Source organism: Myotis myotis, unplaced genomic scaffold (genome assembly GCF_014108235.1).
Source record: "Myotis myotis isolate mMyoMyo1 unplaced genomic scaffold, mMyoMyo1.p scaffold_m19_p_3, whole genome shotgun sequence".
Taxonomy (NCBI): Eukaryota; Metazoa; Chordata; class Mammalia; order Chiroptera; family Vespertilionidae; genus Myotis; species Myotis myotis.
Genome location: NW_023416335.1, coordinates 144,968,518 through 145,090,413, shown reverse-complemented (window position 1 = coordinate 145,090,413; position 121,896 = coordinate 144,968,518). Strand labels below are relative to the sequence as shown.

The 121,896-nt window shown below is 38.7% G+C and overlaps 3 protein-coding genes across 10 annotated transcripts; 2 read left to right on the top strand and 1 right to left on the bottom strand.

Moving 5' to 3' along the window:
- Positions 1-2,486: 2,486 nt before the first annotated feature.
- ZFC3H1 (zinc finger C3H1-type containing) lies at positions 2,487-61,170 on the bottom strand. Of its 7 annotated transcripts, none has more exons than XM_036298643.1 (35): positions 60,538-61,170; positions 54,536-54,949; positions 47,712-47,776; positions 43,965-44,163; positions 43,497-43,726; positions 40,681-40,804; positions 38,831-38,928; positions 37,307-37,516; positions 36,949-37,113; positions 35,879-36,016; positions 33,962-34,083; positions 33,405-33,554; positions 31,527-31,701; positions 28,860-28,991; positions 27,965-28,504; positions 27,770-27,879; positions 24,506-24,637; positions 24,277-24,398; positions 23,237-23,338; positions 22,772-22,891; positions 21,852-22,035; positions 20,388-20,574; positions 18,113-18,301; positions 17,282-17,519; positions 14,602-14,707; positions 14,320-14,518; positions 13,691-13,785; positions 8,384-8,509; positions 8,011-8,115; positions 7,714-7,879; positions 6,471-6,571; positions 4,523-4,624; positions 3,872-3,911; positions 3,552-3,614; positions 2,487-3,422 (listed from the first exon to the last, which is right to left on the bottom strand). In XM_036298643.1, the coding sequence occupies exons 1-35, from the start codon at positions 61,136-61,138 to the stop codon at positions 3,285-3,287; spliced, it is 5,988 nt and encodes a 1,995-aa protein (XP_036154536.1). In that variant the 5' UTR covers positions 61,139-61,170; the 3' UTR covers positions 2,487-3,284. The 7 variants fall into 7 exon arrangements, with proteins under 7 accessions (XP_036154536.1, XP_036154538.1, XP_036154537.1 ...); XM_036298645.1 differs by having other exon boundaries at positions 8,384-8,494; XM_036298644.1 differs by having other exon boundaries at positions 43,503-43,726.
- Positions 61,171-61,461: 291 nt separating this feature from the next.
- On the top strand, positions 61,462-71,434 carry THAP2 (THAP domain containing 2). Its single transcript, XM_036298653.1, has 3 exons — positions 61,462-62,079; positions 69,508-69,703; positions 70,580-71,434. Exons 1-3 carry the CDS (start codon positions 62,009-62,011, stop codon positions 70,967-70,969), a joined length of 657 nt encoding a protein of 218 aa, XP_036154546.1. The 5' UTR covers positions 61,462-62,008; the 3' UTR covers positions 70,970-71,434.
- A 9,867-nt stretch (positions 71,435-81,301) lies between these two features.
- TMEM19 (transmembrane protein 19) lies at positions 81,302-97,282 on the top strand. 2 transcript variants are annotated; one of them, XM_036298652.1, is made up of 7 exons: positions 81,302-81,651; positions 81,957-81,995; positions 84,860-84,973; positions 91,890-92,027; positions 92,641-92,895; positions 94,206-94,415; positions 95,736-97,282. In XM_036298652.1, the coding sequence occupies exons 2-7, from the start codon at positions 81,974-81,976 to the stop codon at positions 95,897-95,899; spliced, it is 903 nt and encodes a 300-aa protein (XP_036154545.1). In that variant the 5' UTR covers positions 81,302-81,651; positions 81,957-81,973; the 3' UTR covers positions 95,900-97,282. The 2 variants fall into 2 exon arrangements, with proteins under 2 accessions (XP_036154545.1, XP_036154544.1); XM_036298651.1 differs by having other exon boundaries at positions 81,302-81,995.
- The last annotated feature ends 24,614 nt before the right edge of the window (positions 97,283-121,896 follow it).

The following is a 121,896-nucleotide window of genomic DNA, read 5'->3' as shown; positions in this document are numbered from 1 at the left end:
GATTGTCCACTGTGGGAACTCTGAAAATGTGTTGTGGAGTCCCTCTTATGAAAAGCCACTAAATAAAAAGTGGAGACAAGTCCTATAGTCATTTTACTATCTATGAAAGACAGATACAGCTTTCTATTCAGTACTTCAAAGATGTCAGGGAGAGAAAAAAATTAAAAACTTCACATAAATTGCAGATATCTCAATCAAGTACTATTCAAGAAGCACTGCATAGCTATTACTGAGGAAGCTGACATGAGTGATAGAAGATCGGAATAAGGGCAGGATAGGGCAGCATGTCCTTAGGTGGTCCTTCACTGACCCCCGAAATAGTAAACACACAATTGAAAAATAACTATAGGAAGTGAGGGGACTTGTAAATCATGAGGAATGAAAAAGAAACACTATCAAATGTTCCTTAAAAACCTGCCTTTTCTTAAATAGTTCTTGTTCCAGAATGCTCTACTATAATCACTGTTAATTTGTACTGAGGGTCATAATCCTCAAACCTGAAAGGTCACTAAAATTGTATTTCCCCATTCTTCCCCCACACTATTAGCACACAGACTAGAAAGCAGACTTAAGGAAATTATGACTTATCTGTGAACATGAGACAGCTTTAAGCAACAATATTGGCCCTGCTTTGTATTATAGCCACATGTTCCTACTTTTTCAACAACCTTGAAAAATAAATATTTGAACTACAATCTTCAATAAAGTCCCTCTACATTTGTTGTCAACCTTAATCACCTTTTGCTTGTCTGCTCAGTGCTTTTAGCTCTTAGATGTTGCACCTGGAGATTCCAGCCTGCTTTATGAGGTAGGTTTATATGCCCTTTAATTGAAAGCAAACCGCCTTAGATAATCCAGTGACAACAATGTTACAAGGTCCACTTTCCGTTAAAAAGCAAATAGAAATATTAGGCTGTTCTCTAAAATGAAGAAAAACACATGAAAATACACCACAATCTTCCTTTATCAGAGATAAACCCCACAGTCTAAAATGCCTCTTTTGTGCTTTTTCTCCCCCGTGGAGAGAATGGTGGAGTGCAAGGGACTGCAGTCCTCAATGACTAATCTTTTCTTACTATGACATTTCTCTAACCAAAAAAAGACTTTAGTCACATAGTATGTTAAACATTGTATTCATGCTACTACAATGACTGTACCAACTTTAGCCCCAAGTTTTATTTAATATTGTAGTTACTACTTGTTGAATATGGAAGAATGACAGAAATATAAGCCTCACTCCTAAGCAGTGTTTGCTACTTTTCTGTGTAGGTTAAAGTGAGTTTGTGAAATGACATAGAAAAGGTGACAGAAGAGGCATCTTTAAGGCAATGTAATTTCTGTAAGATAGCTTCATGATTTTAAATAGCAATATGACAAGTGATCAAAACTGAAACAATTGGTTAATATATGCTAGGGGCTTTGTCTGTATGATTATGTACAGCATGTGAACACCGCTGGAATTGTTACATTGCACAGCTTGTATGGCTGAATTAAGATTGAAAGTACCAATGAAAGTTATTGTTTTTAAAAAGGGCGAAAAGTTGCTGCCGATGGAATTGTTGAAGAAACAAATGGAGGTTTTAGAATATACAAAAAATCAAAACTTAGTACTATCTCCAAAAACTTGAGATTTCAGCCAATATCAAAACTGTTAGAATATGGGGGAAACAGACCGGAAATATTTTTCCAAGTACCTAACAATGGCTTTCAAATAATAAGAGTAGGAAAAGCACTCAAGGTTAAATAGTAAATGCATACAATGGAGAAATACCCCTTTGGGATTACCATCTTCCACCCAAATGTCTTTGGTTTTAGAGAAAAACAAATTAGCTTCTTTTTGGTTTAATAAGACACACTAGATAAATGGGTTTCATTCCTGACATAACCAAAAGCTCTTACTAGCTAAATATGCACTGTCTGGTAGTCGCAGAGAAGGGCCTCAAACATGGTTTTATTTTGACTGAGCATCATACAAATGTACAGATGTACAAATTTGCCTAGTATTTCCTGGAGCTGCTACTCTGCAATAGATTGCATTGTAGCCATAGGACCAGATTTGTTACAGTTGTGTGTGTGTCATTAGTAGCTTTTCTAACAGGGTGCAAAAAAAACCCAATATAGGCTAAAAACAAAACAAAAAGCAAGGTCTCTTTTATAATTTGGTCAAATTAATATTCAATATAAGACAGCATGTCACTAAGCAAATTATTCAAACTACAGTGGGGAGATATTTTCTAAACACTGTGGTCTTAAGAACAAGGAATTTAATGGTAGGGCAAACCTATCTGTTCACTGTCCTCAAAACAGAACAAGACCAGAAAAGAACAGATTTGGAAGTGACTTTATGGGGAAGCAGGTTCAAAATAAGAAAATACTGATAAAGTTATAGGATATAACTGCCTATCTCCTTCATCCCTTCCCACAAGGGTGTGAAAAGTGAATAAAGACAGCAACATTTTTTAAAAAGTTAACTTATATTAAAAATATTTTGTTTATAAACAATTTTAATACTACAACGTATTTCAATACAAAGCAGTTCAAAGATTAACTGTTCTTTAAACTGTTAAACTTTATTATAAATTAAAATTTCATTACAAAAAAATTGCACATAATATTTGACCACTCTTAGGTTCTGATGCACTGGTATTTGCAATCGTTTCTTTAATCTTCAAGTTAAACAGTCTCGGCAAGGAGTCCAGAACGTAGAAAGGGCAATAAACAACCCTGTTAGAGCATTCAAGTGCAACTAGCAGACTTGTGGCCATGGCAGTTACACTTTCCTTAAGATGGACTGCTTAAGTTTAAATCCTGAAATGAAGAATCTCAAAAGGTTTAAAGAGGAAGAACTAAAAGGGACTGCCTGCTTTTTACTGTAAACACAGCCCTGGAAATTAAATCCCAAACAAGAATCTCTCAGGCATCAGAGTGTCAAGTGAATCAGGACTAGCACAACATAAAAGGGGAAAGTAAAAAATAAAAACAAAAACAAAGCAAAATTAAAATATATGTCAGTCACTTTGAAGAACTATACTTACGTACATGATGTTATGAGAATCTGGCAGGGCCTAGAGGCAGACCAACACGAAGTTCATTTATCCAACCGAAGAGGGTCATGTTCATTGCTTCCGATTTTGAGGGCAGGATATTGTAGGGGACTTGATATGATCAGTAATGCTTGTCTGCATTACACAGACCTTAGCCAGGGATCAGCCTAATCTTGAAGGATCATTCAAATAATTTTGGCAATTATTATAAGGACTTAGAACTGACTGTGCACCCAGTGTTCAGTGATTCTTGCTTTCTGTTTTGTAACTGTTTAAATTTAAGAGCTCATTTAGGCTGACTCCAATCTCTTGGCACTTGGAAACTAGTTTTCTCAGGTTATCAGTTTTACCTCCTTCTGAAGCTTCAAACAAGAGTTGCTGTAAAAGACAGGGAAGCATAGAAGTAAGATTTAGCTAGATTCTGAGCATTACCACATCAATGGATATGGCACATGCAGAAAATTTATAGGAAAACTTCAAGGTGAAATAAAAGATAAAAAGCATTACATCTTTCCACAGTGATGCACAAAGAGGTAACTTCTGTAAGGCTCTCTGATATAAACGGTGGACCTATAAGATAGATATACACACAATTCCATCAGGAAACATGGTGAAAAACACCTTCATAATTCTATTTGAACTATACTTATTATTATTCATAATTACTATGAGTATTCAAGATAAAATTGTTACATTGGGTTTGGGAGTTTCCAAACATTTACATTTCTTGGAATGTTAACTTCTATGCCTTATTCCTTTTAAAAGTCAATAAAAGGGGCAGAATAGCTTAAAAAACATGACCCATCTGATAGTCAATTATGGCTTACCTCTCTTTGTCCCTTTAAAACAATTTCAGCAGCAATGGCTCTAAGAAAAAAAAAAGGAATATAGAAAAGGGAAAAGAAAAATTTATATATCTTTGAACAAAATGAGTTACTACCACTGGCAGAATACTGACTGTGGGAATCTGAGTACAAAACTTCCTGAAAGTAACAGGCTAAACTTCCAAGGAGGGTAACCTATAGTGAAAAGAAAAATTCAACAATTTTTATCAACTTTACAAGAATAAAGCAGACCAGTGTTTTGAACACAAATAACGTTCAAGAAAAATTCGTAATTACTAGTAAAAAAATACCTGGCACTATCATCTTTAAGTCAGGGAAATCCCTGAATTTCAAAAAGGATGGTCTTAAAATGTGTGTAATAGATTTATGTATTTGCTAACACTATTGTTATCTAAATGTTCTCTTTCAAAAAAAATTACAATTCTATCTATTTTGCGTTTAAAGCAATTGTTTATGAGCTTTATATGTTCAGTATAGAATCTCAGCAGTGTCAAAAACAAATGTAAGTTTAAAAATCTGTCCAGGAAAAAAAAAAATGAAAACAATAGATGTCATTTAAAATTTACCTGTCTGGAGCAAACTTTACAAATAAAAGCAATAGCTATAAAAACATATATATGATTGTTGCATTACATTTTCCAGGTGGCCAGGCATGTTGGGATATTATATGTAAACATCTTGGCTTGAAGTTTCAGAATCTGAACATTGCTTTCTTCCCATTCATGATGAAGTAGCCTGCAAAGTATATTCAGGAAAATGAACAAAGCATTGCAAGTGTAGGAAACCCCAAATGTGCTCTATGAACAGAATATTTGATGAGGTGCAATTTCTGGTCAGTTAAATTCCATCAAGGCTATTCAATAAGTATGTATAGAATGCCTCTTACAAAAATTACCCTGGGGCAGGAACATGCAAACTAGCAAGCGTTCCAGTCAAGACCTATGCCATCTTCAACAAACTAAAATAAGGCCCATGTAGTTTTATAGAATACTAAAGCATTCTCTCCAAATTGTAACTCCATGTGCCCCCTCCCCCAAATTTTCTAAAATAATGACTTGATACAACAATGTCCTGATATTTTTCTCTCTTTATTAAACAGAATATACTTAATTATGAGTGTTTCTTGAGCTAAAATGTAAGTATAGTGACTAATTACTAAGTTCTTTATTCTGAAAAAAAGACAAGGAAATTAAAAGCAACAAAACAAAGAAGTGGAGCATTACCAGGAAAACTAACAATTAAACTACCTATATTCCAAAATGCTATCCTAGCAGAAACTAGTCCAAAACAACCACATTTTCCTGTTTCACGAGTTTCACCAAAGACAATGTTGCATATCGTATACAAATTTCTGTAATTGGTTTCTGTAGATTAGCATGCTTTCTAATAATTTTTTTTAATGCTATGGCTATTTTTGTCACAGCCTTAGGCGTTTAAATGTGTTTCAATCTCTCTTTTTTACATTGATTTTTAGAGGGAGAGGAATCATGGTGTGAGAGTAAAACATGGGGCAGCTGCCTCCTGCACAGGGATAGATCAGCAACCTGGGCATGTGCCCTGGCCTGAAATCTAACCAGCAACCTTTTCGGTGCATGGGACAATGACCAATCACCTGAGCCACACCAGCCAGAGCTGTTTTTCAATCTCTTATACCCATTTTCCTATATACATGCTAAGAGGAATGTAAATACTTTGAAACACAAAGGAATATTTGATAAATATTTTAGGTACCTTATGATCCAGCCATCTGTTTCTAAAACAAACTTAGAAACAGAAGACACAACTGATGCAGTGAGAATGACTGCACAAGTAGAAGCCAGAGCATTAGTATGTAGGGTACCTTTTTGAATTAAAAAGTAAAATTCTTAAGTGTAAAAATGAGTTTTCTCTATCAGAGAAGAGAAACTACAAAGAAATGCTCAATTAGATCTCCTTCTAATTGAAGGTATGAAATCCCTGGATAAATGTTTCTCAAATGTGATTTGAGAGCTCAAGTTCAGGAATCTGAATTTGGTTCCTGGTGCATGCTAATATTTGAGATCAACTGACCTACCTGGAAATAAGTCATAGTAACCAAAATATATCAAGGGTGAGCAAAAGTATGTTTACATTTGTTCGTATGGAAAAAGACATGCAGATTATGGTTATAATACAAGAATAAATTCTGCGTTTCATGTACTCACAAGTGTAAACCTACTTTTGCCAACTCAGACATATAGTTGGCTACTATCTCTGTAACACCTTAAAAATCTCTTAATGTTCCTTTGCCATGTAAAACCACACTTAGTGCTTATAATACCTATGCTAAGAATACATGGTATGTACTTAGGAAACACAGATGAACTTTACTAAATTATACACCCCCTTGCCCTTGTAACCTGCACTGTTTCCTGAAGTAACCAGATATTTATACTGACTTTTACATGAGTAGCTATCTACTGCTTAACAACTCTAAAATTGAAGTCATATACATCAATGAAGAAGTAGTGGAAGAACAGATTGTTCTTATAAAGCTTAATAATAATTTTATATAAAAAGCCTATACTATTAGGCTGGGAACCAAAATAATTTTTTTTCCTACCTCAGTGCAAGCCCGGAATTAGTTGGCATAATTGTGCAAAACTGTTCCAAGGTTTTGGAATGCTGGGTCTTTGGAACACAGCTCAAATAAAAGTAAATAACCTGCAAAGGTTGAGGGGAAAGGAAAAATAAACACAACAAGATGTGAAATCCAATTACCTATTTGTTTTAATGAGAAAACCAAAATGGTCTTAAGACATGAATGTATAAATTATAATAATGTATGATGCTATGAGTTCCTACTATTAATTTTATTAGTGATTTTCAAAACATGAATTAGGAAATATGGTCTAGTGATGACAGCCATGGACTGAGAACACTGACAAGAAGCCAGGAGTCCAGGTTTTCATTCCTGAGTCTACCTTTACTTGCTGTATAGCTGGGCAAGTCATGGGGCTAATAATACCTGCCACATCTTGCTCATGGAATGCCCGTGTGTAAATGATTTAATGTCCATAAAGTGATTTGAGATCCTGGGATAAAGAATGGCATAGAAGTACAAAGCATAATAATCGGTTATCCCGGTTAGCAATACACCCTACCCCAAAAAAAGAAAACATGTATATGCATTGCACAGAATGAAAGGGGTCTCTGAAAATTTAAGAACAAAAAAACCTTTCATTGCTTTTAAGAAGATAGCTTTATAAATTTATCATTAGTCAAAATTCTACTCTTAAAATTCTAAACAGCATCTGATTTCAGCTTTTTTATGCTTTATGAACAACTCTATTTCCTTGACAAAATACTAACAAAAAGAACAGCTACACTATTAAGCCCATTTTTACTGTGAAGTTATAGAATTTTTCATACAGTAAAATTTTCAACTATTTGAGCAAAACATTACAAATATAATTACAATTACTTCTTTTGACCTTTCTTCTTTAATACATATTAAACCCTAACATCTCTTCAATTTTGCTTCAATGTTAAATTTTCTTAAATATACCATAATTGATATATGCATCTTAATCGAACCTTAAAGAGCTCTTTCTACGGTTGGAAGAGATAAATAGTAAACATGATCAAGAAGAACAGTATTATAGAATTATACACTTGAAACCTGTATATTATTAACCAATGTCACCCCCAAAATTTAATTTTTTTAAAAAGAGAAATGATAATAAATGCTAGAAAAGTGATCCTAGGAAAAGCACTCTTGATATAAAACAGGAGTTTTGCTGTCATTTTTTAAGGCCCATTCCTTATGTAAACATCTAAAAAAAAGAAAGTTTTTAAGTTCTTACCCTATTATGAAATTCATAGTTGGACCAGTAATCAGCACTGCTAAAAGGAATGGGATATCGGGCAGGGACTGTAACCAAACATCTATTCACTAAATCAGTAAACAATCTGAATTCTTGGATTTTGTTTCTGGATCCAGCAGCTCTATTATTGGCAAAGACAAGATAACTGCCAAAAGAAAAATATTATAATTTAGAATAATTAAACCAGTAATTCTCTCATGAAGAAAGCCAATCACCCTTTAACCACCATATCCCCTTATTCCATATACCATTCTTATTAAGAGGAACTAAACTTACTCCATCCAAATCTTCTGCACTATATCAGATCTCATGGCCACCCCTAATGCTGCCTCATATGCCTCCACTGTCTCTTTAATGCTTGATTGAAGAGGATGACAAAAGCTGTTTAAAAAAATGGAGAACACTGTATGTCTACAGCTCAATTCTATTAGGTAAAGGAATGACGAAGTATATTTTAAACATTACAAATATTACAATGGAATCCTTATTTTGGTCTTTCTTCTTTAATAATGTATAAATCATAGCATCCCTTCAATTTTGCTTCAATGAGTTTAATATCAGGTTGATTTTAACACAGTGTAATTCAGTAATAAATAACAAATGCAAGCCTAGTATGCAACATTTCTCTCCACAGCTGATAATGTCTCACCAGTAAATCAGCCACAAATAAGGAACTTGGTGGTTAAACATCTCATCATCAAAATTCCCTTTACATAAATGGGCTGGAATGTCACGTGGTCCTGGGATATTTAAGAGATACCTGGGGGGAAAAATACTGTTTGAAATTATGCCTATGCACACATAAACTACTTTAAAGACAAACAAACAAAAAGAACCCCTCAGTTTCAACTTAAATTTCCTTGAAATATTTTTATAAGGTAATGACTTTAATTTTTACATGCATACCACATTGCTTTAATCACATCTCTAGCATCATATAGTTATTTTATACCTGCATGAATAACTCATTCTTAAAATGATTTTATTATTCTATCCCCAAAGTTAAACTACAATAATCATCTAATTGAACCTAATTAAAACCAGAGTATAACAAATGAGACAACCATATATCTAAAGTTGTCCCACAAAATTCTGCTTTACTCTTTTTAAATTTTTATTTAGTGATTTGGAGAGAGAGACCAATTTGTTGTTCCACTTATTTATGCATTCATTGGTTGACTCTTGTATGCGCCCTAACAAGGGACTGAATCCACAAATCTTGGCAGCTGCCTCCTGCACACCCTCTACCAGGGATAGATCAGCAACCTGGGCATGAGCATCAGTTTGATGCTCTAACTAGGGTAATCTGTGCTTCCTTCCAAAAAAAGTTCTTTTTCATAAAAAAAAAGTTTTACAAGAAAACTTGTAAAAAAAAGAAGTTGTATAATCCTATACACCAAGTAAGTTGCAGGGCGCATACCTAAGGTTTCAGATTCCATCCCCGGTCAGGACGTTGCCGGGGCACATACGGGGAGGCAACTGATTGATGTTTCTCTCACATCCATATTTCTTTCTCTTTATTTCTCTCTCTCAAATCAATAAACATATCTTTGGATGAGGATTCAAAAAATGAAAACAATCTCTCCCATACAAATACACACATACTACTACAGATTTAATATTAGACATGATATCAAAGTGTATTCTATAACATATTGGCTCATAAGACACATGTCCAAAAGAAGTCTCTTGGTAAATACTGAAAACTATAGCCCCCTCCTGAAATGCCAACATACATAGTAAGATATTAAAGACTCTAAAACGTCAATTAGTAAAGGAATCTATTTGACTTTAATTCAAGTTTCTCCCCAATATATTTAAATTTGTGTGTTTAATATTTACCAACATCTTCAGGAATCATGTTTTTAAAGATAATACATTGACCTCAACAATAACACACTGGTATAACTGTTTACCTTGGATTTTAAAATTATTTCAAGGGGCTAAGTTTTAATGGATTAAAGAGGCTGTATGGAGGCTTTGTGGATAGGGACAGATGGTAGAAAGGGAAGAAATAGGACATCTAGAAGTTAGGTCATCACCCCAACTTGGCCGTAACTAGCTATATTACCATAGAGCAGTGGTTCTCAACCTTGGCTGCACATTAGAATCACCTGGGAATCTTTTAAAATCCTGATTTCTGGGCCTCATCCTCTGGAAATTCAGTTTCTTTGTTACTAATGTTGTGGCCCCACCCCATAACAAAGAAACAGAAGTTCTAGAGGATGAGGCCCAGAAATCAGGATTTTAAAAAGATTCCCCCCCCCCCCAAAAAAAAAGATTCCCAGGTGATTCTAATGTGCAGCCAAGGTTGAGAACCACTGCCACAGAGTTAATCACTTATCTTCTAAGGATATTAGTTTTCTCAACTGAAAACTGAGGTAAGACGTAGACATGAATTCAAATCTAATCTATGTAAAATTCTATTTCTAGATAAAGTGAATGAAATCTCCAGGTTAACTGTTATAGTTATCTACTAATCTTCAAATTGATTTGAAACATATGACAATTACCACATCTAGCTCTTTCTGCCTTTATACTAAACTAGGGGCCTGATGCATGAAGATTCATGCACTGGGGGTGGGTCCCTCAGCCCAATTTGCACCCTCTCCAATCTGGGAGCCCTCAGGGGAGCCCTCTCCAATCTGGGAGTTTCTGTCTTTGCAATCATATGAGCGAATTTTCTAAGACCCCAACTCAGTTTGGTTTGTTGCTCACAGAATAATAGAGGCATTTTTTTTCTTTGCTTCATTGGTGGAGATTTCCTGTAAGTTTTAAGATATCTTCCCTTTAATTTTTCCTAGACACTCTGATTTACTTATGTCTCTCACCTTTGCTTTCCCTCCATCCCCCACCGCAACAGTCACTTGCTCCAGGCTCACTTTGCTCTAGTGCAGTGGTTCTCAACCTGTGGGTCGCGACCCCTTTGGCGGTCAAACGACCCTTTCACAGGGGTCGCCTAAGACCATCCTGCATATCAGATATTTACATTACGATTCATAACAGTAGCAACATTACAGTTAAGAAGTAGCAATGAAAATAATTTTATGGTTGGGTCACAACATGAGGAACTGTATTTAAAGGGCCAGAAGGTTGAGGACCACTGCTCTAGTGTCTAGGACAGTGATGGCGAACCTTTTGAGCTTGGCGTGTCAGCATTTTGAAAAACCCTAATTTAACTCTAGTGCCGTGTCACATACAGAAATTTTTTGATATTTGCAACCATAGTAAAACAAAGATTTATATTTTTGGTATTTATTTTATATATTTAAATGCCATTTAACAAAGAAAAATCAACCAAAAAAATGAGTTCACGTGTCACCTCTGACACGCGTGTCATAGGTTCGCCATCACTGGTCTAGGAGATACATCTGCCACCAGAACTACAATTCCCAGCATTCCTGGTGCTCCCCGCGCTCTGGACTCCCGCTTCCGGTCCTGGGGCTGCCACCAGAACTACTATTCCCAGAATTCCTGGTGCTTCCCGAGCTCTTGGTTTTCCCTTCCTGCTCTTCTCTGTCCCACATCCTCCCACTCTGCCAAGTCCTCCAAGCCGCCAGCTCTCCCTCTCTGCTCTCTGTCCGGCGGCTTGGGGAGCCAAGTTCCCCAAGCCGCTCCACTCTCTGCTGGCTCTCCCGCTCTGCTCTCCGCCCAGCAGCTTGGGGGGCATGGCTCCCTCGGTTTCTGGGAGCGACCGAGGGAGCCACGTCCCCCCAAGCTGTGGGCTCTCCCGCTCTGCTCTCCACCTGGTGCCTGTGTATGCAAATTAACCCGCTATCTTTGGCAGGTTAATTTGCATACTCACTCCTGATTGGCTGGTGAGTGTAGCAGAGGGACAGTCAATTTACATGTTTCTCTTTTAGTATATAGTATGTTACATATAAAAGGAAATAAAGTCAAACTCTAAGTAAATATTAGAGTTCTAAGTTTTTTATTTTATAATTTCTACTCCTGAGATTTTTTTTACCTATTAACAGCACTGACTTCCATTAATAAACTTTGTCAATATATACATACATTTAAAAATTTATATCAATATCAGTAAATATGACAATACCCAAAACTATCTTACACTTACTGCCATTCTTCCTAATATTTGACTTAAAAAAGATTTCCAGCCCTAGCCAGTGTGTTCAGTGGATAGTGTCGGCCAGTGGACTGAAGGACCCCAGGTTCGATTCCAGTCAAGGGCACATACCCTGGTTGCAGGTTCAATCCCCAGCCCCATTTGGGGTGCATGTGGGAGGCAACCAATCAATCGGTGTGTCTCACATCAATGGTTCTCTCTCTCTCTCTGTTTCTCTCTCTCTTCCCCTCCTTCCCACTCTCTCTAAAAAAAAAAAAAAAAAATCAATGGGAAAAAATATCCTTGGGTGAGGATTAACAAACAAAAAAAGATTTCCCAAATTAACAGAAATGCACACTCTGTATAAATAAGGTTTTCAGATTTACCTAAAAAAACTCACCACCAGATATCTTTTTCTTGTAACTCTGGATGAATTATAAATTATGACTATTCCCACAAAAAAATTAATAAATATGACTTAGTAAAGAACCAGAAGATTGTTTAGAGGCAATGTATTTTCAAATGTTTTTTGACAGTGTTATTTATCCTGCTTCATTAGTTAACATCAAGATAATCTGAAGATCCTTGATTAGTTACTACAGCTAGAACTGGTAACATCTTTTAAGCTAAACCAATTATATCCATGCCCAATGGGAGACCAAAATCAGCAAGTGCGTAAAAAGTTTGGTTCAGCTTTGGATCTATCCTGTGCTGGAGTTTGAGATGTTTTAGCAATCTAATTTAAACAGGAAGAAAGTCATGGAATAGCTGAATAATATCTAAATTCCTTATAGAATAGTTTAATTCTCCTCTATTAATTTGCATTTTAATTATTCTCTTGTAATTTATTCTAAGCTATTAATTTAGATGTAACACAGCAGAAAGAATTTTAAAAGAGCACTGAAATCACTGTCAATAAACTGACTACCATAAGAGGACAGATGTAAAGACTCAAGTCTAGGAAAGAATAGTGGTTCAAAACTTCTTTGCCAAATCTCCAATAAAACTGCCATGCTCACAAAATATTCTACAGTGGACGCACCAGCGACTTAACAAAATGTGAGTTGTTTTTAAAAATGTTTTTATATAGCCTAGCCAGTGTGGCTCAGTGATTGAGCATCGACCTATGAACCAGGAGCTCATGGTTCAATTCTGTTGGGGCAGAGGTTTTGGGCTTGATCCACAGTGTGGGGCATGAAGGAGGCAGCCAATTGATGATTCTCTCTCATCTTTGATGTTTCTATCTCTCTCTCCCTCTCCAAAATCAATAAAAATAGTGTTCTGATCACTACAGAGAGGTGAGGATGAAGAAGGGAAGAGAACTTAAAAAAAAAAAAATTCTTCATGATCTGCTATGACCTTGTTGTTAGAAAAAGAAATCACAGTGAAACCAAAGCAGTAAATACAGAGCTCTACATAAGTTACTAAGAAAGTGATGGTTGAGAAAAGAATCCTAAAAAGCTTCTTACTCAACATTTCAGAAGCGAGAGTTCTCTTTAGAATAAAGAAGAAAAAACAATGGTATGAGGCAAATTATTTATATCTACTTTATTTAGATTACCAATAAATTAAACTCACTTTTTTAAAAATCACTTATTGTCTCAGGATAATTCACTGCTATGGTATTGTATGCTAAAATTAACAATAACAATAAATTAAAAGCAGAATGAGTTACCATGGTGTTAATATAAACCTTCATTAAGATTATAACACATTTTACAGCTTTCTGTTTCTATTAAATTCTATTGCCTTCCTAATGGTCTAAGAAAGTGTTCAAATATTTTTAAAAATTATTTTAAAATGTAGTCAATCCACACACACAAAAATCTGTAGTCTTCCCACTGAACTATACTCTCATTCCTCTGCAAATTAAGAGTTCTACAAACTTACCGAAACAGATCCAAGTTATTATACTTCTCAAACCCAGGTTTAAAGAAGGATGCAATAAATTTCCGCAAAAATGGAAGAAGATTATCCCCTCGATTCTATTTTTAAAAGAGGAAGGAGGAATACACATTAGACTTACAATGTTTAATTAAAATCTTTCAAGGGAGGAAAACCCCTAAAATTCACTATTTGAGTAGGTTTCTTGAGTAGGTGGGATAGAGATAATTTCTATATTCTGATTTCCAAATTAAATTAAACAGCTTGACACCCAATACACCACAGTCTCAAGTTGCAGCCACCAATTAACTATTAAGCTTCTAATATATGTTTGGCATCGTGCTAGGTAGGTAGTGGGGCTCCAAATCTGAGTAAGACATGGTCTTTACCCTCAAGGAGTTCTTAACATAGAATACAAAGCAGCTCTAAACAAAATTACAAAGCAATTTAATAAGCGTAATGGTAGAACTATGCACAGGGTATTTTACAGCAGAGAGAAAAGGAATATCTAAAATAATTTGCAAGGGGCAGAAGGACCAGTAAAAGCATACTGAAGAGGCTGATGACTGAAATAATTTAAGAAACTGAAACATAAACACATCACATTTAAACATTCTAAGTCATTTCATTTTTACCTGCATGATGAAGAATTTGCACGTATGATAAAAAACCTCTGCATTCTGAGGACTGTTTTCAAATGCAGTAAGCCACACTGCCCTGGCTTTGTCGTGCTGACTTGTTTGCAAATATAAAGCAACAAGGGCTTCCAACAACTGGCAGTTCATGGGACAAGATTCCAATAAACATTTACAAAGTTCTACTGCAGCTTCATACCTTAACAAGAAAAAAATATGTCTATACATATTTTAAAAATCAACTTTTAACACAAGATTAACTGCTTGCCAATTAAGTTTTACCTCTCTAGAAGCTGGTGCAGAGCAATCATGTTTGTGTAAAGTGGAACACAGACCTCTATTCTTTCCTCAACAGGAAGGCTCTCATCTGTGCAAGCTTTTACTGCATCTATCCAAAAATATCACAATAGCATGAATCAAACATAGAATTAATTATTCCACTGTTCTTTCAACTCTAAAAGACCAGTAGGAGAAGATGGTCTAGCCCTTTGCTTGACCATCATCTTATTCTGAACTTCTGGCATTTATCCGAAGGAGATATTTCAGATATTTCTAAACTCATAAAATTCAATCTCTTACCCTCACTTTCCTGGTAAAAACAAAACAACCCAATATGAGATCTTGCTTCTATTAATATTTTCATTTAAACAAAGGTCCCTTTCATTTTCCTAAATTCCTTAAAACTTACCTAAAAAAAAAAAATCAAATTACCTTTTCTTTTTTCTCTGACCCACTTCAAGAGACCTTGACTGCTGTCATACAGCCATTTAAGTGTCTCCCCCTAAACTAGATCTTTTCCTTACTCCTTCGAAATACACTTCCCCCTTGTAAAGAATACTTCACTTTAAAAAAAAAAAAAAAAAAAAGAATATTTTACTTGACCAGGCCACTTCTTAGAGAATAGTATCATGTTTTACTTTGTACAACTGTCACTATTTCCTCCTTGCCCAATGGTAGTATGACCCCCAGATCTGCAGAGTTTAAAAGTGAATGCCACTCTGAAACTATTCATTTAAAGTTCAGTTACAGGTTCATAACTAAACAAACCTGAAAGCCTATCTCTACATTCATTTTATTTGATTAGCATTTGATAATGTACTTCCTCTTCTTTTTCTTTTCTTTTCGCCTCTGCTTCTAAATGATTGTTTATAAGTTCTCTTGGTCTCATATACTCCCTTTTATCTCTAACTACTATAGTTTTAAATGTCTATGTCCTCAGAGGAAATATCTCATAGCTTCAACTACTAAATAATTTACTGAAAGAGTACATTAAAAACTGCAAAGCACTTTGTAATTTAGTGACCTCTACGTTAATTAACTTCCAAATCCATTTCTCTACCCATAATTGTCCACTTTAGGTCCACTTCCTTATCTTCCTATTTCCTTCTGCCAACAGGCATTTCCAATTGGATGACCAATTACCACTCACAAATACTATTCCTACTACCAAAATCAGTCTCCCCAATTTATCAGTTTTCTACTAATGCAGTTTCCTTTGCTGGTCTCAAGACCCTAAATTCATCTTTGACTATGTTGTCTCTCCTTCCCTGATATTTAATCTGTCCCCTGCATCTCTATATGCTAACTTCAAATATCTCTAATAAATACTCTCTCTCCCAGTTTACTTTTTTTGTGCCTCAGTTATGGGAATGAGTTTCTGGTTGGTTTTCCTACCTGTGGTATTCTCTTCAGCACATTTTTTTTTTTTCTTTCTTCAAGAACCTCTACTGTCATCAAGTCTAATACACTTATACATAGTTGAAAATTTGGTAGGTATCATTCCACTTATGAAAGTTAATTCCTACTATTCTTTAGCACAGAACTCTCACTTTAATAAGGACCCTTCCTTCTTCTAATCTCCCTTCAAATCCAATGTACCAATTCTTACCCACTTGTTGCTTTTTGTTTACTTAGCTCCCCTAACAGGAATGTCCTTTTTTCCCTTCCCTTCTTCCCTGGTTTATTCAATAAACATTTATACTTAGCACAAAGTCAAACATTTTAGGCACTTGGAAAATGTAGATGTAAGACAAGGATCCTATCTTTGAAGAGGCCCATTAAGTCACATCATAGTTGAGCTTCAGAATCCAGCTCTAAGTCCTAATTCTTCTATGAAGACTTCCTTGATCATGCCAACCTACAATAATGTCTTTCCTTTGGATTTATGGCTTATACCATATAATTGTATCAACCACAGATTCCAATCTCTTCTATAAGCAGAGATTTTAGACTATATACTAATTCACAGTTATCTGGCCTCATCTGTTAATAATTATGTCAAAATGTATAGATTTTATCTTCTGACTAGGTCCGTGGTCAGCAAACTGCGGCTCGTGAGCCACATGCAGCTCTTTGGCCCCTTGAGTGTGTCTCTTCCTAAGCCTTAGGAGTACCCTAATTAAGTTAATGACAATGTACTTACCTATATAGTTTGTTTAAAAAACTTGGCTCTCAAAAGAAATTTCAATCGTTGTACTGTTGATATTTGGCTCTGTTGACTAATGAGTTTGTCGACCATGGACTAGGTTACATATCTCTTAGTAGGAAGGAACAGGCTTTATACCTTATGTGTCCCACAGCAGATAAATTATTTAGTATATAGTAACAATCAAATTCATTGATCGATGGATCAAATATTAATTACTTAAAAAACAAGATACAATCTTTAACTTTCACCTTGATAAACTGCTTCTAAAAATCCAATCAACTCATTAAACCTATCAAATCTATTAATCTAGTTAATATCCTTTGCTATAATCAGAAAAACTAATTATGTAGTATTAATTATGTACAGTTCCTAGCCTTCATAGATGCCAATGCCAATCTCTTCTGATTCAATCCTTAATCTTGAACTATAGCATAGAACTACAATTTGCAATTTATAAATCTGCTTCACTTAATTATGAAGAACCATAAAAGGGTAAGTTGATATTTTAAATAATTTATAAACATTTATACTTACCTTCAAACACTGCTAACAACATATCAGGATTAGTCTTTACATCTTGAACTGTTTGCCAAGGCATTATAAATGGTTCTGTGTTAACAATTCTTGAAGGATTGGTATTAGATGGATCATAAAATTTTGAAGGGAGACTGTTGAATTCAATAAGATGTATGTAGGCCAGCCATGCCAAACATCGGTCACTTGTTTTAAGGTACTCAGATACTATTCCATCATTAACCGATTTCAATGCATTCTAGGTTAACGAAAAAATAAACTCAGGTTTTTTTTAAATAATGACTCCTATTCCTGAGATTCAAATGTAAAGCCAACAATGAATAAAACAGTTGTATTTCTTTGGAGTGGTTCTTAAATACCTACATTAAAACTTTTGAAAGCCACCAATTTGTTTTTAATCAAAAACTTTTTAGAAATATCAGTATCAAATTAACAAATTTTATTATGCAAAGGTTCATAACATACTTAATGAAAAAGATTAAATTTATCTGAACATTTTCAGTGTCTTGTTATTCAAAATCTAGTAAGATAAAGAGAAATTAGTAAAAACAAACAAAACTCTGCATCCATATAGCAGATTTTCACAATGAACTAATTTTTTTACCTTATTGTTTGAATACTGAAATTTATTCTGGTGGGTACTGGACATATATTAGTTTCCTTTAAGCCTCATAAACACTCTAAAGAAGGTATTATCCCCACTAAGTAAATGAGGAAACAATCATAAACTTACTCAACTTCACACAACTTACTAGTAAGTGGTAAAACAAGAATTCAAATCTAAAGCCAGTTCTCTACAAAGTATAATTAAATGCTACAACAACTATTTACCTGTAAAAGTGCAAGTGCACTTTGGGATCTTCCAGTAAATATGTGCAGCTGAACTCTAAACAAAAGAGCCTCTAAAAGCTGAAAGGACAGAATATCTGATGCTTCCCGTTTGGCTGCTCCCATCAGAAATTCCACCATTCTCTCACATACATAATCCTTTTCTTCAAAGGTGCTTTCTAGGTGCAGAAACTACCCAAAAAGATTTCATAAAATTAATCATGCTTCATAAGATAAGATGTAAAATGCATATTTTTCAAATCTCATTATGAAACTGTCTCATATTAAATCTTCAATTTCTACAAAAAGGAAAATTATAAATATACATAAACTCATCTTCTAGTACTATAACCTAGGTTTCTCCTTCTACCACAAGTTGGAAAGTAAAATCAGATGAACACTAGAATAATACTGATGTACTCTCAGAATTATCACTGAAAAAATTCCATCTTTCCTTTCCAATAGGTAAATGACAGCAAGACTATGATATATCTCCAAAAATTCACATTTATGATCACATACAATTGGCATTGCTTAGGTGTGTCTCTCTATAAAAATTCTAAAAATAGCATTCATATTAGAACTAGATGGCAAAATAATTAAAAAGACTTAATCAGCCTGGCCAGTGTGGCTCAGTAGTTGAGTGTCAACCTATGAAACAGAAGGTTCAATTCTTGGTCTGGACACATGCCTGGGCTGTGGGATGGATCCCCAGTAGAAGGCATGCAGAAGGCAGCCAATCAATGATTCTCTCTCATCAATGTTCTATCCCTCTTTCCCTCCCCCTTCCTCTCTCTGAAATCAACAAAAACATACTTTAAAAAAAAGGAAAAAGACTTAATCAAGAAATGAAAAGGCCCTTTAAAACCAAACAACTTTAAGGACAAATATTACATCCTAAAAATCTGGTGGTGATCAACAGCATTAATTTGGTACTACATGGCTCCAGGTCAAAAATCAAGCATATTTCACTGTTCACATCTATTCAGTACTTGTGTTAGGCTCGTTAGAGTGGCAAGTTAATTCATTAAGGGATACCATGTTATACAATTCTTATTTGTCCCGAATTTCAATTGGCAAGAAAATGATAGATCTGACAGTAATTGATTTATCAGAATGTGTATCTGAATCTAACAGCTCCTGAGTTTAGCTGGTAAGAGTTCAGATATTAATAAATATTTCTTTTACAGGTGGATTCATTAAAATTTTAAGTTTAAACCTGAGTAGGAAACAGACCATTCTCTCAGAAAATGAGGAAGACCTATTTTTCCACCAAATCTTTGTATGTTGGCCGGGTTCACTATTAGTATGAATTACAGATTAATATTTATTTTTATAAAAATGAGGACAGCCAGGCCAGAGTGGCTCAGTGGTTGAGCATCGAACTATGAACCAGAAAGTCACAGTTTGATTCTCGGTCAGGGCACATGTCCGGGCTCAATCCCCAGTGTGGGGCGTGCAGGAGGTAGCCAGTCAATGATTCTCTCTCATCATTGGTGTCTCTCTCTCTCTCTCTCTCTCTCTCTCTCTCTTTCTCTCTCTCTTTCTCACTCTCCCTTTCTCTGTAAAATCAATAAAAACATATTTTAAAAAATGACAGATAATATATTATTTTTTGGTATTCATGGAAATGTTTTACATGAATAAGAAATTCAAAAGAAATTTTTTTTCAGACGCTTTGCACAAAATTCACTTAACTTCGCACAAACTAAAACTGCTTAAGAGCCCTGGCAGAGTGACTAAGTTGGCTGGAGCACTGTCCGTACACCAAAAGGTTGCAGGTTTAATGCCCAGTCATCGCGCATACCTAGATTGCAGATTCAATCCCCTGGTCCGGGAGCATGTGGGAGGCAACCGATCAATGTTTCTGTCTCTGTCTCTCTCCCCTTCCATCACCTTCCTCTCTCTCTAAATATAAAAACATATCCTGGGGTAAGGATTAATATTAATATTTTTTTTAAAAAACTGCTTAAGAATAGGTAAGTATTAAAATGATTTAAAATGTTCATGTTTTTTCTATACCAACAAAGTTAGTTATACAACAACAAAAATCACCTCTTCACTAAGTATTTTCTTCTTGTTTAATCTAAATTAATCTAGACACAGAAGTGGTTTTGAGGTTACTGGACACCAAAAGTAAAGGTATCATATCTATATGCAAATAAAGAATATGATCCATTAAGCTATTATCAATATTTAAGATGACCCAGAGTTATAAACACATATACACACACACCCACACGTGCACACACAGGACTATGTTATCTTTTCTACTCACAGTCCAAAAACTTTGATAATCAGGAGCATATTCAACAGCTGTTTCACACATTTCCTGCACCTCCTCCTTGGTTCCTCTTTTAGAAAACAATTTGAGATAATGGCACCAAATTTCTGGATTGTCTTTGTTGTTTTCCAAAGCCCGCGCCAGAACATTTAAAGCAGAATCCAAAGACTCTGAACACAGCCTACATGTTTAAAAGAAAAGCAAGAGGATTTTTTTTTTATGTTTTGAAAAGTTTTAAATTGAGCTACTCTACTGAGTCAATTTTTAAATTCCATTTTCTACTAGAACCTACCAAGAAACTAGTCACATACGACAAGGAGTGGTAGATCAGGATTTTCTGTCACATCTGTTCCTATTTCCCATAGACCCAACAATTCCTTTCTAAGTGGATGCTCAGTTAGCATTTACCAGATAAAACCACTGTGTTATAAAACCACTAAATTATCAACTTCAAATGTGCTTTATGTCCATACTCAGCAATACCTTTTTATGATTTACACTGATCTGGGAATGGGAAAAGTTAAACAATTCTCCCTCAAGGCCAGCTACTGCCTGTACAAAATATCAAAGCTTTCAATATAATAGTTCTTTTCAACAGTCAAGGTCTTGCTATATCTTGGAGAAGATAATTGTCTCTCATGATCCTATTCATACAATAATGTACAGTTCTTTGGCCTTCACTCAGTAAATGAGTCAGAAAAGAAAACACTGCAACTTATCCCATTAACATGGAAATGACACACAGGGCACGTTAAATAAGCACCATATTCAGGTATGTAGGTGTATTAGCATTCTGCAGTGCTGCCTTATTAAAAAAGCTTTTATACTGAGTTCTAAGATAGACAATCAAAGTAGCCTGTTAAAAAAAAAACAGAATTATTATCATTTTAAAATTGAGACAATCAAAGATTCCTGGTAGTAAGATTATTTCTGATAAACCTATCAAAAAGTAGGTTAGAATATACATTTATACAAAAGAAGCGGCCAACTGTGAGATTAATTATTATTTACCTTATTTGCATACATGTAATATAACACTATATGCAGAAAACAGGCAAGTCACCAGAATTTAGAGGATCTTAAACAAGCTTTAAATCTCCAAATGAAGGTTAACAAAAAAATTTAACCTGTCCCACTACTTTTTTAAAAACCCAATAAATAATCCTTATGCCACTAAGAACTTATTGTTTTAACTAATCCTACTTTGAAATAAGAGCTCACTAGAGTTAAAAACTACAGCTAATTTATTACCTATACACTGAGACATGCACACAACTCAAGATCTAATCTTAAACATTTTCTAATAGCTTTTAAACAATAAAGTGCTTTAGCTCTGTCAAAAAAAACAAAGGCTCCATTGATACTAGGAAGGAAATATGATTACCACAGAAGGAGTGAACCTCAAACACAAAAATATAAATGTGCAACAGTTTACACAAAGACTAGTAGTAGACCTACCCTTCATTTTGACTCAAGTACTTGTATGCAAGCTTGAGCCAAAGTTGTACATGAGAAGGATTTTCAAGCACACTTGCTTCTAAATTAGCAATGTCATCAGTCTCATTTGTAAAGTATCTGACATCATCTGGAGTCACAACTGTATCCAAAGCTGGAACTTTTATTCGGTTCTCTGGCTGAAAGGCTATAAAAAGGTATCATTAGTTTCATACTTTCTCTTACCCACAGACACAAGAAAAAACAACTGGTCTCATCTTTAAACTAGGACTCTACTGGGCCAAACAGAAGTATGGTCTCCCTACTTTAAGGTAAGTGCCATCACTTGATAATTCACATTCATTAAATTATAATAGAAAGTTATAATTTATGAAGATTTTTTATTCCACTATATCTAAATTAAGAGAAAAAGTGTTAATGTAAATAAGCACAAGAGAGCATACACCTATCAGGTATCTGCTAATCCACAAATAGCAAACAATTAAATTATGTAAACTTGAGATTATAATGCAAGATGTGCTTGACAATAAATAGGCACTCATTTGTATAGTACTCTGCTCATTCATTTACTCATTCATTTTATGAGCCTACTTACTGCATGTCAGAAAATACAGGCTCAAATCAAAGATTAAATAAAATAAAACATTTGCCCTCAAAAAGACACAAGCCAGGCAGTGATTTGAAGTTGTCACGATTACTAAAGAGTTATCCCTGGATTTACTGGACCATAGAAAATGCTCTGCAATGCAAGGGGCAGTTCTACACAATGAAGAACTACTAATTGCCTTAAATGCTAAATAGCATAACTGGTTTTTAAAAATAGAAATAAAAAAATAAAAACATCTACAATAGTAGATACACCAAAAGATTAGTAAAGTGGAACACCACAACTGAATGATTCAGGATCTTAAATTACTTCTTACCATACTTAATTGGTCCTGTAGACTGTTCATCATCACTACTGAAACTATTCTCTGAAATAGGTTTTCTCCAAAACTTTGGCTTCCACTTTCTTTTATCTTTGTAGGTTGTAAATGGAGGTGCTAAAGTAGACAGGAAACGACTTAGTTGACACACCTAGTTTTTATGGTTTTGAAGGCTACCCAAATAACACTAAAAAAGAGCTAAATTTATTCTGTTGTGTTAGAAATGACATATATACAGCGTGTCCCAAAAGAATGTATACGCACTTCAACAGCTGATAGCTCAATTTTGAAAATGAAATATATTTTAATAAATACTGCCTTTATAATTACTCAAAGTGTGTATATACGTTTTTTGGGCCACCCTATATAATTTTTTTATATTGAGAACATAATGCCAGAAAATTTGCTGTCATAAAGACACTACAATATCCTTTTGTGAGAGGGAGAGACATATATACTCACTATGGCCTTTACTTTCATTGATATTGCTAACAAGAAGAACCGCCATCTGGTCCATTGACATTCGATCTTTGTTTACTCCAAAAAGTTTCTCAACATATTTTTCTGAAATTAGACCAATGCTATTATCATAAAAAGTATAAAAAACATGGATTTCAGAGAAGAGGCTAATTAAAGAGTATAAAGTGAAGAACAGTTTAAGAATTAAAGAGAAGTATATGGTAGTAGTCAAAAATACCTACAGCTTCTAGAGGGCAAGGACCACATATTAACTACTATGCAAATCTTACCACATCATGCATTCCAATTTGAGCTGAAAAAAATATGTATTTCCTGAAACCAACTAAACAAGTGAAACTTAAAGTCCCAAATAGGGAATGATTAGATTCTGTGACTTTACAATCACTTTGGTTGTGATAACAGTCAATTTAATAAACTTAATATCTGGCACTGAATCTGGGGAAAAATTTAACATTTACTCATTAATGTCTGAAAATAACCTATGCTTTCTACAATATCAAAGTGTACAAAGTCCTTTTTATCTCATTGTAGAATCTGAAACTACAGACATCTTTCTTAACTTCCAACTCTTCTTTATTTTTGAAAAAAAATAATAAAAAGAGCTCTATTTTAAAATCATTACTAAAATTTCTATACAAATGTTTATATATTCTTCCAAATAAACTAAACTGTTTAGATGCGTTCTATCCAAATGACTTTCAATGATAGAAAGGTCTTATATCTTGCACTGTCCTATTGGTAAAGCACTGAGCACCACTTAGCTACTGAACTCAATAGTGGCTATAGGGCACTGAAATGTGGCTAGTGTGACTTGATAGAGTACATTTTAATTTAGGTTTGAATAGCAACGTATAGCTAGTGATTACTGTACTGGACAGAGAAGATCTAGATAAAGTGTCATAGGTCAATATACTGAATTATGACAGCAATTAAAAGATGTCAAAAAAAAACCTGAATACTACATTTTTAAATTGCCTAAATTCAAATTTTCATTTGGGGAACAAGAAGAGGTCTTTAATAACCTGCTGCAGCAGCAATTTCTTCATCAGTGCTTGTCTCTGAACAACCAATCAAAGACAGATTATATGATAGAATGTCCTGGAATAGCTGTTTTCGGCTAAGCGTATAGTCTTGTGTATGCTGCCTAAAATAAAATGACAACACAGAAAAGATAATCATGTACATATCAAAGTCCAAACAACCAAAACTGTCTTTTAGATTATAAAATGTTTACATATTAAAACTACTCACCACTGACAATCATCATCATTACAGGTTCCTGTTAAATCAAAACGGCAGAAACACTGATCCGGTTCAATCATATTACTGTATGATACTGAGCTTAGGGGAAGTTTCTCCTTAGTTCGATAGTATGGACTAAATCTAAGAAGAGAGATGGACATATTATGTTCCATAAACATAACGTAGAAAAATTTTCCTTCCCAACTAAAATTTCTATACTTAAATATTTAATAGCAACCCCATCCCCAGAATATAAAGTGATAGGGACAAACTACTTTTATACCCAGAACATAGAAGACCTGAAATAGAAAACAAAAAGCTCTGTATTTTAAAAGTAGTGTTTTCACATCACATAATAAAATACTACATAATGTTGGTATTTCTTACACACGTCACCGCCAACAACAACAACAAAAAAAACTAAGGAAAAAGTCTGTACTAGTAGGTGCTTTACAATTTTACAATTGAATCATACCCATTTAACAGGCTCACAACTTCTAGAAGTTTAAAAGACAAATACAACCTCCCACAAAATTAATCATCTGAGAATCCCTAATTCAATTTTATGAGAGCTGGACAATGCATTCCTTACACATGGTAACAGTAAAATTAAAAATTCTTGTAGGACTCCAGTTATTTTTTCCTAAAATCTCTAACAGGCAATAATCAAGAATTGACAATTCTGAGAAACCAAGATGGTGGCATAGGTAAACACCGGAAATTGCTGCCTCCCACAACCACTTCAAAAATACAACTAAAAGACAAAACTGGCTTCATCCAGAACCACAGGAAGGCTGGCTGAGTGGAAATTCTACAACTAGAAGGAAAGAGAAAAGCACACTGAGACTCAGAGGAGGTGCAGTGTGGAAGTAAAGTGCGGAGGTACGGAGGTGCACGTGGAAAGGGCTGGCCACTGAGGACGCAGTTGTCTTTTCCAATCAGGAGGGAGACACAAGCTCCCAGCTGCTCTGAACTCCAGTTCCGGGTGAGTCTCTGGGGAGCCAGACTCATACGCGGAGAAACTGGACTGTCTGGCATCGGGTGGAACCCAAGGATGCTTTCTTTTAGAGGTGCTTGCAGTGATTACCGTGGGATACTGAGACCCGGGGCCTCTTAGGGCAGGACTGAGGATCAGCCATAGCTGTTAGCTCCGCCCAGTTGATTCCCCGAGACCCCGCCCCACCCAAGCTGTGCACAGAGGCTTTTGCATATGAATGCCCTGGCCCTTTGCAATCTAAAATTACCTAACTAACTGCAGCTGGGTCAGAGAGACCCAGAACTTCCAAAAGAAGGCCCAAGGCCCCACAGCAGCTTGCATTGCTTCACAGCTGGGCCTCATCTGGGCACCTCCAAACCCCAAACAAGGAAAAGGAATCTGCAGATCTCTCCATAGCTCCTGCTGGGTAGCCTCAGGAAGAAGCTAAATTAGCACCTCCTTAGAGATCCAAGAGCCAGTGTACCCAGTGGGCAAAGTGGGACCATCCAGATTACAACTCCTCAGATCCATAAGGGACACACTCAGGGGGCAGACTCAGTGAGCACCAAAGCCCCACTAAAGCAAGTCTTGCCCCAGAAGGGTGACTACAGCACAGAAGTTTCCCCACCATAAACACAGCTGATTCTCACAGCCAATTGGCCTGGAGGTCAATTCTGCCCAGTGATACCTACAACAGTCAAGGCTTAATTACAACAAGACTGTGCACACAGCCCACAAAGGGGTGTACCAAGAGTGTCCACCTCAGGTAATTGGGGAGGCTCAGCCACTGGGCCCTATAGGACACCTAGCACACAAAGCCAGTCTACTAACACAGGGAAGCATAAAAAAAGCAGAGACAAAGAAAAAAGACACAAATGACAGAAATGGAGGAAAGCAAACTACTAGATATAGAGTTCAAAACCACGGTTATAAGGTTTTTCAAGAATTTCCTAGAAAGCGCTGATAAATTTAGTGAGACCCTCAAGGATATGAAAAAGGACCAACTAGAAATTAAGCATACACTGACTGAAATAAAAAATATTATTCAGAGACCCAACAGTAGACTAGAGGATTCCAAGAATCAAGTCAAAGATTTGAAATGTGAATAAGCAAAAAATGCCCAACCGGAAAAACAAAAAGAAAAAAGAATCCAAAAATATGAAAATAGTGTAAGGAGCCTCTGGGACAACTTCAAGTGTACCAACATCCGAATTATAGGGGTGCCAGAAGAAGAGAGAGAGAGTAAGATATTGAAAACCTATTTGAAGAAATAATGACAGAAAACTTCCCCTACCTGGTGAGAGAAATAGACTTACAAATCCAGGATGCTCAGAGAACCCCAAACAAAAGGAATCCAAAGAGGACCACACCAAGACACATCATAACTAAAATGCCAAGAGCAAGAGACAAAGAGAGAATCTTAAAAGCAGCAAGAGAAAAACAGTTACCTACAAGGGAGTACCCATACGACTGTCAGCTGATTTCTCAACAGAAACTATGCAGGTCAGAAGGGAGTGGCAAGAAATATTCAAAGTGATGAATACCAAGAATCTACACCCAAGATTACTTTACCCAGCAAAGCTATCATTCAGAATTGAAGGTCAGATAAAGAGCTTCACCAATAAGAAAAAGCTAAAGGAGTTCATCACCACCAAACCAGGATTATATGAAATGCTGAAAGATATCCTTTAAGAAGAGGAAGAAGAAAAAGGTAAAGATACAAATTATGAACAACAAATACATATCTATCAACAAGTGAACCTAAAAATCAAGTGAATAAATAATTTGATGAACAGAATAAACTGGTGAATACAATAGAATCTGGGGCATAGAAAGGGAGTGGACTGACAATTCTCAGGGGAGAAGAGGTGTGGGGGGTGCGGGAAGAGACTGGACAAAAATCATACACCTATGGATGAGGACAGTGGGGGTGGGGGGTAAGGGTAGAGGGTGGGGTGGGAACCGAGTGGAGGGGAGCTATGGGGGAAAAAGAGAAACAATTGTAATAATCTGAACAATAAAGATTTAATTTAAAAAAAAAAAGAATTCACAATTCCACCAGTAGCAAGAAATTAGAATCTGATAATAATTAATAAACTGAAGTGTGAGCTAACCCTTATTTCCTGATATGGTTTGTATATGACAAGACATTAATTTTTACTTTCCCTAAAAGAGCAAATTCATTTTTCAGTGACCATGATTCAATTTCTTCTTTCATTATCATCAAATATTAGAAGTTAAGATATCAAAAACAGGAGTAATCCTGAAACTGAAGTTCACTGCATCTTTCTTTTTACCTGTAGGACTTAAAAACCAGAAGAGGGCTGTGGTAGGGACTAAAAGGACATGGCTTCACTTCTGTTGTTTTATTCTGTGCTGTCATAAAATCTACATCCACAGAAATCTCCTGCAAAAGAAAACAATAACTTCATAAGGCAAATACGGCTAGGGCGAATTCTACATTTTTTAAAGAATATGAAATGTTCCATTACCTGACCACACAAAACCTTTCCTGTAATGCCTGTTGTGGTTTTTAAAATCAGTTGTTTTAAGCTGTCAGCTTTCGAATATAATTTTTGTAATTCACCAATTTTTAACCCTAGAAAAAGTTCTGGTTTTTCTACCATGTTCTTAGCTTTGTTTACACATTCTTTGTTAGGTGTATCAGTGTGTTTAAGGTTAGGTTTAGTAAAAGAATTGGATTCTAAGAAGGATCTTCTTCGTTCCCTGTTTGACCCAGACAAAATCTCATCATCAACATCATTTTCTTCAGTGTCCAGACTCAATTTATCTTGAGTCAGATCGTGAAGTGAGGGTTGAGGTAAAGAAAATTCAGGTTCCTCTTCCACAACTGGAGCGATATTTTGTTGTTCCTTTGCTTTAAGGGCCCGAGCTTCTTTTAGTTTCTGAATTTTCAGAGCATATTCATATTCTAGCTTTTGTAATCGTCTTTTTTCCATAGCAATTAGTTCTGCTGAATGCTTTCTTGGACTTGATACTGGAGAACTGTCCAGTCTCATCATTTTGTTTGGCTGGGGGAAAAATGATATAAACATTTTATATCGCTATGATTTTATAAACAATTTCTGGTAACTGTGCTATCCCCCCAATACAATGCCAACATTATAAAACTAGATAACGAGCATAAAACAGTTTTACAAGTCTCCAACAGTTTTGCTAGTTAATCTATAAAACAAAACAAAAAACAAAGTAAAGACAAAATAAATAAGCAAGGTTCCAAAAACATGGATGTCATTTGAAAACAAAGCTTTAATCTTATTCTATTTGAATATGCAGGAATGAGTTACTTTATCTATCTCTTACCCTCAAAACTATCATAAAAACTTTCTTCTTTCCAAAAATAAAATATTTCTACAAACAACTTACTCCAAAGCGATCTTGTTCCAGTTTTCGTTTTCCTATTTCTTTACTGGCCACTGCCTTTGCCCGAGCAAACTCTTCTCCATACTTTAGAGTCAAAGCTTTTTTAACTGTAACACGTTGTTGCACTTTGTGAATCTGAAAATAAAGGATAATTCTAAAAATGTAAATGTTAAGCCGTAGAAGAGGAAATAACTTCTTTTTAACACAGCAGGGCATTCAATGGAAAATATAAATATTCCAATATTATGTCTCAAAGGAGAACATTATTTTATTAAAAATTTAGCCGATAAGAACAAAGTAGGTGGGATCTCAATACCAGATATTAAGCTGTATTACAAAGCCACTGTTCTCAAAACTGCCTGGTACTGACACAAGAACAGACATATAGATCAATGCAATAGAATAGAGAACCCAGAAATCGACCGGAACCAATACACTCAATTAGTATTTAAGAAAGGAGGCAAGAACATACAATGGAGTCAAGACAGTCTCTTCAATAAATGGTGTTGGGAAAATTGGACAGATACATGAAAAAAAATGAAACTAGACCACCAACTTACACCATACACAAAAATAAACTCAAGGAAAAAAACCAAGATAGTGGTATAGGTAAACACCGGAAATTGCTGCCTCCCACAACCACTTCAAAAATACAACTAAAAGACAAAACGGACTTCATCCAGAACCACAGGAAGGCTGGCTGAGTGGAAATTCTACAAATAGAAGGAAAGAGAAAAGCACACTGAGACTCAGAGGAGGTGCAGTGTGGAAGTAAAGTGCGGAGGTACGGAGGTGCACGTGGAAAGGGCTGGCCACTGAGGACGCAGTTGTCTTTTCAAATCGGGAGGGAGACACAAGCTCCCAGCTGTTCTGAACTCCAGTTCCGGGCGAGTCTCTGGGGAGCCAGACTCATACGCGGAGAAACTGGACTGTCTGGCAGCAGGCAGAACTCGAGGGCGGCTTCCTCTCAGAGGTGCTTGCAGTGATTACCGTGGGATACTGAGACCCGGGGCCTCTTAGGGCAGGACTGAGGATCAGCCATAGCTGTTAGCTCTGCCCAGTTGATTCCCCGAGACCCCGCCCCACCCAAGCTGTGCACAGAGGCTTTTGCATATGAATGCCCTGGCCCTTTGCAATCTAAAATTACCTAACTAACTGCAGCTGGGTCAGAGAGACCCAGAACTTCCAAAAGAAGGCCCAAGGCCCCACAGCAGCTTGCATTGCTTCACAGCTGGGCCTCATCTGGGCACCTCCAAACCCCAAACAAGGAAAAGGAATCTGCAGATCTCTCCATAGCTCCTGCTGGGTAGCCTCAGGAAGAGGCTAAATTAGCACCTCCTTAGAGATCCAAGAGCCAATGTACCCAGTGGGCAGAGTGGGACCATCCAGATTACAACTCCTCAGATCCATAAGGGACACACTCAGGGGGCAGACTCAGTGAGCACCAAAGCCCCACTAAAGCAAGTCTTGCCCCAGAAGGGTGACTACAGCACAGAAGTTCTCCCACTGTATACAGCTGCTAGGGCATTGGAAACTAAAGAGAAAATAAACAAATGGGACTACATCAAAATAAAAAGCTTCTGCACAGCAAAAGAAACCATCAACAAAACAAGAAAGCCCACTGCATGGGAGAACATATTTGCCAATGCTATCACCAATAACATTTATAGGGAACTCATACAACTTAACAAAAGGAAGATAAACAATCCAATAAAAAAATGGGCAAAGGACCTAAATAGAAACTTTTCAAAAGAAGACAGAAGGAAGGCCAAGAGACATGAAAACATGCTCAAAGTCAGTAATCATCCGAGAGATGTAAATCAAAACAACAATGAGGTACCATCTCACACCAGTCAGACTGGCTATCATCAACAAATCAACAAACGACAAGTGCTGGAGAGGATGTGGAGAAAAAGGAACACTTGTGCACTGCTGGTGGGAATGCAGACTGGTGCAGCCACTATGGAAGACAGTATGGAGTTTCCTCAAAAAGTTAAAAATGGAACTCCCATTTGACCCAGTGATCCCACTTCTAGGAATATATCCCAAGAAACCAGAAACACCAATCAGAAAGGATATATGCACCCCTATGTTCATAGCAGCACAATTTACCATAGCTAAGATTTGGAAACAGCCTAAGTGCCCATCAGTAGATGAATGGATTAGAAAACTGTGGTACATCTACACAATGGAATACTATGCTGCTGTGAAAAAGAAGGAATTCTTACCATTTGCAACAGCATGGATTTAACTGGAGAGCATTATGCTAAGTGAAATAAGCCAGTCAATGAAGGAAAAATACCACATGATCTCACTCATTTATGGATAACAAAGACCATTATAAAATGATGAACAAAAATAGATACAAAGGCAGAGCAGCATGGAACAGACTGTCTAACTACAGCGGGAAGGCCGGGGAGGGTTGTGGGGGGCGGGGTAAGAGATCAACCGAAGAACTTGTATGCATGCATATAAGCATAACCAATGGACACAAGACACTGGGGGGTAGGGGAGGCTGGGGGAAGGTCAAGGGGGAAAAAAAAGGAGACAAATGTACTACTCTTTGTAATACTTTAAGCAATAAAACAAAATTTTAAAAAAAATTTGGCCCATAGAAAATGGGTAGTAAACATGAGACTACAATATTTTAATTTAAAAAAAGAACATTACTTGTTCCTGAAGCTTCTTCAAAAACATTTTGTTGGCATTGAGAATTTTCTCTGTTGCTTGAAGCTGTTCTGTAAGTTTGGCAATCTTTGTTTCAGCATTTCGAACAGATTCTTTCTTCTTAGCTTCTTGCTGTACTAGATGCTTTAAAACAGATTCATCTTTCATCAAGAGAATCCTAATTTAAAAGCAACAAAATCCTCGTTAATATTTTTCTAAACGAGTGGACTAAACACCCTCAGAATAAAAATTACAAAGCAGTAGTTCATTTTTAAATATATATTTATGATATACAGGTGAGAGTTTTAAAAGATTAATATTTTTATACTCACCAATCACACAGGTATTCAAATAGGCAGTTACATTTTATAAAAGTAACTATAGGTCTTTTTTTAAAAAAATCATTTAAATCTAAGTTAATAATAAATGTTTAATGTTGAATGAATCTGACCCCATATGACTTCTGAAAAATGAGGACTTCGGCAGAATGTTCTGTTTAATTTCATATATAATGAAGAGATTAACCAAATAACTTATATGCACATATGCATTACCCATTGACACAGACAATAGGGTGGTTAACACCAGGGGCATGACAGGAACCATGGTTGGGGGAACAAAGAGGGGAACATCTGTAATTCTCCCAACAATAAAGATTCAGAAAAAAGAAAATAAAAAGTAACAAGATTTAAATTTAAAGAGCTGGTTAGCAAATTATAAAAACAGGACAGAGAAAGTCTCACCATCTTTGCACAGAACCTTATGTTTTTAAACATGTATTTTTAAATCTAAAAGGGGTCTGAGTAGCAGAACAAAGCTCAGAACTGTTGATGTTATCTAAAACCATTTTGCTCTCCATCAGTTAATGATATCAGGGTGTTTGGAGTGGAAAAAAATGTCTATCCATAAAATGATGTAATTATTTCTATCAAGTATTTGTTACTGGCCCTCATCACAAGACAAAAATTTTGTAACTACACATGGTGATGGACTTTAACTAGACTTACTGTGGTCATCATTTCACAATACATCCAAATATCAAATCATTACACACGTTGTACACTTGAAACTGTTACCTGTCAATTATACCCCAATAAAATAACCCCCAAATATGCCAATGTATTCAAATACGTTCTATCATTCAACATATTCAACTGGTGAAGTTTTTTTTACACATTCTCAAAATTCTGAAACACCACTTGAACGATACAATAACCTCACAAAACATGCAAGAGGTTTATGATCCTTAACTTTATATTCAGTTTATAATAACACAGATTTGACCATGTGTCTTATTGGACAAACTAGATGACTATTTCCAACAATTAAGTCCATCTTTAACCATAAAAATATGCCTCTAAAGAAGGTATTTCAAAAATCAGGCCAGAAGTTTTAAAGAAAATTCCAAATAAGCCATGTATAAAACTGAAGGGACAAACTCATTTGAAGTCTTGGTATTTTTATTTAAATATTATTACTTTAGGTAAATGTATAATTCACCAAAATGATAATCTTGTAAAATTCTACCAAGTATAAAAGAATCTGTAGCCCTAGCTGGTTTGGCTCACTGGATAGAGCGTCAGTCTGCAAACTGAAGGGTTCCGGGTTTGATTCCAATCAAGGGCACATGCCTGGGTTGTGGGCTCGATCCCCAGTAGGGGGTGTGCAGGAGGCAGCCAATCAATAATTCTCTCTCATCATTGATGTTTCTATCTCTTTCTCACCCTCTCCCTTTCTGATGTCAATAAAAATATATATTTTTTTTTAAAAAGAATTTGTAATCATATAGTGTTCTTAGTATTAACATATACCACAAAAAGATATCCCTCTAACATATGAGAATTAGATACATGCAGTATTTAATCAGATAATGAGGCTCACCTATGTTTTTTAAGTTTTGCTTCTGCATCTGAAACCTGCTTAGTAACCATTGCTATTCTGCCAATCCCATCAATTTCCACATCAGAGTTTGCTGGAGATGATGAACTTGTCTTCATCTGATCTGGTTTAATCAAACGCTGTTTTTCCCGACTAAAATAATAAAGACAGGTGAATTATACCAAAGAATAAATGGAAATTATTTTTCTTTAGAGATGTATTCTATTTCATAATATAAACTAAAAAGTATTAGTCATGTTGACTAATAACAATGATGACCAATATTCATGACCCAAGATGGTTTTCAAAGTGGAGAGTGTAGCTCTCCTTTATATTAGCTTTTCTCTTTTTCTCTAAGTTGTTGATCTCAGTGTATCACTGTAGTCAAGTCTACAGATGATCATCTGGCTCCCCCTCCTGTGTGAGTTGTAAAAAATATTAACTCTGCATCTTGAATAAAACCACGCACTGTTCATTTCCCAATGCCAATAAACTGTATACAGATTTAGTTAACAAAACAACACATATCTTTAAAGCTAATTTCATAAAATGCCACTTACTTGGCAATCTCTTCCTTTAACAATCGATATTCAATCTTCTTTTCTTCAGGCAAAGATTCAGGTGTTCGCATGGGATCATTTTCTTTTTCAGATTTTGGAGGTACCTTCGGTTTTGCAGCTTGCTAGAAAACATTTGAACTCAACCAGATCAACAACTTTCACGTATCTCATACTAAGATATATATTTTACATTGCAACCTAGTGTGCATTTGTATTTATATATTAAGAAATAATTGACTATCTTCACTATTTTCTATTCCTTTTTTAAATTAAATTTATTGGGGTAACATTGGTAAATAACATGCAATTTCCAGATATACAACATTATAATTCAACATGTGCATACTCTATTGGGTGCTCACAACCCAAAGTCTAGTTCCCTTCTATTATCATATATATTTCACCCTTTTTACTCACTTCTCCCTCCCCTAGCTGGTTGTTAACCACCAAACTAATTATATAATATACTAAGTAATAAAGACCTACAGTTTGAAAATAATTGAACTATATCCTATCTAAACAACTGCTGCAGTAAGAATAGGGATAAAAGTTGCACTTAGATTATAACCTTCAATAAAAACTGTTTTCTGGTAATGTAACACAATTTCAAAACAGTACATTTTCTTAGTACAGAAGACAATTATCCACTATTTTGAAAACAGGACTAGTCAGGTGGAAATAAAAATAAAGGGGATCAATAGCCAAATCTATCTAAATGTATACATGCTTCATTATCTATATAATAAAAGCCTGAGTGACTGTTACAGCAGAACAACCAGAACAATGGGTCAATATGATACACAGTGACCACCAGGAGGCAGATGCTCAATACAGGAGCTGCCCCCTGGTGGTCAGTGCGCTCCCACAGGGGTAGCACTGCTCAGCCAGAAACCTGGCTCATGGCTGGCAAGTAGAGTGGCGGAGGCGAGCGCCTCTGTGGCAGTGCTAAGGAGCAGCGAGCAGGCAGGCAGTAAGGAGCAAGGTGCCTGGGAATGCAAGAGGGATGTCCAACTGAAGGCTTAGGGGAGCAGGCCTAAGCTGGCAGGCAGACATCCCCCGAGGGGTCTTGGACTACAAAGGGCACAGGCTGAGTTGAGCACACACAGCCCCCCCCCCCAAACCGTGCATAAATTTCAGGCACCGAGCCTCTAGTCTATAATAAAAGTGCAATATGCTAATTAGACCAGACAGTCGAATGACCTTCCGGACGAAGCTGGGGCTGCGAAGGCCGAGGCAAGCCACCATGGCTGCCAGGGCTGAGCCCCTTGCACGCATTTCATGCATCAGGCCTCTAGTATTATAAAAAGTCCTAACAAAATATATCCACAAATTAATATATTAAAAATCAATGCCTCGCCCTAACCGGTTTGGCTCAGTGGATAGAGCATCAGCCTGCAGACTCAAGGGTCCCAGGTTCGATTCCAGTCAAGGGCATGTACCTTGGTTGCAGGCACAGCCCCAGTAGGAAGTGTGCAGGAGGCAGCTAATTGATGTCTCTCTCACATAGATGTTTCGAACTCTCTATCCCTCTCCCTTCCTCTCTGTAAAAAAAAATCAATCGCCGAAACCAGTTTGGCTCAGTGGATAGAGCGTCGGCCTGCGGACTGAAAGGTCCCAGGTTCGATTCCGGTCAAGGGCATGTGCCTGGGTTGTGGGCACATCCCCAGTGGGAGATGTGCAGGAGGCGGCTGATCAATGTTTCTCTCTCATCAATGTTTCTAGCTCTCTATCCCTCTCCCTTCCTCTCTGTAAAAAATCAATAAAAAAATATATTAAAAAAAAAATCAATAAAATATATTTAAAGAAAAAAAAAATCAATGCCTCTAGGAGGTCTAATTTTCAGGGGGAGAGGGGGAAATAAACTTTAATGATTGTCAATAAATTATCTTTCTTTTTATCTTTCGTTATTGCACTCACCTCAGCAGTTCGTCTTGCTTCTTTGATCATGGACTCCAATCCACCAAAAACACTATTTGTTGATTTGGAAGCCTCTCCATCAGATTCACTGTCATCTGAATCATTCAGTGTTACAACCACTGATTTATGCTTTGGAAGCTGCAAAGACAATATATTTGCTACCCTTGATGACAAAAGTATCTCTATCCTGTTCGTGGCTCTACCACAATTAGCTGCGTGGCCTTGAACAAGTCACTTAACCTCTTCAAATTTCAATCCATAAAAATAATGGGTTCCAAGTAGACAGTCTATGGTTCCTTCTAGTTACACTGCATAACTGACTTTGTCCCACTCTAGCAATACTGGTTACCTGCCAAAAACATACAATATTCTATATTCTTTAAGAACACTACTATGATCACCTTCTTCATTAAGTTTTATTTTCTCCACTTTCTATAAAGAACCATAATGCCATCTTTAAATTAACTCTTACAACCAAGGAAAAAATTAATAATTCTAAATAATTATTTTAAAAACATTTTGGCTTTTGCATTTATAATGTAGAGGGTAAGTGACTAACGTTGGTTTACCTAACGGAGGCAAGATTGCATTTTAACTTTGCCCCATTTATTTTACATAAAACCATTAGAAAACAAGGCAGAAAAAATTGTCATTTCCATCTCCTTAATAAACATCATGAATTCTTACATTACAGTACAGTCATTAATTGGAAAAATATGAACAAAGTATAAACAAAGACAGGAAAAATAAAAATATACAATTTGCTAAAATTAACTATAAAATAGACAGAAATCCTGAATGGACCAATGTATATAGAAAAAAAACTGAGGAAAGCATACCACTCTGATGAAAATAATGCTTCCCCCATAACAGTATCATAAACTCCACCATTTTTCAAGTGAAGATGAACCCATTTCATTATTAATACATAAAAAAATAAATTTGTATTTACATTTGGCTTCATATGTGTATATAAATAAACAAGGAGGGAACAAGACAGTGAAACTGCATACAAATTTCTCACAGACTGTTTGAATAACAGGATTAAATATTTTGTTTGGTTTTTTTACCGAGATCACAGTTCGTGGAAGACGAGGTCCTCTGTGAAACTTTGGGTTCTGTATCCTAGGCTGAGATACTGTATTAATACTGACTATTGACAGATTGCTTCTTGGCACAGGCTGTGAATTGTTCAGAGCTGGAGGTGAAGGTGGGTCACTATTACTGGATGTTTCCTAAGTTGGAAAGAGACAGATATGAAACACTAAAAAAGAAATTTCTGTCGTCTTTAAACATCTTGAGCAAATTAGTGCCACACTTATCCCTACTTTATACAAACACAATGAATTCCAAATAACAAGAGAAGGGTAGGGCTTCCTAAAACTTAAGCTCATGAGCACCACCTAGCGGTTCAGGTATCTAAATTACCTCTGGCTTAAAAGCTCTTTTATTTGCTAGAGATTTAAGTAGTTCTTCTCGAAGCAGCATTTCTTCCTCCTCTTCCTCATCTGCAAAAGGTGGTTTTGGAGGCTGTTCTGGATCTTCAGGTGGAAGAGGTGGTAAAGGTGGTACAGGAGGTAGAGGTTCAAGAGAAACACACAATCCTTCCACATAAGGCTGGCTCAAAAGTGGCAAAGACTAGTTATTTTTTTTAAAAAAAAGAAGAAATAATAATTACCATGCAAATTATACCAATTCCAAATGTTTATCTGTGAAGCATCATTAAATTAGAAAAAGGTAAGCTTTAGGTTATTATTTAACTATAAGTGTAAGTATTTATAAATCTCAAAAACTATCCATGAATTCAATATTCAGCCATGAAAAGTTTAATTTTTACAATAAAAATAAAATCAATATTTGACCTTTAAGATAATTATACAAACTTTTCCATTCCTATTCTTATCTTTATTTAGCAATATAAAGAATAAAAATTTTATAAGGTCTATCCCTCTAGATAACTACCTGAAAGCAAGTAGAGATACTGAAAAACCATGGTATTTAAATAAAAATAAAAAATTAGGAACCAGGAATTCTGGCAAATACATAGTACAGAGTATCTTAAGAAATAAGCTCCAAGCACTGGCCAGTTGCTCAATGGTTAGAGCATCTGCCTGCAGACCTAAGGGTCTCAGGTTCTATTCCAGGTCAGGGGCACAATCTGGTTTGCAGGTTCAATCCCCAACCCAGTCAGGGCACATGCAGGAGGCAACCAATTGATGTGTCTCTCATCCCATCAATATCTGTCTCTCTCTCTTTCTCTCCCCCTCCCCTTTCCTTTCTACTCTCTAAAAATCAATACTATCAATGGAAAAAATATCCTTGGGTGATGATTAACAAAAGCAAAAAAGAGAGAGAAAAAGAAAAAAGAAACAAGTGCCAGAAAGATTCCCCACTACTCTCTTAAATCCTTGTGAAATGGCCTGTTAGAGAGTATCTATAAAGAAAACTAATTTTCCCAATTTACTGAGTTTAAATATATTTTTGCTTCAAATACCTTCCAGTATTACTCTTGGCATTTAAAACAATTCAAGGAAGAAAGAAAAATGTTTTCTCTCTCTGTGCTCTATATTTCCCTCACTTTATACTTCCTAGGAGGACACCAGATGTCTACCTAGGAACTCTGAAATGGCAAAATTCCCTCTAACCTACTGACAAAGATTCAGTTTGGTCTCTAAGATCTCTCAGTCTAGAAATAAACTTTGACTTTGTGATTTCTCCACATTCTTTTCATTTTTCTTTTGAAAAAAATCTACCAAATGTATAGCCTGCCAATGAATAATCAACTGCTTAGTCCATAGATTTCATAGCTATTAATTTTGATAAACAATTCTGATTTTTTTAAAAGCTCTCTTCAAACCTAATCATTCATTAATTACATGCCACTTTTCAAACAAATTAGAAATGACACAAAGCAACAAAATGTTTTTAGAACTAATATTAATTCTCACTTACAGTAACCTGAGGTGGTGGAGGCAAAGAAATAGATGGTGCTGAAGAAAAATATCCCACTGTACATTCAGCAAAGAATGGTTGTTGCACTGGTGAAGGAGCTGAAAAATTTTTGAGAGTTTAATAACAGAAATACCTCTACACGAATAAATTAAATTTATGTACATTTGTAGAAATTCAAATGCATCTAGGTAGAGTACAAATTAGACTTTCTTAATCTCTAATAAAATCTTTAATTATCAAGAGACCACTTCCACCTATTTAAAATTTTCCTTACATCACCATAAAGTTAGCCTTTCACTTTGTTCTAATTTTCAGCTAATGATGATAACAGGAAATAGAGCAGGAAGGGCTAAAAACATATATTTTTTTACAAATATACTTTTTAAGGAATAAAACAAAAAATTCCCCAAACTGCCAAAGTGCCCGAACTAAAGGAAAACAGTGATGTGTTGACTCTATTCTTCCCTTCATGTCTATCAAAGAAAGTGAAATTGACTAAGTTGTGTAGAAAGCAAATGGGACTAGAAATGAATTGCCTACTGCATTTAATCAATAAAGTACACATTAATAATTCTGAAATAATTACTGATGCTTCCCATTAATTATTCCCAGAAATTATTAGCATTTCTTCTTTCTTAGCAGATAAAAATAATGGTTTCTTAAGACTCAATAAAGTATTGCAGATTCAAACTACTCTTGCTACCCAGTAACCTTAGAGAAAAACTAACTTTTTTGTCCCAGTTGTCACACAAGTCAATATAGACATTACCCACATGACTTCTATGGGGTTGATTTGTGGCCCATTGGAATATACACTGGCCTTTAGAACATTTTACTTCTTAAAAATATCTATAATGAATTTAATTTTTTACAAAATTTTTTAAACGTACAGATCATAACATTATTTTATGGGAATACAGAGTATTAATAATATTGTCAACACTTGGAAATTACTATGAATCATCTCTAAGAACCTAGAAATAAGAAAATGAAAGGTTGACCAAAGAGAGTTAAATTATGAAGTCAAAACATATCATGTAAGATTATCAAACATGAGCCTAAAAACAATAAACATTACTCAAATCAGACTTTGCCTTGTCTCTGGTCTAGACACACTAAAAGTAGGAATCTAGCTGAAATATGCCGATCATAAGGTCTTATTTAAATAAGTATTCCAGCTCTAAATGCCAAATGTATTCAGTTGTCTACTTCAATTTTATGTGTTTTAATTAGTGAGAATAGCTATCTCACAGCCCATCACCCCTGAATATCAACTAAAGCAAGTCTCTAGCTCTCCAGGTTAGAGTCACATCTTAGAATACGTAATCTATTTGAGGTAGAGCCCTGACCAGTTCTAACTAGTCTTTCCTGAGATGCCACTAGTGTCACCGTCCATCTCCTAATTCCTACAAAGTATTATCATTGGAAGGAGGAAGAAGGAAGCCTAAAAGCAAGTTAGATCCTTTTGACTAAAATTCAAAATATCTTGGATATAAAGATACTTAAGGTCAAAGATTTGTTCACTTTTTTTGTGTGCTTTTTTTTCATAAAGCAGTATTCTCATCTGTTTTTAAAATCTTCACTTTTCGGACCAAAGAGTTAAGAGTTTTTGAACACTGTCTTCCTATTTAAATGCTATCCAGAAGAAACAATGGGAAATAAAGGTTAATATTACACATTTGAAATTTGCTCTCAAAGTATTTACAACACCAAATAATGCCTATGGATGAATAATCCACTAACAAATCTCACGTTCATTACATTTCTTTCAAGGTTTGGGGCAGTTTCATGACCATTTTCTATTTAATAATTATGGAATATGCAAATGTATTAAGAGTTTTAGCTCATACCTGGAGAACTGGTTTCACTATCTGTATCCATAGCAACTTCTTCATAGTTATCATATTGATAAATGCCTCCTCCACTATCAGTTGGTTGCTTATCTAAGGATCGTCTCAGGTCCGGATCTGAAGACTAATTACACAAGATATTTAGTTTCACAGCATTTTCTTAGTCTATTCTTAGACTAGAAATTATAAAACAATTAATAGTTATTTTCTAGGAAACAGTATCAAAACTTATGGTGCTCCAGTTAGAGCTTCCTATCACATCTTATTTGGGAAATTCATTGGACATGACAGGTAGTTGATAACTGTCAGATAAAAAAAATGGAAACTACCAGGGACTATCTACACAGATGAAATCCTCCATAGTTAGCTGAGCTACTCATTACCTATCCTATAGAATAAAAGGCTAATATGCAAATCAACCAAAGGGCAGAACAACCGGTTGATATGACACACACTGACCACCAAGGGGCAAACAACGCAGGAGCTGGCCCCTGGTGGTCAGTGCGCTCCCACAGGGGAAGCGCTGCTCAGCCAGAAGCTGGGCTCACGGTTGGCGAGTGCAGCAGCAGTGGCAGGAGCCTCTCCCGCCTCTGCGGCAGCGCTAAGGATGTCCGACTGATGGCTTAGGCCAGAGGTGGGCAACCCCTGGCACGCATGCCAAACATGGCACGCCAGTAACTTTTGCTGGCACGCGAAACCCTCTCTTATAATCTTCCATTTACAATTGTGAATCTTTGTTCTCAGTGATGAATTTTGTAATAGGAGTAGCCTGACGAATGAAAGTGGTAGCTCGTGCATATCTCTGAAGGTCACGAAATATAAACCTGATGTAAAATCTCTGTCATCAGTGATGCAGCAGCAAAAGTCTCACTGATAACATCAAACGGAGTCATAAAGTTTTCTGTCGGACTACCAGTGTACATGTATACATTAAAAAATAAATTATTTTTCATCATCATATACTGTTATTGTCGCTCGAATAAATTTTATTATTTCATCAAGGTTCTTCATATACATACACCTTAAGAGATATCAAGTAGGCATAACATGTTCTCAGAAAATTAGGGTTGGCACGCAGAAGAATTTTGAGTCAGAGATTTTGCTGGTTTTGGCACACACTCACAAAAAGGTTGCCCACCCCTGGCTTAGGCCCATCAGTTGGACATCCCGTGAGGGCTCCTGGACTACGAGAGGGCGCAGGCCAGGCTGAGGGACCCTTTGCCCCACCATCCCTGCCGAGTGCATGAATTCTGTGCACCGGGCCTCTATTTCCTCTATAAAATAAGATGACACCAAAATCTTTAATACTTATGGCCTATCCCAGTATAAAAAACTAGACTAGACAAGCCCTGACTGGTGTGGCTCAGTTAGTTAGAATATCATCCAATGCACCAAAGGGTCACACGTTCAATTCCCAGTCAGGGCACATACTTAGGTTGGGGATTCGATCCCCAGTTGGGGTGAGGACGGGAGGCAACCAATTGATATCTCTCTCTCCTCTCTTTCTCCCTCTCCTTTTCTCTCTCTCTAGAATCAAAGAAAAATATGTCCTCTGGTGAGAATTTAAAGAAAAATAAATAAATAAATAATTCAAGTATTATATCATCAAAACTGTATTTAGATTCTTTCCAAAAAAGTTACATTTTAGCTATAAATAAATTATTAATAGCTGAAAACTAGAAACTCTTGGTCGATATAACTGCATATTTTCTTTTTTACTTCTTACAATGTTTCACTCATAGAGATGTTTTATAACAAACTAAAAACAGCAAAACCTATACAGATGGATATAGGAGTAAAGTGCAAATACAATATTTTTCTCTAAATGAAGATTCTATCAAAGTGTTTTTTAGAAGTTCAAATTTACAAATTGCTTGCTTAAGAAAATGAAACTCCTGAATCCCTAAAATTAAAGAGCTCTTACTTTTAATAGCATCTCTAATCCTCTTAGTACATTCACAAGTGTAGTTTCAAAGCTCAGAGTTCTAAAAATTATCACTGATAATAACACTAGATCAATATCAAATTTCCGATATATTTCCTGGCACCATCCATAAAAGAGAATTAGTCATTCAGTCATTACCAATGGTTCATATATACTAAAGGCTCACAATTGCTTGATAACTAAACAGCCACTAAGGCACCCGGCTAGCGTGGCTCAGTGGTTGAGCATCAACCTATGAACCAGGAGATCACACGGTTCAATTCTCAGTCAAGGCACATGCCCAGGTGTGGGCTCAATCCCCAGTAGGAGGCGTGCAGAGGGCAACCAATCAATGATTCTCTCTCATCATCGATGTTTCTCTCTTTCTCTCCCTCTCCTTTCCTCTCTGAAATCAATAAAAAATATATGTAAAAGTAAGTAAATAAAATAAATAGCCACTAAGGCTATTACTAGATGATGATTTAACCTTCTTTAAAATAGTCTATTGATTAAGCATCACACACTTATAACTCCACATTACTAAATAATGAAAAATTAATGAAATTCTGCCCTGTACTTAGGTAGCAGCCATTTTAGAATAAGTCCTCACTACAATTTAGTAATCCTACTTTCATCTAACTAGAAAATGATAAAAAAAAAGCTAAATGTAGGATTTGCTAACCATGATTTTAGTCTTTCTTTTATTTCTTCTATTTTCAACATCTATAACTATAAAAGACTCATTTTCAATTATAACCTTTCCTTCTCCCCCAAAAAAGTTATATAAGCTGTATCAAACACAAGAACTTTATGTTTCTCAGTTGACTGAATCTATGAAATAAAACGGTAAGGACTTTTAAATTTGAGTAGTGCTTTGATTTCATATTCTTACACTCACTTTACTTCTTGACCGCCTTTTTCCACCAACCAATTTCATGAATCGATTGTACTGCTCTTCCTGATTTGACAGATCTCGAATTTTTCTGATTTCTTCCTCTCTTTTCCTTCTCTCTTCTTCTTCAGCTTGTTTCCGCAGTTCCTCTTCTTTCAGTCTTTCCTGTTCTTTTTGTTGTTGTAGTTTCTTCCATGCCTTTGTTTGCTGCTTCCTCAATGCTTGTTTAGCTTTAAATGAAAAATGTAGGAACATCAGTTATCTATCAGTTAGAATTTTCTAAAGGATAAAAGAAAACAAGAGCTTTAAAAATAATTTTCATTATCATTAAGTCCTCAGTTCTGTTTACATAGAACTGTCCTCTATTCAAGGCCATATAATTCTCCACACTCAAAACTTTCTGAGTTAAAATCTAGACACTATACTGATAGATAAAATCATTTAAAAGAATTTAACAAAAATGATCACCTGTAGTGCTAACTTTTTTGGCCGAATGTGTTTTTGTACTGGTTTTAACTTTTTGCTGTACGGCTTTCATCTTAGTCAATTTTTCTTTGCTTTCTTTCATCACCTGCTGTTCTTTTTGTTGCCATTTTTTACTGGCTGACTGAAGAGCCAAAAGACGAAGTTGTAGTTCAGATAGTTCCTCTTCATCTTCACCAAGTTTCTTAAAAAAAAAAAAAGTTGCAATTTTTAAATTATTTGACCTTAAACATTTCACCAACTCAAATCTTTTATGTGATCAAAATTTAATGATGGTTCTAAGGCAAATATTTAAATGATAAATATAAATAAAATAAGAAAACAAGATTACTTACCATAGCCCTAGACCCTAATTTAGTCCCTATAATATAAACAGAAGATCAATCTGTACATATGTTCATGTGTAGGATTGGAGGGAAAGGATACAACTGATGAAACAAGATAATACAAAAAAATAAAAAAGGCCTGGCCTGTGTAGCTCAGTAGGTTGGGTGTTGTCATATGCATCAGGAGGCAGCCAGTTCAATTCCTGGTCAAGGACACATGCCCGGGTTGCAGGCTCGATCCCCACTATTTTCCCACTATTGGGAAAGAGGGTATGCAGGAGGCAGTGGATCAATGTTACACTCTTTAATCGATGTTTCTCTCTCTCTCCCTCCCCTTCTCTCTAATAATCAATAAACTATTCTTAAAATAAAAAAAGGAAAGTTAAGGGTTAGAGATTAACATTTAATTGAGCTTTCCGAACAAAAAGAATTAAAATCTAGAAGCCAGTGAACAAAAAAAAAAAATTCAATCCAGGATCCATAGGAGAGATAAGGAATGAAGAATAAAGTGGTTACCATGTGAGTAAAACAGAGAACTGGTACATTGAAAGTCAAGATTCAAAGTTGCAAACTTTAAAAATATATGTATTTTATAACTCTATAGTGTTGAAAAAAATGATGTAAAGACTTGCTTATATTTGAACATTACATGTTCTAAACCTATAAATATTTATCTGAATATTTAAAATATTTTAAACACCCAAGACTTTTCTTCAGAAAAGCTAAAACAGGAAGACAGATTCAGAGCAAATGTTTGAGAACTTTTTTTCTGACTGAAAAGACCTCTTTTGAGAGAATTTTATAAATTAAATTCTATACATTTTAGCTAAAATATAACTGAAAATGTCAGGCAATCTAAGCAGAGGTTCTTAATTGGAGTGCATGAATTTGCAGGGGAATAAGGTAAGAAAGAGGTTTGGTTCTTTGGCCTCCCCACCCCTTAAAGTTAAATGCAAAATTGTATATGTTTTTCCTTTATGTGTATGTATGAAGAGGCAAAAAAATCAAAAGTCTAAGACTTAAAAAGGTCAAAGATCACTTATCTAATAACTATTAAAAAATATGTTCTTACTAGAGGCCCAGTGCACAAATTCATGCACGGGTGAGGGTCTGGCCAGGGTGAGGGGCCATGGCGGTTGGCCAGCCATGCCCTGCCCCCTGGTCAAACTCCTGGTCAAGGGGACAACTTGCATATTAGACTTTTCTTATATAGGATTTTGATTTTTAGATAGAGAAAAAAGGAGAGGGGGAGAGTGAAACATCGGTGAGAGAGACACATTGATCTGCTGCCTCCTGCATGTCCCCTACTGGGGATCAAGCCCACAACCTGGGTATGTGCCCTGACCAGAAATCGAACCAGGGACCTGGCCTGCTGGTCTGTGAAATGATGCTCAGTCCACTGAGCCACACCATCCGGGCTCTAATGACTTTTTCTTATAGGTGAATTGTAATTACATTTTTCCTAAAACCCAATTATTTAATTCTTAAGCATAAAGAAACAATAGTTCCTATATCAACAGTTTTCACCCTTACATGAACTATTATAAATCCCTAACTGAACTACCATTACGTCAGTTTATACAAACCAGGATATAGTTACCTTTCCCACTATTGGGAAATATATGTAAAAAATGAGTTTTAAAATTATCATCATCCTTTTTTACTCTATAGTCACTTAAACATACCAAATTCTACTTAAAGTTCTAGAGCCATGTTGTCCAATATAGTAGCAATGAGTCACATCTGGCTACTTAAATTTAAATAACCAAAACTGAATACAAAATTCAGTTCCTCAGCCACAATAATCATTTCAAGTGCTTAACAGCCACATGTGGTTTAATACCTACCGTATTAAAGAGTATAGATATAGAACATTTCCATAATTATAGAAAATTCTATTAGATTTTGGACAGTGCTGATCTAGAGAGTTTAAAATAAAGCTATCATCAGTTCCATTGAGACTTAAAAGTCTTCAGTTACTTTTTGCAACTATCCTTTTAGAATAAAAGAAAGAAACCACTGCCCTAACCGGTTTGGCTCAGTGGATAGAGCGTTAGCCTGCAGACTGAAAAGTCCCAGGTTCGATTCCGGTCAAGGGCATGTACCCTTGATTGCGGGCACATCCCCAGTAGGGGGTATGCAGGAGGCAACTGATCAATGTTTCTCTCTCATCGATGTTTCTAACTCTCTCTCCCTTCCTCTCTGTAAAAAATCAATAAAATATATATTTTTTTAAAAAAAGAAAGAAACCACTGGTTCTACTGTGCAACTATATGCTATTTAAAGCAGCTATTTGATCAGCAAGAAGGGCACTGAACCTCATTCAACTCTTTGCTCTGACGTTTAAGTCCTACGTAACTATAGGCAAGTCACTTAACCTGTATAAATTTTACCTTATCTGTAAAATAGTCAACTTACTTTACAAAATTGCTGGGACGATATTAAAAAACGTATACACATATATATGCATGAATGTGCATGTGTGTGTATCTGTTATATTATCATCCTTAAATGCAGGACCACCTCTTTCCTAAAGCTCCTAGGCTCTTTGCATCATTACCATTTACTCATAAAAACTAGCTGAAATCTTAAATGCAGCTATTTCCAGATCTCTAATTCAACAACAACAAAAAAAGGCTTGGATTATTAACTGCCTATTAAATGTCAAACACAGTGTGGTGATGCCTCTGTATTTTATCCTATGGAACCTCACAACAAACCCAGAGAACAGATGACATTAAACTCATTTTGTAAAGAAGAAAAACAGAGGCAAGCAAAGGCTTACACAAGATCAGTAGGCTGCACAGTCAGCTGCACAGCCACCGTGCCTGTGGTTGAGTGTTGACCAATGAACAGAAGGTCACAGTTTGATTACCAGTCAGGGCACATGCCCAGGTTGAGGACTCAATCCCCAGTGTGGAGCATTGCAGGAGACAACCGATCAATGATTCTCTTTATCATTGATGTTTCAATCTTTCTCCCTCTTCCTTCCCTCTGAAATCAATAAAAATACATATTTTTTTAAAAACCAATCAGCTAAGAGGAGCTAGAATTGGATACCAGGTCAAGGTTTGTCTAACTCCGAAGCTTTCCCACACAGGATAATGCCTCCCATAATTAAAAAATAAAATTATCTGGATGAAAATTAAGTTTCAAAAAACAAAGAGATCATCTAAGGAAATAAATAACACTTCAATTAAACACAATTTAATTGAACCTAGTGAAAAAATACTCTAAGATGTCTATCCAGATTTTCTTATCTTTAAGCTTATGTCCAAATAAAGATATCACAAAGATGAAAGTAAATTAGTAAAAAGCAAGACAATTTCCCTTTCGAAAGAACAGAATAAAGCAGTAAAACGGTCAGTCTTACAGAGCTATCCAATTCCACAAAGTAGTATCTTACCTTTTCAGATAGAATATCTGAGGCACTAAGCCGTCTTGTTAAATTTTGTTCCTTATCTTCTAATCCTTTAAAATAAAACAGCATACTTTGAGGGAGCTATAATCAACTTAAAATAAACGCTATATAATGTTTGATATTAATTATTTTAAAGGGTCTCATTTTCTCAATCTCTCAAGCAAAAGAATGTTGTTAGAGAAAATGAAAATCTGACTAAACTCATATTGGCTTCATTTCTAAAAGTTAGAAAGCTGGTGGTTCAAAATATTAAATTATAAATTAAAAGCCCATTTTGATAAAAATACTTTTAAATGAAAAATTATTATAAATGAGAACTATAGTAGACAATAAGCAAAACTGCATCATTATAAAACAGATAATACACATTGATAAAATATAATTAATTCACACCTCTAAATGAAATGAACTCAACATTCAGAGATTGTATTGGATTTATACACCAAAGAAATGGTCCTCTGTCTAGAAAAGCGTCAGCACAAGTAGGTTAAGTACCAATAAATTAAATCCAACCAACATTTTTCCAGAATTCTAGCCTTGGGCCCAGATTACTGGAAAAGTTATTTACAAAATCTTGTTTATATATTATCTAACCTATAACTGCTCAACAATAAAGTTACACACAATAAAGTTACAGTATATTTACAATAGCATTGAGATACACTTCTGAAGCTAAAAGAGAGTCTTTCCTCAAGATGACACAAATGAAGTCTAAAGTCCAAGTTCAGTTTCCCCCCACCTCATCTGTCAGTGTTCCAAATATCCTAACTTGACTGCCTAGAGACGTACTGGTAAAAGAACAGACAACTTATTCAATAAATGGAGAAATTACTAAACAAGTACCCTAGACAAAGTAAGTAGAAAGCAATCACCAAATAAGCTTTAAGGCGTATTTTGAAAATGTGAATTTGTTGCAACATGACTGATATATTAGAAAATAATTTGAGCATAACACAAATTTCATGTTTGCTTAAGTGTGATTTGTCTCCAAGAAACACTGAGAATGCAGAAAACTAACCCCCCAGTGATCCAAGCCACGTAGCAACAGAAAAACCCCACAAACTTTGAGCATCTACCAACTACTTCAGTTCAATGTGTATGTTACCAGCCACACTCATCCATATCTGATGTAATAGCTTACTATCCAAATTCAGATAACCTTCCTTACTCCACTTTATAATAATTCATAAGCTGCCCTAACCAGTTTGGCTCAGTGCATAGAGCGTCAGCCTGCTGACTAAAAAGTCCCAGGTTGGATTCCGATCAAGGGCATGTACCTTGGTTGCGGGCACATCCCCAGTAGGGGGTGTACAGGAGGCAGCTGATCGATGTTTCTCTCTCATCAATGTTTCTAACTCCCTATCCCTCTCCCTTCCTCTCTGTAAAAAATCAATAAAATATATTTTTAAAAATAATAATAATTCATAAGCTGAAAATCTTCCACTTCCACACACACATTTTAGGTCTTTTTCAAAGTAAAATGACATTTATTGTAGTGTTTGAAGCATTTTTTTTTTTTTCCCCTTTTAACATGGACAGCTGCACTACAATTTTTATTAGGCTCCTATCTTTTTTCATGTGTCACTGACACATTTTTTAAATGTTTCTCTAATTCCATTTTGTTCATAAACCCTGTGGCTTTTATTTTGCAAATTATGCAGAGTAGTGATTTATAGGAATGCATGTCACATTATAGCAAAATTGATCATACTTCAAAGAATACTAAAATGAAAAAAAATAAAGACATAAACAGACTTTCAATAGTAAGTGTAAAAAGCACTAAACTTTGCTCCTACATGAGAAGCCTATTAGTTGATGAGAATCTATCTCATCTATAACTGGTGGCGGCATCCTGCTTTAAAGTAGCATAGAGGCAAGTATCCATTACACTAGCAGATATCTTATGAGAACGTTACCTTAAAAACAAGCACAAACCATAAATTTCACACTATAAATTTAACTTTACACAAAGAGTATAAAAGCAGGTTATTTTTTAAAACCAAACATATAGTCAGTCACCAATGTCATGTGTCCACCAATAAAATGTGTCTCTACAATAAAATTATTTCAATTCTCAATACTTCCAAAATGAATGCAGTATTTTAAAAATTATTACATGGTATCCTAAACTGAGCTAGAGACAGTCATCATGATATAGGTGATAATTAAAACCATAACTGAAAACACCCCAGAAAAAATGGAACACTAAGGACATCAACAGTTAAGTTACCAAGAAACTTTTTAAAGAAAAATCAGAAAATTAAAAGAAATTCCAGAGAGGCCTGGCAGCCCACGGCCTGGACGACCCTGACTGGCAGGGGCTGCGGCTGCGCTGGGTGCCTCCCACCCCGCCCTCGGCGCCCCCGCCCCTCCAGGAAGGGGAGGAGGCCAGGGGAGCCCGCCGCCGAGGCCGCCGAGCCCCCCCACAACCCTCCCCCACCCCCGCCCAGCCTGGGGTCCCCTGCCCCTGAGGTGGATGCCTTTTGCAACAGCATGGATGGAACTGGAGAGCATTATGCTAAGTGAAATAAGCCAGTCAGAGAAAGATAAATACCACATGATCTCACTCATTTGTGGATTATAGAGAACAACATAGACTGATGAAAAGGGACAGACTCAAAGACTGAGAAACAGCAATCAGGCTATCAATCCCCAGAAGGAAAGTAGGGGAGGGCGGGGGTAAGGGGAAGAGATCAACCGAAGGACTTGTATACATGTATATAAGCCATACCAATGGACATGGACAACAGGGGGATGGTAGCATGAGTGTGTGGGGGGGGGAGGTTGGGGGTTAATGGGGGGGATGAGGACACATTTGTAATACCTTAACATATAATAAAAAAAAAAAAAAGAAAGAAAGAAAAAAATTCCAGATGTGTATGGTATCACAGAAACCCCAAAATTTCAAGATTAGTGAGAAAAACATCACTGAATATAGACCTCAAAAGTCAAAGGGATCCTTTGAGAATATGTACAAAATAAATAATGCCAAGAATTTGCTCAAGAATCACTCAGAATAAAAACCAAAGTTCTTATATGGCTCTGCATGATCTATCCCTACGATCTTTGACCTCTCCCACTATTCATCCCCCTAACTCTCTTTTTAAAAAAAATACGTTATTAGTTTTTAGAGAGAGGAAGGGAGAGGGATGGAGAGATAGAAACATCAATGAGCGAGAAGCATCAATTGGCTGCCTCCTGCACGCCCCCTATTGGTGATCAAGCCTGCAACCATGCACGTGCCCTGACTGGAAGTCAAACTACTGAGCTCTTAGTTCATGGATAGACGTTCAACCACTGGGCTACAAAAGCCGGCACTCTCTCTTCTTTAGTAGCACAGGCCTCTCTGTTATTCCCCAAATAATCCAGGCAACCCTCTGCCTTAGGGTCATTATTCTAGTTCAGCGATTTTCAGCTTGGGTGCCGCAAGAATTTTTAAAACATGTGATACCTGACTGCCTTAGGAGCACTGACCTCTTCTTCTTTAGATTGTTAAATAAAAAAATAACAACAGCCAACTCAACAACAGCCATTCTGTATGAATTAATCAAAATTAGACCTATTTTTTGTCAGATCAGCAAAAAATATATTTTCTGGTGTACTGCAGAATTTTAGTAATTAGTTTATGTGTCATATGATGAAAAAGATTGAAAACCGTTGTCCTAGTTCAGTGATTCTCAAACTTTAGGAGGTATTAGAATCAACAGGAAGGCTTGTTAAATATAGATTGCTGGGCCCCACTTCCAGAGTTTCCAATTCAGTATCTGGAGTAGGGTCTGAGAATCTGCATTTCTATAAAGTTCCCAGTTAATGCTGGTACAAGGACCACAGTAAAAAAAAAAAAAAAAATTACTGCCCTAGCTATTCATTCTATTTGCCTAGAAACCTCTTCCGCCTGATATCCATTTGGCTATTTCCTCAGCGTCTTCAAAACTTGTGTTTAAGGACATTCAGAAAGCCAAGAGACATATGAAAACATGCTCAAAGTCACTAATCATCCGAGAGATGCAAATCAAAACAACAATGAGGTACCATCTCACACCTGTCAGACTGGCTATCATCAACAAATCAACAAACAACAAGTGCTAGAGAGGAAGTGGAGAAAAAGGAACACTTGTGCACTGCTGGTGGGAATGCAGACTGGTGCAGCCACTATGGAAGACAATATGGAGTTTCCTTAAAAAACTGAAAATGGAACTCCCATTTGACCCTGTGATCTCACTTCTAGGAATATATCCCAAGAAACCAGAAACACCAATCAGAAAGGATATATGCACCCCTATGTTCATAGCAGCACAATTCACCATAGCTAAGATCTGGAAACAGCCTAAGTGCCCATCAGTAGATGAATGGATTAGAAAACTGTGGTACAGCTACACGATGGAATACTATGCTGCTGTAAAAAAAGAAGGAACTCTTATCATTTTCAATGGCATGGATGGAACTGGAGAGCATTATGCTAAGTGAAATAAGCCAGTCAATGAAGGAAAAATACCACATGATCTCACTCATTCATGGATAATAGAGACCATTATAAACTTTTGAACAATAATAGATACAGAGGCAGAGCTGCCTCGAACAGACTGTCAAACTACAGCAGGAAGGCCGGGGAGGGTGGGAGGGCAGGAGGGGGGTGGGTAAGAGATCAACCAAAGGACTTGTATGCATGCATATAAGCATAACCAATGGACTTAAGACACTGGGGGGTAGGGGAGGCCAGGGAATTGTCAAGGGCAGGGGAGAAAAAAAAAAGGAGACAATGTAATACTCTTTGTAATACTTTAAGCAATAAAAAAAATAAAACAAAAAGAAATTAAAGTAAATAAGGTAAGGGATTCTTAAGAACAAATTTTTAAAATATTTTTTAATTGATTTCAGAGAGAAAGAAAGAGGGAGAAAGAGTAACATCAATGATGAGAATCATTGATTGGCTGCCTCCTGCATGCCCCACACTGGGGATTGAGCCTGCAACCCAGGCATGTGCCCCGACCAGAAATTAACCGTGACCTCCTGGTTCATGGGTCGACACTCAACCACTAAGCCACACCGGCCAGGCATCTTAAGAAAAACTGTTTGTTTGTCTGTTTGTTTTGTTAACCCTTCTCTGAGGATATTTTTCCATTGATTTTTAGGGAGAGTAAGAGAGGGAGAGTAAGAGAAACATCGATGTGAGAGAAACACATCAATTGATTGCCTCTTGTACACACCCCAATCAGGACCCGGGCTCGGGAGGAGCCTGCAACCAAGGTATGTGCCCTTGACTGGAATCGAACCCAGGACGCTTTGGTCTTCAGGCCAATATTCTATCCATTGAGCCAAATTGGCTAGGGCAAGAATAATTTTTAATAAACTTTTATAACTTACAGGAAATGGACACATTACTAGAAAAACATCGTTTATGTAAACTGCCTTAACCAGAAATAGAAAGAAAAGAAGAGTCACAAAAGAAAAACAAGGAACAAAACAAACAAAAAGAAATAGGTCAGTAGTTTAAAACCTTCCCAGAAAAAAAACTCCATCCAGACCCAGACACTTTAACCAGCAAGATTTATCAAATATCCCAGCAATGATTCCAATCTTGACCTATTCCAGAAAATAAAAAAAGGAAACCACTCCCCAACTCATTTTGAGCATCACAACCTTATACTAAAACTTGGCAAGCAAAAGATAGGTAAAAAATTAAAGGCTTTGAACCCAGATGAAAAATTCTAAACAAAGCATTAGCAAACCTTTATTTATGAAGGTTTTAAGTTGCCCAAAATGCAAGAACTCAAATGTCCCTCAACTAGTAAATGGATAAACTGCAGAGCCATACAAAAGAACACTCAGCAATAAAAAATAACAAACTGCTATTATATACAACCAAATGGATGAATCTCAAATACACTATGCCAAGAGAAAGTAGCTAGAAGCAACCTAGGCATGTACCCTAGCCAGAAATTGAACCCTCAACCTTTGGTATATGAGACAATGCTCCAACCAACTGAGCCACCCAACCAGGGCTACATGACATTCTTGAAAAAGCAAAACTGTAAGGACAGTAAAGAGATCAGCAGTTACCAGGTGGGCTAAAGGTTTGGGAAGTGAGGGACTGACTACCAAGTGGCATGGAGAAATTGGTAGGGGTTAAAGGAACTGTTCCATATCTTAACTGGAGAGTGGTGGTGATTACCCAACTGTCTGCATTTGTCAAAATTCAAAAAACTACATATGTAAAAAAGGATAAATTTTACTGTGTATAAATTATACATTTATAAAATGAAAAATTAACAAACCAAATCCATGATGTATAAAAATGATGTATCAATGAACCAGCTGGATTATCTCAACTACACAAGGGTAGTTTAACACTACAAAATCAATTAACATAATCCACTACACTAATAAAGAAGAAATATTACATGCATGCTCTTCTCAATAATGAAGAAAAAAGATTTGATAAGCTTCAACATCCATTTCATGCTGAAAATCTCAAACAAGCAATAGGGGAAAGGAAAAAAAACAACTTCCTTTACCCAACAAGGGATAGTACATGTTTAAACATGTTTAATGGTAAATGTCAAAAGCATTCCCTTTAAGTTTGGGGAAAAAGGTGCCCACTATTACTTATACTAAAAATTGTATAAGTTTTTAAAAAAATTAGAATGAAATAAACACCTTCATTTGATGATATAACGATGTAGAAAGTGCAAAAATAACTCAGATAAATTATTAGAATATCAATGAAGCATGCCACCAAAATAGGTAGTTAGGTACCCCTTTAGAAATACAAGACTCTTATACTTAACTGAAGTGTTTAATTCCATTACCTTGACTGGATTCAGTAGCGTCAGATTTCAGGGAAAGTTGTTTTGTTCCATCTTTAACTTTTTTCAACCGGTTCTTATCTCCTGGTAAAGTCAATTTTTGCCTGAGTGGTTTTAATTCAAATGCCTGGAAAGTTTTGACCTGTGTTTTCTCCTCAGGAGCTAATTCTTTACTTGAGTCCTTTATAATACTGACATTTTCAGTGCTTGTTTGGTCCTCAGAGTTCAATGTTTTTGGATCTTCCTGCACATTCTCTTCTTTGCTACTCAAAGCTAGTTTTTCATCCTTATTGATGCATTCTAGTTCCAACTGTATTTGTTTGTACTTCAAAAGTAAATCTTCAAAAGTTTCTTCCCCACAGTTTTCACTTTTTGATGAATAATTTTTTCTTGATGGAGATCTTCCAAAACTTTTGGCTGAACAGCATATTAAGGAAACCAGTTTCCAAAAACTTTCCAGTTAATTTAACAAAAACACATTAAGTTATAGATGAGTTGTCTCCCTTTTTTCAAGATGAAGTGATATTTTTAAATTACTAAATTCCACTTTAATATATATGCTGCTAATGCCCACCTTCATTCTGTGCCCATATTTCAAATTTAACAAATATCCATATAAATAGTCCACTTACAAAATCACTAGTGTCAATTATTACCCGTAGTATCCACAGATATTCCATCTGGTTAGGTTATAACATCCTTCCTTCTGTAGGTACCAGGAAAGCCCATAATGAGCTGATGTTAAGATTCCTTTCTGAAGCAAGAGGGAAGAAACTGAATGGTTTGTCACAGATGTGGATAATTTACACTTCAGATAATCAGGAGGAAAGTTTCTTCTTTTTAATTAGTTTCTTCTCATGTCTCAATTTTTAAAAAATAGAGATAAAAAATGAACACTGACAATTAAGACTGATTTATGAATAAGAAACATTTGCTTAAAAACCTAATACATAACAATCTTCGAGCTCATCAACTATACTAACATCTAACACATGCATAAACTAAGACAAAGAAGGCAGTTTTACGATAAAAAAATAAAAGTCTTAAATAGTATTCAAAAAGTATCTTCTAAACATTTCCCCTAAACATAAGGATACCTAAACCAATTATTTTAGTTATTTTCTTCTCTAACATAGTGATAAACACAGTACAACTTCTTTCTTGGAAATGGCTACAAAGTTACAAACTATAAATTTTATTCAAAATAATTCATACATATGAGAATTGTTATACCTCCCTTTTCCAGCCTACAAAGTAACAAGAGAAAAGTATTTAATGTGACTTTAATACAATGTCATCTACAGATCATTTGAATTGGCTAGAATATAGCATTAGTTAACAAATGTTTCTTCTGCTTAATAACTTACACGACAAGCAACTTGCAAAGATTTTAAACTTCCCTAATGACCAATTCAAGAATGGGAATCAACACCAAATATTTTAGAAACTAAACAAGAATTACAACTAAAAATCTTAATGGTTCTAGCAAAAGTTTGGGTAAATATTTGTTCTCTGATCTCTTCAGAGCCACGTTTCTTAAAAGAACACTAGTGCAGTGGTTCTCAATCTTGGCTGCACATTAGAATCACCTGGGAATTTTTTTTTAAAATCCTGATTTCTGGGCCTCATCCTCTGGAAATTCTGTTTCTTTGTTCTGGGGTGAGGCCACATTAGTAACAAAGAAACAGAATTTCCGGAGGATGAGGCCCAGAAATCAAGATTTTAAAAAGATTCCCAGGTGATTCTAATGTGCAGCCAAGATTGAGAACCACTGCACTAGTGTCTCATTACCTATCTTATACAATCTTCAACCCAATGGCATCTGGCTTCTGCTGGCCGAGTTTATCCACCACTTTTTACCTGACCTCTCTGTAGCATTAGACACTAAGCCACTTCTCTCTTGGCTTCCATAACTTCTTTCTCCACTTGTTTCCCTACATTTTTTTTCCCTTTAAGTTTTCTTAACTCCAGTAATGGTGCTCTCCATGGTAACATATAGCCTCTCTTTTTATTTTGAGCATTCTAATACATTCCCATAGTTTTACATACTATGAGAAGCTTGGCCTAGAACAAAAATTTGGAGTTCTTCCACAAGTCATCCCCGATACTGCAGCTAGAGCCAGGGGTGGGCAAACTTTTTGACTCGAGGGCCACAATGGGTTCTTAAACTGGACCGGAGGGCTAGAACAAAAGCATGGATGGAGTGTTTGTATGAACTAATATAAATTCAAAGTAAACATCATTACATAAAAGGGTACGGTCTTTTTTTTTTAGTTTTATTCATTTCAAACGGGCCGGATCCAGCCCGCGGGCCGTAGTTTGCCCACGGCTGTGCAGCTAGACCAGTTGAGAACCACTGCACTAGTCTCACCAAAAGCAGACTCCAAAATCCTTATAATGGCATATAATGCCTTCATTTGACCTGTACTTCCTTTTCCAATCCACCTTTCCCCTATTCATCACAATTTATGCATGACTTTGTGTCTAGGTTTTTCTGTTCTTCAAATTGACCCCAATTCAAATGTCACCTATTTAAAGCCAGAAAATTATTTGCTACCCTACCATTATGTATTCTTTGTACACAAATGCTGTAATTAACTGCATTTACATCTCACTTTTCAATGGAGCTATCTAAAGGCACAGCCCCAGTAATTAAAAAAATAATAATGACATAACATTGGAAACCTTTACAGAAGGAAGATTCAATATACTCAATAAGAAATAAAATAACTAAAGGACTGAAAAAATGAGGAAAAGTGAGTTATGATTTTAACTGACTAATCCTCAAGGCTCAATGAAATCTTATTTTAAATTTTTATTTTTATTGATTTTAGAGAATGGAAGGGGGTGGGGAGAGAGAAACATTAATTTGTTGTTCCACTTATGTAGGCATTCATTGGTTGCTTCTTTTACGTGCACTAACTGGGGATCTAACCCATAACCTTGGCGTTGGTGACAACGCTCTAACCACCTGAACTACCCAGCAGGGCTGAAATCTACTTCTGTCTATGTAGAACAGCTAAAAGCAAACACTTAAAGGATTTAATTTTAAGCTGGCCAGGATGCAATTTCTAGCTGATACCTGATTTTAAAAACAAACTACCTGTCAACCTTTACAACTACAGGTGAAAATAGAATGACTGTCTACTGATGAGAGACACTGGCCTAATATTTTAGCTCTCATCAGATTTCAAGGTTTAAAACAGTAGTCAACCAAAGGAGACATATGCTAAGACTAAGTGTCTATCACTAAAAAAAAATTAAAAATGAATGAGAATGCCCTGGCAGGTGTTGCTCAGTTGGTTGGAGCATCATGCCGTAGTCTGGAAGGTGGCAAGTTCAATTCCCAGTTACATCGATGTTCCTCTCTCCCTCTCCCCATCTCTCAAATCAATAAAGAATGAAAATAAGTACTGGCCCTAGCTGGCGTGGCTCAGTTGACTGGGCATCAATCATCCCATGCACCAAGAGGTGCAGGGCTCCATTCCCAGTCAGAGCACATGCCTGGGTTTCCAGCCCCATCCCCAGTGGGGGGCGTACAGGAAGCAGCTGAATGTTTCTTCCACATGATGTTTCTCTCGCTTTCCCTCCTCCCCCTCCCTCTCGAAAATCAATTTTAAAATATTTTTTAAAAGACAGTTAAGTACTGCAGTAGGATTTGGTTTATTCTACTTCTTTTAAGCTACATCTAGCATACCTTCATCATTACAAAGAAAGAAGTTTAAAAAAAAAAACACCACCAACCACCTGTACTCATGCTGCTTCACTTCTGGATTATGGAAATGAGCCACAGAAAAACACTTATTCTTTCTGAATGCAAAACTTGTAAAATAAAAATGTCATTATTATAATCAACAATGGAAATATGAATTAAACTCAGTACAATCTTGGTCTTAAAGACATCTGAATGGGGGGCCTGGGGGAGAGGTTAAGGGAGGATGACTGGGGGGAAAAGGGGACATCTAATACTTTCAACAATAAAGACAATTTTTTTAAAAAGAAATTTGAATAAATAAAATTTCACATTACAATTTTTGTTTGCTCATGTTATACAAAAGTGGCTGGCAACTGTTTTTCTTCACAAATTCTTAAAAGTATACCACCTCTAGGATGTATTAATGATACTTCACAAGAAAAGCAATTAGCAGAGGATCAAAACAAGCATCCTTTTCTTAAATGCAGCATCTGTGAAAAGAAAAAACATCAAGACTGCTCATTTCTAATAAGTTAATAGAGAAATCAGACTGGTTACTTTTTTCCACAACTTCATATGCCTGTTTATTAATAAAAACATTAACTTAATAAAGGTATATGGCAGAGGCCAAGTTGATATTAAATGAGTGGACAGAAGGAAGGCAAAGGAAAAAGGTAGGGAAACACACTCATCACCCCCTTTTCTACAGAACAATTTAAGAATAAACTTTGAGTTCCCATAATCCTTTTTATGTACCTCAATTTGAACTTTTTATATTAAACTAATTGTTTAACTCTATCTCTCCAAAACAAATTACAAGTGTCATTTTTTCTATTCTTAAAAATATATATATATATGTGCTTAAATACCTTTCTGTTTTTAGATTCAGAATTGACAATGAACAAATCCTTGGTTAATAAATATCTCAGGCAGGGATTTTAACTTTACTGAAAAACATCCTGTCACTTTAAAAGTTAAATACCTACATGATTTTCTCTGAAATAATCCTGGAATGTTCCTAACTCAAATTTTGGTTGCCAATGTAAGTTTTTACAAGGCATTAGCACCAGAAGCTGCTGCTCCTTACCTAACCTACATTTCTTGTCCCCTTTGTATCTTGACATCTAAAAAAGACCATATGGCTCTAATATAAAAATGTTGAGTGCTTTCCAAACAAATGTCATTATATGTAAGTTTCATATATAACTTCACTAACAAAATCATTATACCATGGAAATTGCAACCAATAATAAAGGTGCCAAGTAAACTACTTTTATGTAGTTATCATGGAATAAGCAAGACATAGTTCTACCAACCCATATCAAAAAACAGCAAAACTTCAGGTGACTGATTACTCAGTATAAATACTGCGTAGACTCAGGAATGTTAAAAATAACGAAGAATAAGGTTAGAGGAAACAAAAATCAGGTATTTTGCTTCTCAGCCTCTCCACATCTCCATCCTCCCACACATCCCTATGGCTTCCCATGTTAAAAATTAAAATGCTGTTAAGTTTATCCTTCTCTTTCTGACCCAATCTGTCAGCACTAGGAATTATAAAATGTCCACAAAGTAAACGTAAGAAATAGAGCAGTTAAGGAGGTAAAGTTTTCCAAGAAGATACATGAATTTAAATCCTCTGACTTAACAGAGTTGGTGAAGATAATATATGGTCCTTTTTCCCCCACTTTAAAAGACACCAATATATAGGAATAAATCAAGAACGGTAAAAACAAAATCACAAACAAAAACGACAAGATGATGCAGAAAGAAACTTCACAATGTACACTATCAAAGTGTAATACGTCCTGAGGTCTGAGGTCCAAGAACCTCTGGAAGACAGCCTCTTGGTACTCTTCTCCCTCAATAAAAGTTTTGTTTAACCGCAAAAAACAAACAAACAAACAAACAAAAACCACTATTCCCCAAATCGTTTGTCTATATATAATTTTCCTCTCCCTCTAACAGTCCAAGTTAACCTCACGTATTAAAGTTTCTGTACCAGCAAAGACAAATGCTAATAAAACGTGGGCTTCTGAGGTCCGGTTACAAACCTGACCTTAGACTGTTAGATTCCACTAGCTTGGCCCCAAACAATGACTCGGTCCTGTTAAAAGGCAATACACCCAATAAAGCAATCCTGAGAAACACTACAGCGTGACACACGGGGATTGCCAGCGAACAACTTACCGTAAGTAACAAACGAGCGGCTCCGGCGGCGCAGAGAAGTTACTCATCCCGCAGACCTAGGAAGGACGCTAAAGGGAAACTCTAGGGACACACCCAGGGCCGAGCGCCACGTTAAGGATACAACTCTTGCGAGGTGGAGAGGGCTCCCGCCAGCTCTGGCTGCCGTTGAATCCGGACCCCGGTCCTCCACCCAGAGGGGGTCTGCCCCCCGGCTTGCCTCCTCGGTCACCCCCGCCACGACCCCGACTCCAGCGACTCCCACCCCGATAAGGCCGGCCTCGAAAGCGGAAACGGTCCAAAGCGATGTGGCTCCGTTCCCAGAAGGACGGCCGAGGGCTGCTCTCGGACAGCGAGCTCGAAGGCATCCGCACGGAGGGCTGGTGAGAGCGGAACGGCTCTTTGGGTCGGTAGCTGCTGTGTCCCCGGAGGTGGCCCCGCTCCGATGCGTGCCGCGAGCGTGAGAAATTCCTCAGCTGCAGCTGCTGCTGCGAAGAGGACGATGACGACGAGGAGCCACCGCCTCCGCCGGATCCACCGCCCCGGGCCGGGTGAGGAGGCCTCCGCCGCGGATACGGCAACAGCCCGCAGCCACTGCTACTGCTGCTGCTCCGGCTCCGTACCTGGCTGTTATCGTCGTCGCTGATCTCCCCATCTTCTAGCTCCCCTTCTTCCTTGGGCGACAGGCCACTGGACGCTGCGGCCGGAGGATCTGCGGTCGCCATCCCGGGAGCAGCGCCTTCCACACAACCGGAGTCCTCCGTCCGGGGAACCGCCCGACGATTACCTTCCTCCTCGGCCCCTTCTTTCCTAACGGACCCGGTCGGTGCGGCCTTACCCTACTCGGACACCTAGCGGGCTGTGCTCCCCAACTTCCCGGCACCCCAGCTCTCTCTCTCGCCGGACCGTCACAACAGTTCCCTACCCTAGCGCCCCCTTGCTCCTCCGCGAATGGAGCTCTTCCGCCTCGCGAGAAAGGGGCTTGGAAAGTGGCCCACGACGTCACTTCCGACGGAAGGCCGGAAACCAGGCTCTCAGTTCCCGCGATAACGACGAAGACCACGCTATTCTCAGTGGGACTTGTAGTTTTTTTCCTTTCCTGTTTTAGGGGCTGTCCTTCCAGTCTACAACTCACACCCACCTCGGACTGGATTGGGATATCTGGGTGCGTGTTGGAATGGGCGGGTTTGTTCTTAATCTCGGCCTCGAGAGTGTATCATAGAAGTAGGGGGTGGGGAGGTGGATGGTACCCCCCCCCCTTTTTTTTTCTTCTCCAAGGACAGGTCCTAAAGAGACGCAGTAGTCCCTCTCCCCTTTGGGGGCCAGGGAGGGGACCGGGTTGTGTCCGCCATGTTGGTGAAGGCAAAGGAAGGCGACTGGCGCTGCGGGACTGACGGCTCTGCGGGCTCAAGTCGGCCATATTCATAAAGAGGGAAGGTGGCTCCCTACCCCCGACGCACACACATCCGCACCCCTGCTGCCCATCCCGCCCCGCGATTCTGCTCGGCGGGCCTGTCCCCTGCCTCGCTGGCCCCGCGTAGCCGTCAGCGCCTCAGGACAGGCTCACGACGGCGCCGAATGAGGGGGGAAGGGACATGCCGACCAATTGCGCCGCGGCGGGCTGTGCCACTACCTACAACAAGCACATTAACATCAGCTTCCACAGGTAACCTGGGCGGGGAGCGGGGGTGAGAGCCGTTAGATTGAATATTGCTTGTGTCGAAGGAACACGAGGATTCTGCGAATTCTGATCCCTTCACTGTCTAGTCCAGGGGGTAGCAGGGAAGCATTGTGTTTTCCCTTTGTGTGTTGCTCAGATCTGCCCAGTATTTCTCCCCTTGGGGAAGATGTACTTGCTTTATAAAAGAAATCCAAGTTCTGTATGGTGATTACTCCTTATAAAAGTGACAGCCGGATACCTTCATTTTCTACTCTTTTACTCCTGTGTATTAGACTGGACTTGACATTAATGACTCTGTAAGAAATCTTCCTGTTCAAGCCGGCAATCACCTTAAAGCAGAGGTTCTCAACCTGTGGGTCGCGACCCCTTTGGGGGTCGAACGACCCTTTCACAGGGTCGCCTAAGACCATCAGAAAACACATATATAATTACATTGTTTTTGTGATTAATCACTATGTTTTAATTATGTTCAATTTGTAACAATGAAAATGCATCCTGCATATCAGATATTTACGATTCATAACAGTAGCAAAATTACAGCAATGAAGTAGCAACGAAAATAATTTTATGGTTGGGGGTCACCACAACATGAGGAACTGTATTAAAGGGTTGCGGCATTAGGAAGGTTGAGAACCACTGCCTTAAAGCCTACTGTGTTCCCATTAAAATCAGGAAAGTCTTACTAGCTGAATTGACATGAGCATTTAGATTTTTTCTGATAGTCCCATACAGTAACTCTGCAGAGGAGTTGAGTCATCATTGATGATAATCATGGAATTAAGCTATATTAATGAAAGTGCAAAAGATATGCTTTCTATTCTTACTAGCAGTAATAAAAAGAACCTAGGTGTTCTTCCTTCTTTGCTGGAAGAGCAATGAAAATTCTTTTTTTTTTAATGTATTTTTATTGATTTCAGAGAGAGAGAGAAAGAGAAACATCAACGATGAGAGAGAACATTGATCGGCTGCCTCCTGCACACCCCCTACTGTGGATCAAGCCTGTGCCCTTAACCGGAATCGAACCCAGGACCCTTCAGTCCACAGGCTGACGCTCTATCCACTGAGCCAAACCAGATAGGGCCAATGAAAATTCTTTAGTTCTCTCAAATCAGAACTCTTGAAAGCACTTTGAACACTACATGAAATACAGTAAATAAATGTTTACCTTCTCTGCAAGTGCCTGCCATGTGACTGAAGAAAAGAAGCATTAAAAAAGTTAAGTGTAAACAGTTCTGATTTTATATACCTCACAACTTAATACATTCATAGGATGTAGAAAATTATATTCTTGACCTTTTCCCTACCTCATGATGACTAAATGTACCCCCTTATTAAAAGTTGCCACTTTAAAAAAAATCTTTGTGATGTTTCTGTTTTCAACTACTTCATCAAATTATTGTTTTGTTCATCTATCAAATGTGTACCAAGTTCTTATTTGCCTGACATCATGCGAGAGATCCAGAAAATTCTTACATTCTTGAAGTTTAGAGTATAATAAAAAACAAAGACAAATATAATTGCAGTTAGGTGCCACAGAAAAGACCTTCAGGGAGAACTAAGTTAGCCTTGTAAAGTCAAAGTAACACTTCTCAAAGGATGTGAAATTTCAAATGAGACAAAATGGTGACATAGTCTGGTGTGCCCCTTTCAGGATTTTCTGTTTTACCCATTAGTACTTGAGAAGCCAGGGAACGTTGTAAAAGAGTGGCATGGTTAAATGTGCGTATTAAAAAGGCCTCTGGCTGAAGTACGGAGAATAGCGTTATTGAAAGTGCCGGCTGAGCATCATCGAGAGAGAAATTCAGTGAGAAAGAAGCTTGTTTAAAGAGTGTTCACTTACCCACTGTTTCTTTCACAAGGAAATCTACACGACAGTGTCAACTGAACTACGCAGTGTACTTGTTTGCTGGCACAGCCAGCACTAGAATAGGAGAGGTGAGAGTTGAGAGAGAAAAAACAGGAGCCTGCCTTAAAATAAGGGTGAGTCCACCCAGAGGGCCTAGACTAGAGTAGTACTGACAGTAAGGATGGAAAGAAGTGGACAGATTTGAGAAATATTTGAGGAGAAACTATTGTATTTGTTTTGGAAGATGAGAGATAGGGAAGAGTCTAGGAGGACCAATAATATTGAATGTTTAAGAGAGACACAGTGATATAGTAGCATGCATACTTCCTTTCCATGTTTGACTATTTGCTTATGAAATTAACATTTTCATGTGTAACCCAAAAATGTAGGTCATAAAATAACAAAAGTAAAAATAAAGTAAAAATACATTTCTATTTTATAAACAAACAACATGAACTAACTCCTCTCCTCAGACATTGGTAGACTTCTTTATTCCCATATACAACTTATGTTGCCTGAACTTAACTATCTTCATTTTTCTTATCTCTTAGCCCACTCTGGACTAGGTCTCACGAATAATTTTCTGAAGCTGCTCTTGCTAACATGAGTTGTCACTCCTGTATTTCTTTTTCTTGGAATGTGATCATTTCCTCCTTGAAATACTCTCTACTTTTGAATTATATAACACTAATTTTGTGGTTTTCACTTCTGTAGTCTATCTCTCCTACCAGCCCCTCTCTTTGTAAAAAAATTTCAACTGTTGCTGTGGTCTCAGTTAACATTTACATGTTGATGCTTCTCAAATTATCTCCAGTCCAAATCTCATTGAATTCTGGACCTATAGGCCAAGTGTCTCAGTATTCTCCTGGCCTCTCCAGTTCCTCAGATTTTTATCAAAACTATACTAAAGAATTTGCCCTTCCTTCAGACCTACTCCTATTCCCACATGCCTTTTCTCAGTAAATGAAAACATCATCTACCCAGAAATCGGAAGGTCATCCTTCCTTAACTTCCTACCATTCCCTTTTGACTCGATTACAACAGCCTCTTAACTGGTTCACTGCTTCCATTCATGTACTCCTAACTTCTGTAATCAGTGATGTGTTGCTAAATGTTTAACAACAGAATCTCCAAGGAAGGGGAAAGCCCTGATTCATAGTATTTGCCCTAATTCTGTAATATAAATACTCCCTACATTATCTGGTTTCAAACTACCAACCTGACATCACTAATCATAAAGTTGGGAAGGAATGTGCAGTACCACACTATTCTATATAGCCTTTATACCATATAGATATAACAGACATATATAGTTTTAAGAATAAGATAATGCCCCCAGCTGGTGTGGCTCAGTCGGTTGAGCATCATCCCATGCACTGGGAGGTCGCCAGTTCAATTCCTGATGAGAGCACGTGCCTCCGTTCCCAGTAGGGGACATGCAGGAGGTAGCCAATTGGTGGTTCTCTCTCACTGATGTTCTCCCTCTCCCTCTCCTTCTGAAATCAGTAAAAACATGTTTTTAAAAATCAGCTCTAAATCGTGACTTATAATGGCTTGCCAATGCCATTTTGGATAAAGTTCAAAATTACTCTTTAACTTAGAAAGTTCTCTTGCATCATTTCATGTCATTACTCTTCACTGTTCCCACCCTAATTCCTCTAGCTAATTCCTACTATCCTAAAGCCTCTTGACTAGATTATCTCTTCCTGCTTTATGGTTCCATTCAACCTTGTACTTAACCTTTTTTAGAACACCCATGACATTTGTAATTACTTTTATAGTAACAAATAACATTTATCTAGTATTTACCATAAACTGTCTCATTTAACCCCTAAAACCACACTAGATACCATTAAAATGGTACCTTATAGGTGATAAAAACTAAAGACTAAAAAGGTTGCATAACTTGCCTAAAGTTACCTAGCTGTTATGTAAAGTAACCAGGATTGACAACCTGATTTGACTTGAGAGACAACAGTTCTCGGCCATTCTTTTCTGTTGCATCAAGTTGTTCAATTCTCTGTCCTCCCCATTACAGTGTGCCCTTAGTAGAAGGTAGATACCGTAAAAGTAGGTCAGTTTTATTTACCACTTGGGACAGTTCCTAGGGCAGTGCTTGGAATATATGAGCATTCAGCCATTTATTAAAGACCCAAGCCAAATAGCATTGCTTAAAATACTGAGTGATTTTTTTCCAAACATCTAATGTTTCGGAAAGCCTACTTTTATTATGGTGTAGACAAACATATATCCATCTGTTGCCACCCTGTTATTTTTTAAATACTTAGAGGACAATTTCTTATAAATTCAACTATGGGCTATCTCTACTCCCCTTTGAACATACTAAGAAAAATCCAAACAACACATGCAAAATATGATTATGGAAAAATTAAATATAAAATTGTTGATTAGCCCAGCCAGCATGACTCAGTGGTTGAGTGTCGACCTATGAAACAGGAGGTCACAATTCGATTCCCAGTCAGGGCACATGCCCAGGTCGCAGGCTCAACCCCAGTGTGAGGTGTTCAGGAAGCAATGATTCTCTCTCATCATTGATGTTTCTATCTTTCCCTCTCCCTTCCTCTCTGAAATCAATAAAATACATATATAAAAAGTAAGTAAAATTGTTGATTATTATTCTATTTAAACACAGATAACTAAATAAAGATTATTTAGTAATGCTAAGCTAGCCCCATTAGTTCATTTTTCATTGATTCACTCAGAAAAGCTCACTGAGTGCTTACTTAATATGATAAAGTAGTAAAGAACAGTTCTAACCAGGAAAAACATGATACAGTGGTGGAGATAGAAAAGCAAGCAATTAGAATACAGTGGTGTTAATTCTTTATCATATAGAAACATCTAACCTCATCTTCTGATCATGAAAAACTTCTTTAGGAAGATGAGATTCCTAATTGAGTCTTAAAAGAAGGAAATAAAATTTGGTTACGGTTCAGTTGGAGGTACTGATTGCATAATTAGGGAGCTCGTTTTAAAAAACTAAAGAAAAAAGGTTAAATATCTGAAAGACAGCCTTCATATTTCTGAAGAGTCTTATACAAATGATAATCCAATAATAGTACTTAGTTTATAAGTTCTGCATCTTTATTGAGGCCCCCAACAAGAAGAAATTCATAAGTTTAGTGTTTATAAACCAAAGCTTGATTTTTTTAGCTTAGGGCACAGGAAATATTTCCAAACCATTACATATTGGAACAGATCTTTGAAATGAGAATACATTTTATTAAAAGGTGAGGGGTAAACAGTAGATAAATAATCAGGGATTTCTAATTAAATAGAAAAAAACTTAAATTTGTGAAAACGTGAACTACAGAGTGACAAACAAATGCTAATAATATCTTCAGGTCGGGATATGTTTGGAGTTGAGGGGACAGGGACAAGAGACTGGAAGGTATTTACCAGTAAATCTGGGCTTTCATCTCTTTGTGCCCCTCACTGCTGGTCATTTAAGCAAACTGGATATCTGATAATAGCCAAAGCTGTTACCTAGTGAAGCTTCAGTTGGGGAGCCACATGATCTTCTAACGTGAATGATTCTTTTTAAACACTACTCAGTTCATTAGGTTATCAAACTAAAGAAGAGTTGAACTCAAAGTTGTTACATGTGAATGTTGATGGTTATGTTTCCAATCAGTCAACACAGTTACCACTAATTTTGACAGTCCCTTATATTTTTCTCTTCCTTAACTGGGTACACATTAGTATATTTTATATTTGAAATAAATATGAAAGGAAAAACATTCCTGCTGGGCTTGTCAGCAACATTTTACTTTTTGTAATAATTATGATTTCTACTGTATTACGTAGCTTAAGAGTTCATTTTTTTTAAAAAATATAGGCTGTTTACGTGGAAGTAATACAGTGCATTCTTAATTTACATATTCTGTCTCATTTTAATTAAGCAAATTTTTGTTAAGTCCTTATTCAAGGCAACTGTACTACGTGTTAAAGAGATTAAGACCTAGCCAGCCTTGCTTAGTGAGTAGAGGATAGGCCCCCGGGGTCCTGAGCACCAAAGGGTCTCTGGTTGGATTCCCAGTCAAGGGCACATACCTGAGTTGCAGGTTTGATCCCTGGCCCCAGTCAGAGTGCATTCTGGAGGCAACCAATCAATGTGTCTCACATGGATGTTTCTCTCTCTCTCTCTTTCTCTCCCCCATTCTCTTTCCTCCCTCCCTTCCATTCTCTCTCAATGGGGCCAGTTGGTGTGGCTCAGTGGTTGAGCATCAATCCATGAACCTGGATGTCAGAATTTGAATCCTGGTCAGGGCACATGCCCAGGTGTGGGCTCTATTCCCAGTAGGGGGGCGTGCAGTAGGCAAGCAATCGATGATTCTCATCGATGTTTCTAACTCTCCCTTTCCCTGTCTCTAAAGTCAATAAAAACACTTTAAAAATCAATGGAAAAAATACCCTTGGGTGAGGATTAACAAAATAAACAAAAAAGATAGAGGTAAAAAGATACGGTGATTCCTGTCCTCAAGAAACTTATAATCTACTTTTATTTCAAATAAAAACAGTATGGTGTCATAATGAAGGAACACAGAGGAATACCAGAATCTATCTAGGCTTTCCTTGATAAAATTTAATCTGTAGATGATTTATCTTCTTTAAAATATATTTTTATTGATTTCAGAGAGGAAGGGGAAGAGAGGGATAGAAACATCAATGATGAGAGGGAATCATTGATCAGCTGCCTCCCTGCACACCCCCTACTGGGGATTGAGCCTGCAACCTGGGCATTAATTTGATTTATCTTGACCATGAACTAATATATAAGCAGCAGATCTGAGCAATGTAGAGTTACTCCTGCTTATACAGCTCTACATAAGCTTGATCTAGTTTAGTCATTTTATTTTTATTTTTTTACAGAGAGAGGAAAAGGGGGGCGGGGGTATATTGATTTGTTGTTCCACTTGTTTATGCATTCATTGGTTGATTCTTGTGCCCTGACTGGAGATGGAACCAGCAACCTTGGTGTATTGGGACGATGCTCTAACCAACAGAGAACTACCCAGCCAGGGCCTAGATTACTGTAGTCTTGTTTATTTTTATTGCCCAGGTTAAGGACTGGAGTAGGAAGAAAGATCTCTTTTTTAAACCCTGAAAAATAAGACCACTCAAGTCCGTTTTTTATTAATTTTTTACAACTTATAAAAATTAGCATGAATTGGTTTCTGTGCCAATGTCTGGATATTGGAAATGTAACATGTTCTATGTTAATTGAAGACACTTTAAAATATGTTTTTATTGGTTTTAGGGAGAGGGATTTAGAGATGGAAACATCAGTGAGAGAGAAACATTAATCAACTGCCTCCTGCTCATCCCCTACTGGGGATCGAGCCCTCAACATGGGCATGTGCCCTGACCGGGAATCAAACCGGGGACCTCTTAGTTCGTGGGTCAACACTCAGCCACTGAGCAACACCGACTAGGCTGAAGACACTTTAAATCATCACCACTTAAAATTTGTTTTAACCATTTAGGTGCAACCAGAACTGTGATAGTTGGAATTTGAGGGGTTTTTTGTTTTTTGTTTTTCTAAGGTTTCCTTTGGATCCTAAAAGAAGAAAAGAATGGGTTCGCCTGGTTAGGCGCAAAAATTTTGTGCCAGGAAAACACACTTTTCTTTGTTCAAAGCACTTTGAAGCCTCCTGTTTTGACCTAACAGGACAAACTCGACGACTTAAAATGGATGCTGTTCCAACCATTTTTGATTTTTGTACCCATATAAAGTCTATGGTAGGTAATGACATATTCAAGCTAGATATAATATAGGCCTGATGGGAGTAGCATTAAGAATGCTAAAAGAGGCGGGTGGGGTGAAGGGGACTGAATATATATGGTAAAGGGAGAAGATTTGACTTTGGGTGGTGGGCACAGTGCAATATACAGATCTTGTAACATAGAATCCCACACCTGAAACCTATATGGTCATATTAACCAATGTCACCCCAATAGATTTAATAATAATTTTTTAAAAGAGTGCTAGAGGAGATGATTCATGATAGAGATACATAGGATGTAGAATTAATACGACTTGATGACTAATTGAATGAAAGTAATAAAGGAAAAAGGTTCCTCAGGTTTCTGATTTGGGCAAAAATTTCTGCCCGCATTTTAAGTCCTTGAGTGGAAGCTATAACTGAATAATGAATAAGTACTAAATCTATTCAGGGGCTTGATACTTGGGAATATATTTTTATTAAGTAGGATCCAAGGTCTGAAATATTAATTGAGCAAATAATATTTACCTACAAAAGAGATCAAATCAGTATCACATAAATGTCTACATTATTTGGCCTTAGACAATTACAAAAGATATTTAAAGTCTCCATAAAATCATAATTTGGAAGGACCTTGGAAGTCCAGTGTCTATTTCCAAACCAATGTTAGTATCTCTCTGTAGAGGGAAAACAAAAAAAAATAGGTGGCTGGAGTTAATTCAATCACTTGAGAAATTTGAATCTATGATTACATGAGATGGATTGGCGATGTTTGCTATCTTTTAAAATCAGTTTTTAAAAGAGCAATTTAAATACTGTTATTTAAACTGGACAAAATTTATTTGTGATATTGCATAACTTATGTACAACCCTCTAATATTATTTGGCACAGAAACTCAAGTCACGGAATCTTCTGAAGAAAAGTAACAGTTGTACTCCAACCGGACCTTCTAATTTAAAATCAAACATTAATAGTCAACAAGTGCTACTTGAACACAGTTATGCCTTTAGGAATCCTATGGAGGCAAAAAAGAGGATAATTAAACTGGAAAAAGAAATAGCAAGTTTAAGAAGGAAAATGAAAACTTGCCTACAAAAAGAACGCAGAGCAACTCGAAGATGGATCAAAGCCACTTGCTTGGTGAAGAATCTAGAAGCAAATAACATATTACCTAAAGGCACATCTGAACACATTTTACCAACTGCCTTAAGCAGTCTTCCTTTGGAGGATTTCAAGATTCTTGAACAAGACCAACAAGATAAAACATTACCAATTCTCTAAATATAAACCAGATCAAGAGTGCTTTTATTTAAGATTAGCCTGCACACAAAAAGAAAAAAAAAAGATTAGCTTGCATCGATCTTGATGCCCATCATTTATTCTATTCAAAGGTAAAGATATTTAAGGAAATAATGCCAAAATTGGGTATTTAATAAAGTTTTACTTGAAGTAACGTTCTTACTGTATAACTTATGAAGACTTGATTACAAAAATAGAAAACTTTATGAAACTTATTTGAAAAAGCATGGAAGTGCCTTACATGCGAATTGCATACATTAAAAATTTGCTAGGAAGTTTTGCAAGATGTGTTTTTGCCTTTTTAAACAACTTTTGAAGAACAGTCTATTACAAGTAATGTGTTTAATTTATATTAGAAAAAATTGTTTTTGTGTACCAAAGTTGAGACATTACATTCTAAGTAAGGTAAGTAGGAGTTAACCAATATTAAATATGACTTTAAAACTGCTGGGGTTTGTATTAAATTATTACTGACACTGTGATTTGGAAACTTTACAGAAAAAAAGCCTAAGGTGCAGGGCAAGTTCTTTTATTTAAACTTTCTATATCTTTTTAACAGTAAACGTGAGCTAATCATAATCTCCCTCATAAGAATATTATCTTTTAAAATGGATTGTAAAATATTTTGAAAATATTTTAAATATGAAGTACCCTGAGTCATTCAAGCTAGTAAGGACTCAAGTACCTCAGACTAGTAAAAACTGGTAGCTGGTTATATTAACCTTCTAAGAAAATATGTTGTGAAAAAATGCAGAGAGCAGGATCTAACTTTTACCTTTAACAAAAAGATAACTGTATACTACTCTTTTACTAAAAAAATAAATTTTTTTTTAATTTCAAAATTGATGCATTAGTAAGCAAATATGCTACCAGTTCCCTGTTAGAAAACTCCCTCTGCCTTCATGTATGTTGATACCAAAACTTTTAAGCTTTCCCTTCCCCCCATAAACTTACAGTAGAATTTAATCATAAAACAGTACTTACAATATTATATCTTTACAACTTATAACTTAAAATGGAATCTGTTTTTCTTACACATCAGCTTGCTTTTTATTTCCTTTCTTAGTAAGGGTAGAATAGAACAACCATACTGCATAAGGGAAATAAAATGTACTTCTCTACAAAAACACGTGTCTGTGAATAAAGCTATGCAAGTGCTAATTATTTTACAAAATAGAATATCAGAACTATTCTTATAGTCGCCACTTGAACAATTAAAGAGTTTGCCTTACTTCACCAGATAAATGTTTAATAAGAACACTTTCCTTCAAATAGTTTTGATCAAATCCAGCAAAAATTTACTAATGTATCATGATGTATCATGAAGTTATTTAATCCTGATTCAAGCTTTCTGACACCACCATATAAAAGTAACATACACCTAATCGTAAATTGCTATAAATCTTTCCTATAAAGTAAATGCTACTTGATGATTTAAAAAAAAAACACAAAAAACAAACACTTCCCCCGCCCCCCAACTGTTTAGATTGCTGGGTTGTTGTTCTTTTTATTTTATTGATGGGTGTGAGAGAGAGAGAGCCATCGATTTGTTGTTTCACTTACTTATGCATTCATTGGTTGATTCTTATATGTGCTCTGACCAGGGATTGAACCCGCAACCTTGGTGTATCGGGACGACACTCGAACCAACTGAGCTACCCGGCCAGAGCTTAGACTGCTGTTTTGCTTGGATCCTAGCAGCAGTCTTTTTATATTATTGACACCCTCTTTTAATAAGGAATGCCTCCCAAGCAACTAGATTTCACAAAGGCAAGGGTAGGAAAGTCTGTTTTAATTGTAAGGCACTTACAACAAATATTTATGAAAATCCTTTTGTGTACACAGGGTGGGGCAAAAGTAGGTTCACAGTTGTGAGTACATGAAGCAGAGTTTGTTCTTATTTATTGTATTATTTTCCATATGAACAACTATAAACCTACTTTTGCTCCACCCCGTATTGTAAACCTTGTTAGTCATTTTATCATGAATATTAGATTTAGCTCCATTTTGTTGGTTTTTTCTAATATGGCTTCAAATTATCTTTTTACCAATACCTAGTCCAGGGGTCCTCAAACTACAGCCCGCGGGCCACATGCAAATACAAATATTGTATTTGTTCCTGTTTTGTTTTTTTACTTCAAAATAAGATGTGCAGTGTGCATAGGAATTTGTTCATAGTTTTTTTTAAACTATAGTCCAGCCATCCAGCGGTCTGAGGGACAGTGAACTGGCCCCCTGTTTAAAAAGTTTGAGGACCCCTGACCTAGTCAATAATCATAAGCAAACACTTATTGACCATATCTACTTTATACCTCAAAGTAAGTTAGATAATCATTTAAACATAAACTATGCTTTCCAAATACAGATTCTTATATAGTTCACCACCTCTCCCCAATACAAACACTAATGTACACTAACTTGCTATCTTAATATAACATTTTAAAAATCACAAAAATAGACCATTATGAAATACAACAACCTTTCAGCAATCTCCATTATTATTTGAGACCACTAAATAAACTACCACTGAGTAATTTTAAAGTGAAAAATTTTTGGTGTTTTCCCTATGTAATTTTCATGTTACTGTCCTGATAACATGTTCCAAACTCTCTGCATCAGATTCTTTCATTAACACACATCTGTCTACCTTAAAAATAGCCTTATTCATAGAATAAAATCTAAAAAGAAACTTAAAATTCTGTTTTTAGTTTAATGATAAACTTATCACTTTGACCATATATTATAAACTAATCAGAATTATACTAGCTCTTTTTCCTCTGCTGGACACAACACATATCCTCTGTTCATTCATTCTATGTATACTTGGGCACTAACCTCTACAAAGAACCAGCCAAGCCTGGCAGGTATGGCTCAGAAGTTGAACCTCAATCTATGAACCAGGAGGTCATGGTTCGATTTCCGGTCAAGGCACATGCCCGGGTTGTGGTTTTGATCCCCACTGTGGGGCGTGCAGGAGGCATCTGATCAATTATTCTCTCATCATTGATGTTTCTACCTCTCCCTCTTCCTTCCTCTCTGAAATCAATAAAAATAAAAATATATTTTAAAAAAAAGAACCAGCCAAAGGCTATAGTAACTCGATATAAAGATGAAGCGAGCCTGTCCAGTGTGGCTCGGCTGGCTGAGTGTCCTTCCTTGCACCACAAAGTCACTAATTTGATTCCCAGCCAGGGCACATGCCCAGTTTGCAGGCTTGATCCCCAGTGGTGGTGTGCAGGAATCAGTCAGTCCGTCCCATCGATGCGTCTCTCTCTCCCTCTCCTCCCTCCAAAAACAAATCAATAAAAACATTTTAAAATAAGTAAAATGCTTTAAAAAAATTAGATGAATCTGACTCAACTTTTTACCCTTAAGTTGCTCAGTCTCCTGAGAGAAAAAAAAATATTATACAATATGATAAATGCTATAAAGGACATATGTGTGAAGTACTTTGGTAAATTGTGTTGAATTGGAATTTAATGAAAATATAAACTTCAGACCTTCTTATGAAACTAGAGGCCCGATGCACGAAATTCGTGCAAGGGGCTCGGCCCTCGCAGCCCCAGCTGCCTTGGATGGCCTGCGTAGCCCTGGCCGGCCCTCACCACCCCAGCTTCGTCCAGAAGGTCATCTGGAAGGACGTCTGGAAGGTCGTCTGGCTGTTCAGTCTAATTAGCATATTAGTTCTTTATTATATAGGATACTTTTCTTTTGAAACAGAGATTTCTTATGACTTAACCAAAGGAAGTAAAAGTACACTAACGTTGACCTGAATTACATAGTGTTTTTTTAATGAGTTGTAAGATATTTTTCCCTTTAAAATGAACACTGAACAAATTTGTTGTTAATGGTATCTTTGTTAACAGGAAATATAACTAAATAAAATACTACATCAAAGCCAAGGAGTTTATTTGAGGCTTTTAAAAAATAACAAACCCTACTAACTCAGATCTTTAAAAATATTTTAGCTCAGAGTCTTAAAGTTAACAAAGCACTATGGCACCCACTGGTTCTCTTGGTTGTTCTTTACAAATATTCTGTATTATAGGTGGTATCACTCCAACTTACAGCTGAAGAAACCTGTGTTGATGTAACTTATTTATTCATTCAGACATTTACAGTATGCCAACTGGCACAAGGGATAGAATGTCAGTAATGTAGGAGGTTCTAGATTGAACATTGGTCTTCAGCCTTCAAGTCTTCCATTCACCCACCACATTATAACCCTCTGTTAAATATGTAAATCATGTTATTAAAAGAAAAAGTCATGTCCAAAAAAACTAATATAAAATATTTTATATATATATATTGTAAAAGTAGTCTATGAAGTCATCATTGATCTTTTCTAGGTAGACTTTTTAATGTTGATATTTCATTTCTCAATGTTAGAATACGGGTAAACTTTAATTTTGGTATAATATATAGAAAATGGTTCAATTTTATGCCAGAATATGGGTTTCTTTTGGTATTTAGATAGCTTGGAAACTTTCTAAAATTAATGATTTTATAATTTATATTTTAAAATTATATATTGTATTCACACAGAAATTGTATTCTGAGTATGTTGATATTAAAACCTTTTTTCCAAGGACATTAGTATCATGCCTATTATTTCCAAAAAATGTACATGAACATTTCAGTGGAAGTCCTTCCTCTCTAAGTTGACCCTCTGAGATACTTCTGTAGAAGTTCTTCTCCCTAAATTGAAGCAAACTGTAAATAAAAATATGTAAAGCCTGGAAGAGGAATGTTCATTATCATTTTTGTTACTTATATCTAAACATCCATTATAGTCTATTTGCACTGTTTTAAATACTGGTTATGTAATCTAAATCAGATATATTAAAAATTCTGTCTACCCTGACAATAATTTGAGGCTAACAAAATGATTGCTTTGTAGATACAATTATCAAAGCATTATTCTAATAAAAAGGGATATAAGATGTGATTTTTCTTAATTTTTGTCTGATTAAAATATTACTTAATACTTTAATTTAAAACATACTATCTTTTTTTTTTTTTTTTAAACATACTATCTTAACATTCACTAAGAGACATTGAGCAAACTAGAAAGAACTATACAGACATGATCCCTGTCCTCAAGGTTACTGGGGAAAAAATACTCCATTTGTTTATTCCTGCCCTCACTGTTCCATACCCTCTTCCTAATGCCCTTTTAGAATGAGTTGACTCTAATTCAACATATCAGTCCTCAATTTACTGCCTAGGCCTCAATTGTGCTCAATAACTTTTTAAAAAAATCTTTGTGTTTAATGTCAAGAAAGTAGACATATGCCTATCTCTCAGATTGTCAGTGTAATTATTTAGATAATACTTCAAACTTTAACTCTTCCATTTTCTTCAACTTCCTATTTTTCATGTTCTTCTTAACCATCAAACCTTTACAGATTGCCTTTCACTTAGTTTGGTAACAACAAACTCCTTATCATCCTTCAAGCCTTAGCTCAAACACTCGCTCTCTGACACCTTCAACATAGATTTTTAACCTTTTTCATCTCATGGCACACATTCATTACTAAAATTCTGCGGCACACCAAAAATACATATTTTTTGGTCAATCTGACACACACAAAAAAGGTATAATTTTTACTTATTCACAGCAGATGGCTGTTGTGTTGGCTGTAGTCATCTTTTTTTTTTTTTTTAATTTGACAGTCTAACGGAAAAATAGTCAGGTATTGTATGTTTTAAAATTCTTGCAGCACACCAGTTGAAAATCACTGCTTTAACATTCTGAAGTGACATAGCTGCTTTACTCCTTGAATCCTGTTTTATACATAAGGATAAAGTTGGATAATGTAATTGTCTACATATTTACTTTTATCTTCTACTAGAGGCCCGGTGCACAGATTTGTGCACCAGTAGGGTCTCTCAGCCTGGCTTGCTGGAATCGGGCCAAAACCAGCTCTCTGGTATCTCCCGAGGGGTCCCAAATTGCGAGAGGGCAGGTCTCAGGGGTACACACCCGAGAATCGGGCTCCCTCCTCTGTGGTTCCGCAGCTGCCAAGTTACCGCAGCTTGGCAGCTCCTGCATTGAGCATCTGCCCCCTGGTGGTCAGTGCGTGTCATAGTTACTGGATGGTTAGTCAGTTGGACATTCACTTAGGCTTTTATGTATATACAGTAGGTCCTCGGGTTAAGTTGGAGATCCGTTCCTACGGCACAAAATAACACAATTTTTGCCGTAAGTCAGAACCCACCTACATAAGCACCTACGTCACTCACATGGAGCACATACATAGCAGTAATGAAGTGAAACAGTAAAATAAACTTAAAAGATAATTCCTGAACTTTACTTATGGTAAATAAATAATAATAAAAAACATAAAGCACATATGTACATACATTGAAATGATGGAATTTTTTTATTTTATAAATAAACTAGAGGCCCGGTGCACAAATATTTGTGCACTTGGGGGGGATCCCTCAGCCCAGCCTGTGCCCTCTCACAGTCTGGGACCCCTTAGGGGATGACCACCTGCTGGCTTAGGCCCACTCCACGGGGGATTGGGCCTAAGCTGGCAATCAGACATCCCTCTGGCAGCCCAGGAGCCCTTGGGGGATGTCCACTTGCCAGCAGGGAGCAGGCCTAAGCTGCAGTCTGACATCCTTAGTGCTGCTACATCCACCACCGCCGCTGTACTGGCAGCCATCAGCCTGGCTTGTGGCTGAGCAGAGCTCCCCTGTGGGAGCTCACTGACCACCAGGGAGCAGCTCCTGCATTGAGCGTCTGCCCCCTGGTGGTCAGTGTGTGTCATAGTGACCAGTCATTCCCAGTCTTTCTGCTGTTAGGGTCAGTTTGCATATTACCCTTTTATTATATAGAACTAGAGGCCCGGTGTATGAAATTCATGCACGGGTGGGGGGGGTCCCTCAGACGGACCTGCACCCTCTCCAATTCGGGAGCCCTCAGGGGATGTCCTACTGACGGCTTGGGCCTGCTCCCTGTGGTTCTCTGCTCTCTGTGGGGCTTGCCTGCTCCACACCATGGCGACGGCCAAGCAGGCCCTGCTGGGTGCTGCCTGCAGGCCGTGCTTGCCTGCTGGGCTCACGTTGCCAGGGTGACGCCGCTAGCATCCTGCCCTGGCCGCTACGGGCACTGCCATCTTTGTCACGGAGTGATGGGGTGACAGTTAATTTGCATATTATTCTTTTATTAGATAGGATGGGAGATGCTGATGTAACCATGAAATGATGTACGTCGAGTCCCATATAACCTGAGGACTATCTGTAGATGTTCCTTCAAGGCAGTGTATGTAGATGTTTTGTTTTTTTCTTTTTGGGTCTAACATATATATTGGGCACTCAAATACTAGATTTCAGAAAATCTAAACCACTCCTTTGGTTTAGATTCAAAGGAATTGCACATAGAATCCATTGATACTCTCCCGGCAATGGTAAGTGCTTTTTGCTATCGGGATAACTGTTATAATTGGTGTTAAGTACCAAATGTCTATCCCAGAAAAATCCAAACTTGTTTATGTCAAAGAATAAACAAATATTTATATTGTAACATTTAAAGGTTATTAATGCAATAATGAACTTTAAGTCTGTTGCTCTGATTGGAAATTCTCAAACTCATGTTTTCTGAGGGAAAAGAATGAATCTGGTAAAAAAGAATTAACTCTGTTGGAAAGATTTAAACAAAGATGTTCAATTTTCTTAACTTCTCAGAGCCTTTAACAATGCATCTCACAGTCCTATGAGTATACAAAATATCTCCACTTTAAATTTGATCACAGGTATTGGGTGGGGAGTGGAGGTAGAGGGTAGCACACCTACTAATAGCTTGAGGAATATAGTTTAAGAAATGCTTAACAAGAAATTCTCTGGCCCTAACTGGTTTGGCTCAGTGGATAGAGTATCGGTCTGTGGACTGAAGGGTCCTAGGTTCGATTTGGGTCAAGGGCATGAACCTTGGTTGCAGGCACATCCCCAGTAGGGGGTGTGCAGGAGGTGGCTGATCAATGTTTCCCTCTCATTGATGTTTCTAACTATCATTGATGTTTCTAACTCTCTATCCCTCTCCCTTCCTCTCTGTAAAAAATCAATAAAATATATTTTTTTAAAAAAGAAATTCTCTGTTGCTAGAAAATGGCTTTTAAAGTAAATAATAAAAGACTGTTGAAATTTTAAAGATTGTTAAAGTCTATAAAAATCATCAGCCTGTAAAATCATAGGTTTTTTTATTTTTATTTTTTTATTATTTTTTTTAAATCACTCTGTAGGTTACTATGCATTGTCAAACCCATTTTATTTATTTATTTATTTATTTATTTTAATATATTTTATTGATTTTTTACAGAGAGGAAGGGAGAGGGATAGAGAGTTAGTCACATCGATGAGAGAGAAACATCGATCAGCTGCCTCCTGCACACTCTCCATTGGGGATGTGCCCGCAACCAAGGTACATGTCCTTGACCGGAATCGAACCCGGGACCCTTGAGTCCGCAGGCCGATGCTCTATCCACTGAGCCAAACTGGTTAGGGCAAATCATAGGTTCTTTTAAACAAATTTATTGTTGACACTATTACAAATGTTCCCCATTTCCCCCCCTTTACTCACCTCCACGCAGAACCCTTCCCCTCCCTCTGGCCATCGCTACAAAATCATGGTTGTTGTTGTTGTTATTTTTAAAAAAGAATAGTATATCTTAACTTCACTAATCCCCCCCAAACTATTTCAGCCTTAAGCTAAAAATAACTTATTTATGGAGAACAGCAATTATTGGAGACTGAGAAAAAAATGAAGTGAAATATTCATTTGAAGGGTCAGCCATTGGCACTATTATTTATTATTTAATATGCAATTTTAGCCAGACAGTCATGAGAAAGAGAAAATCATCCCTGACATCCAGGAACTAGGCTGACAGTGTTGTTAGGAGAGTCCTGGCACAGGTAGCCCATGATTTTCTGTTTGACATAAAAAACCTCAGAACACCAAATTCAGACAATGTTACCCTGTGATTGTGATTAAGTGTGGGGCAGAGGGGAGAAGCAAGACTGGCTTATAATTTTGTCTAAGAAGATACAAGGTCAATATGCTAAACCAGAAAGATACTAGCTTTTACTATTAATAATATCACTGATATGGGCCAGTCCGCTTTCTGAGGTTATCCAATTATTTGTGCAGAACAGACTAAAAGAAAGAGTGGGCACATATGCATGTAGTCTATATAGTAAGGGAAGGCCATTACCATTTAGTCCTACTTCACAGATTTGGTTCTCAGTTAACTAGTTAATTAGGTCCCTCAACACAAGAAAGGGTGTTAAGTTGTCTTGGCATGTATTTTTAGATTTAAAATAGTGTGTTTTTAAAAAATACTTGGTGGGTTCAAGTACATTTGGGTTCTATGTCTGAAACTGGCCTGCCTGCTCTTCTTACATTGTCAGCTATCAACTGAAAAAGTTCATAAACATAACGTAAGTATCGGTTACTGTTAACCCAGGCAAACAAAATTTATTTCAAGTAAAACGTAAAAATCAGCCACGACATTTGGATTGTTACTGGTAACAAGACCTTCTGCTTTCAAAATGCAATGACTGGATGCACACACTTCGAATGAGAGGCAAGGGAACAGATTTCCACATTGAAAGTGGTAACATGACAATCATTTGAGCGCTCAATAGCAGAAACCATGTCTAGCTTTATCTTTACATCTCTAGCAGCCAACAGTGCCCAGCAACTAACAGGTACTAAATGTTTTAAATTATTGTGCCGGTCATAAAATTCCTTCTTTACAGCACATTTGTATGCCATTCCCCAATCCATATGTCATTAACGCCTCATAGAGGAAAAAAGTATTTGAATATTATGCTCGAAATGGACTTACAGGGTCTAAATTCACTTGCATGCCTTTATTCCAGCGGTTCTCAACCTGTGGGTCGCGACCCCTTTGGCGGTGGAATGACCCTTTCACAGGGGTCGCCTAAGACATCCTGCATATCAGATATTTACATTACGATTCATAACAGTAGCAACATTACAGTTATGAAGTAGCAACGAAAATAATTTTATGGTTGGGTCACAACATGAGGAACTGTATTTAAAGGGCCAGAAGGTTGAGAACCACTGCTTTATTCTGTTACTACCCAGGCGGTGGTTTCACTTTTTGGCGGTTCCATGTGTCCCCAAACATAAGGTCCCAGATGTCAATACTATTGTTAAGGGCAGTGCAAACCCCCCAGGTCCGAGCCGCAGCCGCTACCACTCAGTGGGACTGCCCGAGCACCACGCCCTTGGAGCCGCCTTTTAAAGGCTCACGTGAACCAGGCGACGTCCTCGGGCGGCCACGGCGCCTGCGCGCGGAAGGGGAGCGGCTGGAGGTGCAGGCGCGGTATCCGCGGGCTGAGCATCAGGCCCTAGGCGCCCTCGGCTGGCTGGACCTGGACTCCGGGGCGGCGCGGGCGGCCGCCGGACCGTGACCGCGCTCTGTCCCGCCGGGCTAGCGGCCAGGACTCGGCCGGGTTCCAATTCCACTTCCGCCACTTTGCGGCACGGACCCACTGCGTCGGCGCGTAGGCGGGCGGCGGGGGCGGAGCTCGCCATCCTCGCGACCGCTGATTGGCTGCTTCCGCTGTTCTTCCACCTTCCTGCCCGGGGTGTTCGGGTGTGAAGTGACCGCGGTTGAGGAGTCGGCCCCGTGAGAGCATGCATTTTGTGTTTCTAATGGATCGTTAACCTCTCCACCAGCAAGTTTCCAGGAATAGTTTGCCTTTATATTATTGTTTTGATCGTTGGAAGATGTTGGCATTTATGTTCGCCTCCAGACAAGTGTTTTGATGGCAACTTAAATGATTATTTTTCTCAGAAATGCTATATATTTTCTTCCCCAATTGCTCATATCTTTTTTTTTCATGACAGATCTTGACGTCAGTATATGCAAAAAATATATAAAGATGATAACTAATATAGTTATAATGAGCCTGATTATTTGCATTTCTTTAGCTTTCTGGATTTTGTCTATGACTGCAAGCACCTATTATGGTAAGTATGAATGTTCCGAGTTCTTTTTTAAATAAACTAATCGGTGGAATTTAAAATTGTACCATTGTGAAATCCAAAACTTATATCCTCTGAATATAAGTTGATTATGAATTCTGTCTACTTAACTTCCACAGCCTCGATTTAATTTCCCAGAAAGTAAAAACAGTGCCTTTAACGTTCTAAACCCTTTAATAAATGCTGCTTGTGATAACATTAGTTACATCTATTTCAGAATATGTAATTATGTAATTATCACATCTATCTTGGTGAGAAATAACTAAAGCATAGTTTTTGTAAAGCACGTAAAGTAATACTTTTAATAAGAATATCCATAATGTAGTTTATCAGTTTTGTCTTGTAAAAATAAAAAGATATATAGTGTTTATATTTGGAGTTTTAGAGGATTTGCTGTTTGGTCATTTCAAAAGAACAGTCTTTTTAAAGTCTGGGGCCACTTTGCATAAATAGTAGGTACTTGAGACTCAAGTCTTTAAGGTTTTGCTTCTGCATTAGAGCGTAAGTATGCATTTACACAAACTTCTTTGGTACTTCTATAAAAACAAAATACTGTTCAGTTCAAGGAGAAAAGTGAGAAATAGAGTGAGGAAGTAAACTCATAAATGATTATATTTTAAGTGATTACCAGTTCAGACCTTAGACCTCTTTCAGAGACAGGTTCATAGTCTAATAAGTGTTCTCCAGGGTACTGAAGCTGTCTGGGCTGGTCATCATAGGGAGGAAAAGGGGCCACAGGCTACCTGACTAGCTCAGGGAAGACCTGCATGGTGGCCTTAAAGTAACCACGTAACCACACAGGATGGTCTGAAATTAAAACTTTAAAGATATATATATATATAATTATAATTGATTTCAGAAAGGAGAGACAGAAACATCAGTGATGAGAGAGAATCATCCATTGGCTGCCTCCTGCACGCCCCCCACCCGGAATGGAGCCCAAAACCCAGACATGTGCCCTGCCCAGAAATTGCACTGTTAACTCTCAACCACTGAGCCACGCCTGCTGGGCTGAAATGAAAACTTTTTATACTAAAAGCAGTTTGTGGTAGGTAGTCATGCCCTTGGCCAGCATCTTCCCTGACAAAGGTCAATCTTTACCTTAACTGAGCTTATCTATTGTCTTTTTTCATCTACAGTAACATTTGTTGGAATGTCAGAAGTAATTTTCCTTTTTACAAAACCCTCAAAGCACAGGCACCACTCTGCAGAGACCACAAATCCCTTATTGTCATTTACTTAGTTGTTGATTAAATTATCCTGCACCCGCCTAAGTAAAAAAAAAAAAAAAAAAAAGTGTGTGTCTTTTTATCCAATCCCAGAGGTTTCCCGCTTTGCTTTCTCCCGCCTCCCTAATCTATCACCAATGGATTTCATGTGACCCACTTACGTCTCCTCTTTTGATTGTAATGTATAAAATAAGATGCAAAACTGCCATTCTCTGGAGCATAATCTCAATCCGTTGAGATTTTGTTTCCCAGAAATTGTCGACAGTTGTGGCTCAAATAAACTCACTAAAATTCTTCACAGGTTTGAATATTTCTTAGATTGACAATCATAGTGAGCCACAGTAGGGGATGAGGGGTTGGGGAGGAGAGATGTGAGAGGAGATTCTCCCTAGTAACAGTATTAACGATGACGAACTCAATAGAATAAAACAGGATTTGTAAAGTGAAGGTCCCCTGGAGCCAGGCACCTGATGTAAATGAGTGAAGCTGTCCCAGGTCTTTGTATATTACACTCAAGGGAATAGTTTTCTCTTTCAGAAATAGGATTTTCACTTGTTTTTTTTGGTTGTTGTTGTTCTTGAACATTTGACCTTTGTCTTTCATTTTCCTACTTTTGATAGAAACATAGGCACAAGCAATAGTTCAGATTTTCCTTTACTGTAGTCACTCAGCCTTGGTGTTAGGGAGTCTGTCAGGAATGGTGGGCACTTCAAATGGGAAAACAATGGTTCATCTAAAAGAGGCAGCCTCTGCCGGGCTGGTGTTGCTCAGTGGTTGAACGTCGACCCATGAACCAAGATGTTCCTGGTTAGGGCACATGCTTGGTAGCAAGTTCAATCCCCAGTAGCAGGCGTGCAGGAGGCAGACAATCTATGATTCTTCTATTTCTCTATCTCCTTCCCTTCCTCTCTCTCTAAAATCAGTAAAAACATTTTTTTTAAAAAATAAAAGAGGCAGCCTATAGCCAATTCTGCCACATGGCTCAAGTTTCTAATTTACAAGGCAGCAGCCAAGAATCTGGATTGGTATATGAAATCTAATCTTTAAATATTAACTCAAATAGTTTATTCTTTGGTTTTATTTTTTAGGGTTTTTTTGTGGGGGTTTTTTGTCTTGTTTTTTTCGGTACCTCAAATTGTTTAAAAACGTTATGCTAGCTAAGCAAAACATCTGTGAGCTGCAATCTTTGGAAAAATCAGTTGCTAATCATTGAATCCTGAGATATGTAGCATGTGAGATGTTACTTAAAAAAAAAAATCTCTGAAAGGCAGGGAAAGGAATAATTCAATCCTATTAGAAAGTGTTTGTTCTGTGCTATTCTTAAGAATTAATACATGCTTCCTCTAAAAAAAAATTCATTTTAAATCTTCAAATATGTGTTAAATACCCATTACTATAAATAGTCGTAAATTTGGACAGGACTTATTTGGTTATTGACTTATTTGGTTATTGCCTCTGAAAATATCAAGTCTCAACATAAATATTTTACACTGGTGACTTTATTTCAGTTTCCCTACTTTTGACAGTATTTCAATCTAGAATGCAGTTATCAATGTTTACAGCCGAGACTAAGCTATGCAAGCTTCACACAATTTATACTCTACCTTTATAATTTTTCAGGTAACTTGCAGCCTATTTCTCCTTGGCGTTGGCTGTTTTCTGTTGTTGTTCCTGTTTTGATCGCATCAAATGGCTTTGAAAAGAAAAGTCTAGATCACAGTGGGGCTTTAGGAGGTATGTTTTGCTATTGAATGTTTAACCATGTAATAAGTGCATGATTATATAATTTAAACTCATGTTTTCTAAATTCTGAATATACGAGACTATAAATCACAATGTTAAAGTTACACATTGCTCAGCATTCCTATTCTGTCAAGTTTTCAGATAGTAACATACCCTTTTAGTGTAATGTACAAATTTAACTTCGTAATTTATAGCAAGTAAATTAATAGACTTTTGACGGCCTTGGTTACTCTGCTCTTTTGGTTGGATTAAACTCTTAGCATCTGCTAGCAGAAACATTGGAGCACTCTCCCTAGGTGTGAAATAAAGGAGCCACTGGAAGAAATAGCTAACAGACATATTGATTTTTTCTTAAGAATTTTATAAAATATATTTTTATTGATCTCAGAGAGGAAGAGAGAGAGAGAGAGAAACAGCAATGATGAGAGAGAATCATCCATCGGCTGCCTCCGGCATGCCCCCCCTCTGAGGATCGAGCACGCAACCCAGGCATGTGCCCTTGCCCGGAATAAAACCCGAGACCCTTCCGTTCACAGGCCAACGCTCTATCTACTGAGCCAACCCAGCTAGGGCCATGTTGATATTTTTATATGATTTTTGTCTTACCATATAATCAATAAGTGTTAGGAATGGTTGTTATATTTATTTTGTAAATGTAATGTTATACATACTATGTATCAGGCACTGTTTTGAGCACTTTGGAAGTAGTACCCTGTTTATAGAAAATAATTTGAACACTCCTTAAATATAATAACAGAGTTATGCTTTGCTAAAAATATCCTTTCTCAGGTATCCTTGCCTTGATTTTTATTATTCTTGATCTATAGCAAGAAGGGTCAAGTCCTTCTTGAAGTTGTCTTCCTTTGATTTCCCTGTTGTATATTGACTTTCTCTTATTTTTCTGATCTCTACTTTTGTTTTGTTTTCTGCTACCATTTTCTTTTCTACCTTCTCACCCTTGGGCCTCCATTCATCTCTACCTAGCTTAATTTAGAATTAGAAGATGAGTATTTGAATCTTAGCATTGTTACCTGCTATCTCTATGACAGGGGTCCTCAAACTTTTTAAACAGAGGGCCAGTTCACTGTCCCTCAGACCGTTGGAGGGCCGGACTATAGTTTTAAAAAAACTATGAACAAATTCCTATGCCCACTGCACATATCTTACTTTGAAGTAAAAAAACAAAACAGGGACAAATACAATATTTGTATTTGCATGTGGCCCACGGGCCATACTTTGAGGACCCCTGCTCTATGATCTTTGCCACCTTGCCTAACTCCACAGAGCCTCACTTTTCTTTATCTTTTGTGAAGTAGGACCTATGGGCTTATTGGTAAGGATCAAGCAAGATAATGTGTAGGACAACACATCTTTTAAAACTATACGAACGTTCACCTTTAGTGATTTATTATCTATTTTCAGTCATATTATAAAGTCCCTGAAGACAGAGTGATCTTATGCTTCTGTGTCCTATGCTTCTTTAAATAGTGTTACACACATAATAAGTGCTTAGGAAACATATGTACATTGATTTTAAAACCTCTGCTCTTTTCCTAATCACTTCATTCTATGGCATGTTAGTATCTGTTTTGCTTGTATCTTTTTCCCCCCTTAAGGACAAAAAATTGTAATGCTGATTTAAAATATATCATAGTACTTGGAAATAGTGTTGTGGAGTATGACTACAAGTCACTTAAATTTTCAGTGTTGTAATTTTCACATCTGCAAAATAGGAGGGGATAATAGTACCTTGGGCACTGACTTACCATGAGGAGTTATCCATGCAAAATATTTAGCATAATACCTGGCATGCATAACAATGTTTTACAAATGTAAGTTATTGTTGTTTTTTTCCACTACTACTATTCATAGTCAAAGGAATTTTACTAAAGTTTATCATGTTATGCCTTTACTGTGCTTGTTATGGAATTTGTGAAATTGGCGCAGAAGTGACAGTCAGACACTTTGAGGTTCAGGAAAGAGCCTTTATTTAAAGTAGCACTTCTGGTTCAGGTGACCCTAAGATCCAGATCCTGAACAGCCTGGACAATGAGACTTTCTCTATATATACTGGAAGGGTTAAAGAGAATAAAACGGGGTAGAGAAAGCTTTATTGTGCTCAGCAGATATCTTGCAGAAAGCTTGCGGCCTTGAGCACAGCATAACTCAGATAACCAGAAGACACCTGGCATGGGAGGAACCAAGGACGGACCAGATAATTAAGAAGGGGCAGTGAGTAGGCTATAGGCTAACAAGAATGTGCATTAGGGATTAATTTAGGTACAGAGTTCCTGCTAGTCTCCTACATTCTTTCACAAATGGAGTTAATTATCGGCTAGCAAGAGAGTGCAGTAGAAAGCAGGTTACTGGGACTAATTCAGATTGCTAGCCCCAAAAATGTCTTATGCTCCCCATCATGCTTAGGATTGAGAAGAGTTTCAGAACTTCCATAGGATCTGGGTGTTTAGAGTCCTTATTGACATAGGAACACATACTCAATGTTGATAAAAGAATGAGAGGAGGGATTGAGGCAATGCTTAAAGTGAACACTAAAGTGGAGGGCTCTAGTCTCCTTGAGAGAATATTTCTAAAATGTGGAATAAATCACATGGGAGGATATGTGGAAAAATGCTTGTAAACTATAAAGTACTGTGCAGGTGATTTGCTCCAAAGAAATATTGTCTAGTCTAATTATTCACTGTATTCCTTTGAACATGTCAGTGTGGACAATATGTCATCAGGCTTTTGACTTGAAAGTTTGAATTTAATTTCTCTTACCAAGACTATTAGGCTTAATGGTTTACCTTTTTTTTTAAATTCAGTTGTTCAACAAATATTTAGTGAGGGTTCCCTGTATGCCAGGCACTGTTCTGGGCACTTAGGATTTAGTAGTGAACAAAATGGGTAGAAATCCCACTGTCAGAGAGCTTACATTTGTAGTCAGGAGAGACAAATGATAACTATGATGGGTTTTGGGCATTTAATCCCCTGAAGGAGATGCTGTAAGCGTATTGGAAGTGCATAGCAAATGGGGGTGTTGTCAGGAAACGCTGGTGATTTAAGTATATTTTTATTGATTTCAGAGAGGAAGGGAGAGAGAAACATCCTATATAATAAAAGGCTAACATGCAAATCGACCAAACAGTAGAACAACCAGTCACTATGACATGCACTGACCACCAGGGGGCAGACACTCAACACAGGAGCGTCTCAGGGGGAGTGCTGCTCAGCCAGAAACTAGGCACATGGCTGGTGAGCGCAGTGGCAGTGGTGGGAGCCTCTCCCACGCCCACAGCAGCGTTAAGGGTGTCCAACTGCCAGCTTAGGCCCACTCCCCATCCCCTGAGGGCTCCCGGACTGCAAGAGAGCACAGACCAGGCTGAGGGCCCCTCCCCCCCACACACACACACAAGTGCACAAATTTCGTGCACCGGGCCTCTAGTCAATGATAAGAGAGAATCATTGATTGGCTGCTTCCTGTACGCCCCCTACTGGGAATCAAATCCACAATCCAGGCATGTGTCCTTGACCGAAATCAAACCTGGAACCCTTCAGTCCACAGGCTGACACTCTATCCACTGAGTCAAACCAGCTAGGGCCTTAACAACTTTTTAGTCAACATAGTTCAGGTCTGGTGTTCAGTCTTTCTGAAATGGAAACCTCATTCTATCAGGTACCCAGAGTTGACTAGAGCCAAGGAACCTGGTTTATGCTGCTCATTGTTGCAAGGGACTGATACATGAGTCAGAATGCTGCTTTATTCATCTGATAAAATATGGAACTACCAGACCAACTGGAATGTGAACATCACTGTTCAGGCAAGCCCTATTCTTGTAGCCAGGTTATTTGAGAAGTCAAAAGATAATTAGAAGGTTGCTTAGGTAAGCACAAAGTCTGAGAAACAGTAATGCAAGTCCACAGATCAAAGGATCTCCTTCCTTATACAGTGTTCAACAAGTCTGCCAACCTCTGGTTCTTTAGGCCTTCATGTTGTTAAACAAAAAACCTTCACAGCCGAAAGCTTTTGTGAAAGAAAGGGGTTATTGAGTCATATGCTAGCCAGGAAAAAAGATCAGGTCCTGGGACATACAATACAAAACACCAGCAGCAAATCAGATTGGAGAGACAGAAATGTCTTTATCTTATTAAATAGGGCATTATGGACTTACTGTTGAGGAGAACTGATGGGGCTCTTTTAAAGATGTATGTTGTTGCCCTAACCGGTTTGGCTCAGTGGATAGAGCATCGACCTGCAGACTCAAGGGTCCCAGGTTCGATTCCAGTCAAGGGCATGTACCTTGGTGCGGGCACATCTCCAGTAGGGGGTGTGCTGGAGGCAGCTGATAGATGTTTCTCTCTCATCAATGTTTCTAACTCTCTATCCCTCTCCCTTCCTCCTGTAAAAATCAATAAAATATCTTTAAAAAATAAATAAATAAAATAAATAAATATCTTTAAAAAAATAAAGATGTATGTTGTTTTGAAAGAATTTACACTGGCTATAGAGAAAGAGCGGATGAAGCAGGGGCAATTCTAGGATAGGTGCACAGTCCTTAAGGAAGAAATATTTGCTACTTTTGATTGGTTGTGGGCAACAGTCAGGAAAGTTCATTCATAAGCAGGATGCAGTGGCCTCTGGAGGTTGGCCATTCTTTTTAGATGGCTTCCTGGAAGTGCATTCAAAGCTCTAACATACATTCAGGAGTGTGTGCGGTCTTCTGTTAGTTGGACCGCAGCTATTAACTGGATAATTACCCTTATCTCTTTTCTCCCACTCTGTGGCCCGCTGTAATTTAATTTAGAGCATCTCAGAATTTTTCTCTTGTGGATGTTCTTCTTTTGGGCTAACTAGCCTTCTTTTGATTCCCATAATCTTTCTCTAGGGAAATTACATGTGATACAATTGATTATATTTGAGTTTATTAAATTACAGAAGTTTGATAATGCCAAAGATTATACCTAAATCACCTTGGTTGGAATTTTGGGTGTAGCTTCACTCCCGCCCTCATTTGTAGACAGTGTGTAGACAGTTCTTACTTACCCAGATGGCATCTATTAGGTACAGAATTTACTTATTTTAAAGCCAGAAGTCAGCCATAATCCTTGAGACTTCTAGTGCTTTGGAAGCACCTTATTTTGTTTTGTTTTTTAAATATATTTTTATTGATTTCAGAGAGGAAGGGAGAGGGAGAGAGAGATAGAAACATCAATGGTGAAAGAAAATTATTGATCGGCTGCCTCTTACACTCCCCCTATTGGGGATGGAGCCCACAACCCAGGCATGTGCCCTTGGCCAGAATCAAACCCGGGACCCTTCAGTCTGCAGGCCCATGCTCTATCCACTGAGCCAAACCAGTTAAGACACTACCCATGATATTAATTAACATTTATTAAGGGGCTCCTATGTGCCAGAAAATATAATCACATTATAAAAATTATCTCTTTTAAATTTTTGCAGTAAGCCAGTGAGAGAGGAATTATTATTCCTCTTATTTCCTAATTAGAGGCCCGGTACACGAATTCGTGCACAGGTGGGGTCCCTAGGCCTGGCTGGCGACCAGTGCCAGTCGGGGCCTGCTGACCAGTGGAAGGGACAGGGGAGGGACCACAGAGGTTGGCTGGCCAGGGGGAGAGACCACAGGAGGTTAGCCAGCTAGGGGGAGGAACCACAGGAGGTGGCCAGCCGATCAGGGGGAAGGACTAGCCGGGGGAAGGGACTACGGGAGGTTGGCTGGCTGGCCAGGCTATGGGAGGAAAATGTAAAAAATAGAAACCTGGAAGACTTGATAGTCTTACCTCCCTGAGAGAACCAGAATTAATTTGAAAATTCTTTGGACTAGCCATCCAAATATTATATTGTAGAGGACCGGTGAATGAAATTTGTGCATGAGTGCAGTCCCTAGGCCTAGCCAGCGATCAAAGCATGAGCATCTGGCGTGGAAGGGCAGGACCCAGCTGACCTCTGGGCCCTGGGCAGCACCTGGGCCCCTGCATCCCCACGAGTCCCCCTCTGCCTGAGTCACGGCACCCAAGTCCCCACACGGAGATGCAGTGAGTGCGGCTGGATGCTGCGGGCTGGGGCGCAGCGTGGGCCTCTGGGCCGCCCAATGGCGCCACACAGAAGCTGGGCAGGCAGCATGCTCTCTCCCAGCTGGCCTCGCAGACCAGCTCCTGCATGAACCCACAGGGAGCTCGACCGGCCCCTGCAGCCCCAGCGGCTGCGGCCCAGCTCACCCAGAAGAGGCCGCATGGGTGTCGGGCGAGCTCCTCACAGGCGCCCGGCACCTGAGCATGGGGGGCTTCCCTGGCGTGTTAGCCCTGGCATCCTAGGGGGGTAGCAGGGGGAATGAGAAGGATGAGAATGAGCTCAGCAGACACCCCACATTCTCACCGCACCTCCGTCCCCATCACCCCCGCCCCCAGGTAGCTGGTGAGAGGTCACAGCCCCCCACCTGGGTGCCCCGGGAGGTTGGTCATCGACCCTGGTGGTCAGCGCATGTCATAGTGAACGGTTGAACTCCCAGTCTCCTGGTCGAACGACCACCCAAGGGGACAATTTTCATATTAGGCTTTTATTATATAGAAGGATAATATATATAATGCATATTGTTTAATAATAATAAAATCATATTATGTCCTGCAATTCCATTATAAAGTGTTTCTAAAATAATATTTTACATTTACATAGCATAGTTTGCATGAAAGGAGGTCAGAATATGGTAAGAAATACATCTCAATTTAACCAAACTGACTTTTAGTTTACTGTTTTGTAATCTTAATTGGTAAAAATGGAAATGTACATTTCAGGTTATAATGTGAAAATAACCAGGGAAAAATCCATTCTTTTTTTTCACAGTACTAATGTATGGATTAACTGTAATTCTGTGTGTATATGTGTTTCTTTCAGGGCTAATAGTTGGATTTATCCTAACTATTGCAAATTTCAGCTTTTTTACCTCTTTGCTGATGTTTTTCCTTTCTTCTTCAAAACTCACTAAATGGAAGGGAGAAATAAAGAAGCGTCTAGATTCAGAATATAAAGAAGGTAACATGAATTATATTTGACATTATTTAATATGTTTTTATTTTTAATTGATTTCAGAGAGAGGAAGGGAGAGGGAGAGAGGAATGAGAAACATCAATGATGGGAATCATCAATCGGGTGCCTCTTCCATACCTCCCACTGGGGATTGAGCCTGAAACCTGGGCATGGGCCCTGACCCAGGAATCGAACCGTGACCTCTTGGTTCATGGGTTGATGCTCAACCTCTGAGCTACACCGGCCGGACAATGTTTGACATTATTTCAAAGAGTAACTTTGTTTCATCCTAACATATAAGCTTTTAATCAAAACATGTTTAGACTGTTGAAATAGATAAATGTTATATGAGAATTAAAGTAGTGGCCTGATTTAATTTATCATTTTTTCACCACAATAACAAGTAAGAGCAAAATTTTAGAAGCACTGAAGTCTTTCATTAATTATTCTAAAACAATATAGAATGTGGGCAAAGGTACCTTCCCACTTTTAGTCACTTAAAAAATTGTAGTCATTTTTCTTTTCTTAAATGTTAAAATAATTAAGTTCCTATATCAGCATAATTTTCCTTCTGAGAAGAAATCATTTCTTGTCCTTTTTTCTACTTGTTTGCTGCTAGGCGGGCAGAGGAATTGGATTCAGGTGTTCTGTAATGGAGCTGTACCCACAGAGCTGGCCCTGCTGTACATGATAGAAAGTGGCCCCGGGGAAATCCCAATAGACTTTTCCAAGCAGCACTCTGCTTCCTGGTTGTGTTTGTCTCTCTTGGCAGCGCTGGCCTGCTGTGCTGGTGACACATGGGCTTCAGAAATTGGCCCTGTTCTGAGTAGAAGCCCGCCAAGGCTAATAACCACGTGGGAGAAAGTTCCTGTTGGTGAGTCTTTAAGTTTCCTAAAAAAACAAAAGTGAACAAAAGAAAAACTTTGATTTATTATGTTTCTTAGTTAAGAGTCTTTGAGGAATTGTTAGTCTCCTTGATGGAAAATTGCTGTAGTCTTAAATTGCAGAACAAGTTAGCGAGCCCTAGATAAAACAATACAGAAACATAGAGATTGATTGACAGACATACCAGTGAGAAAGGAAAAGGCAGGCGGAGGGGTGGGGAATGATAGAGTATTCTTGAGGGTCTAGGACAGTGATGGCGAGCCTTTTGAGCTCGGCGTGTCAGCATTTTGAAAAACCCTAACGTAACTCTAGTGCCGTGTCACATATAGAAATTTTTTGATATTTGCAACCATAGTAAAACCAAGATTTATATTTTTGATATTTATTCTATATATTTAAATGCCATTTAACAAAGAAAAATCAACCAAAAAAATGAGTGTCATGGGTTCGCCATCACTGGTCTAGTATGTGGTTAGTGCTGGCACATGTATCTCCGTTTCCCATTGCTATTGCCAACTACTACAACTTCTTTGTCATCTGTGTCATTGCCTTGTCCTCTCCTTCTTCCTCTTCCCTTGTCTTACTTTCCTCCTTTTCTATCTCCTCCTTTTCTTTTTCTTGCTCCTTCTCTCCTTTTCTTCTTTTTCTTCATCATTATCATTATGAACAGCTAACGCAGTGGTTCTCAACCTTCTGGCCCTTTAAAACAGTTCCTCATGTTGTGACCCCCAACCATAAAATTACTTTCGTTGCTACTTCATAACTGTAATGTTGCTACTGTTATGAATCATAATGTAAATATCTGACATGCAGGATGGTCTTAGGCGACCCCTGTGAAAGGGTCGTTCAACTGCTAAAGGGGACGCGACCCACAGGTTGAGAACCGCTGATAACGTATTTGAGTCCCTACTGTATGCAAGGCATTGATCTACATGAATTACCATTAAGTACTCTTAATATCCATATGAATTGGTTCTTTGATTATTTCTATCTTACAAACAAGGAAATTAAGGAATAGAGAAGTCAGGTACCTTCACTACAGTCACAGCAGAACTAAGATTGAAGCCGGGCAGTCTAGCTCCACTGAACCATTCTACTTCTGCTTAGAGTGTCAATAGTTATTGAGGAGAAAAGACTGTTTTCTAAATAGGCTATGGTCTTAGGATCTTTGGATTAAATCAAAGAGAGCCCTGTCTTTAAATTACTCTTGAGTGGATAGGCACCAAAATTTTTTGCTTTCCTTGACTTTATTGTTTGCTGTTTGTTAACTAGATGATTTTATCCATGTTTCTTCTTTAGGGACCAATGGAGGGGTTACGATAGTGGGCCTTGTTTCCAGTCTCCTTGGTGGCACCTTTGTGGGCATTGCCTACTTCCTCACACAGTTGGTTTTTGTTAATGATTTGGACATTTCTGCTCCCCAGTGGCCAATTATTGCATTTGGGGGTCTGGCTGGATTACTAGGATCAATTGTAGACTCATATTTAGGAGCTACAATGCAATATACAGGTAAGAACCTTACTTATAACTGCAACTTACTGGTGTGTTAAAGAAATGGGAAAGAAATACGGAAAATAAAAGGATATGACAATGAAAACAACCCTAAAGACACCAGGAGTTTAGAGACCAGGAATGATAAGGCAAAGTCTATTCTATGATTTTGATTTTCTTACTCTTTTTTGTTAAGCTCATTGAAAGAGAATTAGTCCTGCAGAACAAGGAGTAGAAGCTGTGTGGGGAGGATATGACAGTGCAGGAAACAGATCATTTTGCTAATGGGACTTTACTTAATCCCGGGAAAGCAGAATGGGATTTGCTTTCACTTGTTTTCCAAGTCCATTTGAGAGAAAATTATTGTACTAATCTAACTATACACATGTGACCTTTTCTACTGTGACGTCGTGCTTGCTTTCCTCCCTACTGAGTTTTTAGCCCCACCTAAGATATGTGGGAGAGGCAGTTTTCCCAAAAGGTTTCTGTGGTTTGTTCTGAGGCTCTTCCGTCATGTCAGTGCACTGACATATTTTGTTAGGAGTATATTTGCTCCACATGCTAGTCAACTGCGTTTTCTCCTTTGATTCATATAATGAAGAGGCTGGGAGTCTGGAGAAAGTTCTCCTGAGTACCGTCCTCCCAATTCTCATGCCCCAATATAATCTGCTTGCCCTTGCACTCCCCTCACAACCAATCAAAATGTTTGTGCTGTTTTTTTAGTCTCATCTCGATGCTAAGGAGGAATCAATCTGATTTTAATTCACACTGAGGGCTCAATTATTGTACTCACACACGCACACAAACAAGTTTTTTTAAAGAGTTTTATTCTAAACTGGGCTCTAACTAGACACGTTTCTGATCATATTGGGTAGGTTGAAAAACAATTGTGGGCTGTGGACAGGTTAATTCATTCAGTAAATCTTGACATGCTTCCTTTGTGCTGGCACCATGCTGGGTCCTGGGCATCCATTGCAGAGGCTGCTGACATGACCTCTACTCTCAGGGGCCTTAGAGACTGGTCTTGGAGGGGAACCACTAGGAAGGCAGGCCCACTCTGCCAGTTTCATGTCATTTCTGCTTTTCATATTCTCTTTTCTACTTCTGAATGAACTCTAGCAGTGTTGAGAAAACAGTATTGAGGGGTGCTGAAACCCATTTATTCAAAGAGGCCTTTTGTAATAAAGGGTTCCATATCTCTCACCGTATAGATGATCCACTAATTCATTTTATAAGTGACTCCTGATCTTTCAAAGATTATTTCCTTTGGAGGAAAAAGGGTGTTTTTTATCAAGTCATTTGGGTTTTGGACCTCACGTGGCTTCTTTTTCACTCTAGGTTTGGATGAAAACACTGGCATGGTGGTCAACAGCCCAACGAATGAGGCGAAGCACATAGCAGGGAAACCAATTCTTGATAACAATGCAGTAAATCTGTTTTCTTCTGTCCTTATTGCTCTCTTGCTCCCAACAGCTGCTTGGGGTTTCTGGCCCAGGTTGTGAACTTTATCTCATTTACGAAGGTTGAAACTGTGGTAAATTCAGCTAAATTTGCAATCCCAAGTTTCATCCTAAGAAGAAGAATTATAATGGCAAAGGGATAATGCCAGCACCTCTCGTATCCCCTTGTGATGGAATTCTACATTTTTCCTCTCATCAGTTAACACGTTCCAGTGAAAGACAAGAGTACGTAGAACTTACCCATTTTTTCTTCTGCTGAATGGAGCTTCTTGAGCAGTGAAACCACAATGCCCCTGTACATTGGCATATGTTGATCTGAAAGCTAATATGTTGAACTGAAAGTTTCTACATGGTAGATATAAATTTTGTTTTGTTTGTTTAAACTAGTGTGGGGACTAAAAGTCATACAATTTAAAAATGGTTCTCAGCTGTGCCAGAGAAATGCCACTGTGCCAGTTGCCCAAATGTTACATCCATTTTATGTGGTTTAAACTGATGTGTGTGGAAGTCTGAATAAGTGTAGTATCCTGGACTTCTCCCATTACTTGCCATTTACAATTGTGAAAGGTGTGTAGTTTGACTCCTAGGCTGTGAGGCCTATTCCACATTTGTTCTTCCTTCCTCGGGGTTAGTAATAAAAACAAAATAAATGTCTTTTTCATATGACCACTGAAATGCATGAAAAAAAAATATTTTTAAATAAAAGCAAGAGAAAGCTGTCCTATATCTAAAAAATATGCACCGTACTATACGTCTCAAATGTAATATTTTTAAGGTATTTTCTAGCTGTCTTTCAAATGTGTATAGTAATCTGCTTTACATTGGCATACCAAACAAAGAGTCACTGGAAAATTATTTGCTAATCTAGAATATACTGGACGATGGATGCTATGATTTCCTGTGACATACCTGTTAAGTTGTGCTCACCTTTACATTATAGCCTCAACAAAAGTGAATTCTACTTTTTAGTTTTGTTCCTTACTGTGGTTAACTGTGTTCTAACGGATTGTTCCTTACTGTGATTAACTGTGTTCTAACAGATTTTGATATGGTGTGGATTATTTTGCTAAAAGTACTTTAAAATATTTCTCATGTGATTTCCATACCTTTCTTTCCCTGAGGAGAAAAGACTGTATTCTCAATAGGCTATTACAGTGAGAAAAAAACTGCACTTAGCCACCAAATCCTTGATGAATTGTATGTGCTTTAAAGATGTAAACACAATTATGCGGCTTAATTATTCAATTTCCTAATGGAGTATTTATAACTCCAGAAGGTCCTGAACATTTAAAAAATATATGGGTCTTTAATATATGTTTATTAAGTTAAGTTGTTTGACTCTAAACAAGTTTCTTTAAGTCATTGAAAGTTGATAATCAGAACATATTTCTGGAAGAAAATAAAAAACTAGTTCGGGTACCTGAATATTTGAGGACTGTGATGATTCCAACATTTCTTAATACATGTGATGCAATATTAATGGTTTTGGAACTAATGAGTCAGAAAATGATTGTAAAGCTGTATTGGCAGGGCAAGTCTCCTGAAATTATTCTACCTGCCAAGATTAGACATGTTAATTCTCTTTCATTTATCATAACTTGCCCTCTCAAAATTTATTTTATACATGTAATGACAACTCTTTTTTATGTTTGGATTATTTAAATTAATATTTAAATTAATATTTAAATTAATACTTAAGTAATATACTGAATTTGCTTTTTAAATAATTAGAACATTAAAGATAAAGTTAAAATATCTTTTGCCTCCACTTTCCCCTCAACAAACCTCGCTCCCTCTCCCACCTTCTCAAAGAACTTTGAATCATTTCTACATAGTAATTGTTTGGGGTATATTTTGACACACTTTCTTTTTAATCAGTGAAATTTTATTACTGTCATTTTGCAGTTTCAAGTTGGATGCTTACATCCAAGAAAAATCTATTTTAAAACAGATTAGAGCCCTGGCTGGATTAGAGCCCTCAGTGGATAGAGCATCAGCCTGCGACTGAAGAGTCCCAGGTTCGATTCTGGTCAAGGGCAAGTACTTCAGTTGCAGGCTCGATCCCCGGCCCTGGTCCGGGTGCGTATGGGAGACAACCAATCAATGTCTGTCTCTCACATCAATGTTTCTCTCTCTCTATCTCCTCCCCTCCTTTCCACTCTCTCTCAAAATCAATGGAAAATTATCCTCAGGTGAGGATTAAAAGAAAAAAAAAAGACCAAAAAAAAATTTGTAAATCTAAAGTTTTTCTCTTTCTTTTTAAAGGTTTGCTTTTGTATGTTTTTTTATTTTTTATTTTACTTATTTTATTTTAGAGGGATGGAGGGAGAGAGAAACACCAATCGGTTGCCTCCCATAGACACCCAACCCTACCCAGATAACCCACAACCTGGATATGTGCCCTGAACAGGAATCGAACTGGCAACCTTTCGGTGCCCAGGACAACAATCAACCACCTGAGCCATACCAGCCAGGGCAAGTTTTTCTCCTCTTATGAATGAGAAATGCTATGAGAAAGCCAGACAATTTCAAAATAATTATATCTTGGGTAGTATAATTTAAAAAGGAATACTGTTGGGCGGCAATGCCAAGGGGAGTGGGCGGAGGAACAAAAAATAAATAAATAAATAAATAAATAAATAAATAGGAATACTGTTTAGCTATTAGAAATATTTTAGATGCATATTTGTTGACATCAAAGGTAAAATAAAAGTAGTTTTAAAATCAGAATTGAAAGGAATGCTTCCATTTTGGTTTAAAAATATTCATAGCTATTCAGCCATGAAAAAAAGGTCTGGCCCTGCTGGTGTTGCTCAGTGGTTGTACCAGTTTGATTCCCGTTCAGGGCACATGCCCAGGTTTTGGGCTCGATTCCCAGTAGGGGGCGGGCAGGAAGCATCCAATTGATGATGTTTCTTTTTGCATCAATGTTTCTATCTCTCTGTCCCTCTCCCTTCCTTTCTCTGAAAAAATCAATTAAAAATTTTTAAAAAAAGGTCAGGATGTATAGGTTGTCCCAAAATTCACACAAGAAGTAATTTTGATAGAGAACACAGGTTTATAATTAAAAATTGTAAATTTTTTTATTGACTCATAAAGTATACAGTATACGGTTATGTATGGAATAGGATATCAGGTATATGGCCTCCACAGCTTTGCTGGCACATATGCACTCTTTTGTTGAAATTTTCCATGACCATTTTGCATAAATGTGGCTGAATTTCGATGAGGCTCATTTTCCTCTTGATGGCTTGGTTAATTGACGAAATTGTCGCATTTGGGGTTCAGAAAATCCATGAGTGATTGTTGAGAAACAAATGCATCCACAACGTGTCACTGTTTGGTGCAGATTTTGGGCTGGAGGCATCATCGGACCTTTCTTCAAAAATGCGGCTGCTCAGGCAGTAACAGTTAATGGTGCTTGCTATCACGACTTGATAATCCATTTACCTGTTATGCTATTCCATACATAACCCTATACTGTATATTTTATGAATCAATAAAAAATTTACAATTTTTAATTATAAACCCGTGTTTTCTATAAAAATTACTTCTTGCGTGAATTTTGGGACACCCTTTATATACACTCAATGTTAATTAGGCCTGGAAGGTGGAATTATTAGAGTTTTAACATTTTCTTTGCTTTAATTATATTCTTAATGTCTTCTACAATTAATATTCTTGTTTTTGTAATTAAGCAATGCAGTGATTTTTGTTAAAAGGGAGCCTGGGAGGGAAAGTGGTCACCTGATTTATCACTATACAGTACAGAGGGGACATGCTATCTTTTCAATAAATGGAGCTGGGTCATTTGATATCCATATGTGGAAAAAATCTCTATCTTGACCCCTTTTGCACATTGTATAGAAAATCAATTCTAGCCCTAGCCAGTTTGGCTCAGTGGATAGAGCATCAGCCTGTGAACTGAAAGATCTCAGGCTCGATTCTGGTCAAGGGCACATGCCCAGGTTGTAGTGGGGAACATACAGTAGGCAGCCAATCAATGATTCTCATCATTGATGTTTATTTATATACTAGAGGCCTGATGCACGAAATCCATGCAAGAGTAGGCCTTCACAGTTGAGGCTGCCTCGATCCTGTGGCTGCAGCCCTGGCTTTGTCTGGAAGATCGTCCAGAAGGACATCTGGTCTAATTAGCATATTATGCTTTTATTATTATAGATATACTAGAGGCCCGGTGCACAAAAATTTGTGCACTCGGGAGGGAGGGGGGGTCCCTCAGCCCGGCCTGTGCCCTCTCGCAGTCTGGGACCCCTCGGGAGATAACAACTTGCTGGCTTAGGCCTGCTCCCGGGTGGCAGAGGGCAGGCCCAATCCCTAGGTGCAGCCCCTGGTCGGGCTCAGAGCAGGGCCGATTGGGGAGTTGGGGCCCTGCCCGCTATCACGCACAGAGCAGGGCCCATCAGGGGGGTTGGGGCTCCGTACCCTGTCACACACAGAGCAGGGCCGATCAGGGGGTTGAGGAGCTTCCCCCTGTCACACACAGAGCAGGGCCCATCAGGGGATTGGGGAGTTCCCCCCTGTCACGCACAGAGCAGGGCCGATCAGGGGGTTGAGGAGCTCCCCCCATCACTCACAGAGCAGGGCCGATAGGGGAGTTGGAGCGCCGCACCCTGTCACACACACAGCCGCAGGGCGATCAGCGGGTTGGGGAGCTCCCCCCTGTCACGCACAGAGCAGGGCTGATCAGGGGGTTGAGGAGCTCCCCACTGTCATGAACAGAGCAGGGCAGATAGGGAGGTTGTGGCCCCGCCCCCTGTCACACACAGAGCCGCAGGGTGATCAGGGGATTTGGTCGCTGCCCCCTGTCACGCTGATCCCGGTGCTGGGAGGCCTCGCTGCTCTGCTGATCCCGGTGCTGGGAGCCATATTACCCTTTTACTATATAGGATAGAAGCCTGGTGCACGGGTGGGGACTGGCTGGTTTGCCCTGAAGGGTGTCCTGGATCAGGGTAGGATCCCGCTTGGGTGCCTGGCCAGCCTGGGTGAAGGGATGATGGCTGTTTGCATCTGGTCATACCCCCTTTAGGGTGGGGGTTCCCATTGGGGTGCCTGGCCAGCCTGGGTGAGGGACTGATGGCTGTTTGCAGGCTGGCCACTGGAATTTATTTACCTTCTATAATTGAAACTTTGTTGCCTTCAGTGGAGCTCAGAGCCAGCTGGGAAGCTTGGCTTCCTCCATCACTGGATCAACCAAGCCTCCTGCTCACTTCAGCTCCGTGGCTGCCGGCCGCCATCTTTGTTGAGTTAATTTGCATATAGTCACTCTGATTGGCTTGTGGGCTTAAGGAGTAGTGAAGGTATGGTCAATTTGCATGTTTGTCTTTTATTAGATTAGATAATAATGAGAATGAGCAGTCTACACCTGCGTTCAGTATGGATAAGTCTCAGAACATAATGTTGAGCAAAAGAAGTCAGACACAAAAGAGTGCATACTGTGTTTTCATTTATATAAAGAACAAAAATGTGTAGAAGTCGTCTATTCTATTAGAACTCAAGGATAGTAGTAACCCTTAGGGTTGAGAATAATGAATGGAAGTTTCATGAGAGGAACTTCTGAGGTGCTGAAAATATGTTTTTAATATATTTTATTGATTTTTTATAGAGAGGAAGGAAGAGGGATAGAGAGTTAGAAACATCGATCAGCTGCCTCCTGCACACTCCCTATTGGGTATGTGCCCACAACCAAGATACATGCCCTTGACTGGAATCGAACCTGGGACCCTTCAGTCTGCAAGCCAATGCTCTATCCACTGATCCAAACCAGTTAGGGCTGAAAATATTTTTTGATCTGGGTGGTGGTTACACAGGTGTATCCAGTGGTGAAAATGTTTTGGACCGAACATTTATATGCATTTATTATTTTAATAAAAAATTAAAAGTGAAAAGATTAGTATAATAAATAGAATGTCCTATTTGATTATTACTGCTTTAAAAAGAAAAAAAGGAAGCATCTAAATTCTCTTGTAAGTTGTGGGAATCTTTTTTTCTCTATTCTTTCAGGTGGTTTAATAATTAAATCTACATGAGGCAGATTAACAAGAGAAAATACATAACCAAATTTATTACCTACATATGGGAACCCCACATGCATTAGTCAGACACACACACACACATACACATACATGAGATTCAGACACAGAAAAGGTATATATGTCTTTCTAACTAAGGATGAGAAAGGGGGACTTGGGGCTTCAGAAGGGTGGTAGATTATTTGAAGGACAATAAGGTCAGATGTTCAATAATTAAAAGTTTGCCCTGCCCTATAGCTAGGTCATAAAAAGTTATTTCTGGTAATAACTCTTATGGACAAAGCCCCTAATTTAAATTCTTTAAGGGAGAGAGGTAAAAGTTTCTCATGAGCCTGCAGGATCTCAGTTTGCCTTTAACTCAAAATAATCCACAAGAGGTGCATCTTGGGGTGACTCATTCTGTACCCCTACAAAGTTTATCTTTGTGCAGAGGAAACCATGATTGTTGGGGGGTGAGAATCTTCCCAGGTATGGACAAAAAAAGGGCCATCTACTAAACCTGACAAGCTCAATGGAGGCCTTCATGGTGGACTTACAAACTCAGAGACCTAAAGTACATATAGGATGGATGGTCTGAATAGTTGGTTGAGCATTGTTCAAGAGATCACTTGTTTGATTCCTGGTAGGGGCACAGGCCTGATCCCCAGTAGAGGGTGTGTAGGAGACAGCCAATGTTTTTTCTTCTCCATTCCTCTCTAAAATCAATAAAAACATTTAAAAAAAACAAATCAAAACAAAATGTCCTAACTAAAAACAGTTCATGGGGTGTAGTCATATCCTAGGACTGTATTTTTCCCTAACAAAGGTCAATCTTCACCTTAACTGAGCCTGTCCTCTTTTTTTTGCATCTAAGACCTTTGGAATAGCAAAGTAATTTCCTTTCCCCTCCCCTTCTCTCCATCCCTCAAAACACAACCTGTACTAGAGCAGAGACCACAGTTCCCCTCATTGTTATTATTATTATTATTATTATTATTATTATTATTATTATTAGTGGCCCCGTGTACGAAATTCATGCCCAGGAGGGAGTGTCCCTCAGCCCGGCCTGTACCCTCTCCAATCTGGGACCCCTCAGGGGATGTCTGACTGCTGGTTTAGGGCCGGCAGTCAGACATCCCTCTTGCAATCTGGGACTGCTGGCTCCTAACTCCTCTCCTGCCTGATTGCCCCTAACCACTCTGCCTGCCAGCCTGCTCACCCCCAACTGCCCCCCCCCCGCCAGCCTTCTCACCCCCAACTGTCCCCCCTTGCCGGCCTGATTGCCCCCAACTGCCCCCCTGCCGGCCTGCTCGCCCCCAACTGCCTCCCTCCCTGCTGGCCTTATCACCCCCAACTGCCCTCCCCTCCTGGCCTGATGGCCCCTAACTGCCTCTGCTTTGGCCCTGCCACCATGGCTTTGTCTGGAAGGACATCCAGAATGTCTCCTGGAAGGTCTCCCAGTCTAATTAGCATATTACCCTTTTATTAGTATAGATGTTAATTGTTGACAGTTAACTATCCTATACCCACAAAAGTAAAAAAAGTATTTGTCTATCCATTTTACTTTTTATCCAATCCCAGAAATTTCAGTTTTGCTTTATCCCACCTCCCTAATCTATCACCAGTGAATTTCATGTAACCCCCTTAAGCTTCCTCCTTTGATAGTAATGTATAAAATAAGGCACATAACTGCCATTCTCTGGAGCAAAATCTCAATCTGGTCTGAAATTAAAATTTTCTTCCTAAAGGCAGGTCATGGCAGGTAGTAATGTCCTGGGCTATTGTTTTCCCTGACAGGTTTATCTTTACCTTAACTGAGCCTTTCTATTGTCTTTTTGCATCTAAAATAACATACCTATGGAATGTTAGGTGATACCATTGTAATTAACTAGTTATAAATAACAAGAAAGGAGCAAAGGGAAGGCCAGACATTATAGGCATGTTTCCTGCAAATCACTGAGGGAGGGGAACCACATAGGGAAGATAAATGCGTGCCCAGCAAAGTTGAGGTGACATAGGGAAGATATATGCATGTCAGTCACACCTGGGACAGAGATGGGTGGCCAGAGTGGCCGTGGCCACTGTAAAATTTGGAATACATAACCCACTAAACAAAGGAGTTCACTCTCTTGCGCATTCAGGACTCTTGGGACTCTTCTTGTTCAGGTGTGCTCTCTTGGTTCTCTTGCATTCACCCGCCATGCGGACCACAGACCACACACACAATGGACTAATGGACTGTAACTAGCCTGATCCTGAACTGGAGCTGACTCCAACATGGTGATTCGGGTTGTTTTATTGAGCAGGGTGATTTCTTTCCCAGGTCCTTGTCCAGATGGATTTGAAAAATGAAGCCACGGACAAAAGGTGGTTGGTGGAAAGTACAGAAACTTTATTGCAAGCACATACTACCTCTCAAACCGTAATTCTATATAAGCCTAAAACTCTGTCCCTCTTGGCGCAGAGGGGCAGAGGCCACCTAAGAAAGGTGTTCTCGAAGTTCCTCAGCCTAAGACTCTGCCCCTCCTGGGTGGGCAGGGGGCCCCTAAGAAGGGGGACCGCTGCTTTCTTTGTCTTGAGACATTAAATAGGCTGGAGACCCTCCTTCTCTACCATGGGATCTTAGGCCTGTAATCAGCTCCCAGGATCCCACATCTGCACTTTTCCTCGTTTGGTCATCTTATCTGTTTAGGCTGGAGTCACTTTTGATTTATCTTACGGTTTTCTCCCAGTTGTGCTGGCAGAGACGCCTTATCTTATAGCTCTCCCAGCTACTCAGGTCAGGGCTACTGTTGGTCTAACTTATGGTCCCTTTCATTGCTCAGGCTAGAGATACCCCTGTCTATTCTTGGTTTATGGCTGTTCTAATTGCTGAGGCCAGAAATGTTTCCATCTGCCTGTGGTGTTTCTCTATCCTCTGTACAAGTAAGACAAGCACCCTGGCGTCTTCAAGTCCCCATCTATGTATTCCTCCCCTACGGACCCTTCTCATTCCCTAAACCTGCCTAATTAAGTTAGCCAGCTAACCCTTTCAGTGGAAAGGAAGCTCTGAACACTGGCTCTGATTTTAGCTCTACTGAAACCCCAGCTACACTTCTATGACTGGGCTAAGGCAAATGGGACTTAGGAAACCCAGGGGTGTAATTCTACGGAAATAAAGCCTTTTACCATATGGCATCCTTCCATGGGAGTCTCAGAAAATTCCTTTTCTCAGGATATCATAAGAGCCCCACCCCCAGCAGCAACCAGGGGAGACCAGGCAAGCTCCCCTCTGGTAACAAGGGTAACTTCCTTTTTTCCTGACCCCTCAAAGCACAATATCAGAGCAGAGACCACAAATCCCCTCATTGTTATTGTTATCATGTTAATTGTTGACTGTACCCAAAAAAATAAAAAAAGTATTTCCATTCATTTTACTTTTTATTCAATCCCAAAGGTTTCCCCTGCCTCCCTAATCTGTATCCAGGGAATTTCATGTAACCTCCTTCCCTTTTCCCCTTTGATTCTGATGTGTAAAATAAGTGGTAGCCCTGGCCAGTTTGGCTCAGTGGATAGAGCGTTGGCCTGTGGATTAAGGGTCCATGGTTTGATTTTGGTCAAGGGCACATGCCCAGGTTGCAGGCTCGATCCTCAGTAGGGGGCATGCAGGAGGTAGCCAATCAATGGTTCTCTCTCATCCTTGATGTTTCTATCTCTTTCTCTCCCTTCCTCTCTGAAATCAATAAAAAATAAATAATAAAATAAAATAAGTGGTAAAACTGCCATTTTCTGGAGTGTTTTCTTAATCTGTTGAGAGTTTGCTTTCCGGAAATTGTTGTAAGTTTGGCTCAAATAAAGTCATAAAAATTTTTACAGGTTTAGACGTTTCTTACTTTGATGGTTTTTTAACCCAGTTTTGGCCAATCTAAATGCTGAATTATGGTCTGAATGTTTGTATGCCTGCCTGCCTGATTGATCCGATTACCCTCCAAAATTTATATGTGGAAATCCTAAACCCCAAAGCGATGGTGTTAGGAGATGGGGCCTTTGGGAGGTAATTGGGTCATGAGAGTAGAACCCTCATGAATGGGATTAGTGCCCTTATAAAAGAGACGCCAAAGAGCTCTTAGCCCAGTGGTTCTCAACCTTCCTAATGCCAAGACCCTTTAAGACAGTTCCTCATGTTGTGTGTGGTGACCCCCAATTTCATTGTTACAAATTGAACATAATTAAAGCATAGTGATTAATCACAAAAACAATATGTAATTATATATGTGTTTTCCAATGGTTTTAGAGGACCCCTGTGAAAAGGACGTTCAACACCCAAAGGGTTCGCGACCCACAGGTTGAGAACCGCTGTCTTAGCCCTCCACCATGTGAGGAAATGAGAAAATGGCTATCTGCAACCCAGAAAAGGGCCCTCATAAAGCCCAACCTTGTTGGCACCCTGACCTTGGACTTCCAGCCTCTGGAACTGTGAGAAATAAATTCCTGTTGTGTGTAAGTCACCCAGTCTATGGTACTTTGTTATAGCAGCCTGAACAGACAGGACACAGGTGTGGGAGTGGAGATAGAGGCAGGAAGAAGAGAGGTATGTAAACATAGGTTTGGTTGTGTAGGCATGGCCAAAGTTGGTGTTATTAGGTGAGTCTGGTAGGTAGAAGGTTAACACTAGTGTCAGCTTATAGGATGCTTTTGTGGGCTATTTGGAGGTTTCCTGCTGCACTCCTTTTTTTATAGTTCTTACAGCAGCATATTCATCTCTAGTGCAGGTAGTTGCTTGTATCAGTTGTCCATGAATGTAAATAACACAAAGCTTAGTGGTTTAAGCCAAAAACCATTTATTCACGATTTGTGGCTGACCATTTGTGTTGGGCTCAGCTGGGCAATGCTCTACATCCTGCCATCTGGGCTCATTCATGTTTGCAGTCAGTTGACAGGTAAGGTGGGGGATAGTCGTGATGCCTCATTTGTATGTGTGGCACTTGATGCTGATTCTTGGCTGGGCTGTGGCATGACCTGTCTGCATCCTCCAGTAGGCTTTTTCACCTGACAGCCTGATGACACAAGTGCTCCAAGAAAGCAAAAGGAGGAGCTGCAAGTTCTCTTAAGGCTTAGCCTAGGAAGTCTCATGATGTCATTTTGTGACAATTATTGGTCAAAAAAGTGAAAAGGCCATTCAGATTCCAAGGGTAGGGCAACGTAGTCCGCCTCTTCATGGAAGGGGTACCATTACATTGTAAAGGAGAAAGGCGACAGGTGTGCTGCACTGGAGGAGAGGGGGCCTCATTCCAACAATCTACCACTCTTATTTCCTCAACTCCTGGGCATCTCACCTCTTTCTGCTGAGATATTCTTACCTCCCAGGCAGCCCTATTGTCAAGACAACCTATTAATAGAGTTTCACCAGGTGGTCTACATATGCTCCATGGGAAATTCCCTTGCCTTGACAACCCCTGAAAGTGCTAGCTGATCTCAGTGCAGCAGCACCTCTCTGGTTTTACCATCAAAGAGTCAGGCATTTTCTTGCCTTCTGGAATCCCTGGGCAGGAGACAGCCCCCAGGATGAAAGTCAGCTTTAACTTTCTTAGGCATGATTTAGGCACTAATAATCTCTCTCTCTCTCTCTCTCTCTCTCTCTCTCTCTCTCTCTCAAGTCCTCTCTCTAGAGTGGAGACTCATGGCTGGCTACCACTTCTAAGAAACTCTTCACTATTCTCCTCGCAAAAGTTTTCTCCTCCCTGGCCCCATTTTGTAACTCTGGTCTGGCTGAGGAGTCCAGGAGTTACGTAACAGGTTTCAAATTCTCTCTAGAAGGGTGTTTGTGTTATTCTGATTTTAGTCTCCTGATGTGTCTCATATTACCATCTCCATCAAAACTAGGCGATTAGAGTCATCCCCATCCTAACACCCTGCGTTCACATGTATTATGATGTGTGGCAAGGTTATGACGCAGCGCAGTGAGGACTCTGCCACTGGCTGCCGGGGTGATCTAGGAAGAGCTGGCGGACAACATTAAGTGGAACATTAGAAGATGAGTAAATGTTTGCCAAGTCAAGATGGAGGGGATTCCCTGCCAGAGGGTATGACAACTGTTATGCAAAGTGTTGAGGTTCCAAAAATTCTCAATGTATTGTTTGTGGATTCCAAATAAATAGCCTAGAAGACTGGCTGTGAAAGACAAGGGTTTATTAGGACTTTCGAGTGCACCAGTGGTGGTCGAAGGGTGAGGTTTACTGCTGCACCCGCTGCCACTGGTTCAGTCTCGCTAAGTCCCATCTGGCCTTCAGACAGGCCCCACTGTGGGCAGCCAGCCAGCACTATTGTTTTGTCACCACCCAGACTTTCCCAACACAAGGTTTTCTAGAGTACAGACAACAGAGGAAAACAGGGCATGCAGGGGGAGGGGATCTGTGTATAAGCTGCGTAAGATCAAAACACTACCTGTTTACAATCCAGGCTCACATCTACAAGCAGTTTCTCTTTGACCTTTCTTAAACCAAGTTACTGGCCAGATTCCCAAGATCTCACATTCAGATGGCCTTCTATATTATTCCCACGGGGTGGGAGGGGAAGTTGGAGCATGGGAAGGGGCCCAGGTTCCAATTTACCAAACAATGACACATCAAAAGACTGAGTTGTGAAAGGGCATGACACATATATATAATTTCACAGAGGAAGGGAGAGGGAGAGAGAGAAACATCAATGATGAGAGAGAATCATTGATCGGCTCCCTCCTGCATGCACCCTACTTGGGGTCAAGCCCAAAACCAGGGCATATACCCTGACCAGGAATCGAATCGTGACCTCCTGGTTCCATAGGTCAATACTCAACCACTGAGCCACACTGGACAGGCAGGTATGACATTTTTGAGGGGGAAAATGTTCACTTTTATTATCAGTGGAAGTGGGTTATCCTTTTCTGCACTGAGTGCTAGGGACGGGTCCTTACAATATCTCAAGATAAAGAATGTTCTGAGACTCACATGGAAGGATGAGTGGTTTTTATTTGCATGAAATTACATCCCTGAGTTTCCAAAACCCCATTTCCCTTAATTCAGTCGTGGAACATGTGCAGCTGGGGCTTCAGCAGAGTTAGAAGCAAAGCCAGTGTCTAGAGTTGCTGTTCCATGTTGGAATTGGGTCTGGTTTAGCATTAGGCTAGTTGCAGTCCATTAATCCATTGTGTGTGGGTTCCACATGGCTCACAGCAGGGGAGCCAAGAGAGTGCGCGCCCTGCAACAAGAATCCCAAGAGTTCTGAAAACACGAGAGAGAGAACTTCTTTGTTGAGGGGATTAAATATTCCAACTCTTCCCATGCTTGCAGTGGCCACACCTACTCTGGCCAATGACCTGGTCCCAGGTATGACTAACAAGCAAGTACCTTCCCTATGTCACCCAGACTTTACCAGCATGTGTCTATACTCCCCCTTGTTCAGCCCCTTCCCCCAGCTATCTGCAGGGAATAGACCGGTTGCTCCTTGGGGAGTGTTAAACTGCAACTTCTTGGCAAAGTTGAACAAATGACATGTCTATACTATTTGGCTTTCTCTTTGCTCCTTTCCTGTTATTAATAACTAGGTTAATTACGATCGCTTTCACTAGAGATTAGATGGAGGGCAATTGTATAAAATGAAGCTGGGGAGGTAGGGTAAGATCCTTTTGTAAAGAGCCCTAATATGAGTTGTATGACCTTGGGGCAAAATACAATCTTTCTGTTTGTCTCTCTGTATGGAAAATTAAGTTTAATATGTGTACTTTCTATTCCACCACACTGTTGATATTAAATAAGTAAATATATGTGAAAGCCTTTGGAGAAGCCATGTGTGCTAGGCAGAATAATGTCCCTGAAAGATGTCCATGTCCCAATCCTCGGAAGCTGTAACTATTTCCACAGCAAAGCGGGACTTTCAGATGGGATTAAGGTTAAGAACCTTGAGATGAGATTATCCTGGGTTAACCAAGTGGGTCCAGTCAAATCCCAGTCTTTAAAAGTGGAAAACAGCAGCTCTTTGGACTGTCCACTCAAAATTTCTCTTTGAGTGTACTTCCTCTCTGCTTGCTCAAATAAATTTTCTTTACTGAGTTAGGGTCTTAGCTCTGAATACTTTTCTTAGCCAGAACTCAAGTACCAAGGTTGCTGAACCCAGGTTTGGTCTGACCCCACCGGTCAGACACCTGGTGCCATTCCTGCTGCCTACAACAGAAGGACACTGGGCCAAGTCCTGCCCAAACCTCAGACCCCTGCCTGGTCCCTGTCCAAGGTGTGGAAGGAAAAGCCACTGGAAATCAGACTATAGTCTGGCCCCTCCAGGTCAGACCTCAGCCAGTCCAGCAAGGCCACAATCTAGGTCCAGTTTTGAGCTCCCAGACCTCCTGGGACTGGCCACCAAAGACTGAAGCTGCCCAGGCCCTGACAAGGCCCCACAGACTTACATCATGGGGACAGAGCCTCGTGTAACGATTGTGGTGGTAGGTACTGGCTCTACCAGCAGGCTTCTATGGGTTTCTGCTCCTGACCTACTGATAGCACCTTGTTCAGCAAGAAGGTGACAATTTAAAAAGTTTAAAGAGCAGTCACAGGTCACCCAAGGTCAGAAAGGTTTGGAGACTATCCCAGGGAGGCAGCAGCGGTGACGGATACAATGACAGGGTTCTGGACCTTTATCTACAAAATCTCCAAATTGTTTCTGGGAAAGACAAAGACTGTAAGAGTTCCTTGGCCTGATGTGGATTGTGGTAACCGGTATGCAGGGTCTGCTGGCTGGAGGAAGAGCCCCCACGTCTCATCACTATGGGGGCATTCCTGAGCTTTGGCCCCTGTGGGATGAGGTTCTCGGCCAGGACTTTGGAAGTAAGTGCAGTCACAGCCAAAATGCTGCCTGGAGCCAGGGTGGAGCTGCTAATGGAGCCTGGGAAGGAAGCAAGCAGAGGTGGGAGCTGTGGTGAAGGCCTGGCCCCGAGCCTCAGAAACAAAACCAGAGATGAAGACGCCCATGCCAGAGTAAGGCTGGGAGGGCACCAGCATGATTAAGTTTCTAATAATTCTTTTAAATTCTCTCTGAAAATACCTGCTTTAACCTTTAAGAATCTGAATAACAACAGTTTCAGCATGAAGAACATTTTTAGATACAAATTTTGGTTCACATGAATACACACTAAAGGCGGAAGCATTCTAGTGTTTGATATGGCCTTGGCTTTGAGGAGGAAAGCAAGCGTCCTGCCCTCTGAAACACCTGCTGGGTCTCATGCTGCTGTGTGTGTGCCTATGAACCTGCTTTTATGCTTTTTACATACTAATGCTTTAATGTTTTAATAATGTTTCACTTTATGGAGTTGATTTGCATTGACCATAAGCTATAAATAAATAAATATGTGGGGGGGGGGGGAGTGGAAAACACTTCCTGGTAGTGGTCAAAGAGAGATGTAATAACAGAAGAAGAGTCAGTGAGATGCTAGTTTTGAAGATGGAGTAAGGGGGCCATGACCTAAGGAATGTGGATGGTGTCTAGAGTCTGGAAAAGACAGGAAACATAGTCTTCCCTACAGCCTCCAGAAAGAAGGAGCACAGTCCTCCTGACACCTTGATTTTATTATTATTTTTAGATCTTTATTTTTAATAATATTTTTATTGATTTTTAGAGAAAGAGGAAGGGAGAGGGAGAGAGAAAAAATATCAGTGTGAGAAATATGGATCGGCTGCCTCCACACGCCCCCTACAAGGGATGGAGCCCGCAACCCTGGCCCGTGCCCTGACCTGAAATCAAACATATAACCTTTCAGTGCATAGGATGATGCCCAATCAACTGAGCCACACCAGCCAGGGCTGATGTTCATTCTTTTAAATTTGCAAGGTGTGTTTTATATCCCAGAATGTGAAGAATGTGTATTTTGCTGTTGTTGAAGTCAATTAAATCCAGTTGAGTGATGGTGCTCTTCAATTCAACTCTATCCTTGCTGTTTTTTGCCTCTTACATCTGTCAATTACTGATAGAAGGGTATTGAAGTCTTTAACTATAACAGTGCATTTCTTTATTTCTCCTCGAATTCTATCAGTTTTTGTCTCACATACCTTCAAGCTCACTTATTCTTTTCTCAGCCATGTCCAATCTACTGGCGAGGCATTCTTCATTTCTGTTACTGTGTTTTTAATTTGCAGCATTTCCTTTTGATTCTTTCTTTCTTAGGGTTTTCATCTCCCCGCTTACATTACCCACCCATTACATGTCCATGTTGTCTACTTTTTCCATTAGAGCCCTTAGTATATAATCAGTTATTTTAAATTCCTGGCCTCATAATTACAAAATCTCTGCCATATCTGAGTCTGGTCTGATGCTTGTTTTGTCTCTCAAACTGTGGTTTTGCCTTTTGGCATGCCTTGTAATTTTTGTTGAAAGTTGGACATGCTGCATCAGGTAAAAGGAACTGAGATTGCTTTTTTGTATGAGGTTTTATGTTTATCTGACTATAAATTAGACTGTGTCTGTTTTCTTTGCTGTGAGGTCAGAGGCTAGAATTTTCTCTAGGGTCTTTGTTTTTGTCTACCTCATTGTCTTTGGGTTTTCCTAGAACAGGAATTTAAGAATAAAGTCTGAGGCTTGCAGTTCTTTTGGCTGTAATCCCCTCTTATTATGCAGGAGCCCTATTGGTGTGGTAGTGAAGTGTGGGAGAAGTGTTCTATAATCCTATAATTAGGTCTCAATCTTAAGTGAGCTTGAGTAGGGTATTTCCTTTCTTCCACGTCAAAGGCTAAAAGAGGCTGGAGTTGGTATTTCCCTTCCCCCATGTGGGTTAGGCTTCGGTGAAACCCCAGTCAGTTAAGCTCGGGTAAAATTGTTTCCCTTGAGGGACAGACACCTTGTTAAGGAAAACTGGGCATCTTTCAAAAAACTCGCCCCCTCCCACTAGAGCAGTGGTCCTCAACCTTCCTAATGCTGCAACCCTTTAATACAGTTCCTCATGTTGTGGTGACCCCAACCATAAAATTATTTTCGTTGCTACTTTATAACTGTAATTGTGCTACTGTTATGAATCGTAATGTAAATATCTGACATGCAGGATGTATTTTCATTGTTACAAATTGAACATAATTAAAGCATAGTGATTAATCACAAAAACAATATGTAATTATATATATGTTTTCCGATGGTCTTAGGCGACCCCTGTGAAAGGGTCGTTCGACCCCCAAAGGGTCGCGACCCACAGGTTGAGAACCGCTGCACTAGAGGAATTTTTCTCTGGTTTTTACAGTGAGAACTTGATATGGCTATTGAAAGTAAAATTCAGGAAAGTGGGGACCTCGCTGATCCTGGGCCCTCTAGGAATTTTTAACTCTCAAGCTAGTCTGCACTAAGCTTCCAGCAATTGGTTAATTACGGTTTAAAGTGTTCCTACTGAAATTGGCTTGAGCTTCTGGATTGCACTCCTGGGCTTCTTTCTGCTCCCTGTAAACTGTGATACTGTCCAGTTTTCAGGGCAGCAGTTTCCCTGTGACCTCAATCTAAGAAGTGCTGCTGATTTCCGGTTTCTTCAGCTTTTTTTTTTCTTGTTGTGAAAATGGAATCGACAACTTCTAAGCTGTTTGCATGTCGAATGGGAAACTGAAAGTCACTAAATGTGGTATTTAATTCTGATGCCTAAGAAACCTGAAACACCAATCAGAAGAATATATGCACCCTATGTTCATAGCAGCACTATTTACAATAGCTAAGACATGGAAACAGCCCAAGTGCCCATCAGTAGATGAGTAGATAAAAAAAGATGTGGTACATTTACAACATGGAATACTGTGGAGCAATAAAAAAGAAGCATCTCTTTGAGATAGCATGGAGGGACCTGGAGAGTATTATGCTAAGCAAAATAAGCCAGTCAAAGAAAGACAAGTATCACATGATCTAACTCACATGTGGAATCTAATGAACAACATAAATGGACAAACAAAATAGATCCAGAGACATAGAAGCATGGACCAGACTGACGAATCTCAGAGGGAAGGCGGGAAGATATTAACCAAACAACTTATATGCATACTAGAGGCCCGGTGCACAAAAATTTGTGCACTCGGCAGGGCGGGAGGGGGTCCCTCAGCCCGGCCTGTGCCCTTTCACAGTCTGGGACCCCTCGGGGGATGACCATCTGCTGGCTGAGGCCTGCTCCCCAGGGGATTGGGCCTAAGATGGCAATCAGACATCCCTCTGGCAGCCTGGCAGCCCTTGGGGGATGTCCACTTGCCTGCGGGAAGCAGACCTAAGCTGCAGTCGGACATCCTTAGCGCTGCTGAGGAGGCAGGAGAGGCTCCCACCACCACCGCTGTACTGGCAGCCATCAGCCTGGCTGGTGGCTGAACAGAGCTCCTCCATGTGGGAGCTCACTGACCACCAGAGGGCAGCTCCTGCATTGAGCATCTGCCCCCTGGTGGTCAGTGTGTGTCATAGTGACCAGTCATTCCCAGTCTTTCTGCTGTTAGGGTCAGTTTGCATATTACCCTTTTATTATATAGGATAGAGGCCTGGTGCATGGGTGGGGGCTGGCTGGTTTGCCCTGAGGGGTGTCCCGGATCAGGGTGGGGGTCCCACTTGGGTGCCTGGCCAGCCTGGGTGAGGGGCTGATGGCTGTTTTCAGGCTGCCCGCACCCCCTTCAGGGTGGGGGTCCCCCCTGGGGTGCCTGGCTAACCTGGATGAGGGGCTGATGGCTGTTTTCAGGCTGCCCGCATCCCCTTCAGCGTGGGGGTCCCCACTGGGTGCCTGGCTAGCCTGGATGAGGGGCTGAAGGCTGTTTTCAAGCTGGCCACACCCCCTTTAGGGTGGGCGCCCCCACTGGGGTGCCTGGCCATCCTGGATGTGGGGCTGATGGCTGTTTTCAGGCTGCCCGCACCCCCTTTAGGGTGGGGATCCCCACTGGAGTGCCTGGCCAGTCTGGATGAGGGGCTGATGGCTGTTTTCAGGCTGCCTGCACCCCCTTCAGAGTGGGGGTCCCCACTGGGGTGCCTGGCCAGCCTGGATGAGGGGCTGAGGGCTGTTTTCAGGCAGGCCAAGCCTGCAACTGAAACTCCCAGTCTCTCCTTTCTTTCTTTCTTTTTTTTTATTCTGGGATTTATTTACTTTCTGTAATTGAAACTTTGTTGCGGCTCTAGCTCCGAGGCTGGCTAGCTGAAAGCAGGCTTCTGGGTTTGTTTAGCTTCTATAATTGCAACATTGTTGTGTAGAGTGCAGCTCAGAGCTGGGCCGCGGTAGGCGGGGAACCTTGGCTTCCTCCATCACTGGAGCAAGCAAGCCTCCTGTTCGCTTCAGCTGCCTGGCTGCCGGCCGCCATCTTGGTTGGCAGTTAATTTGCATATCGACCTGATTAGCCAATGGGAAGCGTAGCAGAGGTATGGTTAATTACCATGTTTGTCTATTATTAGATAGGATATGCATAATCCATGGACACAGACAATAGTGTGGTGAAGGCCTGAAAGAGGGTGGGGAGGTGGGGAGGGTCAATGGGAGAAAAAGTATCTGTAATACTTTCAATAATAACGATAAATTTTAAAAAACATTTATAAACTGTGTGATAATGAACCTCATTTTCTCATCTATGATAGAAAATACATACTCTTAAAAGTTGCGAGAAGATTTTGGGATCCCATTTGGGATTGCAAATCACTTGGAATGGTAAAGGAATCTGATGAGTGGTAGCCTTCTTATTGGTTGATGGCCCACTTTTCTGAGGAACTGGGCAAGTTCCAAATGGTAATATAAAATGAACTAAAGATTAGCAACCTTTCACAATGGTTAAATAAGCTTTTATTCCTGCTTTCACTTGAAAACTAAAACTCAGTTCGGTTTTCAATATCTTCTAACACTTTACATCAAATATTGTTTTTCTGAATGACTGCGTTCAACCTTTATTCATTCCATATATCTAAATATTAGTTTCTTGATTTCCTTGTTTTATATCTGCAGTAGCAAATCACTAAGTACTAGAAAGTTCACTGGACTGACAGTGGAAGAAATGAGACTAAGTCCTAATTCCATCACTAATTAGTTGAATGATGTTGACCAAAGCACTTAAATACTTAGATATCAATTTCTTCATCCAAACCATAAACTTTTGAAATAGATCATCAAAAACCCCCTTCAGCCCTAGCCGGTTTGGTTCAGTGGATAGAGCATCGGCCTCCGGACTGAAGGGTCCTGGGTTCAATTCCAGTCAGGAGCATATGCCCAGTTGTGGGCTTGATCCCCAGTAAGGGGCATGCAGAAGGCAGCTGATCAATGATTATTTCTCATCACTGATGTTTCTATTTCTCTCCCCCTCTTCCTTCCTCTCTGAAATCAATAAAAATATATTTTAAAAAATAGAAAACCCTTCAGGCCCAGTCAATGTGGCTCAGTGGTTGAGCATCAACCCATGAACCAAGAGGTCCCGGGTTCCTGGTCAGGGCACATGCCCTGATTCCTGGTCAGGGCACATCCCAGGTTGTGGGCTTGATCCCTTGTAGGGGGCACGCAGGAGGCAGGCAATCAATGTTTCTCTCTCATTGATGTTTCTATTTCTCTATCTTTCTTTCTAAAATCAACAAAACCATATTTTAAAAAAACTTCAGGACTAAATTTTAATCTTTCAATTACTAATCAAAATTTAGAACTAACAGCTTTTTACTCAGTTAGTCATGAACAATGGGCATATTGCATAATATTGGGCACAAGTCACTAAGTTAAGGAAGTAGAACAAAATAAACATAAAGCTTATAGTCTAGCTAGGAGTTAGGCATTAAGTCAATAATTACACAAATAAATAAATAGATGCACATTGTGGTAGATGTTATGAAAGCAACTACAGTGTTGGTGAATAATTAATTAAAAGAAAAAGAGCTTATAGGTAAGACCAGGGGGGAAATGATAAACAGAAATAATCCCCCCAAAATGATACTGTCGCAATAATCTGGTTATTATTAAACAGGAAAGGAGTAAAGGAAAGACTAGATAATATAGGCATACTCGTTATTCAGCTTTGCCAGGAAGCCGTAGTTAACATTCTCTATGTTCTCCACAGATTGATGGGGAAAGGGACTGGACAAAGGCAGTTTAGACACATGCCCAGTAAGATATGGACAACGTGAGAGGTGTCTATCTATCAGTCACACCTGAGAACAAGTCAGTGGCCAGAATAGGCATGGCCACTGCAAACACATGAAACCTACATATTTAAACTCCTAGAAAAAGGGAGCTCTACTCTCTTGGTTCTTGGCCCTCTAGCCTTTTGGGACTCCTGTTGCAGGGGGCCCATTCCCCTGAATTTGCCCATGTGGCCCACGGTCATGTGGACTCCACATAATGGACTAATAGACTGAATCTGCCTGATGCTGAATGGAAACTCTGGACACTGGCCCTGCTTCTGGCTTTGCTGAACCCACAGCTGCACATTTTCCAGGACTAGGTTAAGGGGCATGGGACTTTACAACCCAAGGAATGTAACTTCATGCAAATAAATTCTTTTACCACATCTCATTCCCCCATGGGGGCTTCTGAAAATGCTTATTTCAGCGGCACCCCAAGAACTCCACACCCACTAACAACAGAGGAATTCCACTGGTGTATTCCGCTGATAACACAAAGAGAACAAATTACGTGTGTGTATTTAAAAAACAAAAACAAAACACAGTTAATGAAATTCAATGTAGTAAAGAAAAATTACTAGAGATATAAAAAACAAAATCCCCAACTATATATGTTGGTAGACAAATTGAAAGAGATTGGTCACTGCAATGGTTTAGAAGGTAAAAAAGAGTAAGTACCCTCTCAAAGTGCAATGTGAAAACAAAGAGAAATGGAAATCAAGACAAAAAAAGGTAAGCAGCCCTAACCGGTTTGGCTCAATGGATAGAGCATCGGCCTGCGGACTCAAGGGTCCCAGGTTTGATTCTGGTCAAGGGCATGTACCTTGGTTGTGGGCACATCCTCAGAGGTGGTGTGCAGGAGGCAGCTAATCGATGTTTCTCTCTCATCGATGTTTCTAACTCTCTGTCCCTCTCCCTTCCTCTCTGTAAAAAATCAATAAAATATATTTTTTAAAAAATGTAAGCAATTAGAGGAGAAAGGCAAGAGACCTAACATACACTACATGTTATTCCCTCCTTCATACTTTATATGTAATATTTATATTTTACTTTTCTACATATCTTTTTCCATATTTTAGCTGGTTTGATCATGTTAATATTTATTCTATTTTCCTTTTGCTTCTTTTCCATAGTTGTACTAAATTTAAAATCTATTTTAGTTCTACCTCACAATTATAGAGGCATAATTCTCTTAAAAAAATTTAGTAAATAGAAAGATAGGAACCAAGATGGCAGCATAGGCAAATGCCTGTATTCACTGCTTCCCACAACCACATCATAATTACAACTAAAATACAGAACAACCATCCTCCAGAACCACCAGGAAGCTGGCTGAATAGAAGTCCTACAACTAGAGAAGTAAAGAAGAAAGCACACTGAGACTGGTAGGAGTGGAGGCACCAAACAGGCTGGTCTGGCACCCAGGTATGCCGCTTTTTTAATCAGGAGGGAGGGGTCCCAGCCCCACACCAGACACCCAGCCCAGTGTCCCAGAGCTGGGAAAAGAAGTCCCTACAGGCTAAAAAAGCCAGTGTGGATTGGGACTCAGTGACACAGTGGCTGCTGGAGACCCACCTGCTCCTCTTAAAAGGCTGGCACACAAACTGAACTTACAAGGTCCTGCTTCTTCTGAGCTCCAGTGTTGGGTGAGGCTCTGGGGGACCCAGACATATATGAGGAGAAACTGGACTGTCTGGCATTAGGTCAGGAACTTGCAGGCAGCTTTCTCCCAGAAGGAGGTGCTCCCAGTGGTCATTGTTCCTGTGCTGGGACCTCCCCAGTTGCAGGGCTGACTGGCAGCCATTTCTGTTTGCTCCACCCTGGTGATTCCCTGACACCCCACCCCATCCAATTTACAACCCCACCCAAGCTGTGCCCAGCGGCTTTTGCATATGAATGGCCTGTCTTTGCTCAGGCTAAAACCTGTGAAACAAGCTGTAGCTGGGTCAGGGAGCCCCAAACCTATCAATGAAAGGCCCAAGACCCTGTACCAGCAACAGCCTACTTTGCTTCACAGTGAGCCTTGTCTGGGAACTGCCAAACCCAATACAAAGAGGAGGAATCTTCAGATATCTCTGTAGCTCCTGCTGGGTGGCCCCAGGCAGTGGCTGACTTTACACCTCCCTGGAGACCCAAGAGCCAGTGTACCCAGTGGTCAGTGTCAGACCATACCAGATTACAACTCTACACATTCATAAGCAACCCACTTAAGGGGCAGACTCAGTGAGCACCAAAGCCCCACTGAAGCAAGTCCTTCTCCATAAGGGTGTCTCCTGCACAGCAGCTCTCCCACTGTAGTTGCAGCTGGTCCTCACAGCCAATTGACTTGGAGGTCAATTCCTCCCAGTGACACCAACAGCAATCAAGGCTCAACTACAACAAGACTGTGCACATAGACCACAAAGGGATGCACCTATAGTGTCCACCTCAGGTGATTGGGGAGGCTGAGCCACTGGGCCCTATAGGACACCTACTACACAAGACCATTCTATCAACTCAAGGACTCTAAGAAGCTCTATTCAATACATAGAAACAAACACAGGGAAGCGAAAGCAGCCAAAATGCAGAGACAAAGAAACATGTCACAAATGAAAGAAATGGAAGAAAGCAAACTACTGGATATAGAGTTCAAAACCACGGTTATAAGGTTTTTCAAGAATTTTTTAGAAACCTCCAAGGAACTTAGTGAGACTTTCAAGGATCTTAGTGAAAATGCCAAAAAAAAAATGGAAAAGGACCAGTCAGAAATTAAACATACACTGAAATAAAGAATAATATATAGGGATTCAACAGTAGACTATAGGATCTCAAGAATCAAATCGATTTGAAATGCGAGGAAGCAAAAAACACCCAACCGGAAATGCAAAAAGAATAAAGAATCCAAAAATATGGAGATAGTGTAAGGAGCCTCTGGGACAACTTCAAGTGCACCAACATTCAAATTATGGGGTGCCGGGAGCCGGTCCATCCTTGCTGTTTCAAGGGACCTGGCATATATGGCATACTGTTCTTAATATGTTTGCTCACCTTCTTGGCACTATGTGTTTTAACCAAGGTCTCTGAGAAAGGTTGTTTCCCCAGGTAGGGATTTTCCCCTGAAGTTAGGGAGGGAATAAAACCTCTTAACTAAGTGCCAGGTGGGTAATTAATCACTTTAACTACGAACAATCATGCTTAAGCTACTTAATCTTTACTCCCTGGAATGGAGATAAGAAACGCCCTAACCTTTGTAATAGAGATTGATAGGATTGAATCAACTGGTATAAATACAGATGTAACAAGACAGCAAGAGACAGAACTTAGAACACAGAACTTAGAATACAGAACTTAGAACACAGAACTAAGAAGACAGAACCAAGAAAGACAGAACCTAGACAGAACTAGAGACAGAAGAACTTCGCTGGAGAGAACATGGCAAAAGATCCTGGACTGAACCTGACTACAGAAATGGGCAAGAGAACCTGACTAGAACCTGGTGACTGAACCTGGCTGGAGAACCTGGACAGAACCTGGCTGGAGATCCTAACCAGAACTTCGCTGGAGATCCAGACCAGAACTTGGCTGGAGATCCTGGCTAGAGATCCTGGCTAGGCTGCTGATCAACTGAACACTGTCTCCATGTCCTTCCTTTTTCGCCGACTCCATCCACACCTTTGGGGACCCCTGGACCTGCTGGGGTTGGACCCCAGCAATGGGGGTGCCAGAAGAAGAGAGAAAGCAAGATATTGAAAACCTATTTGAAGAAATAATAACAGAAGACTTCCCCTACCTGGTCAAAGAAATAGACTTACAAGTCCAGGAAGCGCAGAGAACCCCAAACAAAAGGAATCCAAAGAGGACCACACCAAGACACATCATAATTAAAATGCCAAGAGCAAAAGACAAAGAGAGAATCTTAAAAGCAGCTGAAGTCAAAGAGAGAATTTTTAAAGCAGCAAGTAAAAAGCAGTTAGTTACCTACAAGGGAGTGCCCATAAGATTGTCAGCTGATTTCTCAACAGAAACTATGCAGGCCAGAAGGGAGTGGCAAGAAATATTCAAAATGATGAATAGCAAGAACCTACAACCAAGATTACTCTAACCAGCAAAGCTATCATTTAGAATTGAAGGTCAGATAAAGAGCTTTACAGATAAGAAAAAGCTAAAGGATTTCATCACCACCAAACCAGTATTATATGAAATATTGAAGGGTATTCTTTAAGAAGAGGAAGAAGAAGAAAAAGTTTAAATATATGAACAAAAAATGGCAACAAATACATATCTATCAACAATTGAATCTAAAAATCAAATGAATAAGAAATCTAATGAACAGAATAAACTGGTGAATAAAATAGAATCAGAGGCATGGAAATGGAACAGACTGACGATTCTCAGAGGGAAGGGGCTGTGGTGGGGGGCAGGAAGAGATTAAACAAAGATCTTATATGCATGTATGCATTACTTATGGACACAGGCAATAGGGTGGCAAAGGCCTGGTGTGGGACAGGATCTGAGTAGAGGGGGAAAAAGAGGAACATCTGTAATAATCTCAACAATAAAGATTTTAAAAACTTTAGTAAATAGAATTATTAAATTCATCTATAATAATAAAAGCATAATATGCTAGTTAGACCTGAATTGGGATTCTCGGGTTCCCCAAGATGGAAATCAAGAGGAACTGTGGAAGACAGCACAGGAGGACAGGGTTCCTGACTAGGCTCTCTGGGAGGTTTTGTTGGATTGTTTTAATAGGCTGGGGATAAGGCCAGATTGCAAAAAGATTGGGCAGGGCATGAATATTTTTCTGTGTCAGGTTCAGATCAATTTCTCCTGCATTTGAGTTGCTTAGCAACAATCTCTGAGCCTGCTGCTTTGAGGAGAGCAAGGTAGCAGTGTTGCTCACTACCGCCACCCCAGGGAGGTGTAGAGTGGTCAAACCTTATTCCA

Bases quoted from the DNA above. Each gene is read 5' to 3' on its own strand.
- ZFC3H1 (XM_036298643.1), bottom strand. From the start codon at position 61,138: ATGGCGACCGCAGATCCTCCGGCCGCAGCGTCCAGTGGCCTGTCGCCC. The intron at 44,164-47,711 runs GTAAGATACTAC...TTTTTTTTTAAG, and splicing joins CAGATATTCTATCTGAAAAG to AAACTTGGTGAAGATGAAGA. The intron at 7,880-8,010 runs GTAAGTTTAGTT...TTCTTTTGGCAG, and splicing joins GTGCAGAAGATTTGGATGGA to TTATCTTGTCTTTGCCAATA.
- THAP2 (XM_036298653.1), top strand. From the start codon at position 62,009: ATGCCGACCAATTGCGCCGCGGCGGGCTGTGCCACTACCTACAACAAG. The intron at 62,080-69,507 runs GTAACCTGGGCG...TGTTTTTCTAAG, and splicing joins ATTAACATCAGCTTCCACAG to GTTTCCTTTGGATCCTAAAA. The intron at 69,704-70,579 runs GTAGGTAATGAC...TATTTGGCACAG, and splicing joins GTACCCATATAAAGTCTATG to AAACTCAAGTCACGGAATCT.
- TMEM19 (XM_036298651.1), top strand. From the start codon at position 81,803: ATGATTATTTTTCTCAGAAATGCTATATATTTTCTTCCCCAATTGCTC. The intron at 84,974-91,889 runs GTATGTTTTGCT...TGTTTCTTTCAG, and splicing joins TCACAGTGGGGCTTTAGGAG to GGCTAATAGTTGGATTTATC. The intron at 92,896-94,205 runs GTGAGTCTTTAA...TTTCTTCTTTAG, and splicing joins GTGGGAGAAAGTTCCTGTTG to GGACCAATGGAGGGGTTACG.